Source organism: Nannobrachium achirus, assembly GCF_963921795.1.
Source record: "Nannobrachium achirus genome assembly, chromosome: 18".
Lineage (NCBI taxonomy): Eukaryota > Metazoa > Chordata > Actinopteri > Myctophiformes > Myctophidae > Nannobrachium > Nannobrachium achirus.
In genome coordinates this window covers 49,876,165-50,020,343 of record NC_137825.1, presented here as the reverse complement: position 1 = coordinate 50,020,343, position 144,179 = coordinate 49,876,165, and the positions used below count along the sequence as shown (strand labels likewise).

The window sequence follows — 144,179 nt, the reverse complement described above, 5'->3', positions numbered from 1 at the left end:
GTGATGTCATATATCTTCAGTATGACATCACACCACATGTGTAAACAAACCTTTGTGTACGTTGCTGTGGCAACAGTCTGTTGTTGCTGGTCTGTTAGTGTACGTTAGCAACCACCTTAGCAACCATGGTTTTACCCTAGCAACCAACTGTTTACCCTAGCAACCAACTGTTTACCATAGCAACCATGTTTTTTTACCCTAGCAACCAACTGGGCATAAAAGGGATTCTGTTAGGGATCTCCATATATGGGCATAAAAGGGATTCTGTTAGGGATCTCCATATATGGGCATAAAAGGGATTCTGTTAGGGATCTCCATATATGGGCATAAAAGGGATTCTGTTAGCTGTTAGTGATCTCCATATATGGGCATAAAAGGGATGCTGTTAGGGATCTCCATATATGGGCATAAAAGGGATTCTGTTAGGGATCTCCATATATGGGCATGAAAGGGATTATGTTAGGGATCTCCATATATGGGCATAAAAGGGATTGTATCCCAGATGATGCCCTGTTAGGAGATCCACACTAACAGAATCCATATATGGTCCTACCGACAGCTGCTATAAGCCAACCCTGGCGATAAGGTCTGAGTCGAAGAAATGCTTCTTTCCTGGCAAGAATTGCCCCTTTATACTGTAGGGCTCGTTTGTGTATTGTATGACATCACGCCACATCATCGGCTGAGGACTGTGTGAAGTCATCATATCTCCATATATGGAGACATAAGGGTGTTTTTAATGAATCTATCATGGTTAAAATGGAGTTTGAAGTTACAATGAGTGTGTGTGGGGAGAGGGCCTGGGCGTGTTGGAGGGCCAGATAACATTTACATCAAATATCTAAATACTGAATGAAGAAAATTAAAAACTGTTCAGGGTGTTCATACAAGCCTGATTAGACCGTACAATGACAAAAAGTTTTTTTGAAAGTGGAATATCCCTTAAGTCTGACCTCACAAGCCCCATATTTGGACACGAACAACATATAACTCCATATGTTAAACAGTTGGTTGCTAGGGTAAAAAACATGGTTGCTATGGTAAACAGCTGGTTGCTAGGGTAAACAGTTGGTCGCTAGGGTAAAAACATGGTTGCTATGGTAAACAGTTGGTTGCTAAGGTAAAAAAAACATGGTTGCTATGGTAAACAGTTGGTTGCTAGGGTAAACAAATGGTTGCTATGGTAAACAGTTGGTTGCTAGGGTAAAAAAACATGGTTGCTATGGTAAACAGTTGGTTGCAACAAAAAGCAGCAAGAACGCAAAGCCATTGACAAGGCCCTGCAGAAAATGCATGACACGCTGCTGCGCCACACTCAGCACCCCTAAAAACCAGTACTTGGGATTTGTTGATGTAAATGTTCACATAGAGTGTAATAATTGGTAAAACAAACTTTTGGCCTATTTGTGGAGATAAGCGACCAACGGTCGCTTATCTCCCGATTAGGGAGTCTTACTGGTTTAAATCGGTCCGCTCATGTGAGAAGGCAGGCAGTTAGGTTGGTAGGCCAGTCAGAGGCAGGTGGGAGCCGGTATTTTTGTGCGTTCGGATATAGGAACAGGTGTGCCCTCTGGTCGTTTGTTTATTCGAACGCGCCATAGATTCTGACAATTCCCTGAAAATATGCGCTTGGCCAGTTGTCACTTTCAGTGGTAGCGTGGCCTCCGCTATCCGAACTTCCGCCTTCCCTTTTTTACAGGTCACTCCAATGAATTGCAGCGGTGAATGATGTATCTAGACTTTTATATGTGGGAGGAAACGCACACGCCCAAACGCAGTGTCCAAATGCGGAAGTAGAGCGGTCTTCCGCACAACTGAACTCACATGATTTAGGATGGAGGGTGTCTACTCGCATCACGCACACACAAACAAACTAAAAACCACTGAATTTTCTAGGGAACTGAACTTCTGGTGCCTTGGTTTATTATTGGGTAATTCTAGGAATATTGGACTTTTCAGGCGGTTCACCTACTGAACTCAGGGCTTTAAGGGAGCTATAGTCAACCTTTTCTTGAAAAATGGATGCTAAAATAAAAATAATTTTTCGAAAACATTTTATAAAAAAATAAGCTTCATATATGTGTTTCTATTCAAAAATGACCACAAAAAGCATAAAATAATGATAAAATAATCATTTTGGCCATTGTCGGGCCGACACTTTGTTTACATCCTAGTCTAATAGACTAGAATGTAAACAAAGTGTCGGCCCGACAATGGCCAAAATCCTAGTCTAATCCTAGTCTAATAGACAATGGCCAAAATCCTTGTCTAATAGACTAGAATGTAAACAAAGTGTCGGCCCGACAATGGCCAAAATGATTATTTTATCATTATTTTCTGCTTTTTGAATAGAAACACATATATGAAGCTTATTTTTTTAATACAATATTTTCGAAACATTATTTTTATTTTAGCATCCGTTTTTCAAGAAAAAGTTGACTGTAGCTCCTTTAAGACACAACCAGCCTTTGCATCCACAAAGGTTGTTTTAGAGTGGCCAATGGCCATCAATGAGGCTGTGGAAGCCATACGTTCATTGATCATGCATCAGAGGACAGATCTAGCCTAGAATCAGACGAATCCGCCAGTGCATAAAGAAATTGCCCTTGGATGATTTGGTCCTCACCCCGAAGAGTTGGGTGACCAATCAGGGCCCAGTATTGGTCTGGTCTAACCAATGTATCCAGAGACATTTTTTTAACCCGCCCCATAAAAAAAAGAGAAAAAAAAACTTCCATATAGAAGTACCAGACTCATATCCACGCAGTGATATATAGCTATGCGAGGCTAGGACGGACATGCACCTAACTTTGTATGAAAACTGCCACTAGGCCACAGAAATGTGTTAAACTGAACTGTATCAATAGACAGAATGTTTCATCTACTTTGCAGGTTTTGCGAGGAAAAAAGTTGGTAAAAGAATTGTAATGTTTTCTTAGTTTTTTTCAACAATAATTTTTTCTCACAATGTACATTTCATTGTAAATAAAGGAAAAGACAATAGTCTAAAATGCTATGATTTCCCTGAGTATACATATGCATTCTGTAACGCTAAACCCTTTCACAAAATATGACATATTTATAATTCAAATAAAATTAGAATGATACAAAAGTGATAGTTACAATAATTTATACCGATGTGAATTATTATAGTTACATTGGTACCATATCTGAATGCAGAGCTGATATTACTTAACAATCAAACATTGCTGTTGGTCGATTGACAAAACTCTCTCAGCGGTAATGCATTTTCGTATATCATATTGTCTGGTTTCTCATATAGGTTGTCTTCATCAGGTCTTGAGTTGGACTCCAGGAAATTCAAGATGCACTGGTGCAGGAATGTATACTGAGACTGAAAGTAAGAGTAGACCTGAGTTACTGGAATATCCTTGTATCAGCTTCACCTGGGCATCAAGTTTATATATGCTCACGGTAAAGGTTGATGAATCAACACATACAATACATAACAGCAGTAGCTGCATGGGCCTGAAGCACACATCGCCATTTGGAACTGAGACATGCATGTTAACCTAAGGCTGGGTAACTAACCGAAAATTAAAAATATAAATGATATATCAATGAATTGAAATGAAATGAAATTACACAAAATAAATTCAACAGATTTTGTTATAATCGACTAAAACGATTAGGCTGATTAACCATTTAAATTGTAGTGTACGTCACTGTACAATGGTGGCACACAAAAAAAGTGAAAATAGCTGATCTACAAGCTCACGTACATTGTAATCGAGGGAAACGTTTTGAATTATAGTGATACTGATATTAAGTCATATATCGCATATCCCCAGTGTCCCTATCGTTTTCTTCTCTATCGTTTGTTTTTTCAGGGGCAATGCACATTAATCAATATTTGAGTTTTCACATCAATGCAAATGTGTCAGAGTAAGCAAAGAGCAATTAAATGTTCTTAAAAATTGGTGATCTAAAACTATCAAGACAAAACAGATCTATCAATCCAATTTGGGGAATATACTAAGGTTGTTTTACTAAGGGTCTTACAGTCTTACCTCTGTCTGCACCATGAGTGGCCGACTCAGTCTCATCTTGTGAACAAAGGCAGCTACTCCCACTTTCCCCTCCTTCTCTAGCTGCTGGAGTAGCACATCCAGGGCAATAATGGTACCAGTCTCCCCCACCCCAGCACTGACAGAGAGACAGAAAGGTTTGTATTATTTGTTTATCCACAGCTTGGCTCAATTTACCAGGGTGGACTTCTTCCACCTCTGATGACTAAAGATTATTTACTACATCATGTTTTGCAAATGTTGGGGTAGGACGGACTGATTTCCAAAATGTATACATAAACATATATATATTTAGCTTATACGAATGCAAAATTATACATTGGTACTGTTTTTCACGTTTGCATTTCCAGCATTTATAATGATCTCTTGTCCCGTCTTTAAACATTGCATTGCAATGTTGATAGTCCTAAGTTGCTGGTGTTCTGGTGAAATGATGTCTATGCCCTCAACAGGAATCAGTGTTGTCTTACCTGCAGTGAACCACGGTTGGTGCCCTGGTCCCCTCGTTCTCTATGTGCTGCCTGACCAGCCCCCTGAACTGGATCAGAGCCTCTGTTCCCTCTGGGACTCCGTGGTCCGGCCATGCTGTGAAGTGGAAGTGTTTCACTGTGCGTTCCTCTGAGGTTTCCATCTGTGAGGAAGAATACCACACACACACACACACACACACACACACACACACACACACACACACACACACACACACACACACACGTTCAAAACTGTTTTTCTGTTGATATCTACTGCATATTACTGTGTTCTCTGTCTGTCATTCAATATTATATGAGATAAAGAGAAGGATCTCCTTGGAAATAAGCTGCAAGGCTTACCTGAGTTTCCTTTTAGTTGACTGTGTACCAGTGAACTGTACTGTCATGAAACTGTACCTTTCCCAATGCAAACTTCTAATGAATACTTCAATCAAACAATCAATCAATCAATCAGTATCAGATACCAGCGGCATAAAGTGTCAGAAATCAAACATTTTGGCATATGCTTTGTGTCACAATGTGCTCAATAGTGTCTGAGATGTCTCTTACATGTTTCATTGCAAATTGTCTGAGTGTCCAGTTGGGTTCCCTGTGCTCAAACTTGATGGTGACCATGAACTTTCCGTATCGGCAAGGATTGAAATCCTGTGGCCAGTACTGGTCACACTTGACCTGGGAGAAGGAAATGTTGAAAACAGAAAAAAGTTGAAACTTTATTGCCCACAGTGGCTTCACTGTGGTAGGATTCAAAAAAGCACAATGAAAAAATAAAGACTAACATGGCAGTCTCTGATAATGACATGTTTTGATGGTGGTATAATATCCATTAACAAGAAAAATGCATCTAGCCTATTCTATACAACGGCATCTAATTCCTGAAAACTCACCTGTCCCCCCTCAGTGCAGTTGGTTACCATGACCACTCCCTTTACCCTCTGCTCCCAGATCATCCTCCAGAAGTCAGAGACTGTGGCCGGCAGAGGACCCTGAGCAGCAATGTACTGTCTGGTGTTGTCATAACCCTAAGAACAAAAAAAACATCATAATATAAATAATTATACAACAGGTAGTTCCGACGAAGCAATCTGACTGGTTGAAATAGCTCTTTACTCATGCGAATAATAAGCACTACCACACATCAAACAAAGCTGTGCTGGTCGCGAACGAGCTGAAGCACTCCCACTCCCAAAACTATGCTAGCCGCTAGGCTAGCAGTTTCACGTGAAGTTCAGCAACAAGCTAAATGTGGCATAAAAAAAAAGAATTCTAAGGAATATCTTAATTACAATGAAATGAAATTGACGTGTTTTTGAGTTAAGACCCGCCTCGTGGAAACGCGAGCGCTTCCAGGAGTGGCTGAAATCCTTGCCGGACACATGGAGGGTGGATAAAGTCAAACCTAGTAAAGGCATGAAGACAATCTTAAAACTTGTACTGAGAAAAGCCTGCATTTGCACAATGCACATCAGCTATTAATTTGTCACTAAAATAAAAAATAAAAACTCTTACTGTTTAAATTGTTAGTTTGGATATGGCTTTGGGTATTATTGTAATGGATCGGTAGGTAGTAGGTACAGTATTGCTTTGCTTAAGATTATTGAGAGGCGCGTTTCCGAGAGGCGGGTCTTAACTCAATCCCGGTGGGTTTAGGAAACACACGTTTTTTTTATGGGCAACTGTTGTATCCAGAAGTTTCCTATGTCCCATGAGCCTTTGCGTGAAAGGTGGGCATCACTTCCTGTCCTCTTAGCTGTTTCATATTATTGGTTGTTGTGCTGCTGTGGCGCCTGAATCTCTGCATTGTGATTACTTGGTGCTTTCTTAATTGATTTGAAGCAGCTGTGTAGAGGAAGTGAAGCACACATTTTCCCAAGTAAGCTTGTTGGGAAACTTGTAGATAATCGCAATATTACACTTCTGCAGCAACGCAGGCGTTCCAATAATCACGATAACCCACAACCTCTCGTGTAATATAAGTAATATGCACATATTATTGCTGTTGGGCAATATACAATGACGTATAAAACAGGGAATTAATTTATGAAGAAAAATACAAAGATGAAATATGGAGAAATTGGAGATACAAGGTTTCTTCCCAACAGTGAGGATAATGTGTAGAATGTGAGCATTTTGCCCCAAGCTGCCCAGGACACTTCACTTTTAGAGAGCTTAAGGTTAAGCTAACAGATGTCAAGTTGCACCTACTGGCATATAACAAGCATTGATGTAGTCAGAGGTCTCATCATGTTGTATTGTTGATAGCTTCACTCGAGACCAGTCATCTGGAACGAATAGTCATGGTTTAATCACAGCATTGTATTGCGGGACAAATGAAGAACCAGGCTATCAAAGTAGGCTGTGTGCAGTCAAATAGCATAATCCACTACTTGGTTACATAGCTAGTCACTTTTAAAACCAGACAAAAACACTACAAGCCTTCGTATAGGCCTATACTACTGTAGCTGCTGATAGAATGAAGCAGCAAGCCTTCATGTCATGACTTACATGGCAGCACATTGGTGAAGCGATTCTTTGGCTTGTTCTCTGGGAGCTCTGCTATTTTGTGTGCCTGCTCCGTTCCCACTGGAAAGAAGCTCTGCATGAAAAAGAAAATAAGAATGAAATTAAACCAAATGGTTTAGCATGTGAATCTACAGTCAACATGCAAAAGACAGATCAACTATATATCCCAACAGCAATATTTACACATGAAAGAAAATAATACAGTTAGCAAACACACAGTCCAGTACCTTGTACTCCTCGATGAATGCCCTGTCATCATCCCTACTCATTTCATGGAAGTAATCCGCAAACTTCCCCACAGGAATATCACTGGAAAAACAATTGATGGATACAAATAATTTGTTGTGAATTTGTATTCCTGACTTAAAAAGCTCTGCTTTTGTGTTTTCCACCACATTATACATGTTGTTCCTCATGCACACATACCAGTATACGTTGTCGTATATGACAGCATTGACACTAGATAGTTTGGAACTGCCCATGTATGATTCCTTCCTGCCAGGGGGAAGGAAACAATATGAATGAACCATTTATTTTGGAGTCACCTATTCTCTAGTCTCGCGTAGCCAGACAACTATGCCACAATCTCTGAATGCTATATAGAGTCTGGAACAGCAGCTCCCTAACGGCGAGTATCGGAAACGGGCATTAACGTTCAAAAATATATATTTTAAAATGTCATTTCTGCTAAGCAGCAAGCTAAACATGCTTATATGATTTTTATTTATATAATGATAAATATGTGTGATGTGAGACGGAAACGGAAGTGACGTGGGGGCTTCACTTCCGCTTCATCTTCGCACTCATCATTTCTTCCCCGGTCTGCCAGACTGTATGCCGGGAGCATTTGACCAAATCGCGGAAGCAACCGTCTGGCCACGCGAGACTACCTATTCTCTCAGGGTTTATCGGTGTGTTTTTAATAATTATTATCGATAAAGAACTGTTATTAACCTGAAAATATCTGGTTTCCGGTACCAAATGAAGACAGCCAGGCAAACCAGGAGACAGAATAGCAGAACGGCCATCACAGATCCTGCTATGACCCCTACAAGAAATGAAACTTGGTTTAAGCATGCTAGATTGGCATGAAGTTGATCTACTTCATTCATCTCATTTCAGGAATGATAAAAGATAAAGCGAGGGTGTGATTTGATTTAGGCCTAAACTGATGACAGAAAGTAAATGTTTATGTAACGTAATAAGTCCGTCACGCACCTCCTGGATCACTGGAAGTGGAGCAAGTAGTCTCAGCGGGTTTACCCCTATAGAGCCCTGGCTCTGTGAAGGATTTCACTGCGAACACTGCGGACACTTTGTAGGTCTTGGCAGGTTGTAGCCCAGCAATTGTTGCTGTCAACTCGCCCTTCTGTCCCACAGTGACACTGTTTTCCAATTGTGTCATATTCACCTCCACTTGGGTATACCGTCCGTCCGGCTTATCCCAGCTCAGATGAATAGCGTAAGCAGCAGCCCCTTGGACACAGTGTACTCGTATATCTGGGGGAACTGAAACAAAACAAGTCGACTATCCTTAATAAGTAGTAACTTCTAAAACAGTGATTCTCTCTATATTCTCTGTGAATTATACAATCAACTGTTTTTGCTGTCATGTGGACAAGATCACGATTAGTTTGATATTTTAGAGCTAGAAACAAACGGTTGAATTCATTCTCCTGCACTATATGCCACACAAATGTGGAATGCCCTATCATGTAAATCCCTATCCTCCTTTAAAACCGCTCTGAAAGAACACTGGCTGCAACTCCAAACTGGCCCCTGTAAAAAGTCAAAGTATAACCCCCACAACCTGTTTACTGTATTATAATTTTTTTTTCCTGATTTCTGACTGTTATACCGTATACGATGGTTTGCATAGTGCTGGGTATATTTGTCAAAATTGAGTACAAAAGGACAAAAATGTAAACAAGCCATAGTGCTTTCTTGGGTTTAAATCCTTGTATCTGAACTGTAACCCTCTTGTCTTGTGCTTTTCCAATGCGAACTGCTATTAAAGTATTCAATCAATCAATCAATCAATCAATCAATCAATCAAGCAATCAAGCAATCAATCAATCAGACTCACCTAGGGTTAGGTTGCGTTCACACTGTAGAAGAGGTTCTGAAAGCCCCTCCTTTGTGTACCAGACAGACACCTTATAGGTAGAGCCAGCGTACAGGTCAGTAAAGGTCAGTAAAGACCCAGCTCCTGAACTGTGATGCGTTCTTGATCCATTAGAAGCGTTTCCATATGAGAATACACCCTCAATCCTCCCTCGAATTGATGACTTGTCATAACTCCACCATCCGGAACAGTCTATGACTATGACAATGAAAACATTTGTACATGTAATAAGACTTGAAACGAATGACCATCTGTGAACATGAGACATTCAGAGTAATCCTTTCACGCTTAAACAAAACACTAGTCGCAATATATCATACTGTATATTATATGAAAAGAATGAATGGCACTGTACCTGTGACTGAGGCATCTCTAAAGCCACTGCTGTTGACCTTGTGGAACACTGTGTAGAGAGTGTAAGGATATTCTGTTCCAGGCTCAAGAGGCATGACTGTGTATGTCACATCTGAGGACTGATCAGTTATGGGTATTTTGCGCCCGTCAATCTCTAGTATGTAAGTGGTATTTTCATGGACTTTACTCCACTGCAGGGTCACACCGGTCAAAAAGCGTCTTGTGGAGACAACACAAAGCACATTTGAGGGAGCTGGTAGGAGAAGAAGGAAAGTCTGCACTCATTACTTGAACTCAATTCACAAAGCTATTAATTAACCTTCGTAATGTATATGGCTGCAGAACCCCTTTTGAAAAGATTGTGTGCCAGGGACCCCCCAGAAGAGAAGCTATGTCAACATTGTTCGAAAATAGCAGATCTACAAGCCACCGGAACACCCCACCCCTCTTCGGACTGTGATGCATTTTAAGCTCTTAAGATCTGTTATTTTTGAAAAGATATTGAAAGATCTTATGGGTATCCCTGCCACAAAATGTCTTCAAATAGGGGTGCAAGGCCAAATACACTTTGGGTTCCTTGACAAGAAACTATTTGAGAACCACTGACAGAGACTCAGCTGGTCTGCACGTTCTTTACTTTGCAGGGGTGACTGACATTTCGACTATCGTCTTCCTCAGAGTGAGGAGTCAGGCCCCTTCTACCTTCTGCAGGCTGAAGCGTGCAGGACCGTTCCAAACGTCTTACCTGTGACTGCTGAGATGTATTTCCCAGTGCTTCTGATGTTGTTCGCCACAGTGTAGAGTGAATTCATATTGTTTCGCAGCATCTAGAGATGGTACATCATATCTAACTAGTTCACTTTCATCTTCTGCAGTGAGGTTTGTCTCATTTCCATTGAAGAGGAGTACATAGTGGCTGATGTTGTCCACTTTGCTCCACTGTAGAGTGATACTGGTCTCATTTTGCCCAACTGCTTTGAAATCATCTACCATACGTGGAGCTAGAGGTAAAAAGGGAATATAGGAAAAAACGGAATACGTATTATATTGTTACTCATGGCCATTAGTCTGCGGTCTGTATTAACACATACATTTTTTTATTTATATTTAAGTGATTAAATATGAAAACATTTGAATTAGAGAGTAGTCCTCATCAATAAACATACACATTATTGCTCACATCACATGTCTAATCCCCTAATAAAGCAAGTAATTGCTTTAATTTCTGACATATGTCAGATCTGTCCCATCATGTTCACTTACCTGTAGCAGCTGGAAAGGTAAATCCAGTGCTGTTGACACCACCAGACACAGTGAAGAGGGTGAAGAGGTATGCAGTCCCACTAGTGAGATCTGTGACCACGTACTCGACTGATGTTTGTCCCTCTATGCCAGTGATGTACCGCGTCTTACTCACACCGCCGTCATTGTATTGTATCTGGTATGTTGTAATGTTATCCACCATACTCCATTTCAGAGATATGCTGCTCTCGTTTGCCCTGACACCGTCACATTACCTACAGGAGCTGATAAAGTTCAAAGCAAAACAAAAAAAGAAAGACATGCAGTTGTAATTACAAGCAGGAATTAGAAATATCTGTCTGAAATGACTGTGTTTATGTGAATTTCTTCAATCCTGTATTTTTGTTTTTGACTGACATCACTACAGTGCCCACATTTGGAGATGACAACACAGACTGGCCTGGACATGGAACACCATGTGCATAAAAGAGGGCCAGACAGACAGACGAATACAACAGGTATTGCACAACCGGACATCAATGGTTACCATTCTGCCCAACGGGCACCGGTCTGGGTTCTCCAACATTACTTTTGAGACTCCTACATTCAATCTCTCATACAGGCTACTGTGCACACCCCCGGGCACAGGACTGTACTTTTAGATGGGAATTAATAAAAAGCATTTAAATAAATAAATGTATCTCATTCGTATTGGCCCCTATCTGTAACAAAATACATATAACACCATCTGAAACTGGCAATCATTAATTAAGTGGTGACAATATCTGAAATAAGAAAGAAATCTGATTGATCGGAGTAGCCTCACCATTTCTAAACTGAAATCAAAAATGTAATTGGGGATAAGTGTCAGTTGATAAAATGTAACATGTTCCTTAATAATGATTTATTGATCAAGTCTTTATTGCAATTTACAAATCAAAGAAACAGACACAATATCACCAGTAACACTCCCTAATCGGGAGATAAGCGACCGTAGGTGACTTATCTCCACAAATAGGGCAAAAATGTGTTTTGCCAAAATCTTCCTGATCCATGTTGATGACATGAGTGTAGACATACTGTGTAGTGATTTTCGTGATTTTAGGGCAAAATCTGTAGGAGCAGTGTCCAAAAATGTGTTTTTAAAAATCGGCCTGGAGGTGGCGCTATATGGGAGAGATTCATGTTGATGGGATGAGTGTAGACATACTGTGTACCGATTTGCGTGATTTTAGGGCAAAAATTGTAGGAGCAGTGTCCAAAAATGTGTTTTGCAAGAATCGGCCTCATGGTGGCGCTAGAAGAGGGCCATGTGAGAAATGAGGGGTGGGGTCTCCGCGCCGGCAAGGCGGACGAATAGGTACCGGCCCCGGCTGTCCCGGTCGCTCCTAGCCGGAGTTACGGCATTTTATGTGAGCTGCAGTGTAGGGGGTCCTCCACTGGGGGCGCCACCACTTTTGCATCCGTTCTGGAGCACCAGGAGTGGGTGGTCCCCGGGAATTCCCCGTGAGCAGCCCCGTGGGGGTGGTCATTTGGTCAGTTTAGCACATTTGATCATCACTCACTCCCCACACTGACACACAGACACATCATGGTTGCTCACCAGGTTCTGCTATTGCAATTGTATCTGGTTGTGGCACAGATGTTGTGGGTGATACGTGTGCTGTCGTCACATCCCAAATTCCACTGGCTCACACTAAAGATCAAATCATACAGTTTGTCAGGACACAAGGAAAATATAAGCTCTCTGTAACGTTAAGGCAAGAAACATATTTAGTTAAATGAAGTTAAATGAACACTGAGGATATTGGGGTGAAAATGTGGTCTGATAAGAAACTGATACTGTACCAATTCTTTATCATTAATAATATTATTATTATTAACAAGCCTGTCTCCCATCATGTTTTAGACTGGTGCACACTGAATGAGTTACAGTATGCATTGATGAGCCATTAACCGCAATTATGAATATCTGTTAGAGAAAATGTTTTTTGCAGAGAATAAAAGAGAAGCATCATAAAATGAAAGTCACATGAAAGTAAACTGCACTTTTTTCATCACAATCATCAAAAATGTGTATGAACAATTTAGGATAAAGAGTAAGCAAACAGGACATAGAAACCAAAGCAAAAACAAACAACAAAATTCACATTCACACTTCCACATTCAACCTAGACAAAGGACAAGGAGGGGAAAACAGATGGGGTGAGGTAATCGTAAGAGTGCCAATATAACCTCAACCTAATTATAGACAATAAAATATATTGATAAAATGCACTCATCTAAACCATGAGGGCTTTATGACCCCAAACTATTTTAAGTGAACTTTTATGGGCTAAATTACATCTGCTATTATTGCATTACATTACACATTCTTTTAACAGATGAGTCATGGAACAGTGCGCAGCAACACCGTTAATGTAGTTGCTTGCAACGTAGGTTCAGGAGTGGAGACCCACCTCTGCTCATCCTTGCCACTCCCCTGTCACAATCACCTTATCACATACGGTACACCTGCCTCACATCTCCTGGCCAATCCACTTCGCAATCACCACGGTAGGCTATAAAAGCACCTGTGTTTGCCTCCCCTACCTGTTTGTATCTGCAAAAGTAGGTCCCAAACGCCCTCCCTCCCTCCCTCCCTAAACACCTAATCATTTTACAATCCTTGCTCTCCTAACCTCGTTCTTTCTCCATCCTTCAGGAGCCCAGGGCAGGGGAGTATCGGAGCAGAGGCCTCAGACAGCTCCCGAGCAGAGCTACCGCGCCGTTGCCCCGGAGACTACCCCCGCACTGTGTCTCACATTCATTCACCTCAACATCCATATCACTTTCGTCTAATAAATATGTTCAACTTGAGCAGAGATGTGGTCTCTTACTAGTGAACACCCTATCATCATTCACTATGTGGTGAATGTTAATGCTGTGGTTGAGGCTAGTAAGTGATAGTGTAGCGTCACGGCCGGGAGGCGGACCCGGGACCCCAATTTGCCAGGTATGCACGCTGACCAGTCAGCCAAAGTGCCAGGCACGTTGGCGAGAGCCAACGCACATACCGTATAGGCTACAGTCGTCCCCTCTACCTGGAAGCGCGACCACGCGCGCCGGCCAGGATCTAAGATCGACTTTGAAACTGGGGGGTTCAAACGCAACTCAGGGGGGAACAGTCGTAGCCTACTAGCCGGACAGGTCTGCACCGGTACAGGTAGATCTCACAACAGCTGCATTTATGGTTAATTTATTCTAAGACATTTGAATATTATTGTGACCTATACTGTAGGTCGCATTTACTATGAAAACCTGTCACATGTCACGCTCCATATATGGCCAAGACAGAATTAATTTGCAAGTGCGATTCGTGTCATTGCAACCACACTCGAAAATTAATGTTGTCCTTGTCCCAATTTATGCCCATATATGGATTTCCCTGATGTCATCAATACTAACTCCCCCAGAGTTTGTGACTGATAAGTTGATAAATAGGACCTTTTAATAACCTTATAATTAAAAGCTCTGATAGTCAGAGTTATTTTGAAAAGTCAAAGACGCAAAGCCAAATATGAGGAGGGAAAACGGAGTACAAGAGATTGATTTATTCAGAGAATATTCTGAGAGATAACAGAGAAAAGCCAGAGTTTTCATACAGGAGTTTGACACTCCCCTCCAAGGAGGGAGAAAAAGAGACATCATTAAAAAGAAAGAGTCGTGTGTACTTATCTATTCTGTACCAGGTGCAATATAGCACAGGGTTGCAATAATATGATCTCATCTCAAGATGAGTGTAGGTTTAAGGTCATACTGACACAGTTTTACAGTACAGTAGGTTTACGCTATTGGAAACTCAAATTATATGAAGAGCTATCTTTAATGACAAGACAAATGTAAACACTTTAAACATACACATGATTCAAAAAGCACATTATAAAATCCTCTTTATCAGTGACGTGTCTTTGAGCAAGACACTGAACCCCTATAGCTCCCGATGAGCAGGTTGGTGCCTTGCATGGTTTCCTCCGCCAGTCCGCCATCGGTGTATGAATGTGTGAATGTAGCCTAATGAACAAATTCACAATCTAAGCGCCTTGGATAAAGGTGCTATATAAATGCACCATTTACCATTGTAGCGCACTCAAATGTATCGCATGACAAATGAGTCTCACAGAAGAATACACTTCTTTTAGACAAAGCATTGAGAGATCATACCAGAGAAAGGTAGGTGTAGGTCAGGATGTAGTCAACTTGAGGTTGATGAGCTTGTTAATGTCATCACTCAGAGAGTCAGAGTGGAAGTTTAATTTCACGTTATAGCAAAAGGAGCAAATACCAAACAAAACGGTTCATTCCTGCTGAAACTGAAACAGTCAGGTTATCCTATTTAAGCCAATTTTTTGGCAAGTGGTTAATATAAAAAAGGAGGAAAAAAGGTTTCTATCACACAAAGATTTGGAGGACCCCCTGTAGTAACTCTGAGGACCCCCTGTTGAAAACCCCCTCAGTTGACACATATGCACAGACAAAATATGAAAAGTTAAAATGTCTTGCCATAAAAGACCTTAGTTGCGCATCTATGTCAAATCAGGGTCATTCTCAACAAGCCTTGTTAACCTAACAACACAGCTGGCTGGCAATAGTGTTGAAAACGCATTCACCGTGACCACTTCTCTGGATTCTACATTTCTAATCCAAGCAAGTTGCTGAATAAAATCGTGGATTTTACTTTGAGATGACAACAGCTACAAAGGTAGAAGTACCTATATTCTGATCTATGATGAATTATTCCAGTGGCACTGTATCCAAGACATTTAAAACAACTTCACTCTCATAAGCCAGTACGCAAATAGCGCCATCTTGGATATTGCGCAATGCATTTTGGGTATGCGTGAAGGTTTCTGGGATGCATTGGGTCCATGCGCACCCAACTCTAGGGGGCGCATCGCAGAGACGCAGTGGGTTTGATAGTCTTGGAGGATGACAGACGCAGACGACCAATTTTTGTCGGTAGACTAAATTAATTTAAATGCATGAAAGAAGGATTTAGTTGCCCGTTGCCGTGCAGCATGTCTTTTTAAGTCTGCAACCTAACCAAAACAATATGCTCTATGCTACAGAAATAGAGGACCAGAGGAGGTCCAAACTAGGCTACTTTTTGCTTGTGTGATGCGTTCGTACAGTAGCCTACCAATTAATGATTTGGGCTTTTACATCTCATTCAACCGTAATATGCAACAATGTTTTGTTTTGTTAATTTTATGCCATGATGCCGATGGTGCAAGCAACTTGCCTGCATCGTGAATCTTGTCACCAACTTTCACCACTTGGCACTTAATCCATTGCTACGATCAGACAGTCACTGTGCTTGCTCGTATCCAAGTTATTCCACAACCCATAGAAGGTTGGATCCCTGTTTAATTATCGTCAACTGAGTCCGGCTTGGTTCTTCAGATCACGCCGGCCGGTTCTGTTTGTCATAACAGTAAAGCTAAACCCCCGACGCTGAGCGAACCAAGAGTCCCGTACACAGCGCTGATAAACTGGAGAAGCCTTTGCCGTACAACAGTGTTTCTGCATATCTAAATGTCAGACACACAATCTCACAACCTGCCGCGATGCGACGTGCTGTGAGCCCAGCTGCCCAGTAGCTCTTATATATTATGTCTTTATATTTTACTATGATGCGAGGCTTGCGAGGAATGCGAGGAGCAGCAGCAGCATACAGCAGCAGCAAGCTGCCAGGCACTAAACCAGCTATTGTCCGATCACGATACAAACTTGATCATGATGTTTTAATGGTTGTAATACTTTATCCAAATAATAATATTAATGATGGGCTTAAATTATAAAGTAGCCTAATAACAGCATTTCCCCAGGCGGCAGTAGCCGGTGGTCTTTATAATTAAGGGCCAATTAAACATTTGAACGGCCAATGGCATATAGGCCTATGCCTATTTATTGCAGCAAACTTGATATGATTCTTATTCATAGACTTATTATTTATTTATTTGTTTGTTTGTTTGTTTTTATCCCACGATGTTATAACCCATGTTTCACCCGGTGTCAATTATCCTAATGTAATCCTGGGCGCTACACTTCCTCTGCCGACCTGGAGAGACAATAACGGACTATTAGACCTACTTTTATAGCTCACTTAACAACTGTGGATAACAGGATGTCCTCCCAGCCGTTTAGGAGGGTATCAGGATCGGATCGGTAAGACAAATTATGTCCCTATGACCCAGTAGTTTGGACCTCCTCTGGTCCTCCTATTTCTGTAGCATGTTGTTTTTGGTGTATAGGTTGCAGATTTAAAAGACATGCTGCACAGCAATGGGCAACTAAATCCTTCTTTAATGCATTTAACATAACAATATCACAGTCTAATAAATACCGTCTTAGCTGAGGAACAGTTAAATTACTAATACTAGCCCTTACCCGTTCAAAGATATGAGCTCCGAAATGATGTGCAGTGTGTGGGTTATGGGATGTGCACTGTGCACACAGTATATGAGGGATGGAAAGTAACTTTAACTGGTGCTTGCATGCTAATATGTAGGAGCATCAATGTAAGAAATACCCGTTCCATTTAATGGCTACAGAGATACGGCCCCCCCCCCCCCCCCCCCCCAGCCCGCCCGCCCGCCCACCCGCCTGCACACACACCCGCCCGCCTGCCTGCACACACACACACACACACACACTCCCCCCGTGTGTGTGTGTGTGTGTGTGTGTGTGTGGGTTTGTGTGTGATTGTGCATGGCCTGAACAACAGCGCCCCTCCCTTAACATGTGTGGTCACAAAAGGTACTGTAGGCTAAATAGATATAGATACACCATAAAAATGCAAATATACAGCATACGATTTGCGAAAGTGACAAACGGGCTTCACAGTTATGTCAGGTGTGTTCATATGCTTATGGTGATGCGATTTCAGATCAATTGCTCCAGCCACTGATGAGAAACGCGGTTTCAGACAGACAGACAGACACTCAGACAGACAGACATTCCGAAAATTATATGTTAGATTGGTCATCTGCGTCGCTGCGTCCGTCATCTTACAAGACTCTGCGATGCGCGCCCCCTAGAGTTGGGTGCGCATGGACCCAATGCATCCCAGAGTCCTTTGCGCATCCCCAAAATGCATTGCGCGATATCCAAGATGGCGCTATTTGCGAACTGGCTTATGAGACGGCAGCTCTGTCTCTTCTCCTTGGTGCAGTGTGTGTGTGTGTGTGTGTAGAAGGGGAGGGGGGAGGGGGGAGAATTAAGTGGCTGCGTTGCAGACTTCTCCGTACCACGTCTTCTACCGAGAGAATGCACTTCTGATCAGTGAAAAGGGCTATTCTGGGCATTCGTTATGTCAAATATTTTAACACAATGAATTACCGCCACTATAATTCTGACAGCTATAATTCATATATTTCAATATTTCATTTATTTATTCCATGAATATTTTTCATCACAATTGGGTTTGTGGGTACCGCAGGGGGGGCTTAGGGGGGGCTAAGTCTCCACCAGGGGGAGCTAAAGCCCATGCTTGCCCCCCCCTGACGCCATCGCTGCTCAGCGGTATTGTCTCTATTGTCTTATCGTATATCATATCGTCTGGATTCTCATATAGGTTGTCTTCATCAGGTCTTGAGTTGGACTCCAGGAAATTCAAGATGCACTGGTGCAGGAATGTATACTGAGACTGAAAGTAAGAATAGACCTGAGTTACTGGAATATCCTTGTATAAGCTTCACCTGGGCATCAAGTTTATATATGCTTACAGTATAGGTTGATGAATCAACACATACAATACAGTAGCTGGGCCTGAAGCACACATCGCCATTTGAAACTGAGACATTCATGTTAACCTAGGGCTGGGCAACAAACCGAAATTTTTAAATGTAAATAAAATAAAATACTAAAAATAGAACCAATAACGTAATCTTGCCTGTAGATTAATTGATGAATTAAGAAGCCGGTTTATAAATGATATATCAATGAATTGAAATGAAATGAAATTACACGAATAAATTGCAACAGATTTTGTTATAATCGACTAAAACGATTAGGCTGACTACCATTTAAATTGTAGTATATGTCACTGTACAATGGTGGCACACATACAAATTGAAAATAGCTGATATACAAGCTCACGTACATTGTAATCAAGGGAAAAGTTTGAAATTATAGTGATACTGATATTAAGTCATATCGCACATCCCCAGTGTCCCTATCGTTTTCTTCTCTATCGTTTGTTTTTTCAGGGGCAATTCACATTAATCAATATTTGAGTTTTCACATCAATGCAAATGTGTCAGAGAAAGCAAAGAGCAAACTTTCTGAAGAATTGGTGATCTATAATTATTAAGACAAAACAGACCAATTAATCCAATTCTGGGAATATAATAAGGTTGTTTTACTAAGGGTTTTACAGTCTTACCTCTGTCTCCACCATGAGTGGCCGACTCAGTCTCATCTCGTGAACAAAGGCAGCTACTCCCACTTTCCCCTCCTTCTCTAGCTGCTGGAGTAGCACATCCAGGGCGATAATGGTACCCGTCCTCCCCACCCCAGCACTGACAGAGAGAGAGAAAGATTTGTATTATTTGTTTATCCACAGCTTGGCTCAATTTACCAGGGTGGACTTCTTCCACTTCTGATCATGACTAAAGATTATTTACTACATCATGTTTTGCAAATGTTGGGATGGGCTGGACTGATTTCCAAAATGTATAACATAAACATATGTATTTAGCTTATACGAATGCAAAAGTATACATTGGTACTGTTTTTCACGTTTGCATTTCCAGCATTTAAAAGGATCTCTTGTCCCGTCTTTAAACATTGCATTGCAATGTTGTGATATTCCTTGTCCTGAGTTGCTGGTGTTCTGGTGAAATGATGTCTATGCCCTCAACAGGTCTTGTCTTACCTGCAGTGAACCACGGTTGGTGCCCTGGTCCCCTCGTTCTCTATGTGCTGCCTGACCAGCCCCCTGAACTGGATCAGAGCCTCTGTTCCTTCTGGGACTCCGTGGCCTAGCCATGCTGTGAAGTGGAAGTGTTTCACTGTGCGTTCCTCTGAGGTTTCCGTCTATGAGGAAGAATCCCACACACACACACACACACACACACACACACACACACACACACACACACACACACACACACACACACACACACACACACACACATTCAAAACAGTTTTTCTGTTGATATCTACTGCATAGTACTGTGTTATATATGTCTGTCATTCAATGTTATACTATATGAGTTAAAGAGAAGGATCTCCTTGGAAATAAGCTGCAAGGCTTACCTGAGTTTCCTTTAGTTGACCGTGTACCAGTGAACTGTACTGTCATGGTAAATGGTAAATGAAACTGTACCTTTCCTTATGCAAACTTCTAATGAATACTTCAATCAAACAATCAATCGACCAGTATCAGATACCAGCGGCATAAAGTGTCAGAAATCAAACATTTTGGCATATGCTTTGAGTCACAAGAGATGTCTCTTACATGTTTCATTGCAAATTCTCTGAGTGTCCAGTTTGGTTCCCTGTGCTCAAACTTGATGGTGACCATGAAGTCTCCGTATTGGCAAGGATTGAAATCCTGTGGCCAGTACTGGTCACACATGACCTGGGAGAAGGAAATGTTGAAAACAGAAAAAAGTAGAAACTTTATTGCCCACAGTGGCTTCACTGTGGTAGGATTCAAAAAAGCACGATGTGCAATATTGAATATGAATATAACAATGCTGACACTGAATTTAATAATGTATTTTAAAATGAAATTGTCTGTGAAAAAAAAAATAAGAATCATGACTTCTTGCAAAGTAAGGTTTGGGCAGCATTTACTCAACTATTCAGCTACTTTCTGTGTGATATTTTAACGAGAACATCAGAAATCAGAAAATAAAGACTAACATGGCAGTCTCTGATAATGACATGTATTGATGAGCACAAATTATTCAATGGATTATTGAGATTTATTTAATATTTTTTCAGATGTCACAAGAATATAGCACTATCTTATATATACATTCCTTTAAGAGCCACGCCCACACTCCACACAACGGACATGAAGCCTCCACAAAACGGACATGAAGCCTCCACAAAGGACATGTTTGAAGCCTGATTCGCCCCCCGTCGCCACTGGGGGGCACTGTTCACTAATATATGAGACAGCAATGTGTTCACTGCTCTCTGGGCAGCCTGTGATGCTGATAAAAAATTATAAAAAATTAATTCATGTTATCAGCTTTCTGCACACCTTCTTCAAGATGCCTGCCAAAATGGCCGCCATCCACATGCTGTAATTGTTTGTGTGTGTTAATCTAAAAATGGATTTTTGAAAACATTTTAATCTGACTTAAAACCTAAACCCTTATGTTGATCAAATATAGAGCAGTCCTGCCTGAGCGCCCGGAGGGCGCGAAGTCCTAGGAATGGAGCGGCCGCACAGCGGCCGCGAATTTCTAGTATCTGACATTCCTGAAAACTCACCCGTCCCCCCTCAGTGCAGTTGGTTACCATGACCACTCCCTTTACCCTCTGCTCCCAGATCATCCTCCAGAAGTCAGGGACTGTGGTGGGCAGAGGACCCTGAGCAGCAATGTACTGTCTGGTGTTGCCATAACCCTATAAAAAACATCATAATATTAATAATACAACAGGTAGTTCCGAAGAAGCAATCTGATTGGTTGAAATAGCTCTCTACCCGTGCAAAAAACGAGCACTACCACACGGGTCTCATCAAACAAAGATATCAGCTGTGCTGGTTAAGTTCAGCAACAAGCGTGGCAATAAAAAAATAAAATGTTCTATTGAATATCTTAATGACAATGAAATGAATTTGACGTGTGTTTTTAAGGGCAACTGTTTCCTATGTCCCATGAGCCTTTGCGTGAAAGGTGGACATCACTTCCTGTCCTCTAGCTGTTTCATATGATTGGTTGTTATGCTGCTGTGGCACCTGAATCTCTGCATTGTGATTACTTGGTGTAGTGCTTTCTAAAGTGATTTGAATCAGCTGTGTAGAGGAAGTCAAGCACACATTTTTCCCCAGTAAGCTTGTTGGGAAACTTGTAGATATTACACTTCTGCAGGCGTTCCAATAATCATGATAACCCACAACCTCGTGTGATATTGCTTAAGTAATGTGCACATATTATTGCTGTTGGGCAATATACAATGACATATAAAATAGGGAATTAATTTATGAAGAAAAATACAAAGATTATATATGGAGAAATTGGAGATACCAGATACCTCCCAACAGTGAGGATAATGTGTAGAATGTGAGCATTTTGCCCCAAGCTGCCCAGGACATGTACTTATGACTTTTAAGCTACTTCACTGCTTAAGCTAACAGATGTCAAGTTGCACCTACTGGCATATAACAAGCATTGATGTAGTCAGAGGTCTCATCATGTTGTATTGTTGATAGCTTCACCCGAGACCAGTCATCTGGAATGAGAAAACCAATAGTCAACCACAGTCCAGGGTTGTTTTGTGGGACAAATGAAGAACCAGGCTATCAAAGTAGGCTGTGTGCAGTCAAATAGCATAATCCACTTATTTACATAGCTAGTCACTTTTAAAACTAGACAAAAACACTACAAGCATTCATATAGGCCTACTGTAGCTGCTCGTAGAATGAAGCAGCAAGCCTTCATGTGAGCGACTTACATGGCAGCACACTGGTGAAGCGATTCTTTGGCTTGTTCTCTGGAAACTCTGCTGTTGTGTGTGTCTGCTCCGTTCCCACTGGATAGAAGCTCTGCATGAAAAAAGAAAATAAGAATGAAAATAAACCAAATGGTTTAGCAGGTGAATTTAGAAACAACATGGAAAAGACAGGTCAACTATATATCCCAACAGCAATATTTACACATGAAAGAAATACAGTTAGCAAACACACAGAGTCCAGTACCTTGTACTCCTCGATGAATGCTCTGTCATCATCCCTACTCATTTCATGGAAGTAATCCGCAAACTTCCCCATGGGAATATCACTGGAAAAACAATTGATGGATACAAATACTTTGTTGTGAATTTGTATTCCTGACTTAAAAAGCTCTGCTTTTGTGTTTTCCACCACATGTTGATCCTCATGCATACATACCAGTATACGTTATTGTATATGACGGCACTGACACTAGATAGTTTGTAACTGCCAACATATGATTCCTTCCTGCCAGGGGGAAGGAAACAATATGAATGAACCATTTTTTTAGTAGTCACCTATTCTCTCAGGGTATATCGGTGTGTTTTTAAATATTATCGATAAAGAACTGTTATTAACCTGAAAATATCCGGTTCCGGTATTTCATCTGGTTTCCGGTACCAAATGAAGACAGCCATGCAAACCAGGAGACAGAATAGCAGAACGGCCATCACAGATCCTGCTATGACCCCTACAAGAAATTAAACTTGGTTTAAGCGTGCTCGCTCTGTGTTTAAGTTGATCTACTTCATTCATCTCATTTCAGGAATGATAAAAGATAAAGTGAGGGTGTGATTTGATTTAGGCCTAAACTGATGACAGAAAGTTAATGTTTATGTAATGTAATAAGTCTAGCACGCACCTCCTTGATAAGTGGAGCAAGTAGTCTCAGCGGGTTTACCCCTATAGAGCCCTGGCTCTGTGAAGGAATTCACGGCGAACACTGCGGACACTTTGTAGGTCTTGGCAGGTTGTAGCCCAGCAATTGTTGCTGTCAACTTGCCGTTCTGTCCCACATTGACACTGTTTTCCAATTGTGTCATATTCACCTCCACTTGGGTATACACCCCGTCCGGCTTATCCCAGCTCAGATGAATAGCGTAAGCAGCAGCCCCTTGGATACACTGTACTCGTATATCTGGAGGAACTGAAACAAAACAGGACGACTGTCCTGTAACTTCTAAAACAGCGATTCTCTCTATATTCTCTATGAATTATAATAAACTGTTTTTGCTGTCATGTGGACAAGATCATGATTAGATGGGGACTGCCCATAAGTCCGAAGGTTCATTAGTCCGAAGGTTCATTAGTCCGAATTTAGTTAGGGTTACTGAGGTTATGTTAGGGTTAGGGTTAGAGTTAGGCATAGTATCTATCTATCTATACTTACAAAGTGCCTAAAGACACGCCCACACTCCACACAAAGGACAATGAAGCCTAAGCCAGCCCGATTCGCCCCCCCGTCGCCATGGTGACCGCCGTCCATTGGCTCGTATTCCCAGCTATGGGACCGGCCGATCCAGTTTCAACCGAGGGGGGCGTGGCCAGAAGCACACACACACACACACGCACGCACGCACGCACGCACACACACACACACACACACACACACACACACACACACACACACACACACACACACACACACACACACACACACACACACACACACACACACACACACACACACACACACACACACACACACACACACAGCCCCTAGACCAGAGAGAGCGCAGCCCCTCCGAGAGAGAGAGAGAGAGAGAGAGAGAAGCACGGGCGCACACAGCCCTTAGGGGCCTTTTCCACCGGCAAAGAACCGGTTCTGGTTCTTTCTCCCGCCTATGGGATGAACCAGAGGTGAACTTTTCCACCAAGAACCGGAGTTGGTTCCGAACGGGAACCACAAAATCCTTGGTTCCTCTGGTTCAATCATGGTTCAATCTGGTGGAAACGCAAGCCGGTTCACAAGAATGAACCAAGGTTCCAAGAAAGTTGAACCGGCACTGGTTCTGGAACCGGTTCTTTGCCGGTGGAAAAGGCCCCTTAGAGAGAGCTTATATATGGCACAGGGCAGACACGACACGTCCCACACAGTGCAGAAGCGCGCGCGGAGAGAGATAGAGAGAGAGAGAGAGGCACGTGCCCCTCACAGGCACAGTCAGTGCAGAAGCGCGCACACAGAGAGAGAAGCATTGCTGTGCTTTTTGTGGGCAACATGGCTTGGAGCAGCTGTGCGTGTGTGCATGTGAGCACGCGAAGCGTGCGAACACTAGGATGAGCCCGCCGAAGGCGGGCAAAATTCTAGTTCTTTCGGACTAATGAACCTTCGGACTAATGCCATGGCACCGATTAGATTGATATTGTAGATCTAGAAACAAACGGTTGAATTCATTCTCCTGCTATGTGGAATGCCGTACCATGTAAACCCCTATCCTCCTTTAAAACCGCTCTGAAAGAACACTGGCTGCAACTCCAAACTGGTCCCTGTAAAAAGTCAAAGACAAAGCCTAACCCCCCCAACCTGTTTACTGTATTATATCTTTTTCTGACTGTTATACCGTATACCAGCGCTATTCAACCTGCTGCCTGTGGGCCGCATGCGGCCCCTGCAATATGTCTATGTGACATGGTCAGTTACTCTCCAAAACCACAAAAAAACTATATTATACATACTGTATATAGACTTTATTTTTGCTATTTTGTTTGTTCCAAAAGGAGAAACTTCATCATTTCATCATTAACCCTCTAAGGCCCGCATTAAGAAATACTTGAAATAAAAAATTGAAAAAAATCAGATGGTGTTGTAGGAGTCCTATTAAGAGGAAAATGTAATGTTTTTTTCAAAAAAATGTTTTTGTAAGATTTTATAGCCATAAATCAAAAATCATAAATCATGCTCTAATTTACATATGGGGGATATTTTTCACAATAATAACATATGTACATGTTCTAGACATTCTAATGATCACCAAAAAAAATAGTACAGGCATTTTACTTATGTTTTTGTGAGGTATAGCTTCCATGAAAAAGTGAGATGTTGTTCGTCAAAACTCTGGAATTTCAGCGGGTGTGGCGGGTGTGAATGTCAGCCCCTGTGGGGGGTATTTATATGCAAATATTGTGGCCAATGGCATTGTAATACTAAACAATAGAATCCAATGGTGGTGTTTAGGTGGTAGGGGGAGCTAAAATAAAATGATTTAAACCTTTTTTTGGATAAAATACAAACGTTGTAATATTACAACCGTGGGCCTTAGAGGGTTAAAGGAGTATAGTTCACTCCCCCAAAAAAATTCTACTGATTACTCGTACCATGGAGACTTGAGTTCAATAATATTTTTTTGCATTTGTCGCATTCTCAAGACAATTTTCTTTTTACGTCCATTGATTCTGAATGGGGACCCAAATGCATGGGCCTGGATGGGGAGTTTGGGGACCCAAATACAAGGCCCTGAATGGGGACCCAAATGCCAATCCAGGGCCTTATTTGGGTCCCCATCCAGGGCCATGCATTTGGGTCCCCATCCAGAATCAATGGGGGTAAATTTACTATATATTTTTTGTCATAGGAATGCGATGAATACAAAAACATAATATTGAACTCAAGTCTCCATAGCGTGAGTAATCAATAGAAAAAATGACATTTTGGGGTGAACTACTCCTTTACTCATTTCATGGCAATCTTTTTGTTCAATGAGGTTTGTCATTACAGAGGGAAATAAAATGTGTCTGTTTTCTAGTGTGTTTCCTTAGTTTTTAGACTAGTCATGTAGAGTGTTACAAAATCATTGTCTAAACATCCAAAATAGGACCGTCATTTTCATCTTGCGGCCCTCTGACTTTTTGTATTTTGCTGAGTGGCCTCTGAGCAATCTTAAGTTGAGTAGCCCTGCTGTATATTATACGTCTATAAATCTATAAATTGAGTAAAAAAGGACCCCAATGTAAACAAGCCATAGTGCTTTCTTGGGTTTAAATCCCACTGAGCAATAGACGTCTATTAGACGTTGGTCTAATAGACGTATATACTGTAAATAGACGTGTCTATATATATACGTCTATTAGACGTATATAGACGTGGTCTATTTATATACGTCTATTAGCCGTCTAATCAACGTCTAGTCTAAGCTTAGACGTCTAAAAAAATTGCAAATCTAGACGTATATTAGACGTATTTTAGACGAGCCTTTAGACGTATATTCAGGGTTTCCTGCAGGAAAAAGTCTTGACCAGGGGGGAAGCATAGGAAAATTTTGATTAATTAATTAGCTTAATTAAAATGCATTTCTTGATTAATTTTTATTATATTAATTCTTATGTTTGCCCTCAAAATATTAAGAGAAGTTAAATAAGAGAGAGAAGTTGCTTATAACAAACAAATCAAAACATATTTCGATTTTTGACCTATCATTTTTGCCCTCAAAATATTAATGAGTTGGTGTGAAAAAGGAAAATGCAACTACATTATGCTATCATTATTCACATTTATTCAACATTGTGTAGCAAAACCAGTTTAGCTACTTTGACCCTGTACATCTGCTATTTGAAAATAGCTGATCTACAAGCTCACAGCATCACACAGCTAAACCAAACGTTGGCGAGCTTGTTTATAGGCTACTTTACATTTAAGTACCAATCGTTCTCTTATTTTGTTTTGAAGTCCACCGACCGGCTCTTATTTTGAAGCCTATATGTATTGACCGGGGTAACAGGCTTACGTTGGTCTGACATGACGAACAAACATAGCTACCTAGCTAGCTTGCTAGTGCTACTGTGTGCTGGTGATGACCAGTGATCGGACGCTATACTATCGTCGTAGGGTTAGGTAACGTGGTATTGGCGCTGCTATGTTTAATCTTACACATTAAACCAACGTAAATAGTAAAGCTTTTCAAACGGAAGGCTTTATTGAGCACCCGCACAAAGTCCTGTGAAACTAACTCACGGAGTGGTGCGTGATTCTCAACCAGTAGCCTACACAAGTTCACAACACGTAACACATCCCTCCCGTGCTCGGCGTGCTGGAGTTAAATACTTTTGCAAGTGTTTCTACGTGAGTCGCGGGTAACAGCCAGGATTTCCACCGCGGAGGTAAAGGCTCAGCCCTGAGCCTCTGGGCTGCATTGTGCCAGCCACCCTCTCCTCCTCTCCTCTCCGTGAAACATGCTTGCGGGCGGCGGCGCAGCGCAGCGTGGTGTAGGCGAAATGTGAAGTCCATCTACTGTAATATTAGTCCCAAATCGCAAAATGTACTATGGTGGTTTTAAAAGAAATATACATCTCTTCCGCCCACCGTTAAAGCCCCGGTGAACATTTGTGATGGTGGGCTGCTATGGACGTGTGTATGTGATGAAAACAAGCATGCACTGGTGACGTTTAGGGCTTTCCACTATGCATCTTGGCCGGGCGCTAAAGATTTCAGACCAGGCGCAGCGCCTGGCTTGTAAAGTGGTGCAGGAAACCCTGATATTAGACGTCTAATAGACCGAAAAATGTTTAGGGGGATCCTTGTATCTGAACTGTACTGTCTTGTGCTTTTCCAATGCGAACTGCTATTAAAGTATTCAATCAATCAATCAATCAATCAATCAATCAATTAATCAGACTCACCTAGGGTTAGGTTGCGTTCACACTGTAGAAGAGGTTCTGAAAGCCCCTCCTTTGTGTACCAGACAGACACCTCATAAGTAGAGCCAGCGTACAGGTCAGTAAAGGTCAGTAAAGACCCAGCTCCTGGACTGTGATGCGTTCTTGATCCATCAGTGGCGTTTCCATATGAGAATACACCATTGATCCTCGCTCGGATTGATGAGTTGTCATAACTCCAACCCCATCCAGAACAGTCTATGACTATGACAATGAAAACATTTGTATATGTAATAAGACTTGAAACTAATGACAATCTGTGAACATGAGACATTCAGAGTAATCCTTTCACGCTTAAACAAAACATCAATATCATCCCACTGAGCAATTCTAGACGCAATTTCAACCGCCTAGATTATGTCTATATTTAGACCGAAATTAGACTTTGCCTTTTTTCCCCACAATTCAATAACTATTTATCAAAAAAACTACAGTAAGCTGCATAACTGATCTCCTAGTATTGGACTATAATAATAATAACATGCGCTGGTCAATTTAAAGTATAGTTTAGACTTAGCCGTGATTTAGACGTCTAAATCAATACCGCGTATCAACGTCTATATCTAGACCAAATTTAGACGATTAAACTTAATCCATATTTCAATAAATATATAATTAAAAAAATAACTGCACGTTGCAGAATGATCTCCAAATATTGCTTTAAAATTATTTTAACAGTCATTCGTCAATATAGACCATTATATAAGTCATTTGTTTTCAACCGGTGGTACTTACCGTATTGTGTGTAGTCACTCACTGTAAAGTGGAAACGTCCAGACAGCAGTCTACTCTGAATTACATTTCTGACAGCAACACACACAGTCAAACACAGCCGCGGCGCCGCCCCCGCCACATCATTCAATACGTATTGATTAAACAAAATAATTGTAATCGCTATAGGCTTATTAGGCGCCCAATACATTTAGTTTCCTCAACAATGCGCACTACCCTAAAATAAACACAGGTGGGCAATGTCACCTTTTAATACGGCCAGAAAGTCTATAGAAGAATCTCACCGTCGCTCTTCTTTTCACTACTTTCGACGGCCGCTAACGGCGAAATGTAGCCGACTTTTAGCGTCTAGTCTAAATATAGTCGTCTAATAAATTTTCATTTCTAGACCATTTTAAACGATTTCTAGACGCGTCGTCTAGGTGACATATAGACGTATAATAGTCGTCTAATAGACCTAAAGATGCTCGGTGGGATATATTATATGAAAAGAATTAATGGCACTGTACCTGTGACTGAGACATCTCTAAAGCCACTGCTATAGACCTTGTGGAACACTGTGTAGAGAGTGTAAGGATATTCTGTTCCAGGCTCAAGAGGCATGACTGTGTACGTCACATTTGAGGATTGATCAGTTATGTTTATTCTGCGCCCGTCAATCTCTAGTATGTAAGTGGTATTTTCATGGACTTTACTCCACTGCAGGGTCACACCGGTCAAAAAGCGTCTTGTGGAGACAACACGAAGCACATTTGAGGGAGCTTGTAGGAGAAGAAGGAAAGTCTGCACTCATTACTTGAACACAACTAATCACAAGCTTTCAATTAACTTTCATAATGTATATTCCCGCGGAACCCAGTTTGAAAGGGGACCCCCAGAACAGAAGCTATGTCAACATTGTTTTAATATAGCAGATCTACAAGCCCCTGGAACAACCCCCTTTTTGACTGTGATGTGTTTTAAGCTCTTCTTAGATCTGTTTTCTGTTTTGAAAAGATATTGAAAGATCTTATGGGTATCCCTGCCACAAAATGTCTTCAAATAGCAGTGCAAGGCCAAATACATATCACTTTGGGTTCCTTGACAAGAAAATGTTTAAGAACCACTGACATAATACACAATGTGAAAGCTTTTCCAAACATCTTACCTGTGACTGCTGAGATGGTGTTCCCAGTGCTTCTGACATTGTTCGCCACAGTGTAGAGAGTGAATTTATATTGATTTGCAACATCTAGAGATGGCACATCGTATTTAACTACTTCTGCAGTGATGTTTGTCTCACTTACATTGAAGAGAAGTACATAGTTGATGATTTTGTCCACTTTGCTCCACTGTAGAGTGATACTGGTTTCATTTTGGTCAACTGCATTGAAATCATCTACCATGCATGGAGCTAGAGGTAAAAAGGGAAAATAGGAAAAAGGTAGAATATGTATTATATTGTTGTGCCTGATCATTAGTCTGATGTTTCTATTAACACATTCATTATGTTTTATTTTAAAGTTAATGTGATATAATATTCCTACCATAATAAACATACGCATTATTGGTCTGGGGATCTTAGTATAATTTGTTTTTTTGGAACATTTCACATCACGTCTAAGTAATGACCTAATAAAGCAAGTAATACTTGATGGATGGACATGTTCAGCATACTTTAAGTGAAATTTGAAATGGTGCACTGCACAGTATTTCATCACATGAAAGTCTGTTCATTAAAGTGAGTCATGAAGCAGACACTAAATGTTTCATTACAAAGCCAATTAATACAATACAATAATAAAGTGCTCATGTATATATTGATCTAATTACTGTCAGAATATAGAGCTTTAACTTCTACTTTCAGTTGTAACCATAAAATATCACTTACAGCACCAGCAAAAAGGTAAGTCTTCCTAATATTGACTGATACTAGAAATCACAAAATAAGATGTCTTACCCGTGGCTGCAGTGATGATTGCTCCACTGCTGGTGACGTTTTTAATCCATGTTTCAAACACAGTCAAAAGAGTGAATGTATACTGAGTCCCACTGATGAGTGGTGAGACAGTGTGATTCACACTTTCACTTCCATCTGGTACGGTTACAGTTGTCTCAATTTCATTGAACTTAAGTACATTAATATGGATAATAGTATATTTACTGATGTCGTTCACTTTGGTCCACTGCAGTGTTATGCTGGTCTCAGTTTGATCAACTGCTTTGAAATCCTCTGCATTGTTAGGAGCTGGATGGAAAGAGATGATAGTCAGTCTAATAAGATCAGGTAAGATTATCTCATGTGTATTATAAACAGTATAAGACAAAGCATAACACAAATAGTTATTTGTATTATAAGCAGCATAATACAAAGCATAATACAATACTCATTTGTATTATAAGCATAATACATACATAATAAAGCATAATAATAAGTTCATAAACTAAATTCAAACAAAGTAAGGAAAAATATACAAGAATACACACCGTTCAAAACTTTTGCCACATTAGTGTCTATATTTTGTTTTGTTATAAAGTCTTAAAAAAGATCTACAAGCTCACAACACATAGTTTGTCATACGATAAAGTATGTATAGGGCTTGACCACTTACACCAGAGTCTCCCAGGCATCTATATTATTATTAGACCCCTTATTATACTAAATATCTTTGCAGTAAAATTGTGAATCTATTTATCCGGGTATTTTAGGTTTGTGCCAGAATAGGGACACTAGATTTCATGTGCTTAAATGTCTTTTCTTTAGATATCAACTCATGTAGTAGCTGGAGAAGAGAAAGTGTCACCATTAGAAGACATGCTGCTGTTATTGTACCAATTATTATGCTTACTTTTAGATTATAATACAAAGACTATCAAGTGTACAGTCAGCCCAATAGTTGCAGTTAAATTGACACTAATCGTAGTTACAAATGTAGTTCATATTAATATTTCCTATTGCTTGAGTGGGTTCCAAAAGGTCTTACTTCTCTTTACCCATTCCAAATAAACATACTCATTATTGCTCACACCTCTGCCTACATTTCACATCACGTCTAAGTAATGACCTAATAAAGCAAGTAATACTTGATGGATGGACAGGTTCAGCATACTTTAAGTGAAATTTGAAATGGTGTACTGTACAATATTTCATCACATGAAAGTCTGTTCATTAAAGTGAGTCATGAGGCAGACACTAAATGTTTCATTACAAAGCCAATTCAAACAATAAAATAATAAAGTATTTATGTATATATTGATCTAATTACTGTCAGAATATGGAGCTTTAATTTATACTTTCAGTTTTAACCATAAAATATCAGCACCTTTAATGCAAAAAGGTAAGTCTTCCTAATATTGACTGTGATTCTAGAAATCACAAAATAAGATGTCTTACCCGTGGCTGCAGTGATGATTGCTCCACTGCTGTTGACGTTTTTAATCCATGTTTCAAACACAGTCAAGAGAGTGAATTTATACTGAGTCCCACTGATGAGTGGTGAGACAGTGTGATTCACACTTTCACTTCCATCTGGTACGGTTACAGTTGTCTCGATTTCATTGAACTTAAGTACATATTTACTGATGTTGTTCACTTTGCTCCACTGCAGTGTTATGCTGGTCTCAGTTTGATCAACTGCTTTGAAATCCTCTGCATTTTTAGGAGCTGGATGGAAAGAGATGTTAGTCAGTCTATAGTATAATAGCCTAAAAATACTTATTTGACATAATAAGCAGCATAATACAAATACAGCATGATGAAACCATTAGGGTCGTCATAAGTCACGTCACAAGTCATAAAAGGTCTGCTGTCAAGGATTAGATCACCCTTAAGTACATACACCAAAATCTAAGAAAGTATGGAAACATTTACCAGAAAACCAACCACTGGATATTGCTTTGGGTTCCTTGACAAGAAAATGTTTGAGAACCGCTGACATAAGTTACACAATATGAAAACATGCCAAACGTCTTACCTGTGACTGCAAAGATGGTTTTCCCAGTGCTTCTGACATTGTTCGCCACAGTGTAGAGAGTGAATTCATATTGATTCGCAGCATCTAGAGATGGAACATCGTATTTAACTACTTCTGCAGTGAGGTTTGTCTCACTTCCATTGAAGAGAAGTACATAGTGGCTGATGTTGTCCACTTTGCTCCACTGTAGAGTGATACTGGTCTCATTTTGGTCAACTGCGTTGAAATCATCTACCATGCGTGGAGCTAGAGGTAAAAAGGGAAAATAAGAAAAAGGTAGAATACAAATACATTATATTGTTGTGCCTGACCAGTCTGATGTTTGTATTAACACATTCATTATGTTGTATATTAAAGTTACTAATCGGCGACCTGGCCAACTCGGAACAATGTAAATAGGGAATGAATGCCCCGCCCTTTAGGACCCGTTTTGACCATCTGTCTGCCTGTGTCCATTTATGCCCATATATGGAGATATCTGTATCTGTCTGTCTGTCTGTCGGCGTCCATTTTATGTCCGTATATGGAGATCACTGCAGTTATAGTTCTGGGTCCATTTTATGCCCAGATATGGAGATATCTGTCTATCTGCGTCCATTTTATGCCCATATATGGAGTATCTGTCTGTGCCTCCAACTGTGTTGCAGACACAGTGCCGGTTCCCCCTTTAATGCAAACCTCATTATACCTGTTGTCATAGGACCCGTTTTGAACATCTGTTTGCCTGTGTCCATTTATGCCCATATATGGAGATATCTGTATCTGTCTGTCTGCGTCCATTTTATGCCCATATATGGAGATCTTTGACCATCTGTTTGCCTCTGTCCATTTATGTCCATATATGGAGATATCTGTATCTGTCTGTCTGCAATCCATTTTATGCCCATATATGGGGGCATTCATTTTATGCCCATATATGGAGAACGCGCGTGCCCGTGGGACGAACGGTTCTCGAGATACGCGGATTACATACATACATACACACTCACAGAGATTTTTTGTTGACTCATGTGGCGTACGTGATGTCAGAGCCTTTTATGAAGTGATGTCACAATGAGTCAGAGCTTTCGCCGATTTCCTCCGGAACAGCCTGATGTCAACAATCAACCCCGCATAAGGAGATTCCGAACGTTTCTCGCCGGTTCGGGAAAACCGCGCGTCGGGTCGGGTCGAGACCCGGCACTGCACTCCGTGCCGCGGCGGGGAACGCGCGTGCCGAATCTGAAGCCGGTGGGACGAACGGTTCTCGAGATACGCGGATTACAGACACACAGACAGACAGACAGACACACACACACGCAGAGACTTCTCGCATTTATAGATAGATAATGTGATATAATATTCCTACCATAATAAACATACTCATTATTGCTCACATCTCTGAAGTAGCCTACATTTCACATCACGTCTAAGTAATGACCTAATAAAGCAAGTAATACTTGATGGATGGACAGGTTCAGCATACTTTAAGTGAAATATGAATGGTGTACTGTACAATATTTCATCACATGAAAGTCTGTTCATTAAAGTGAGTCATGAGGCAGACACTAATGTTTAATTACAAAGCCAATTCAAACAATAAAATAATAAAGTGTTTGTGTATATATTGATCTAATTACTGTGAGAATATAGAGCTTTAACTTCTACTTTCAGTTTTAACCATAAAATATCAGCACCTTTAATGCAAAAAGGTAAGTCTTCCTAATATTGACTGTGATTCTAGAAATCACAAAATATGATGTCTTACCAGTGGCTGCAGTGATGATTGTTCCACTGCTGTTGACGTTTTTAATCCATGTTTCAAACACAGTCAAGAGAGTGAATTTATACTGAGTCCCACTGATGAGTGGTGAGACAGTGTGAGTCACACTTTCTCTTTCGTCTGGTAGGGTTACAGTCATAGGCGATTTTAAGGGGTGTCCTAGGGTGCACGTGCACCCCCTGGCCGCCAGGCGGCCATTTTGATTTTTTTTTTTTTTGTAATGTAACTTTATTTTATAATTATTAAATAAAACAGTGATCGTGATTTGTAAAATGTGCGCAAAAAGAGAGGTGGAGGGGCAAGTATAGTAGTTCACTCGACACTGACAGTAATGCTAATGAACGTGAACCAGAGGAGGTGGACGGAGCTTGCAGCAGCAGTGATCCAGCCACCGACATCACTGTGGAAGGCTCGCCGTTGCCGGAGACCGAGGCCCCGGTTCCTCCACAGCAAGCAAGCCCCACTCCAGACTCAACTGTTGTTACCCCAGGCCCAGACCCAGAGGAGCCAAATGAAGCCAACTTTGTTCATGAAAGAGACCCTTGCCATGGCCCGGATAAAGCCAAGCAGTTTTTGGCTTTGGGTCCATATCAGCCAGAAGATGTAGAATGTCCATTAAAGGCCGCTGGCGAAAAACAACGCAAATTCAGAAAGGAGTGGTTTAAAGATTTTGCCTGGCTGGAGTATAGCGTGCGCCATGACCGGGCGTTCTGCTTTCCATGTCGGGCCTTTGGTTCTGAGAACGCCGAGCAAGCTTTCAGGAGGACAGGTACATAAAGACACATCTCTGTTTACACAATGCTGTTGTACTCCCTCCAAGTGCATCGTTATATTGAAGAGAATGTGCGCAAAAAAAAAGAAATGGAGGACACGACACTGTTTGAAAAGAAACTTGCTTTTTTTCAAGAGAAGGGAATGCATAATTCTGATTCATTTGGTACATTAAAACACGTCTACACACTGTACCTCACCATACCAGTTACGAGTGCTTCAGCTGAGCGCAGTTTCTCTACTTTGAGACAACTAAAAACGTATTTACGGACAACCATGACTGATAAAAGAGTGTCAGATATAGGCATTTTACAGATTGAGAAAATACACGAAATTAAAGTGCAGAAAATAATTGAAAGGTTTGCAAGTGCCAAAACCCGGAGGCTGCAGTTCATTGTGTAATATAAGGATGTGTCTACTATTTGTTTTTGTGAAATGCTTATTTGACACTGTAAATGACTGCTTGATTGCTTGATGAATGATGATTAACTTGATGTTTGGCTTTATATGTCCTGGCTGTGCTGCCTCTGTCTGCAAAATAAGTAAATAAATCCTAGATAGACATATGGTGTCTAGAAAAAGAAGCACCTGTTTTACACTTTTTTTTGTTTATATTGTGTTACATTTGGGTACAAGCGCGCACGCGAACGTCGTGCACGTGCGCTGCGCGCGCGTGCATGAGGTAATAGAGGTCGTGCACCCCCTGCTGGAAGAGGCTAGAATCGCCTATGGTTACAGTTGTCTCGATTTCATTGAACTTAAGTAGATATTTACTGATGTTGTTCACTTTGCTCCACTGCAGCGTTATGCTGGTGTCGGTTTGATCAACTGCTTTGAAATCCTCTGCATTGTTAGGAGCTGAGATGGAAAGTGATGTTAGTCAGTCTATAGTATAATAGCCTACAAATACTTATTTGACATAATAAGCAGCTTGATACAAATACAGCATGATGAAACCATTAGGTTTGTCATAAGTCACATCACAAGTCATACAAAGTCTGCTGTCAAGGATTAGATCACCCATAAGTACATACACTAAAATCTAAGAAAGTATGGAAACATTTACAAGAAAACCAACCACTGGATATCACTTTGGGTTCCTTGACAAGAAAATGTTTGAGAACCGCTGACATAAGTTACGCAATATGAAAACATGCCAAACGTCTTACCTGTGACTGCTGAGATGGTGTTCCCAGTGCTTCTGACATTGTTCGCCACAGTGTAGAGAGTGAATTTATATTGATTCGCAGCATCTAGAGATGTCACATCATATTTAACTACTTCTGCATTGATGTTTGTCTCACTTCCATTGAAGAGAAATACATAGTGGTTGATGTTGTCCACTTTGCTCCACTGTAGAGTGATACTGGTCTCATTTTGGTCAACTGCGTTGAAATCATCTACCATGCGTGGAGCTAGAGGTAAAAAGGGAAAATAGGAAAAAGGTTGAATATGTATTATATTGTTGCGCATGTCCATTAGTCTGACGTTTGTGTTAACAAGTTCACGGATGGAAAGGTTCAGCATAAATTATGTGAAATTTGAAGTCGTGTACGGTATTTGAACACGTGAAAATCTGTTTGTTAAAGTGAGTCAGAGGCACACACTAAAAGTATAATTCAAGTCAATTCATATAATAAAATGCCTATGTATATTTTGATCTAATTACTGTCAGAAGGGTTACAGCACCTTTAAAGCAAAAAATGTGTTTTCCAAATATTCACTGTGATACTAATAAATAAAAAGTATTATGTCTTACCGGTGGGTGCGGTGATGTTTGCTCCACTGCTAGTGATGTTTTCAAACGATGTTTCAAACACAGTCAAGAGAGTGAAGTTATACTGAGTCCCACTGATGAGTGGTGAGACAGTGTGATTCACACTTTCTCTTTCGTCCGGTACAGTTACAGGTGTCTCAATTTCATTAAACTTAAGTACATATTTACTGATGTTGTTCACTTTGGTCCACTGCAGCGTTATGCTGATGTCGGTTTGATTAACTGCTTTGAAATCCTCTGCATTGTTAGGAGCTGGGATGGACAGAGATGTTAGTCAGTATAATAACATCAGATAAGATTCTCTTATTTGTATTATAACTTTATAAGCAGCATAATACAAAGCATAATACAAATACTCAGTGGTGGAAAATGTACTCAGAGAGTAGTCCTCATCATGGAATGCAATGTGATATCTCTGAAGTAGCCTACATTTCACACGTCTAATGTGCCCGTGTGTCTCTATAGCCTACTCGGGTGAAGGAGTCCGTTTCTCCGGAATGCCTGAACGCACAGGAACCAGGGACCCCTCTAAAGATAGATCTCGGCGAGGTGGAGGCAGACGCGGGGGTGTGAGGCCCGGTCCTCGGCGAAAAACGGCCAAAAGACGCGGACGCGACCGCGGTTTGCTATAGAGCTACTGACCACTAGTTGAGCAACTTACACAGTATAGCTTTAATTTCTGTCATGTACAGTGTATTATAAGCCTAACAAATCTGTCCCATGGTCAATTGGTCACTTACCTGTAGCAGCTGGAAAGGTATAAGTGTCTACGTAAAAACCAGACACGAAGTGCACAACGAAGAGGGTGAAGCGGTATGCAGTCCCGCTAGTGAGATTTGTGACGACATACTCGACTGATGTTTGTCCCGCTATGTCAGTGATGTCCTGCGTCTTATTCATACCGCCGTCATTGTATTGTATATGGTATGTTAAATGTTTATTCACCTCCATACTTAATTTCAGAGATATGCTGCTCTCAGTTTGCCCTGACACCGTCACAGGAGCTGATAAAGTTCAAAGCAAAACAAAAAAACAAAAAAAGAAAGACATGCAGTTGTAATTACAGGCAGGAATTAAAAATATCTCTCTGAAATGACTGCGTTTAAGTGAATTTCTTCAATCCTGTGTTTTTAACAAAAGAGATAACACCATCACATGATTCACATTTTCAGGGTCTCGGAAAGAAACTGGCAATCATCATTAATGGACAAAAAAGAACTGGCGACAATATTTGAAATAAGAAAGAATTCTGATTGATCGGAGTAGCTTCACCATTTCTAAACAGAAATCAAAAATGTAATTGGGGATAAGTGTCAGTTGATAAAATTTAACACGTTCCTTGATTTCATAGTCAAGTTTGTATTGCAATTTACAAAAAAATAAAAATAAACAGACAATAGCCTATATCATGGGTTCCCAAACTTTTTTGTCTCAGGGCACCCCATAAATATTTTTTTAATCCGAGGCACCCCTACATTATAATTTTAACTCCCCGCACCTTATATTAAATATCATCGTTGTCGGGTGGAAACCTTGTATGTCCAAAACGGTTCGTTTTGTATTTATCATCTATAAAATGTACTAAACTAGTGAAAACAGCCGATCTACAAGCACACAACGCCTCGCATCGTGAGGCGTTGTGTACTTTGTACTTTGCACTTCAAGTTTAAAATGATACTAAATATTTTTTCAAGTGTCCAAATACATTCCAAATATTATCAAATGATCTCGCGGCACCCCTACTGCCGTTGCGGCACCCCAGGGTGCCCCGCCACCCACTTTGAAAACCCCTGGCCTATATCACTCACTCCCCACACTGACACAGACACATCATGGTTGCTCACCAGGTGCTATTTTGGTTGTCGCTGGCACATATGATGTGGGTGATACTTGTGCTGTCGTCATTACCCAACTTCCACTGGCATCAGCTTCACACTAAAGATCATATCATACAGCTTGTTAGGACACAAGGAAAAATATAAGCTCTTGGTAACGTAAAGGCTACATAGATATTTAGCTTTAAATGTTCTGATACATTGCATTTTTATACTCAAAGTTAAATGAGCACTGATGATATTGATGTGAAAATTATGTGGTCTGATAAGAAAATTCCCCTTGGGATAATAAAGGTATCTATCTATCTATCTAAAATGGCCCAGTGGTTTTCACACTCACACAGGCAGTCTTTTCTTACAGATACTGCAGTGTCATTTCTCCTTTTTTCTTTTGTCAGATAATAATAGCTATAGTAAACCACCATGCCACGTGACTTACCCTAAATGACACTTTACCAATCATGCGTAAAGGATAGTGCAGTCCAGGTTTTGTGTCAGAGCCTAATGGTATGATTTACTGTATTCTATTGTGTACTGTTACACTGTAATTATACATTTGAGTGAGAAAATACAATATATTGATAAAATGAACTCATCTACACAACAAGGCTCCTTGGCCCCCACATATTTTAAGTTAGAATAACTTGTATGGGCCATATACCGGTAACATCTGCTATTATTGCATTACATTAGCCGACACTAAACCTATACTTTTAACAGATAAAGTCATGGAACAGTAGGCTACACAGCAACACAATTACACAACTATCTTTGTGAGGCTATGCACAGAATGCATTATTTGAGACACATTTTCCTTTATCTTAAGAGTGGGTTGTTTCCTATGTTAACACTGTAGTTTCCATGAGGAAGTTAGTGACAGCTCATTAGTGGAGACCACGTTAAAAAAAGGCATTTTTAAGTCCCTCACCAATAAAACCTTGCAATTACAAACCGATTGTAACAATCAGACAACTATATTCTACTGTTTGCAATTTTCAAATGATGTGTACACACATGATCTTCATTGTCATTTGACAGATAGGCCTTTTGTTTTTCAGCAAAACTATGCAATCCAACGAAAATCAATGAAAAAGAAATACAACTTACCAAAGTTAGACAGAGGCCCAGCAGCAAGTTAGCCAATTTCATTTTGTAAGATACAGACGTATTCATCTTACATACCGTAGTTTTAAGCTATTCCCTTAATTCGCTTCAACAAGAAACAATTCCAGGATTCTACGGACTATTAACAGTGTTATGATGAAAACAACACTGGTATACGTTCACTATTTACTTAATTCCACCTGTGCTGATTTTTTATCGTCCACTTGTCCTCGTTGTCACCTTTGATTCTCATTCATTTGCTGTCAGAGACCTAATTTATTACCACAGAGACCTTTGCCCCGCCTGGTACTGCCTTACTAACTTTCATGGCCTGCCACTTTAGTGTGGTACGATGTTTACTTCCGTAGGATCTTTGTGCAAAAATAGATTTTTTTGATGGGTGAGAAAATGATGGGTGCCAACTTTTTCGGACCCCTGCCCCCTTTCTGGGGGTCATCTAGTTTGGGACCTCCCAGAACAGTACTCCAGCCAGTTAGTGTCCAATTTTCTTAATATTAGGATTGTTTTGTAGGTTTTAAAACATTCTGAGTTCATTTATTACACTTTTGAAGCAGCCAGCATAACCTTTCTGACTTTTGGTGGGGGTCTTTTCTCACCTGGGACATTACAGTTCTTGCTCTGCTCCCGCTCCAGAACAGTGTCAAATTAGATCATATTCATAAGTGAAGCATAAAAGCTTTTGTACCTGGGCTCTGACAACAAAAATGAGAAGCTAATAGCAGGGGTCTTCCACAGGGGGTCTGGGAGGTGTCCTCAGAGTTACTACAGGGGGCCAGCCGAATCTCTGGTCACCCCAACCTACCATGCAGTCAGCCAAGACATCTGACTGGAAAATACCCTCAACTCTCTGAATTCCATCCATTTTCTTCAATTGGTGGAAGCTCAGGGCAATTTGTCAGGTATCATTGTCTCCACCAGCCGAAGGCAGGGGGAGAGTATGTTTTCGCCCCTGTCCGTCCGTGCGTCCGTCCGTCCGTCCGTCCGTCCGTCCGTCCGTCCGTCCTCCGAGTTTGTGTACAGCTAATGTCCGGCGCCGTTGGCCGGGTCGCTGCCAAAATGAGCACACACACTCCCTGGATGCCAATGCCCCACATTTTCAAATTACCCTGTTCTAGCGCCACCTTGAGGCTGATGTTTGCAAAACACATTTCTGTACACTACTCCTATTTTCAAAGTTTGTAAGATTGGTCCGTTTTGGACAAAATGCCTCAAATCACAAACGCAGAGTGCAATTAACATGAAATCACGCACACACGTTCCCACTAGGCCGAGGAAGAAATGCCACTTCAAATTTTTGAAATCAGCCTCATGGTGGCACTATAACTATTCGTGGTTTTACCTATAACTCCACCGATCAGTTTCAAACTTTGTAAGCGCACTCCCTATAGGCCAAGGAAAAACCCTTTCCTTGTATTTTCACATCAGCCTTTTATAGCGCCACCAGGAGGCCGACTTATGTAAAACACATTTTTGGATATTACTCCTTCAGATTTTACCCAAAATGAACACAAATCAGTACACAGTATCTCTACAGTCATATGATCAAGACGGATCTGTCCCGTGTTAAATATTCAATCCTGATTGGCTAATATTGGCCTCCAAACTTTGCAGGATTTTGATCCTTTTCGAACAAAATGCCTCAAATCAAACACAGCTTGCGATTGTAATGAAATTGTGCACGCACAATCGCAAAAGGCCAAGGAAGAAATTACAGTTTACAGTTTACAGTTTAGGCATTTAGCAGACACTTTTAATCCAAAGCAACTTACAATAAGCAGATACAACATCACAATAATAAACAAGATAATAGGTCAGTACATTAACAGCAATATAACAATGTAAATGGATATCTATCTAGAGAAAACACAATATAATCAAAGTTCTAAAGAAACCTAAAAAAAAAGAAAAAAAAATGCTGACTAGCTTCATGTATGGTCATTGATTTTACTGTAGTGCTAAGGGTTTAGGTGGAGTCTGAAAAGGTGAGTCTTCAGTCCACGGCGAAAGGTAGCGAGTGAGTCCGTTGTTCTAAGTGCGACAGGGAGTTTATTCCACAACTTGGGAGCCAAGAGGGCAAACTGTCTCGGACGAGTGGATTTTTGCCCTGGAGTTTTTAGCGAGGGTTCGGTCAGCATCCCTGTGTTGGCTGAGCTAAGTGAACGAGTGGGGGTGTAGGGGTTGATCAGGTTTTGGAGGTATGGAGGAGCCATACCTTTGGCTGCCTTGAAGGTCAGCATCAGTGTTTTGTATTCCATGCGGGCCGCAACCGGGAGCCAGTGGAGGCTGCGGAGAAGGGGAGAGACATGTGAGAACTTAGGCTGGTTGAAGACCAGTCGTGCCGCGGCATTTTGGATCAGTTGGAGAGGTTTAAGTGCACATGCCGGGAGACCAGTGAGGAGAGAGTTACAATAGTCAAGTTTTGATATGACAGATGTCTGAATGAGGAGCTGCGCTGCCTCCTGGGTGAGGAACGGTCTGATTTTACAGATGTTATAGAGTGTGAACCTACAGGACCGGGTGACTGATGCTATATGTGCCTTGAATGATAGCTGGCTGTCCAGGACCACACCAAGGTTTCTAGCAGTAGGAACTGAAGTCACCAATGCATTATCTATGGAAATAGTGAGATCTTGCATGGGGCAAGACTTAGCTGGGAAGAAGAGTAGCTCCGTCTTGTCCGGGTTCAGCTTGAGGTGGTGGGCTGACATCCACTGTGAGATGTCGGCCAGACATGCAGCAATGCGCTCTTCCAACTGGGTGGCAGAAGGGGGGAAGGACAAAAACAGTTGAGTGTCATCAGCATAGCAGTGATATGATAGATTGTGAGCAGAGATTACAGCACCAAGGGATTTGGTGTACAGGGAGAACAGCAGAGGGCCAAGTACGGATCCCTGGGGGACTCCCGTTTGGAGGGTTCGGGGGGATGAAAGCAAACCTTTCCATGAGACCTGGTAGGTCCGGTCCGACAGGTAGGAGGAAAACCACTTTAGTGCCGTCCCGGTGATGCCTAGGTCAGCAAGGGTGTCCAGGAGTAGCTGGTGATTCACTGTGTTGAATGCCGCTGATAGATCCAGAAGAATCAGGACTGCAGAGTGGGATGCAGCCTGGGCAGCATGGAGTGCTTCTGTGACTGCTAGGAGTGCCGTTTCTGTGGAATGGGCCGGTTTAAAACCTGACTGGTTGGGATCCAGCAGGTTGTTCTGTGAGAGATGGAGAGAAAGCTGGTTAGAGACCACACGTTCAAGGGTTTTTGAAAGAAATGAGAGGAGGGATACCGGTCTGTAGTTCTTGACGTCCGAGGGGTCAAGAGTTGGTTTCTTGAGGACACTACAAAATGTTCAAATCAGCCTCATGGTGGCGCCATGAAAGGTCTAAGATTGGTGAAGAACACATGCCACCCTTTTTACATTGGCCTATTATAGCACCAACGGGACGCGTGGCTGGTGGAGACCTGTGCTTGGAAGAGCACTTCTTCTAGTTTATACTGCATTGTGATGCAGTCGGCATGGAGGATATGTGGTAGCAGTGCAGCTCCAAGTTCTTTGACTGAAATCCCATCCCATTACCCTGCATTATCACAGATGCGGGGTTGTTGGACCAAAGTGCTCCAATGACTCCAATGTTGATGGAAATAAGTAAGCTCATAGGGTGTCCTGTTTCTGTGAGGCAGCTTGATGTACAAATACCCCTGGACAGTGGACATGATAATAGTTTGTCACAGGGACATACCCCAATCCAGCCTTTGATGCTGAGGTCATACATTCAAGATGTATGACAAGATGACTGTGTGTGTGTGTGTGTTACCAAGTGGGATTGTAGAGAGGCTTAAAGTCAGTGAAAACCCTTTAAAAATGTCATTGATTGGACATGAGGCAGGCTTGCAGGTAAAATAACAATGTTTATTAAATCCAGGCCCGGACAACAGAAACAAACTTTAACTCAAAACATACAGCAACTCAAAAACAACAGAACTTAACTTCAACAGAGACTAGGTGTCTGTCAGCCTCTCCCCTCAGCAGCCCACACTCAACTGAGCTCAGCTCAGTTATATAGACACAAGGCTCCACCCTCTGGATCAAATTAACCAACCCCAGTGCAGGAGCAATCTACCCCAGATGCTCCCAAGTAGCAATCAACACTTCAACAGTAATCTATTACTTGTACTCTATTATTCAGCACAGTTAGGCCTCAAGGCAATAGACAGCTTCAAGCAGCATCCCCATACAGCATCTGATGAACAGATAAACACAACATTAGATTCCAGTCACAACAGAATGTGCACCTTCTTTGGGACTGAATCTACATGCTAAGTATAAGAAAACAAATATACAATACAGCATAGAATGAATGAAGTATATTTGTGAACATTATTAAAGTGACAGAGGCTGCTCTGTCACATTTCTTTCCCCCTCTCCTTCTGGGTTGTGCATACCTGGCACACGTGACAAATAGTCAGCTATTATGTTTCTCCCACCTGGACAGTACTCAATAGTAAACTTGTATGGCTGAAGAGCCAGACACCAGCGCAGTATTCGGGCGTTTTGACTCTGCATGGACTGCATCCACTTCAGGGCCCGATGGTCAGTTTGAAGTCTGAACTCCCGTCCAAGCAGATAATACCTAAGAGAATCCACTGCCCACTTTATGGCGAGACCCTCCTTCTCAATAACAGAGTACTTTCTCTCTCTGTCGAAGAGTTTCCTGCTCAGGAACAGAATGGGCCTCTCCTCTCCAGGCTCTCCTTGGGCTAGCACAGCACCTAAGCCAACATCAGAGGCATCCACTTGGACAAGAAACTCATTATTGAAATCAGGACTCGTCAGGACAGGATCTTGACATAACAGTTCTTTCAACTTTTTAAAGGCCTCCTCACACTCTTCAGTCCACTGAAGATGTGAGGAAGTACTCTTCTTTGTGAGATTAGTTATTGGTGTTGCCAATGTGGCAAAATGAGGCACAAATCTTCTATACCAGCCAATTAAGCCTAGTAGCGAACGAACTTGCCTCTTGGTTTGTGGTCTCGGTATACGTCGTATGGCCTCCAACTTCTCCACCAATGGCTTAATTTGGCCATGCCCAATGCGGTACCCCAGGTACTTCACCTCCTCCTGTGCCCATGAGCATTTCTTTTGGTTAATGGTTAACCCGGCCTTCTGCAGCTTCTGGAGGACCTGCTCAAGGTGACAGAGATGTTCTTGCCATGACTCACTGTAAATGATAACATCGTCAAGATAAGCTGCTGAATATTGTCCACAATCAGCTAACACAATGTCCATGAGCCTTTGAAATGTAGCCGGTGCCCCATGCAGACCAAAAGGCATCACTGTGTACTGATACAAGCCAGTAGTTGTACGGAAGGCTGTATATGGTCTACATGCAGGGGTAAGTGGGACCTGCCAATATCCCTTACAAAGGTCTAATGTGGTCATGTATTTAGCTTTTCCCAACCTTTCCAGCAGTTCATCAATTCTGGGCATTGGATAAGAGTCAAAACAGGAAACACTGTTCAATTTACGAAAGTCTGTGCAAAATCTAACACTTCCATCTTTCTTAGGAACCAAGAGAACAGGACTTGACCACTCACTTTTTGAAGGCTCTATCACATTCATTTCCAACATGGTGGCTACCTCTTTCCTCAATGACTCCACCATTCTCTCAGGAACACGATAGGGCCTTTGTCGGATTGGTGTAGGTGCCTTCAGAATGATGTCATGGCTGATAACATCTGTGTGACCTGGTCTATCTTGGAAGAGGGGAGGGAATGACATCTGTACCTGGGCCAGCTGTTGTTGTTGCTCTTCACTCAGATGGTCAGGAGGCTCAAGGGCACCCCCTTGAGGTCGAACTGGCTCCATTTCAGACTCATCATCTCCATCCTCAGCCACCCGCACCATCATCACTGGTTTTGCTGCTGGGGTTGGAACTCTCTCCTTGAATTCTTTCAGCAGGTTAACATGCAAAATCTGCTTCTGGCGTCTCCTTTCTGGGCACAAGATCTCATAAGTTACTGGTCCAACTTTTCTAGAAACCACATAAGGGCCTTGCCATTTTGCCAGTAACTTGCTGGTACCAGAAGGAAGCAGTAACAGTACTTTTTGCCCAGGTTTCAGGTCTCTCTCTCTAGCATGTTTGTCATACCACACCTTTTGCTTGGTTTGGGCCTCCCTCAGGTTTTCTTGGGCCAGGTGTCTCATCTGGTCCAGTTTGTCTCGCATTTGGAGGATGTAGGAGACAATACTGCACTGGGCTTGCTCTCCAGCCACCCAACTCTCTCTGAGCATGTCCAGGGGCCCCCTAACCTGCCTGCCATAAACCAACTCAAAAGGGGAAAAACCAGTTGAGGCTTGTGGAACCTCTCTGTATGCAAAAAGGAGAAAAGGAATCCACTTATCCCAATCTCTACCCGTTTCATCCACAAACTTCTTTAGCATGCGTTTAAGACAGCCGTTAAAATTTTCAACCAAGCCATCAGTCTCTGGATGAAACGGGGTAGTTCTAATGCCTTTGATGCCCAACTGTGCATACAACAATTTCATCACCTTTGACATGAAATTAGTACCTTGGTCAGTCAAAATCTCAGACATAACACCAACTCTTGAAATCAGATCTATCAGACACCGGACCACATGTTTGACTTGGATGGAGCGTAAAGGATACACTTCTGGGTATCTGGTAGCATAATCACAGATTACAAGGGCAAATCGATGCCCTGAACTACTGGTAACCAGCGGTCCAATTATGTCCATACCAATACGCTCAAATGGTGTGCCAATTATGGGTAAAGGCTGCAAAGGTCCACGATCTGATTTGCGAATTGGTGCTACTTTTTGACACTCTGTACATGTTCTACAGTACTCTTGAACGTCCTGGTAGAGTCTAGGCCAATAAAACCTTCTACTGATTCGGTCATAGCTTTTCTGTTGGCCTAAATGGCCGGCCCACGGAACGTGGTGTCCCAAATTTAGAATTAGCTGATGGAATGACTTAGGAACAACCAATCTATGAATCTCACTGTTTGCATTGTACAACAGGTTATCTTTGAGGACGTATTTATCACCAATTAAATTAGCTGCTTTAACAGGTTCACCATCTACCTCACATACCTTAGCAAACAAAGGTTGAAGCAAAGGATCTGCTCTCTGCAGCTCCTTAAAGTTGTCAGGGACATGCCACTGTGGGTCCAGCAGAGTGGTCTCAGGAGTTGGAACTTCCAAGGCTGGCTCCTGCACCCTGGCCTTCCCCACATGCTTGTCATGGCGGCGCTGACTTTTAGCCTTTCTAACTTTTGTACCCCCTTCAAACAGACTTGGATCGATGTCAGGCAGGGGTTGCAAACTTTTGGACTGAGACCTAGTAACCACAGCACAAGACTTGGGCACAGACTGAATGAGGTTAGTTAGAACTGGTAGATCATCCCCCAAAATGACATCATATGACAGGTGATCAACCACACCCACCCTCATCATGTAGGCTTGACCCTCAATCATCATCTTTACAACAGCAGTTGGATACATTTGTTCTTCCCCATGAACACACCCCAAACCAACCAGGTCTCCAAAGTTTAAAGACTCACTATCTACAAACTTTGCCTTCACCAGTGTCTGGGAACTACCTGTATCCAACAGTGCTTCAGCATCGTGCCCGTTAACAAGAATGGAGGTTACATATCGGGACTTTGCCATAGGCATTTGCATAGTGGGTTGAATCTCTGGTCTAGGCACATAGCATAAATTAGCCTCTTTAGGTTTCTTAAGTGGACACAAAGCTGCCTTGTGCCCGGGTTGGTGACAATAGAAACAGATAAAGGACCCATTGCTAGAGTTAGACCTTGTCCCACCCACTGGATCACGCTTGGCTAGAACCTCGTCACCTTTAACCCCCTCTGCTTTAAACTGCCCCAGAGTCACCTTGTAGGGTCGGGATGGCTCCCGAGGTGCAGATGGATGTGCAGCCAGATACCTCTCAGCAAGTTTTGCAGCCTCTTCCCCCGTCTGTGGTTGGTTTTCCTTCACCCATATACGGACATCTGGGCGGAGAACACGCAGGTACTGTTCGAGGATCAGTGTCTCAGCCATCTCCTCCTTCGTCTTCGTCTCTGGTCGCATCCACCTCCTGTAGAGCCCCTTCAACCTGTTGTAGGTCTCCCTTGGCGACTCTCCGACTGGTAGACTCGTGGATCTGAATCGTTGGCGGTAGGTTTCTTCGGTTACGTCGTACTTGGCAAGCACAGCAGCCTTCACGTCGTGATAGAGGTGAGAGCGCTGCTCATCCATGCTGGCATAGGCTTCCAAAGCTTTTCCGGTGAGGAGGGTAACGACCCGAGCCGCCCATTCGTCATGACTCCACCCCCAGGTCCTGGCGATGCGCTCGAAACGAATGAAGAAGCTCTCCACATCTTCACCCTCACAGAAGTTTGGAATCTTGGCCCCGTCGTAGCGGCGGATGGGCTGTGGCTCCGGTTGGGCAGGCGGCGGCTCTGCCATGTGCTGCTGGCGTTGTGGAGCTGCAGTGGGTAGGGAAAACAAACTCTGGTGACTGGCGGGGTCATCAGTCAACCGGTTGGGTTTTTTTTCATACACAACACGTTTCAGATCTTCAAGTCCATCAAACAACTTTTTTTCACTTCTCTGTTGCCTATACATGAAATCCCTCATTTCATTCATAAACTGTTGGTCAAGAAGAACAGGCTCTTGTGAAGGTTGAGGAGGAGTACTTAACTTAGCTGTGCCATGGGTTGTCCACGGCACAGCAGCTGGTATCTTTGGCCTTATGGAAGGTGGTTCAACCTCTGGCGCTGGCTCCACCGGCTGGCCCGGCACTGCTGGGGCGCCAACAGTCAGCCCTGAGGCCCCTCCCACATCCGAATCAGCTACCGGCTCCTCCACTGGCTCCTCCTCTGGCTCCTCCACTTGCTCCTTGCCACTTTCTGCCGTCGGCCCAGGTGTTTTGCGAGTAGGTATAAGTCGGCCACGCCCTCGTCCAGACATTTTGGGTGTTTTGCTACTGACAATTGGAAGCGTCACAATCCCACCACTGCCACCAATTGTTACCAAGTGGGATTGTAGAGAGGCTTAAAGTCAGTGAAAACCCTTTAAAAATGTCATTGATTGGACATGAGGCAGGCTTGCAGGTAAAATAACAATGTTTATTAAATCCAGGCCCGGACAACAGAAACAAACTTTAACTCAAAACATACAGCAACTCAAAAACAACAGAACTTAACTTCAACAGAGACTAGGTGTCTGTCAGCCTCTCCCCTCAGCAGCCCACACTCAACTGAGCTCAGCTCAGTTATATAGACACAAGGCTCCACCCTCTGGATCAAATTAACCAACCCCAGTGCAGGAGCAATCTACCCCAGATGCTCCCAAGTAGCAATCAACACTTCAACAGTAATCTATTACTTGTACTCTATTATTCAGCACAGTTAGGCCTCAAGGCAATAGACAGCTTCAAGCAGCATCCCCATACAGCATCTGATGAACAGATAAACACAACATTAGATTCCAGTCACAACAGAATGTGCACCTTCTTTGGGACTGAATCTACATGCTAAGTATAAGAAAACAAATATACAATACAATACAGCATAGAATGAATGAAGTATATTTGTGAACATTATTAAAGTGACAGAGGCTGCTCTGTCACAGTGTGTGTGTGTGTGTGTGTGTGTGTGTGTGTGTGTGTGTGTGTGTGTGTGTGTGTGTGTGTGTGTGGTAAATGGACATGTTGTTCTGCACGCGTGCTCTGACATTACACTCTGGCTTCACTGTGATGGCACACATATCTGTGTGGCTGGTTCTACAGACAGGGATCTCCACGTATGGGCATAAAAGGGTATGATGTCAGTTGTCATAGACATCATAGGACTCTCACAGCATATCTCCATATACAGTACATGGATCTCCATGTACAGTATGGGTACCAGGGGTCTCCATATATGGGTAACTGGTCCGATATACATCACTGGCCAGATGGCAAAGAATTGGCGCCCTGAGGCATCTTACTAGTAAATAATACTGAGAATACTAATAAACCAACAAGTACACTACATAAACCCAGGATGCATAAAACTAACAGTTTCTAATATTATTCAAAAATAGATAGCAAATTGCAGGACTGGTTGCAAGAATAGGGCCAAAACTGAAATAGCCGTTTGGCTGGCCCCCTGTAGTAACTCTGAGGACACCTGGGGGTCCCGGACCCCCTTTGGAAGACCCCTGGTATTAGCTACTACAGGTACAAAAGCTTTTATGCTTCAATTATGATCTAATTTGACACTGTTCTGGAGCAGGAGCAGGAGCAGAGCAAGGACTGTATTGAGTACTGAGATAGGCACAGGGGTCATTACGGGGGTCCCAGGTGAGGAAAGACCCCCACCAAAAGTCAGAAAGGTTATTCTGGCTGCATCAAAAGTGCAATATATGAACTTGTTTTAAAACCTTCAAAACAACTCTAATATTATGAAAATTGGACATTAACTGGCTGGCATACTGTTCTGCGAGGTCCTAAAACAGATGACCCCCCAGGCTAGGCTTGTCCTGGGCTGTTCTATGAGAACTAGTATTGAAAAGATGCACTCCAGCCTCTCATGGCTCACTATTGAGCAAAGGATTTCTTCCGGCTTGGCTACATTGTATTATTAGACTCCCTTGTTTCTGTTTGACCAGGTAGATTATTGTAATAACAGACATTCTTACAATACTAGATATGCTGCTTATGAGCATATTAGTGTACCTAGTTCAAACACTAATTCAATGGAAAAAAAAACTGTAATTTATAGAGCCATAGACTATTGGAACAAATTACCACTCAGCATTCATCTAACTCAAAATAAATCAGCCTTTAAGAAAAAAGTGCTGAGGTATTTACTGGAAAGCAGTTAGGAATAGCTTCAGGATAAATTAAATTGTAGAAGTTATTTCCTGATAGGATTTATTGAATCTATATCATATTAATGTACTAATGTGAATTAATGCAATTTAATGTTGTTGTAGTTTTATTGTTTCTTTTCTTTTTTTATTTCTTTTTTATTGTATTGCTTTTTGAAAAATGTATTTGTAATACTAGTCCTTACCCGTTCAAAGATATGAGCTCCGAAATGATGTGCAGTGTGTGGGTTATGGGGTGTGCACTGTGCACACAGTATATGAGGGATGGAAAGTAACTTTCTGGTGCTTGCATGATAATATGTAGGAGCATCAATGTAAGAAATACCCGTTTCGTTTAAAGGCTACAGAGATACTGTGTACCGATCTACATGACAACATCTGAAAGAGGGCCAGCCAACACCCTCCCCCCCCCCCCCGCCCACCCACACACACACACACACACACACACACACACACACACACACACACACACACACACACACACACACACACACACACACACACACACACACACACACAGAGCTGGTTAAACATGTTGCCCCATGCTAGATGCAGAATAGATATGCCTCATGCTAGATGCAGAATAGATAGTAGTTACACCATAAAAATGCTAATATACAGCATATGATTTGTGAAAGTGACAAACGGGCTTCACAGTTATGTCAGGTGTGTTCATATGCTAATGGTGATGCGATTTCAGATCAATTGCTCCAGCCACTGAGGAGAAACGCTGTGACAGACACTCAGACAGACACTCACTCAGACATTCGCAAAATTATAGTATAGATATCTTTGTATGGACCCCAGGAAGACTAGCGGATTGCTACGGCATCAGCTAATGGGGATCTTTTTCAAATAAAAAAATAAAAAAATAAAAGGGGGCAGGGGGCAGGAAAATCTGACACCCATCATTTTCTGACAGTTTGGTCCCTATAAAAGCCAAATACATTTTAGCAAAGAAATCTTTAGAAGTACACTTCGTATCACACTATGTAGTAACTTTGAGGACCCCCAGGGGTCCCGAACCCCCTGTGGAAGACCCCTGGTATTTGTTACTACTTATTTTTGTTTTCAGAAAAAAACTTTTATGCTTCAATTATGATCTAATAATATGACATTGTTCTGGAGCAGGAGCAGAGTGAGTACTGAGATAGGCACAGGGGTCCGTCTGGAGGGTCCCAGGTGAGGAAAGACCCCAACCAAAAGATAGAAAGCTTATTCTGGCTGCTTCAAAAGTGTAATAAATAAACTCAGAATGTTTTAAAACCTACAAAACAAACCCTAATATTAAGAAAATTGGACATTAACTCCAGAAAGGGGGTGGGGGCCCGGGAAAGTTGGCACCCATCATTTTCTCATAGTTTGGACAAAAATCCTACGAGAGCTGTTTTTTGGACGCATCGTACGGTTCGTACCACACTATGACTACACTGAGCACACACCCGGTGTTCCGAATGCACCCATTGAGGTTTTCATTGACCGTCCATCTAACCTTTAGCCAGAGCACAAACATGGTCTTCCTACAAGCATCATAACACGGTAAGGCTAGGGCTCCACCAAAATGACGGCGGGGGATATTGCCAATTGAATTCTTATCCTGCAAGGATAGTGATGGTTATTGTACCACAGACAATATTGCGCTGGTCCGTTGTGCTCTGGTGAACCTTTGCCCAACAATTGTTGATTTTGACTAGATGGTTAATTTGTAAGGATGTTGTCAATAAAGACAGACTATTTCTATAGCCTAAAGCAGGGGTCTTCAACGTTTTCAGGCTAAGGACCCCTGAGAGACAGATGAAGCGGGGACCCCCACAACCTTTTCATAGTTTCATAATTTGACAGCACAATCATCGGTGTATTTTGGATTCATATCAACTTGTGTTACGCAGATATTTAACCACTTGAGCTGTCATCTCTGACAAGGCGCTACAATCGCCTTGCGTGATATTTTATTCAAATTTATGCCAAGCTGTTTGTTGATCTTTCAACATTGTTCACTGCAGGTTAAGCCATGGGAATTAAGGAATGCACACACGGTCAACAACCAACCCATATAAACAAACATTATAGACTTGATTGAAGTTCTTGAACACCACCAAAGGCTTTTCAACTCTCCCAAAGTTGCATAACATGCGCATGGACGCACTATGTGTCACCACTCGACCGCAGTGAGTAGTTGATTCATTGCTGGCCAAATTAATCTATCAACCTTATGAAATGATTGCTCAGAACTGGCTTTTAGACTATATAAAGGCATAAAAGCCCCAAATCAATTATATAAAAAAAAGACGTGCTTTACATTTGTTATAGCCTGCTACTCCTTTACAATCAATTCGTTTTCAGTCTCAACTATGCAGTAGGCCTAATACTTTAACTGTTGCTATCGGCTATACATTTGTGCACCTGCTTGTAATTCATGCATTAAAATGATTATGTCCGGTATTTTTTATCAGATGTCCGGAAATTTTTAAACTGCAGGTCATGGTGACTGGCAATTTAAAATCATGAAGAGGGAAGTCTGATCATGCCAAGCTGTTTGTTGATCTTTCAACATTGTTCACTGCAGGTTAAGCCAGGGGAATTAAGTAATGCATGCACGGTCAACAACCAACCCATATAAACAAACATAGACTTGATTGAATTTCTTGAACACCACCAAAGCCTTTTCAACTCTCCCAAAGTTGCATAACATGCGCATGGACACACTGTGTGTCCCCACTCGATAGGTGAGTAGTTGATTCAGGTGTATGGGGAAGATGGGCACAGTGGGGAGAGAAGGCCTCTTATGGGCGGGTGGATATCACTGCAAAACCGTCAGAATCATGTCTACTGTAGGTCCTTAGCGGTATCTTAAAATCTGGTTTGTACCCACAAGTCTGTTTCTCGGTACAAAATGCAGCTGCCGAGCTTCTGAACAACACAAAAAAGTGCCCATATCACTCCTGTCAGGGCAACTCTCCACTGGCCTGTTGTTTTTGAGCGGTGGTCGTCATACGTGGCCGTGTGTGGGTTATGGGGTGTGCACTGTGCACACAGTATATGAGGGATGGAAAGTAAATTTCTGGTGCTTGCATGATAATATGTAGGAGCATCAATGTAAGAAATACCCGTTTCGTTTAAAGGCTACAGAGATACTGTGTACCGATCTACATGACAACATCTGAAAGAGGGCCAGCCAACACCCTCCCCCCCCCCCCCCCCCCCCCCCCCGCCCACCCACCCACCCACGCACGCACGCACACACACACACACACACACACACACACACACACACACACACACACACACACACACACACACACACACACACACACACACACAGAGCTGGTTAAACATGTTGCCCCATGCTAGATGCAGAATAGATATGCCTCATGCTAGATGCAGAATAGATAGTAGTTACACCATAAAAATGCTAATATACAGCATATGATTTGTGAAAGTGACAAACGGGCTTCACAGTTATGTCAGGTGTGTTCATATGCTAATGGTGATGCGATTTCAGATCAATTGCTCCAGCCACTGAGGAGAAACGCTGTGACAGACACTCAGACAGACACTCACTCAGACATTCGCAAAATTATAGTATAGATATCTTTGTATGGACCCCAGGAAGACTAGCGGATTGCTACGGCATCAGCTAATGGGGATCTTTTTCAAATAAAAAAATAAAAAAATAAAAGGGGGCAGGGGGCAGGAAAATCTGACACCCATCATTTTCTGACAGTTTGGTCCCTATAAAAGCCAAATACATTTTAGCAAAGAAATCTTTAGAAGTACACTTCGTATCACACTATGTAGTAACTTTGAGGACCCCCAGGGGTCCCGAACCCCCTGTGGAAGACCCCTGGTATTTGTTACTACTTATTTTTGTTTTCAGAAAAAAACTTTTATGCTTCAATTATGATCTAATAATATGACATTGTTCTGGAGCAGGAGCAGAGTGAGTACTGAGATAGGCACAGGGGTCCGTCTGGAGGGTCCCAGGTGAGGAAAGACCCCAACCAAAAGATAGAAAGCTTATTCTGGCTGCTTCAAAAGTGTAATAAATAAACTCAGAATGTTTTAAAACCTACAAAACAAACCCTAATATTAAGAAAATTGGACATTAACTCCAGAAAGGGGGTGGGGGCCCGGGAAAGTTGGCACCCATCATTTTCTCATAGTTTGGACAAAAATCCTACGAGAGCTGTTTTTTGGACGCATCGTACGGTTCGTACCACACTATGACTACACTGAGCACACACCCGGTGTTCCGAATGCACCAATTGAGGTTTTCATTGACCGTTCATCTAACCTTATAGCCAGAGCACAAACATGGTCTTCCTACAAGCATCATAACACGGTAAGGCTAGGGCTCCACCAAAATGACGGCGTCGTGCCGGCGTCGGACGCCGTCAAAAAATGAACCGGGGCGAATTTGAGCATCCGACGTTGACGTTGACGTCAGCAGTGGAGCACCCTTCATTGATTAAAACGGGAGCGTTCCCAGCGTTGACGTTGACGCGACGCTCGACTCGCCCGGTGGAGCCGGGGGGTAACATTTTTGATTGGAATTACACCACAAGGCAGTCTCAAATGCATGGGGAGGAGAGTTATATAGTGATAAGTATATAACTGAAAACTGTGGCTTTTTGGACAAGATTCTTCCTGGTGATTTGATTTGGCTTTAGCTGACCGAGACTTTAATATTCATGCCACATTAGGTTGCATGGGGGGGAGGGGGATATTGCCAATTGAATTCTTATCCTGCAAGGATAGTGATGGTTATTGTACCACAGACAATATTGCGCTGGTCCGTTGTGCTCTGGTGAACCTTTGCCCAACAATTGTTGATTTTGACTAGATGGTTAATTTGTAAGGATGTTGTCAATAAAGACAGACTATTTCTATAGCCTAAAGCAGGGGTCTTCAACGTTTTCAGGCTAATGTAGCACCCAGCCATGAACCAGCGACAACAGCCCTGCTAATCGGGCTCAGCCCTATTAGCACGACTGGTTGTGCGTTGGACTGGCGAGTGGGAGTCCCGGGTTCAATCCCCGCTTCCGCGTATCACTACATCTGGCGTTGTCGGCAGGGTGAGGAGCGTGATGTCCTCGCGTGAGGGACTAGTGCCACGTTGTGTGCGGCGGTCCGCGGCGTGATGTGTGAAGCTCGAGGGCGCGCTCCAAAAGACCAGGGGGGTGAATGTAGCACCCAGCCATGAACCAGCGACAACAGCCCTGCTAATCGGGCTCAGCCCTATTAGCACGACTGGTTGTGCGTTGGACTGGCGAGTGGGAGTCCCGGGTTCAATCCCCGCTTCCGCGTATCACTACACTAAGGACCCCTGAGAGACAGATGAAGCGGGGACCCCCACAACCTTTTCATAGTTTCATAATTTGACAGCACAATCATCGGTGTATTTTGGATTCATATCAACTTGTGTTACGTAGATATTTAACCACTTGAGCTGTCATCTCTGACAAGGCGCTACAATCGCCTTGCGTGATATTTTATTCAAAATTATGCCAAGCTGTTTGTTGATCTTTCAACATTGTTCACTGCAGGTTAAGCCATGGGAATTAAGGAATGCACACACGGTCAACAACCAACCCATATAAACAAACATTATAGACTTGATTGAAGTTCTTGAACACCACCAAAGGCTTTTAAACTTTCCCAAAGTTGCATAACATGCGCATGGACGCACTATGTGTCACCACTCGACCAGTGAGTAGTTGATTCATTGCTGGCCAAATGAATCTATCAACCTTATGAAATGATTGCTCAGAACTGGCTTTTAGACTATATAAAGGCATAAAAGCCCCAAATCAATTATATAAAAAAAAGACGTGCTTTACATTTGTTATAGCCTGCTACTCCTTTACAATCAATTCGTTTTCAGTCTCAACTATGCAGTAGTCCTAATACTTTAACTGTTGCTATCGGCTATACATTTGTGCACCTGCTTGTAATTCATGCATTAAAATGATTATGTCCGGTATTTTTTATCAGATGTCCGGAAATTTTTAAACTGCAGGTCATGGTGACTGGCAATTTAAAATCATGTAGAGGGAAGTCTGATCATGCCAAGCTGTTTGTTGATCTTTCAACATTGTTCACTGCAGGTTAAGCCATGGGAATTAAGTAATGCATGCACGGTCAACAACCAACCCATATAAACAAACATAGACTTGATTGAATTTCTTGAACACCACCAAAGCCTTTTCAACTCTCCCAAAGTTGCATAACATGCGCATGGACACACTATGTGTCCCCACTCGATAGGTGAGTAGTTGATTCAGGTGTATGGGGAAGATGGGCACAGTGGGGAGAGAAGGCCTCTTATGGGCGGGTGGATATCACTGCAAAACCGTCAGAATCATGTCTACTGTAGGTCCTTAGCGGTATCTTAAAATCTGGTTTGTACCCACAAGTCTGTTTCTCGGTACAAAATGCAGCTGCCGAGCTTCTGAACAACACAAAAAAGTGCCCATATCACTCCTGTCAGGGCAACTCTCCACTGGCCTGTTGTTTTTAGAATTGATTTTACTTTTACTAGCTTTTAAAGCCTAAAATGTTCTTGCCCCTAGTACATTACGGACCTGGTGCCTCCCTATAATCCACCCTGTAGCCTGAGATCCTCTGAGGAGGACCTCCTCGAAGCCCCCAAAACACACAGAGTAACAAAGGGTTCAATAGGCTATGGAATGACCCTTGAGAATCAAGTAGCAAATAGATCACAAGCACAAACAATCCGGTAACACTCTTGAATGTTTATGCATTGCTGCACTAGATGGCAAACATCTTTCTTTGCATCCACAGAAGCGCTCTGTGTGAATCTCCTCCTCGTTAAGTCTCCCAAGTGAAGCCTATACAGTACAGTACACTGAGTACAGTACTATACAGTACTTTGTCATATGAGGTGTGTTGCATGCCGAAAATAGCTGATCTGCAAGCTCACAACACGTCGCATCCACAAGAGCTTGTAGATCAGCTAGTTTAACCATGCAGAAACATGCAGGATGTGCGCAATTAGATTAGGTTAGAAACTTCTGCCTTCAAAATAAGGCTTAAGGAAGAGTGGGCACCTAAATACCGGTATTGTGGGCACCTCAATGTTAAGTTGGATGAAATAATTGCTCTCTGTGGTTCTATATGAGCTGTGTCAATAACTTTGACAAATAATAGCTTGCAGCAACATCTAAAAAAAACAAGTATATATATTTGAATAGCCAAAAGTATTAAAAATTATGGTTTAAAAATAAATAAAAATAACTATAAGTTAGTTCATTTTGGGGAACCATGAACTAGTTCAAATGTGGAATTATGAAGTATGAAATGACCTAGTTCATTTAGAAGCTGTGAACTTGAATTTGAACTAGTTCGTGTAGAAAGTCTTGCTTTGATGGTGAATTTTAAAACTAACAAACGAAACGAGGCATCCCGTTTAAAGTTTTAATTTTCGTATAGCGCCCCCCTTTGGCTAATTGGAATAAGATTGGTTTCAGTGATATTTGGACTAACCCTCTACATCTTTGCCAAATGCCATGAACGTGTATGATTTAGAGGCAGAAGAATAATTTGCATAAAACCGCAATATTCATTGAATTACTAAAAGAATTATGATTTAACGTACTTCTCACCCCATAGCCTGTGTCGATATAAGTTCAAATTTTAAGTGAAAAAATGTTTCGTGCACGTAACGCAAAAATCCCAGGAGGAGATAGATTTTTACAGTTTTTTATATGAAAACAAAATGGCGGGAGATCTAAAGGTCAGAGGTCAAAAGTCAGAGTGTAAAAGTTGTTCGGCATGAGGAGACGCATACCGGTATGTCCAGGTTTCATGGCTGTATGTCAAACAGAGCATGAGCTATACCTGTTCAAAGTTTGCACTTTCGAAGGCTTCCTACAGCGCCACCCTTTGGCCGATTGTTGTCAAAAGTAATAGCACACGTCGCCACAGTAAGCTGAACACATTGATGTTTGAATATCGATTTTCGGTGTAAGTATGTACTGTAGGAGTAGAAAGGTGCCAATGTTTTGAGGAGAAGTTGATATGACTGATAGACTAGAAAATAAGCAATTTGTGAAATTGCGAGTGTGGTTGCCCGCCCCGGCGCGAGCAGCAGGGCGCGCCGCCAAGACCCCACTTTTATTCTGGAATTTTCGCGTCACGTGTAAAGAACTTTTTTTACATGAACTTTGGACCAATATCTAAAGATCTATCTGTCTGATCGGATTTTCTTTTACAATTGAAACATTATTTTGTAATAATTCAATGAATATTGCAGTTTTATGCAAATTATTCTTCTGCCTCTAAAACATACATGCAAAGTCACATTTTCATGATAAAATACTGTAGAGGCTCAGTCCAAATATCACTGAAACCAATCTTACCCCAATTGGCCAAAGGGGGGCGCTATATCATTTTGAGCAGTTTGTAAAACGCTTAAAGGGGCACTCCACCACTTTTCAACCTATCTTCATATAATAGGTCCTCACTAATGTTCATGATAAAATATCACAATTTCTTTCTACTCAGTTTGGGTCTCATAGGAGAGCTGTGGGTGGGTCAAATCCTTCCTACCGGTGACATCATCAATGGGAAATGCAAGCTAATAGAAACTGCAGGCTTTCTATTCCTGAAAAAGTTGCAATGTTAAAGTGGAAGCCATTGTTCTCGTGATAATATATATATATATATATATATATTTTTTTTTCCCAAAAATATTATTACATTTTTTTTGTCAAACGATGATGTCACCGGTAGGAAGGATTTGACAGCTCTCCTATGAGACCCAGACTGAATAGAAAAAAATGGTGCTATTTTATCATGAACATTAGTGAGGACCTATTATATGAAGACAGGTTGAAAAGTGGTGAACTACTCCTTTAAGCCTGTTTTTATCCTGGGATTTTGAGCAATTTGCATAAACATTCTACACGCAATCTAAGGACCTTTATCTAACATGCCTATGAAGTGCAATCTTTTTTATAAGGGTAACAATAATAATAAATATAGCTGCAAGCATGCAGCGATAAAGTGGCCAAAAAAACGCCTCAAATCATGAACACAGCCTGCGATGTGCGTGAAATTTTGCACACAAATTCTCACTAGGTCAAGGAACAGATGCCATCCTTCTTAGACCCTCCAGAAAAACGTGATTATGCAATCGCAGAATTTCCCGCAATAATCAATAAATGCCACTGATTATGCGGGGGGTCGCATGATTTCACAATCCCCGCATATTCACCGCAATAATCGCATATTTCCGTGGAAAATATGTGAAATATGCGGGCATCGCTTGATTTCACAATCCCAGCACTTTTTCGCATACAATTATAAAGTCATTGCTTCACTCGATCGATCACGTTCAGAGTAGTAACAGAACAGAGGCAAAGCAGTGGTGCGCTGTGAAAACCGTGGCTCCTCTGTGTGTGTGTGTGTGTGTGTGTGTGCGTGCGTGTGTGTGTGCGTGCGTGCGTGCGTGCGTGCGTGCGTGCGTGCGTGCGCTCGCTGCACCGCGCAGACAGAGGCAGGCACTCGCTCTTTCTCCCTTGCTCAACACTGTAGCCTAAATTAACCTGCTGCTCCATCAAAATTCAAGAAACGACAAATTAATGACGTTTATCCTACTTGATTTGACGTCTCGGTCGTCTCCATTGCACTCCGTTTGAAACGTTGCCGTTCAAAGCGGTCCGTGTATATTTTGATAGTTGACAAAAGTAGCAGTATATTCAATGGAAGCAGATAGGAACAGCACTTGAACGCACTAACATTTTAATCCCTTTAGAGAGAGAAAAAAACACATAAATAAACAGGAGTTTCGCTTTAGCAGTGAGCTATATCCCTAGCAATGACATAGGTCAGGGTAATTATTTATCCTTGATGTAGTCTGTTAAGGTAAAGAAATGGCAGATATTTAAAGGTTTGCTTTTTTGCCTTGAAAATAATGAAAGGCAGTTTTGCATTTCTCAAATCACTCAAGGACCCTTAAATTAATATGTTTTGACTACTTTGAAAATAGCATATATACACACACATGCGTCTCTTTAGTGATGTTCCCGCATATTTTGCTTAATTTTGCATTTTCTCGCAACTTTCACAAGTTCCCGAATAATTTGCATAGTTTCGCATTTTCACCGTATAAATTCACATAGAAAACCTGCATAATTCACCGCATAATCAAGGATTTTTGCCCGCAAAATCAAGGATTTTAGCCCGCATAATCAAGGATTTTTGCCCGCGTTTTTCTGGAGGGTCTACCTTCTCACATTGGCCTGTTATAGCGCCACCAGTGGGTAAACTTTTGCATAACACATTTTTGGAACAAAATGCCTCAAATCATACCATTAAGTTCATGTAATAACACTGCTTGTCTGCATTGTAGTTCGATTACCATTTTACTTCGGTAACGTCAAAGAAAGCACTGCCTGCAATCTTGACATTTTGTACTATTATAGCCATTGTTTTTTGGCTTGAAGCGAGCCCACAATTGTTTCGAAGGAACAATATTTTCTTGTTTGAAAGTGTGGTTGCAGTGACGCGAGTTACACTTGCATTACACTTGCAAAAGGCGAGACACTACAGGTGAATAGGGTAAAAAAAATAACTAATAGCTACCACAATTAAACTTTTCCTGTTGATTACTTACATCAAGACTAAGATCTTTTGAATTACAAGTTTTCTGAAATCATATGTTTAGATATGCAAATTAGGCATTGTATGCGCTAATAATGCCCAATTTGCATACTGTTCAGGTGCATAAATCTGAAGATTGGATAAAGCCAGGTTCAAAACTATTGTTTCCTTTATTCCTAAAAACATGGCGAAAAAAAAAAGTTTTCGCCATGTTTTTAGGAATAAAATGTGATGTAAATCAGGCTATGAATGACATATCAACAAACCCTTCTGTTTATATCTTCAGGATATAGATAAGAATAAAACTGGAAGGTTTGGTTTATGTGGGTGCAACTGAAGTGGAGATTTATGTACCTAAGCATGAGGAAAAACACATTTTGAGAAAACGGCCTTTAAAGGAGTAGTTCACCCCCAAAATGACTTTTTTCCTATTGATTACTCATGCCATGGAGAGTAGAGTTCAATAATATTTTTTGGGTTAGGGTTAGGGAATCACCATCCGGAATCAATGCGGGTAAATTTACTAAAATCATCATATTATTGAACTCTACTCTCCATGGCATGAGTAATCAATAGAATTTTTTTCATTTTGGGGGTGAACTACTCCTTTAAAGATCAGACACATACACTACACCCCCATCCTATAGAAACCAATTGTAACATCAAACTCCATTTAGATTAATCAAAAACGCCTGTCCTCGGTTCTGGTGACTCATACTGCCCTCCTAATACGTGAGGGGCCCATGTTTCTTTGATTCATCTTTTATTTCTTTTTTATTGTCTATATATATATATATCTTTATCTTATACAAAATGTATGGAAACAAATGCTGTTAACTCGGCACCTTCACGTATGAAATGAACATCTACTTGTGTATTTTGAATGTTTATTTTGCATTAGTTTGAAAGAAGGCATGTTTAGGAAGCAAAATAGTAATAAATCTCAATTTTTTAAATTTTGAATTTTTATATGTTTTCACCTGCCATGTCTCCCCTTAATTCTGTCTTGGCCATATATGGAGTGTGACATGTGACAGGTTTTCATAGTAAATGCGACCTATAGGTCGCAATAATATTCAAAATGTCTTTGAATAAATTAACCATAAATGTAGCTGTTGTGAGATCTACAAGCTCACAACAAGTCACAATGTGATGCATCGTGAGCTTGTATGTTGGCTTTTTTCAAAGATATTTGGGGTAGAGGGAGGAAAATGAGGGGACCAAGGATAGACCCCTAGGGGCACCCGGTTAACGAAGTATATAGGGTTTAAGGCCATTTCCTCAAACCGTTTTCTTCACACTGTAATTTTCCTCTCATGTACTTCTGGTTGAATGATTGATTGGACAAAGGTCTCTGTGGTTTGTACAATAAATTATGTCTCTGACAGCCATGAATGAGATCAGGTGATAAAGAGGACAAGTGGTGGATAAAAATATAAGCGGAATGGAGTAAATGCACTAGTGATGGTTGCTTTGGCTGTAGAAACCCAGAATTGTTTCTTGTTGAATTTGGGGAGGTCAGCAAAGTGCAGTATGTAAGATGACTAAGTCTGTATCTTATAAAAATAAATTGGCTACCTTGCTGCTGGGCCTCTGTCTAACTCAGGTTTTGGTAAGTTGAATTTCTCTTAAATTGATTGTCGTTGGATTGCATAGTTTTGCTTTTAGTTACCAGTTAAAAAACATAGTTGTCAAATGACAAATGACAATGACATATTTTGTGCAAGTGCAAACATTAGAATATAGGCTACTTGTTGTCTGATTATACAATCAGGTTGTAATTGTAAGGTTTTATAGGCAGTGGTGTAAGTAACATCTTTTAATCAAGTACTTACTAATACGTAAAATGTTGAGGTACTTTTACTTTATAATTTTATGTTGTGCTTTTACTCCACTACATATATTCGAAAACTTTAGTTACTATTTACTGTAGGCTTTACTTATTATTACAAAACATAGGCCTACATTAACCACTTCAGCCCTACAGGATATACATTTCAGCCATTTGAATCGTTACACATTTGAAAACGTTTTAAATGGGAAATTCTGCATAATGGGTACTTTTTACTTTTGGTACTTCAAGCACATTTGATGCCAAATTTATTTACTTTTATTCAAGTAGCCTAAATGTTAAATCCCAGACTTTTACTTTATTTTAAGGAGTAGTTCACCCCCAAAATGACTTTTCTTCTATTGATTAGTCATGCCATGGAGAGTAGAGTTCAATAATATTTTTAGTTTTTTGTCACATTCCTAAGACAAAAATTTGATTCGAGTAAATTTACCCCCATTGATTCTGGATGGGGACCCGAATGGGGGTAAATTTATTGTTATCACATTTTTGGAGCTGTGTGAAGCACAGGCTCCCTATACGTGGCCGTGTGGGTCTGTCTGTGTGTCTGTCTGTCTGTCTGTGTGTGTGTCTGTATGTAGCCTGAACTTCCTAAACTTCGGCACGCCACTAGTCCCACAGTTTTGCCACCACACACTCGCGCCATATGTCAAATCGAACGGCTTACTCGGGAATCGTGGGCTATTACTTTTCTAAGAGAAAGGTTCTATAGTTTAATTGATATTAATTTATTAGTGAATTAATTTTCCCCATTGACTTATAATGGGAATCGCAAAAACTCACATTCAATTATTTGTCTCTCGCAAACCATAGGGGCTAGAGTTTCAAGACTTGGAGAGGAGGTTCATAATGATTTCAAGGATTAAATAAAAAATAATTGTGTCATTTGGCCGCATGGTGGCGCCATAACACCCCACTTTACGTTTTGGCCTGTAACTCTTGAACCGTAGGTCGGAAAATTAAAAATATTTTTTCCCTGGATTCCTTGGGTCATGACGCATCTCCCCATATCACCACATAGTGAATGATAGTGAATGATAGTGTGTAATAGTGTTGCTGTTCCATAACTTTGAATGTGTAATGTAATGCAATAATAGCAGATGTAATTTAGCCCATAAAAGTTCATTAAAAATACTTTGGGGTCATAAACCCCTCATGGTTTAGATGAGGTTATTGTCTATAATTAGGTTGAGGTTATAAGGCCACTAGAATCACACACCGATAAAGATCAAAGCAGAAAACATTTTCTCTAACAGATATTCAGAATTGTGGTTAATGGCTCATCAATACATACTGTAACTCATTCAGTGTGCACCAGTCTACACAAATGATGGGAGGGAGACAGGCTTGTTATTAATATTATTAATAATGATAAAGAATTGGTAGAGTATCAGTTTGGGACAAACATACAAACAAACCGAAAACTTACCTCTGTAGATAGAAATAGAAATACAAATAGGTTTGAACCATGAATTGATATAGCAAGCTTGCATTTCTCAACGAGATTTCAATCCCAAATACAATGCTTTAACTGTTCATATTGGCTCCTTGCAAAAAAAAAAAAAAAAAAAAAGTAAAAAATCTCGGTATCCGTTTTCACTGAAGGGAAATTTGTATTCTCCCGGTACTTTCACCCAACAAATTACTAGGTAGTTTGCCGTAACATTTCGGACGCCAAAACTTCCGGCACACAAAATAAGTGAAGTTTTCACATGGCGTGAATTTCAAAATTGCCGTCATTTTTGAAAAAACTTCCAGAAGTTTTACTCAGTGAAAACGGGGCATAAGTCACGTGGCAAGGTTTAGTCTAGCTTAACTGAGAGAAAAAAGGAGAAATGACACTGCAGTATAGGTCAGAAAAGACTGCCTGTGTGAGTTAGAAAACCACTGGGCCATTTTCTTATCAGACCACATTTTCACATCAATATCCTAAGTGTTCATTTGACTTCGAGTGTAAAAATGTGTCAACACATTTAAAGCTAAATAACTTTCTAGCCTTTACGTTACAGAGAGCTTATATTTTCCTTGTGTCCTAACAAACTGTACAATTACATTTTTAGTGTGAGACTGAAGACAAAGGACTTTGGTGGAAAACAGCACAACCTGGTGAGCAACCATGATGTGTCTGTGTGGGTAGCCAGTAGCCAGTGATATATTGTGTGTTTCCTGTAAATTGTAATACAGAATTGACAATTAAATTATTAACTACCGCATATACACATTATGACAGAAATTGCTTTATTCAACCAGCTGCTTTTTATAAATTCTCATCTTAATATGACTCTGACACCAGGGGCGTCAATTGGGTATGGCAGGAGCTGCAAAATTTAACAAAATGGTCACTTTAACAAGGTATTATAATTATATTCTCCACACTTGTATTCTCCCCATCTTGACAAAATGGTATATATTCCCAGCTTCCGTAGGTCAGCTGCACAGGTGCAATGCATTATTGTTAATTGTGGCACATTTACTAACATGCCGAGTTTAGCTGCACTTGAACAACCGTTCCAGGCTGCCATATCCAGCCCAAGAAACCGTTGAAACCTGTGTAAAAACTCGTTTTTTGCAGACATTGTAAAAATAGCCGACCTACATGCTCACACCGCCTCGCAGCGCGAGGCGTTGTCGTGAGCATGTAAATCGTCTATTTTCACAATAGAACCGAGTTATACAAAATGTAATGCCTCTTTTCCATGAAGACTCCCATCTTTGCCATACCCTAGCTTTTGCTGAACTGACGCCACTGTCTGACACTAACAATGTGTATATTAATGACACTGTTCAAAGTTGAGATGTTTGCAATTAATTCTGCAAAATCAAAAAGCTGGATTGAAATAAAAATCATACTGCCACATTGGCTGTATAGTATGGTAAACATATGGAAATCTGTGAATTAGTTCCCAGATTTGAGAAAATACCATAAATTCTCTAATAATATCCTGTATTCAATAAAAAGAAAAACGGACCTTCTTTAATCACACAGTCTCACAGAGTATAATGTTACAGGATTGAAGACATGCACAAACACAGTCATTTCAGACAGATATTTCGAATTCCTGCCTGTAATTACAACTGCATGTCTTTCTTTTTCTGCTGTTTTTTTGTTTTGAACTTCATCAGCTCCTGTAGATAATGTGATGGTGTCAGGGCAAACTGAGAGCAGTATATCTCTGAAATGGAGTATGGTGGATAACATTACAACATACCAGATACAATACAATGACGGCGGTGTGAGTAAGACGCGGGACATCACTGGCATAGAGGGACAAACATCAGTCGAGTACGTGGTCACAAATCTCACTAGTGGGACTGCATACCTCTTCACCCTCTTCACTGTGTCTGGTGGTGTCAACAGCACTGGATTTACCTTTCCAGCTGCTACAGGTAAGTGACAATGGGACAGATTTGTTAGGCTTATAACACACTTTACATATGACAGAAATTAAAGCAATTACTTGCTTTATTAGGGAATTAGACATGATGTGAAATGTAGGCTACTTCAGAGATATCACATTGTATTCCATGATGAGGACTACTCTCTGAGTACATTTTCCACCACTGAGTATTTGTATTATGCTTTGTATTATGCTGCTTATAAAGTTATAATACAAATAAGACAACCTTATCTGCTCTTATTATACTGACTAACATCTCTTTCCATCGAGCTCCTAACAATGCAGAGGATTTCAAAGCAGTTAATCAAACCGACACCAGCATAAGGCTGCAGTGGACCAAAGTGAACAACATCAGTAAATATGTACTTAAGTTCAATGAAATCGAGACACCTGTAACCGTACCAGACAAAAGAGAAAGTGTGAATCACACTGTCTCACCACTCATCAGTGGGACTCAGTATAAATTCACTCTCTTGACTGTGTTTTGAAAACATCACTAGCAGTGGAGCAATCATCACTGAAGCCACTGTTAAGACATCTTATTGTGGGCTCGCCTATAAGGCGAGCACACTCTAGATATTGTCATTATTGTGGGCTCGCCTATAAGGCGAGCACACTTTAGATATTGTCATTATTTATTTATTTATTTATTAAGTGTGCCTATGCATAGCATGGGACACTTATTGTTCTCGCTCATATTTATTTAGGTCTTTCTTTCTGTCCATACTTTTCCCCAAAGTTTGGCACGCTACTCCTCCCACAGTTTTTGCACCACACACTCGCGCCATATGTCAAATCGACCGGCTTACTCGGGAATGGTGTGCTAGTAAGTTGCTAAGAGAAAGGTTCTATCGTTTAATTGATATTCATTTATTAGTGAATTAATTTTCCCCATTGACTTATAATGGGAATCGCAAAAATTATTTTTCTCTCGCAAACCATAGGGGCTACAGTTTCAAGACTTGGTGAGGAGGTTCATAATGATTTCAAGGATTAATTAAAAAATAATAGTGTCATTTGGCCTCATGGTGGCGCTATAACGGCCCAGTTTACGTTTTGGCCTGTAACTGTTGAACCGTAGGTCGGAAAATTAAAATTCTTTTTTCCCTGGATTCCTTGGGTCATGACGCATCTCCCCATATAGGCCACGCCCATTTGCGTATGGGTAGATTTTCCGCCATCTTGAATTTTCTCTAAAACACACTTTTTGCTCCTTTTCCTACATATTTTCTTCAAATGTCTCAAAAACCGGTACACATGATCTATGAAGCCACGCGATAAACATAGTCAAAGGATATTTCGATAGTCCATACCGTTCGTTCGTAACGCGCTTCCAAAGTTAGCGGGAGGGGCCCGTTTGGCAAAAAATTGCCCTAACTCACAAACAAAAGGTTAAGTCGACACTAAATTTCAACCACAGGTTGCGGGTGGCATACTCAACAGATCCCCAAAAGCATTTCCACTTCGGCCCCTAGGGGGCGTCACAAACGCGCCAAACGTAACCGTTTCGTGCCAGAACGCGTTTTTCACGGGGACCGACCCTCTCACAACGAAACGCGGACGACTCGGCGGACGGTCTCACGGTCCGAACCGCCGCACGAGGTCGCGCGTTTAGCGCGCTGCAGGCACACTTGTCAAAATTGACCCTGTCAATTCTAGTTTATATACTAGTGCAAGTATCAAAAACTTTGGTTCCTTTCTACTCCTACATACTTAGTGAGAAAATGAAAATAAAAACATCAATGTGTTCGGTTTACAGTGGCGAAGTGTGCTATTACTTTTTAAAGCAATCGGCCAAATGGTGGCGCTGTAGGAAGCCTTCGAAAGTGCGAACTTTGAACAGGTATAGCTCATGCTGTGTTTGAGGTACAGGCATGAAACCTGTATACACTTATGCGTCTCCTCATGCCGAACAACTTTTACCCTCTAACTTTTGACCTCTGACCTTTAGGTCTCCCACAATTCGGAATTATATGAAAAACAGTAAAAATCTATCTCCTCCTGGGATTTTCGCGTCAAGTGCATAAAACCTTTTTCACATGAACTTTGAACCTATATCTACACAGGCTATGTGGTGAGAAGTTTGTACGTTAAATAATGATTTTTTAATAATTCAATAAATATTGCGGTTTTATGCAAATTATTCTTCTGCCTCTAAATCATGCATGCAAAGTTACACGTTCATGGCATTTGGCAAAGATGTGGAGGGTTAGTCAAAGTATCACTGAAACCAATTTTATTCCAATCGGCCAAAGGGGGGCGCTATACGAAGCGTTTGAAAATTCAAACTTCAAACGGGCATAAGTCATGACTCGTTTCGTTTGAAGACATGCAACTTGTTACACGCGTGCTTTGACTCAAGCGGAAGACATCTGTGTCGTTGTTAAGTAAGCTCCGCCCTTCAATTTTCCGCCATTTTGAGCAGTTTGTAAAACGCGTAAACCCGCTTTTATTCTGGAATTTTCGCTCCACGTGCACAAAACTTTTTTTACGTGAACTTTGGACCGATATCTAAAGATCTGTCGGATTGGATTTCTTTAAAATTGAAACATGCTTTTTAAAATAAATTCAATGAATATTGCAGTTTTATGCAAATTATTCTTCTGCCTCTAAATCATACATGCAAAGTAACATGTTCATGGCATTTGGCAAAGATGTAGAGTGTTAGTCCAAATATCACTAAAACCAATCTTACCCCAATTGGCCAAAGGGGGGCGCTATATCATTTTGAGCAGTTTGTGAAACGCTTAAACCCGTTAGGATTTTTTTTTGCAATTTGCATGAAACATTCTACACACAATCTAAGGACCTTTATCTAATATGCCTATGAAGTGCACAGTCTGCACACACACAAAAAATAATAATAATAATGAATATAGCTGCAAGCAGCGATAAAGTGGCCAAAGCCAAAAACACCTCAAATCATGAACACAGCCTGCAATGTGCGTGAAATCTTGCAAGCACATTCCCAATAGGTCAAGGAACAGATACCACCCTTCTTACATTGGCCTGTTATAGCGCCACCAGCGGGTCAACTTTTGCACAACACATTTTTGGAACAAAATGGACCAATCTTTGACGTCAGTAACGTCAAAGAGAGCACTGCCTGCGATCTTGACATTTTGTACTTTTATAGCCATTGTTTTCTGGCTTGAAGCGAGCCCACAATTGTTTCGAAGGAACAATATTTTTCTAGTTATTTTATTTATAGTAACAAAGCGAATATTAGGAAGACTTATTATTATTATTATTATTTTATTATTTAAAGGACAACTTTAGTTTTTTACAACAAGGGTTCATATTTTAGATTGTAATTAAATAATATAAAAGATGAGTGTTAAAATTATTTAATTTACTTCTTTCTATTGTTTTAGAGATTCTTGTTTCAGTGGTTGGGGGCATGCGTACAAGTGGCTAAATATGTCATTTTACACAGAATAAGCCCATTCCCAAGATACAACGCAACCTTTCATGGTTGGATGTGACTTATGGGGGCTAGAAGTGTTACTGTAAATAGCAATAAAGAAACTGCTGGCTTATTGTGTCTAAAAATACATATTTAGCCACTTGTACGCATGCCCCCATGAAGTACGCATGCCCCACATTTTAACACTGTAAACGTGATAAAACAATAGAACGAAGCAAATGAAAACATTTTAACACTCACTTTTTCTTTTCTCTAATTACAATCTAAAATATGAACCCTTGTTGTAAAAAAACAAAGTTGTCCTTTAAAGGTGCTGTAACCCTTCTGACAGTAGATCAATATATACATAGACATTTTATTTAACAAATCTTTAATTTAGTGTGAGCCTCTGACTGACTTTAATGAACAGATTTTCAAGTGGTAAAATATTGTACACCACTTCAAATCATGCTGAACCTTTCGATCCGTGAATTTGTTAATACAAACGTCAGACTAATGGACATGCAATATAATACATATTCTACATTTTTCCTATTTTCCCTTTTTACCTCTAGCTCCACGCATGGTAGATGATTTCAACGCAGTTGACCAAAATGAGACCAGTATCACTCTACAGTGGAGCAAAGTGGACAACATCAACCACTATGTACTTCTCTTCAATGGAAGTGAGACAAACATCACCCCAGAAGTAGTTAAATACGATGTGACATCTCTAGAGGCTGCACATCAATATAAATTCACTCTCTACACTGTGGCGAACAATGTCAGAAGCACTGGGAACACCATCTTAGCAGTCACAGGTAAGACGTTTGGCATGTTTTCATATTGCGTAACTTATGTCAGCGGTTCTCAAACATTTTCTTGTCAAGGAACCCAAAGTGATATCCAGTGGTTGGTTTTCTGGTAAATGTTTCCATACTTTCTTAGATTTTATTGTATGTACTTATGGGTGATCTAATCCTTGACAGCAGACTTTTTATGACTTGTGACGTGACTTATGACGACCCTAATGGTTTCATCATGCTGTATTTGTATTATGCTGCTTATTATGTCAAATAAGTATTTGTAGGCTATTACCGTATACTATAGACTGACTAACATCTCTTTCCATCCAGCTCCTAAAAATGCAGAGGATTTCAAGGCAGTTGATCAAACCGACACCAGCATAACGCTGCAGTGGACCAAAGTGAACAAAATCAGTAAATATGTAATTAAGTTCAATGAAATCGAGACACCTGTAACTGTACCAGAAGAAAGAGAAAATGTGACTCACACTGTCTCGCCACTCATCAGTGGGACTCAGTATAAATTCACTCTCTTGACTGTGTTTGAATCGATTGAAAACGTCAACAGCAGTGGAGCAATCATCACTGCAGCCACTGGTAAGACATCATATTTTTGGAGCTGTGTGCAGCTCCCTATACGTGGCTGTGTGGGTCTGTGTGTGTGTGTGTCTGTCTGTGTGTCTGTGTGTATGTAGCCTGACTTCGGCGCGTAACTAGTGCCGCACCATTTACGCCACTCGCGCAATATATACATCAAAATGTGCGGCTCGGCCGGGAATGGTGTTCTATTACCTTTCGTTCCGATCCGCCTTACCATGCCGACGTAATCGGCAAAAAACGCCGCTTAATTGTCCCCATTGACTTATAATGGGACAATGCAAGAAATCACTTTCAAGTATTTTTCTCTCGTAAACCATAGGAGCTACAGTTTCAAACCTCGGAGAGGAGATTCATAATGATTTTAAGAATGAATCGAAAAATAATTACATCACTCGGCCTCATGGTGGCGCTATAACGGCCCACTTTACGTTTTGCCCCGTAACTCTTGAACCGTAGATCGGAAAATTAAAATTCTTTTTTCCCTGGATTCCTTGGGTCAAGACGCATCTCCCCATATAGGCCACGCCCATTTGCGCCAGGATAGATTTTCCGCCATCTTGAATTTTCTCCAAAACACACTTTTTGCTCCTTTTCCTACATATTTTCTTCAAATGTCACAAAAATCGGTACACATGATCTACACACACACACACACACACACACACACACACACACACACACACACACACACACACACACACACACACACACAGCTCCACTTCACACGGGTGTGATTTTTTATTTCTTTCTAGTAATACAGTGAATTTTAGGAAGACTTATCTTTTGCTTTAAAGGTCTGACAGTAATTAGATCAAACATATACAGAGACCTTTTATTATATGAATTGACTTTGAATTAAACTTTTAGTGTGTGCCTCTGACTCACTTTAAAGAACAGATTTTCATGTGTTGAAATACCGTACACCACTTCAAATTTCACACAAATTATGCTGAACCTTTCCATCCGTGAATTTGTTAATACAAACGTCAGACTAATGGACATGCGCAACAATGTAAATTTATTCTACCTTTTTCCTATTTTCCCTTTTTACCTCTAGCTCCACGCATGGTAGATGATTTCAAAGCAGTTGACCAAAATGAGACCAGTATCACTCTACAGTGGAGCAAAGTGGACAACATCAACCACTATGTACTTCTCTTCAATGGAAGTGAGACAAACATCACCCCAGAAGTAGTTAAATACGATGTGACATCTCTAGAGGCTGCACATCAATATAAATTCACTCTCTACACTGTGGCGAACAATGTCAGAAGCACTGGGAACACCATCTTAGCAGTCACAGGTAAGACGTTTGGCATGTTTTCATATTGCGTAACTTATGTCAGCGGTTCTCAAACATTTTCTTGTCAAGGAACCCAAAGTGATATCCAGTGGTTGGTTTTCTGGTAAATGTTTCCATACTTTCTTAGATTTTAGTGTATGTACTTATGGGTGATCTAATCCTTGACAGCAGACTTTTTATGACTTGTGACGTGACTTGACCTAATGGTTTCATCATGCTGTATTTGTATTATGCTGCTTATTATGTCAAATAAGTATTTGTAGGCTATTATACTCTAGACTGACTAACATTTCTTTCCATCTCAGCTCCTAACAATGCAGAGGATTTCAAAGCAGTTAATCAAACCGACACCAGCATAACGCTGCAGTGGACCAAAGTGAACAACATCAGTAAATATGTACTTAAGTTCAATGAAATCGAGACACCTGTAACTGTACCAAAAGAAAGAGAAAATGTGACTCACGCTGTCTCACCACTCATCAGTGGGACTCAGTATAAATTCACTCTCTTGACTGTGTTTGAATCGATTGAAAACGTCAACAGCAGTGGAGCAATCATCACTGCAGCCACTGGTAAGACATCATATTTTGTATTTATTTCTAGTATCACAGTGAATTTTAGGAAGACTTATCTTTTGCTTTAAAGGTCTGACAGTAATTAGATCAAAATATACAGAGGCCTTTTATTATATGAATTGACTTTGAATTAAACTTTTAGTGTGTGCCTCTGACTCACTTTAAAGAACAGATTTTCATGTGTTGAAATACCGTACACCACTTCAAATTTCACACAAATTATGCTGCACCTTTCCATTCGTGAATTTGTTAATACAAACGTCAGACTAATGGACATGCGCAACAATATAATACATATTCTACCCTTTATCTATTTTCCCTTTTTACCTCTAGCTCCACGCATGGTAGATGATTTCAACGCAGTTGACCAAAATGAGACCAGTATCACTCTACAGTGGAGCAAAGTGGACAACATCAACCACTATGTACTTCTCTTCAATGGAAGTGAGACAAACATCACCGCAGAAGTAGTTAAATACAATGTGACATCTCTAGATGCTGCACATCAATATAAATTCACTCTCTACACTGTGGCGAACAATGTCAGAAGCACTGGGAACACCATCTCAGCAGTCACAGGTAAGACGTTTGGCATGTTTTCATATTGCGTAACTTATGTCAGCGGTTCTCAAACATTTTCTTGTCAAGGAACCCAAAGTGATATCCAGTGGTTGGTTTTCTGGTAAATGTTTCCATACTTTCTTAGATTTTATTGTATGTACTTATGGGTGATCTAATCCTTGACAGCAGACTTTTTATGACTTGTGACGTGACTTATGACGACCCTAATGGTTTCATCATGCTGTATTTGTATTATGCTGCTTATTATGTCAAATAAGTATTTGTAGGCTATTACCGTATACTATAGACTGACTAACATCTCTTTCCATCCAGCTCCTAAAAATGCAGAGGATTTCAAGGCAGTTGATCAAACCGACACCAGCATAACGCTGCAGTGGACCAAAGTGAACAAAATCAGTAAATATGTACTTAAGTTCAATGAAATCGAGACACCTGTAACTGTACCAGAAGAAAGAGAAAATGTGACTCACACTGTCTCGCCACTCATCAGTGGGACTCAGTATAAATTCACTCTCTTGACTGTTTTTGAATCGATTGAAAACGTCAACAGCAGTGGAGCAATCATCACTGCAGCCACTGGTAAGACATCATATTTTTTATTTATTTCTAGTAATACAGTGAATTTTAGGAAGACTTATCTTTTGCTTTAAAGGTCTGACAGTAATTAGATCAAACATATACAGAGACCTTTTATTATATGAATTGACTTTGAATTAAACTTTTAGTGTGTGCCTCTGACTCACTTTAAAGAACAGATTTTCATGTGTTGAAATACCGTACACCACTTCAAATTTCACACAAATTATGCTGAACCTTTCCATCCGTGAATTTGTTAATACAAACGTCAGACTAATGGACATGCGCAACAATGTATATTTATTCTACCTTTTTCCTATTTTCCCTTTTTACCTCTAGCTCCACGCATGGTAGATGATTTCAACGCAGTTGACCAAAATGAGACCAGTATCACTCTACAGTGGAGCAAAGTGGACAACATCAACCACTATGTACTTCTCTTCAATGGAATTGAGACAAACATCAATGCAGAGGTAGTTAAATACGATGTGACATCTCTAGATGCTGCAAATCAATATAATTTCACTCTCTACACTGTGGCGAACAATGTCAGAAGCACTGGGAACACCATCTCAGCAGTCACAGGTAAGACGTTTGGCATGTTTTCATATTGCGTAACTTATGTCAGCGGTTCTCAAACATTTTCTTGTCAAGGAACCCAAAGTGATATCCAGTGGTTGGTTTTCTGGTAAATGTTTCCATACTTTCTTAGATTTTAGTGTATGTACTTATGGGTGATCTAATCTTTGACAGCAGACTTTTTATGACATGTGACGTGACTTATGACGAACCTAATGGTTTCATCATGCTTTATTTGTATTATGCTGCTTATTATGTCAAATAAGTATTTGTAGGCTATTATACTCTAGACTGACTAACATCTCTTTCCATCTCAGCTCCTAACAATGCAGAGGATTTCAAAGCAGTTAATCAAACCGACACCAGCATAACGCTGCAGTGGACCAAAGTGAACAACATCAGTAAATATGTACTTAAGTTCAATGAAATCGAGACACCTGTAACTGTACCAGAAGAAAGAGAAAATGTGACTCACACTGTCTCACCACTCATCAGTGGGACTCAGTATAAATTCACTCTCTTGACTGTGTTTGAATTGATTGAAAACGTCAACAGCAGTGGAGCAATCATCACTGCAGCCACTGGTAAGACATCATATTTTGTATTTATTTCTAGTATCACAGTGAATTTTAGGAAGACTTATCTTTTGCTTTAAAGGTCTGACAGTAATTAGATCAAAATATACAGAGACCTTTTATTATATGAATTGACTTTGAATTAAACTTTTAGTGTGTGCCTCTGGCTCACTTTAAAGAACAGATTTTCTCGTGTTGAAATACCCCACACCACTTCAAATTTCACACAAATTATGCTGAACCTTTCCATCCGTGAATTTGTTAATACAACAGTCAGACTAATGGACATGCGCAACAATATAATACATATTCTACCCTTTTCCTATTTTCCCTTTTTACCTCTAGCTCCACGCATGGTAGATGATTTCAACGCAGTTGACCAAAATGAGACCAGTATCACTCTACAGTGGAGCAAAGTGGACAACATCAACCACTATGTACTTCTCTTCAATGGAAGTGAGACAAACATCACCGCAGAAGTAGTTAAATACGATGTGACATCTCTAGATGCTGCAAATCAATATAAATTCACTCTCTACACTGTGGCGAACAATGTCAGAAGCACTGGGAACACCATCTTAGCAGTCACAGGTAAGACGTTTGGCATGTTTTCATATTGCGTGACTTATGTCAGCGGTTCTCAAACATTTTCTTGTCAAGGAACCCAAAGTGATATCCAGTGGTTGGTTTTCTGGTAAATGTTTCCATACTTTCTTAGATTTTAGTGTATGTACTTATGGGTGATCTAATCCTTGACAGCAGACTTTTTATGAATTGTGACGTGACTTATGACGAACCTAATGGTTTCATCATGCTTTATTTGTATTATGCTGCTTATTATGTCAAATAAGTATTTGTAGGCTATTACCGTATACTATAGACTGACTAACATCTCTTTCCATCCAGCTCCTAAACATGCAGAGGATTTCAAGGCAGTTAATCAAACCGACACCAGCATAACGCTGCAGTGGACCAAAGTGAACAACATCAGTAAATATGTACTTAAGTTCAATGAAATCGAGACACCTGTAACTGTACCAGAAGAAAGAGAAAATGTGATTCACACTGTCTCACCACTCATCAGTGGGACTCAGTATAAATTCACTCTCTTGACTGTGTTTGAATCGATTGAAAACGTCAACAGCAGTGGAGCAATCATCACTGCAGCCACTGGTAAGACATCATATTTTTTATTTATTTCTAGTAATACAGTGAATTTTAGGAAGACTTATCTTTTGCTTTAAAGGTCTGACAGTAATTAGATCAAAAATATACAGAGACCTTTTATTATATGAATTGACTTTGAATTAAACTTTTAGTGTGTGCCTCTGACTCACTTTAAAGAACAGATTTTCATGTGTTGAAATACCGTACACCACACCAATTTCACACAAATTATGCTGAACCTTTCCATCCGTGAATTTGTTAATACAAACATCAGACTAATGGACATGCCCAACAATATAATATTCTACCTTTTTCCTATTTTCCCTTTTTACCTCTAGCTCCACGCATGGTAGATGATTTCAACGCAGTTGACCAAAATGAGACCAGTATCACTCTACAGTGGAGCAAAGTGGACAACATCAACCGCTATGTACTTCTCTTCAATGGAAGTGAGACAAACATCAATGCAGAAGTAGTTAAATACGATGTGACATCTCTAGATGCTGCAAATCAATATCAATTCACTCTCTACACTGTGGCGAACAATGTCAGAAGCACTGGGAACACCATCTCAGCAGTCACAGGTAAGACGTTTGGCATGTTTTCATATTGCGTAACTTATGTCAGAGGTTCTCAAACATTTTCTTGTCAAGGAACCCAAAGTGATAGTGGTTGGTTTTCTGGTAAATGTTTCCATACTTTCTTAGATTTTAGTGTATGTACTTATGGGTGGGTACTTTACAGCAGACTTTGTATGACTTGTGACGTGACTTATGACGAACCTAATGGTTTCATCATGCTGTATTTGTATTATGCTGCTTATTATGTCAAATAAGTATTTGTAGGCTATTATACTCTAGACTGACTAACATCACTTTCCATCTCAGCTCCTAACAATGCAGAGGATTTCAAAGCAGTTAATCAAACCGCCACCAGCATAACGCTGCATTGGAGCAAAGTTAACAACATCATTAAATATGTACTTAAGTTCAATGAAATCGAGACACGTGTAACCGTACCAGACGAAAGAGAAAATGTGACTCACACTGTCTCACCACTCATCAGTGGGACTCAGTATCAATTCACTCTCTTGACTGTGTTTGAAACATGGATTAAAAATGCCACCAGCACTGGAGCAAACATCACTGCAGCCACGGGTAAGACATTTTATTTTGTTATTTCTAGTATCACAGTCAATATTAGGAAGACTAACCTTTTTGCTTTAAAGGTGCTTGGAAGTGATATTTTATGGTTAAAACTGAAAGTAGAAATTAAAGCTCTATATTCTGACAGTAATTAGATCAATATATACACCAGTAAGACTCCCTAATCGGGAGATAAGCGACCGTTGGTCGCTTATCTCCACAAATAAGCCAAAAAATAGTTTTTCCAAAATGGGCCTGATGGTGGCGCTATATGGGACAGATCCATGTTGATGAGATGAGTGTAGACATACTGTGTACAGATTTGCGTGATTTTAGGCCAAAATGTGTAGGAGCAATGTCCAAAAATGTGTTTGAAAAAATCTGCCTGAAGGTGGTGCTATACGGGACAGATCCATGTCGATGACATGAGTGTAGACATACTCTGTACCGATTTGCGTGATTTTAGGGCAAAATCTGTTGGAGCAGTGTCCAAAATTGTGTTTGAAAAAATCGGCCTGATGGTGGCGCTATATGGGACAGATCCATGTTGATGACATGAGTGTAGACATACTGTGTACCGATTTGCCTGATTTTAGGGCAAAATCTGTAGGAGTAGTGTCCAAAAATGTGTTTTAAAAAATCGGCCTGAAGGTGGCGCTATATGGGACAGATCCATGTTGATGACATGAGTGTAGACATACTGTGTAGCGATTTGCGTGATTTTAGGGCAAAATCTGTAGGAGCAGTGTCCAAAAATGTGTTTTGAAAAATCGGCCTGAAGGTGGCGCTATATGGGACAGATCCATGTTTATGACATGAGTGTAGACATACTGTGTAGCGATTTGCGTGATTTTAGGGCAAAAATTGTAGGAGCAGTGTCCAAAAATGTGTTTTAAAAAATCGGCCTGAAGGTGGTGCTACATGGGACAGATCCATGTTGATGACATGAGTGTAGACATACTGTGTACCGATTTGTGTGATTTTAGGGCAAAATCTGTAGGAGCAGTGTCCAAAAATGTGTTTTGCAAGAATCGGTCTCATGGTGGCGCTAGAAGAGGGCCATGTGAGAAATGAGGGGTGGGGTCTCTGCGCCGCCAAGGTGGACGAATAGGTACCGGCCCGGCTCTCCCGGTCGCTCCTAGCCCGAGTTACGGCATTTTATGTGCGCTGCAGTGGCGGGGGTCCTCCACTGGGGGCGCCACCACTTTTGCATCCGTTCTGGAGCACCAGGAGTCGGTGGTCCCCGGGAATTCCCCATGAGCAGCCCCGTTGGGGTGGTCATTTGGTCATTTTTGCACATTTGGTCATTTTTTACACCTGGGGGTCCCCCAGGGACCAGCTCCGGGGGTCCTTGGAGGTTGTAGTTTGGCAGGCAAGGAGTTTGTGTGGAAATTTTGGCCTGGATCGGGGCAACGGTTGCGGAGATATGAGCAGGGCAAAAGTGTGACGTGTGACGTGTGACTGACAGACTGACTGACGGACTGACGGAGGGAGGGAGGGACGGACGGACGGACTGACAGCCGATGGAGGTTTGGATAGGAGCAGTGGTGCTTTGGGATTTTTTTTTCCGGGCGGACGGTCATTTATTGACGTCACGTGCACGCGCGTGCACGCGCCTCTAGAGGCTATTTAGATAGAAAGGATGTCAGCAGATCTAATGGTGGGAAAACAATAGTTTTCTAGTCTTAATTACATTTGCATTGTTACTTAAAGTTATACCATGTAACTTTTTTTATAAAACAAATCTTAAAATTGTCCTAACTGTTAAATCGCTAAAGTTTTAGAACCCCCACTCTGTTATTTTCAGCTTCTAAAGCCTTCTCTTTATATGTTTTCTATGAGTTGTGAGGGGGGGAGAATTTCCCGGCAAAATGATGTCATCTCCCACATGATACACTACCGGCCAATCACAGCGCCGATCATACACCACCGGCCAATCACAGCGAGTCTTGCTGTCTCTAAAGGAAGTAGCTTCCCTCAGCAACTGTGTTTACATTGGTGAAGGAATCTTGCTTGCTACTCCCTCAATCCTGGTCTAAAAATGATGGGAGACGGCTCTACGGAATCGTATCGGCGAGGCGGAGGTGCTCGCGATGGCCGCGGGGGTCCGCGGAACCCCGTTCCGGTGGTCCGCGGCGACTCCGGCCGAAAAAAGCAATACCGCTACTGACCACTAGTTGAGCAGCTTCCACAGTACAGCTTTAAGATTTTATGTTCTACTTTCTTTTAATTCATTTAGAAAATACAGCGCTGCAGTAGGATAGAGAAACAAAGTTTGGCTTGAACGAATCTCAAACACTAAATACCACAGTAATATGGAGCCATGTATGAGGACACACACATCGACACATGCACATGCAGTCACAGCTGGAAACCTAGGTGTTAAAGTAGGCTATATATCCATATGAATAGAGGCTTGAGGACGCTCACACATTCACCACTAGAAACCTGTTATGCAAGTAGCCACTGATTAAAGTATTGCTTGTAGTTAGCGGATTCGCGGGGTGGGGGGTTGTCGCGGCTCTCGCGGGGGGGTATGCACCATAGGTATGCACGCGTTTACACGGTCGTGCACCGTTCGATGCCGTCCGTGCGCGTGCATGTGGGGAAATATTTCCGGCCACACGGCGTCCGGTCCCGTCCGGCCCCCAAAGCACTACTGGATAGGAGTGCAAGTAACTGCGACCTAACTGTCGCAACAAACATCAGACTAATGGTCAGGCACAACAATATAATGCATTATAACCTTTTCCTATTTTTCCTTTTTACTACTAGCTCCACGTATGGTAGATGATTTCGAAGCAGCTGGGCAAAATGAGACCAGTATCACTCTACAGTGGAGCAAAGTGGACAACATCAGCCACTATGTACTTCTCTTCAATGGAAGTGAGACAAACATCACTGCAGAAGATGGAAGTGAACCAGTAACATACAATGTGCCATCTCTAGATGCTGCGAATCAATATGAATTCACTCTCTTCACTGAAGTTTACAATTTCAGAAGCACTGGGAAAAACATCTCAGCAGTCACAGGTAAGATTTTTGGAATGTTTTCACATCATCGTCAGCGGTTCTCAAACATTTTCTTGTCAAGGAACCCAATGTGATATGTTTTTTTTGCACCCCTATTTGAAGACATTTAAGAAGATCTAAGAAGAGCTTAAAACGCATCACAGTCCGAAAAGCGGGTGTTCCAGGGGCTTGTAGATGTGCTATTTTAAAACAATGTTGACATAGCTTGTCTTCTGGCGGTCCCCTTTCAAACAGGTTTCCGCGGGAATATAAATTATGAAAGTTAATTGAAATCTAGTGATTAGTTGTGTTCAAGTAATGAGTGCAGACTTTCCTTCTTCTCCTACCAGCTCCTTCAAATGTGCTTCGTGTTGTCTCCACAAGACGCTTTTTGACCGGTGTGACCCTGCAGTGGAGTAAAGTCCATGAAAATACCACTTACATACTAGAGATTGACGGGCGCAGAATAAACATAACTGATCAGTCCTCAGATGTGACATACACAGTCATGACTCTTGAGCCTGGAACAGAATATCCTTACACTCTCTACACAGTGTTCCACAAGGTCAACAGCAGTGGCTTTAGAGATGCCTCAGTCACAGGTACAGTGCCATTCATTCTTTTCATATAATATATGATATTGATGTTTTGTTTAAGCGTGAAAGGATTACTCTGAATCTCTCATGTTCACAGTAGATGGTCATTAGTTTCAAGTCTTATTACATGTACAAATGTTTTCATTGTCATAGTCATAGACTGTTCCGAATGGGGTTGGAGTTATGACAACTCGTCAATCCGAGCGAGGATCGAGGGTGTATTCTCATATGGAAACGCCACTGATGGATCAAGAACGCATCACAGTCCAGGGAATGGCTCTGTGTCCTTTACTGACCTGTACGCTGGCTCTACCTATGAGGTGTCTGTCTGGTACGAAAAGGAGGGGCTTTCAGAACCTCTTCTACAGTGTGAACGCAACCTAACCCTCGGTGAGTCTGATTGATTGATTGATTGATTGATTGATTCATTTATTGTTTGTTTGATTGATTGATTGAATACTTTATTAGCAGTTCGCATTGGAAAAGCACAAGACAGTACAGTTCAGATACAAGGATTTAAACCCAAGAAAGCACTATGGCTTGTTTACATCCTTTTTTTACTCAATTTATAGATGACAGACAAATATACACAGCACTATGCAAAACATCATATTATACGGCAGGGCTACTCAACTTTAGATGTCTCAGAGGCCACTCTGACTGCAAAATACAAAAAGTCAGAGGGCCGCAAGATGAAAATGACGGTCCTATTTTGGATGCTTTCAATGATTTTGTAACACTCTACATGACTAGTCTAAAATTAAGGAAACACTAGAAAACAGCCACGTTTCCCTCTGTAATGACAAACCTTATTGAACAAAAAGATTGCCTTTAAATGAGTAAAGGAGTAGTTCACCCCAAAATGAAAATTTTTCTATTGATTATTCACGCTATGGAGACTTGAGTTCAATAATATGTTTTTTGTATTCATCGCATTCCTATGACAAAATAAATTGATTATAGTAAATGCACCCCCATTGATTCTGGATGGGGACCCAAGTGCATGGCCCCGGATGGGGACCAAAATAAGGCCCTGGATGGGGACCCACATGCATTTGGGTCCCCATCCAGGGCCTTGTATTTGGGTCCCCATCCAGGCCCGTGCATTTGGGTCCCCATTCAGAATCAATGGAGGTAAATTTACTACTTTTTTTTGTCTTAGGAATGCGACAAATACAAAAACATATTATTGAACTCAAGTCTCCATGGTATCCATCAGTAGAAAAAAAGTCATTTTGGGAGTTAACTACTCCTTTAATGATGAAATGATGAAGTTTCTTCTTTTGGAACAAACAAAATAGCAAAAATAAAGTCTTGTATAAAACAAGACAAATTGTTTTGTAGTGGTTTTGGAGAGTAACTGAAAAAATATCAGAAATTATTTGTCCACACTGAAAGTAGACAAAATATATTTGTATTAGTATGACCATGACGCAGACATATTGCAGGGGCCGCATGCGGCCCACAGGCGGCAGTTTGAATAGCGCTGGTATACGGTATAACAGTCAGAAATCAGAAAAGATTATAATACGGTAAACAGGTTGGGGGGGTTAGGCTTTGTCTTTTTACAGGGTCCAGTTTCGAGTTGCAGCCAGTGTTCTTTCAGAGCGGTTTTAAAGGAGGGTATAGGGATTTACTTGGTAGGGCATTCCACATTGTTTTGGCAAACAGTGGCATATAGCAGGAGAATGAATTCAACCCTTTGTTTCTAGCTCTAAAATATCAAACTAATCATGATCTTGTCCACATGACAGCAAAAACAATTGATTATATAATTGATAGAGAATATAGAGAGAATCGCTGTTTTAGAAGTTACTACTTATTAAGGACAGTCGTCTTGTTTTGTTTCAGTTCCTCCAGATATACGAGTACAGTGTGTCCAAGGGGCTGCTGCTTACGCTATTCATCTGAGCTGGGATGAGCCGGACGGGGTGTTTAGCCAAGTGGAGGTGAATATGACACATTCGGAAAACAGTGTCACTGTGGGACAGAACGGTGAGTTGACAGCAACAATTCCTGGGCTACAACCTGCCAAGACCTACAAAGTGTCTGCAGTGTTCGCAGTGAAGTCCTCCACAGAGCCAGGGCTCTATAGGGGTAAACCCGCTGAGACTACTTGCTCCACTTATCAAGGAGGTGCGTGACAGACTTATTACATTACTTTCTGTTTAGACCAAAATCAAACCCTCAATTTCTTTTCTGCCATTAGATGAATGAAGTAGATCAACTTAGTGTTTTATGTCACTCTCAACACCTCTCTTAAACCAAGTTTCATTTCTTATAGGGGTCATAGCAGGAGCTGTGAGTGCCGTTCTGCTCTTCTGTCTCCTGGTTTGTTTAGCTGTCTTCATTTGGTACCGGAAACCAGTCCTTTTCAGGTTAATAACAGTTCTTTGTCAATAATAATTTTTGAGCGGTGGTCACAACGCTCCTATACGTGGCCGTGTGTGTGGGTCTGTCTGTCTGTCTGTCTGTCTGTATGCGTGTCTGTATGGTGTATGTAGCCTGTATGTAGTACCTTTTGTGACCACACATGTTAAGGGAGGGGCGCTGTTGTTCAGGCCAGGCCAGGCCAGACACCCACCCACCCACACACACACACACACACACACACACACACACACACACACACAATATATATATATTTGTTTTGCTGTTGCGCAGCCTCCACGACCACCGCTCAGTTCACACGGGTGTGATTTTAAAAGCATCTCAAATATACCCTGAGAGAAGGTGACTCCTAAATACATGTCTCCTTCATATTGTTTCCTTCCCCCTTGCAGGAAGGAATCATACGTGGGCAGTTCCAAACTATCTAGTGTCAATTACAAGTATGTATATTATGTATGCATGAGGAACAACAATTGCAATGTGGTGGAAAACACCAAAGCAGAGAAAAGCTTTTCTAAGTTAGGAATACAAATTCTCAAAAAATAAAATGTATCTGTCAATATTGTTTCCAGTGATATTCCTTTGGGGAAGTTTGCGGATTACTTCCATGAAATGAGTAGGGATGATGACAGGGCATTCATCGAGGAGTACGAGGTACTGGACACTGTCATATAATACAGCTGATTTCTTCCATATGTACATAATATTATATATGTATGTACATATTGCTGTTTGGATATACCGTTGATCTGTCTTTTGCATGTGATTGTAGACAGAGATGGGCTAAAATACATTAAAGAAATATTTGAAATACAAATTAAAAATACTATGTGAAATACTTACCAGGATACTCTTTGTCAGTATTTGACCAATTACTGACCAAGTATTTTGATTTCTTTCCCCAAATACTTTTTATGTATTTTTGCCCATCTCTGATTGTAAATTCACCTGCTAAACCATTTGGTTTATTTTCATTCTTATTTTCTTTTTCATGCAGAGCTTCTATCCAGTGGGAACGGAGCAGACACACAAAACAGCAGAGCTCCCAGGGAACAAGCAAAAGAATCGCTTCACCAATGTGCTGCCATGTAAGTCGCTCACATGAAGGCTTGCTGCTTCATTCTATCAGCAGCTATATGAAGACTTGATTGAAGTAATGAAGTAATGATTTTTGTCTGGTTTTAAAAGTGGCTAGCTTTGTAACCAAGTAGTGGATTATGCTATTTGACTGCACCTACTGTACTTTGATAGCCTGGTTGTGGTTCTTCATTTGTCCCACAATACAATGCTGTGATTAAACCATGACTATTGGTTTCTCGTTCCAGATGACTGGTCTCGGGTGAAGCTATCAACAATACAACATGATGAGACCTCTGACTACATCAATGCTTGTTATATGCAAGTAGGTGAAACTTGACATCTGTTAGCTTGCATTTACATTGCATCCATTGATTCTGGAAAATACATTTGGGTCCCCATCCGGAATCAATGATGGTAAATGTATTGTAATCAAATGTTTGTATTAGGAATGCAACAAAACCCCCAAAATATTATTGAATTCAAGTCTCCATGCCATAAGTAATCAATAGAAAAAAGAAAAAAAAAAACACATTATCCTCACTGTCGGGAAGAAACCTTGACCTTGACATTAATATTTGATTGATTAATTTAATATTTTATTAGATAAGAATGTACAGTCAAAACACTAAAAGGAACGTGCCAAAAAAAGGTCCTTGCTGTCTGGGGTCCTTTGTCCTTGGTCTTTCATCTTTTTATGTTTTTTTCATAAATGAATTTCTTATTCTACACTAACTTGTCACACAAGAGAAGGGAACATAACCCTACAAGGCACTGCGTTGGGAGCCTATAAATATGCAGTTTTCACTGTTTGGGAACATAAAAGTGGGCTTTATAATAAAAAGCATGTGACTGAATAATAACTATTTCCATTGGAGCCGTTTTTATTCTTTTTAATTTTCTGAAATGTTCTGGACTTCTGCCCGACAGCAACTTTTTTAATGAAAAAAACAAAAAGAAAACATAATACTTATGATGTTTTTTGTTCTTAGGGTTATGACAACATCAGACAGTACATTGCTGCTCAGGGTCCTCTGCCGGCCACAGTCTCTGACTTCTGGAGGATGATCTGGGAGCAGAGGGTAAAGGGAGTGGTCATGGTAACCAACTGCACTGAGGGGGGACGGGTGAGTTTTACTGATGTCACATTTATATCAAGAAAGTAGAAGGAGAAAAAAAAAAGTCTCAAGAATGTTTTATATTTTTCAAATAATCAGTGCAACTGATTGTTAATGGGTAATATACCAGCATCAAATACCTTCATTATCAGAGACTCTGACATTTATTTGGTGTTAATGGCTTAACGTTTCTTTTTTCTTTACATGTGTGTTTTCAACATTTCCTCCTCCCAGGTCAAGTGTGACCAGTACTGGCCACTGGATTCCAAACCTTGCCGATACGGAGACTTCTTGGTCACCATCAAGTCTGAGCACAGGGAATCCAACTGGACACTCAGAGAATTTGGAGTGAAACATGTAAGGGTCGTTTCATACCGTTATAAGGAGCCTAACTAATTTCGGTTCGGGAGTGCTCCCCGACCCGAAATTATTTAGGTTCGGGGGGAGTTCATCCATACTTTCTTAACGGCTAGTGCCTAGTCGCTTGTAAATATTGGAGGTCCATAGCATGACAACGTTTGTGGCCGATACATGAGCGTTGCAGGGCGGATATATATCTGACTGACGCGCTGCAAGCTGAATGACTGGAAGTCCATTAAGTAGCAGGCAGCTCCAGCAGGCAGCAGCACCAGTGACGGGGACACGGGGTCTCTTGCTCAGTTGCTCTTCTCTCTCTCTCACTCACTCTCACAAACGCTCAACATTTAATCTACAAGCTCACATTAGACGTGCCGCGGCCGCCTCATTTGCTGCATGCATATCATCACGCAGTCACAACTCGTCGTGGAAAACCTATCAACACGGAACATTAGCAGAGTTGTGTCTATGCTTTTCTTTTCTCTTTAAAACGGTCGGCGAGAAGCGACCAAAGCTCTCTGTGTGTGTGTGTGTGTGTGTGTGTGTGTGTGTGTGTGTGTGTGTGTGTGTGTGTGTGTGTGTGTGTGTCACGCGCGTGCCTGCCTGCCATCACTCAGACCCAGCTGCTGTCTGTATTCGCTATGAAACACTCAATACACGGCGTCCACAATCATTTGGAGGTCGGCGTGTCTCCCTCCCAGAAACGAACGCTGTTTCCTTGGATTCACAGCCGAGAATATGCACTTGAAGCCGGGCTGAATGAATGAGAAGACACCGCTAAGTACCGAAATTAAGTCGGGAGGTCACAACATTTAGGCAGCACCGTAGAGCCGACTAAAGTCGGTTGACGCCCCCCCGAACCGGGAATGGAAACCCATATTTGGGTCTGGACACTGCCGAACCGAAATTAGTTAGGCTCCTTATAACGGTATGGATCGACCCTTAGAGACAATGTAATGTATGTCAAACACTATTGAGTAGTGTTGCTCCGATCACATTTCTTTGGGGCGATCACAGATTTCTTTTTTTTTCATGATATGCCGTTACAGATACCGATCTATTTTCAAAGGAAAATATTTTATCTTTGTGACTACAGCATCTGTCTTGTTTGAATGGTCTTACCCATACCATATTTATGACACTAATCTGTAACTTTATTTTACATGTAACTACTATTTATTGAGCAGATTGTGACAGAAAAATATGCTATTATTGCACATCTCCATGTTTTTGATTGATTGAAGAATTTATTAGAAGGTTGCATATAGGAAAAAGTACATTTTCATGACAGTACAAATCAATGGTGCTAGTAGGAGGAGATCCTAGTAAGGTTTTTGGCTTACACAGGAACCACTTTATGTATCTCATATAACATTGAAAGACAGACGGATAGAACACAGTACTTAAGGGAAAACAACATTCAAAAAGAAGAAAAAAGGGAGAATGAAACAAAAAGAAAGGGAAGATATTTACAGTAGGAAAGGGGAGGTAAGTATGGGCTTAGTCAAAACAGTTGCAAACATCTACTGTCAGAGTCAAAATGTAATGGATTTGTTTGAGTTTCAACACTTCACGCCACTGGTACCTGATACTGCCGTTATTGCCGTGGTAGCATTTCAGAACGGGTACACTATATTGTGTATCATTATTTTATGCTTTAACCAGTGAAAAATAGCAGATATACAAGCTCACAGCGCGGCACAGAGTGCCGCGCTGCAAGCTTGTAGATCTGCTATTTTTGAAAAATGTTTGACCTGATTCTATGTGTCTTTTGAATCTTCTAAGATTTTTTGAAAAACCTATGATAAGGAAATCTGGTTACCCCCGCGACCCGATTCCGGATAAGCGGTTGAAGATTGATGGATGGATGGATGTTTCTATGTCAGCAATCTGGCTAGCCATCGTCAAAGAAAAGGTCCTTTTCACTTGAACTGGAGCTCAGTTTGTCTGTTCTTGAGAGACTACTATGTCAGTGGTGCTCAAACCTTTTCATTTGAAGGACCCCCAAAATGATATGTATTTGGCCACGAACCCGCATCTCAAAATATCTAGTTCCAGGGACCACCCAGAAGCAAAATTTGAGTTACAAACGTCACTGGTTAAAGCATTCAATAATTCTAGGCCTAAATGGGTTAAAAACAGGAACTTGTGTGAATGTGTGTGTGTGATTCTTCCTCACAGATGGAAACCTCAGAGGAACGCACAGTGAAACACTTCCACTTCACAGCCTGGCCGGACCACGGAGTCCCAGAGGGAACAGAGGCTCTGATCCAGTTCAGGGGGCTGGTCAGGCAGCACATAGAGAACGAGGGGACCAGGGCACCAACCGTGGTTCACTGCAGGTAAGACAACACTGATTCCTGTTGAGGGCATAGATGGACATCATTTTAACCTGACTCCACCAGATGGGGTGCTAATATATTGAGTTCACACAAAGATGTTTTTAGGCCTAGAATTATTTAATGCTTTAACTCAGAGGTCTTCAACAGGGGGTTCGGGACCCCTAGGGGATCCTTAGAGTTACTACAGGGGGTCTTCCAAATCTTTGAGTGATAGAAACTTTTTTTTCTCCTTTATATTAACCACTTGAACACTAGCGTCATATATTCGTCCATATTCTGAGAACTTTAGCCAAACATAGCAGATCTACAAGCTCACAACGCCTCAGATTTTGCTTCTGGGGGTCCCTGGAACTAAATATATTCATCTACAAGCTCGCAGCGCTGAACTTGGTGCCACGCTGTGAGCTTGCATATCTGCTATTTTTTAATAGTTAAAGCATAAAATAATGGTTAAATCGGTTCAAATCTAAAGCGACACAAATTTGCGTTTAGGCCAGATTTGTGTTTTAAGGAAGATACATGTTCTCAATTGGAGACACTAACATGGCACACAAATCCTACAAATGGTCTCCTGTGGGTGCCGGTGTCTGATCTCACACACATACCATGTTTACTGGTACTAGATCCTGCAAGAGTATGTTGCTGGGACAGAAAAAGGTCGATTATAAAGTTGATTTTCTCTTGATTTGTCTCTCTGAGAAAAGCCATTTTATTGTGACAATTTGGGGAATGTTGTGTGGCTTGTGATGATCGGGTCCGATATTTAGTTCAGTGACCATGATGGGGCTAATGAATGGTTCAGAAGCTACGTTAAACGTTCACTGTGTTCGTGTGGAATGAACAGACCCCAAACTACTTCCGTCTCCTAAAAAGGCATCTGCCCACTTCACACAGATACGGGAAGTAAACCGATGTGCAAAAGTTCTAGACCGGACTTCCTGAAAAAACTAAGGGAACGCTGTCAGTCAAAGTGACTACTGGCCAATCACAGCGTGTCTTTTCCGTGACTTATCCAAGGACCACAATTCAATTCAACAGAGCCAGTTCCGATGTTGCGCTGCTCAGCTGTTCTTATAGGCTGCATACGTAAAGACCAGCCCCCACCTGCCTCTGATTGGCTTACCGGCTTCCGTATGTGTGACGCACGCGGAAGCAATGAACACGGAAGCGACGAAGATTCCCTTAGTTGCTCAATGCATACGCCCCCTAGCCGAAGGAGGCGTCTACCTTTCTATGTCTATGGTTGCGAGAACTTGCGACCTGCATATTTTGCCCTAATATCACGCAAAGCGGTACACAGTATCTCTAAAGTCATGTCATCAACATGGATCTGCCCCATTTCCCATATTCCCTCCTGATTGCCTATACGATTGCCTTCTAAAGTTTGTGTATGCGACGTGACAGCCACTTATCTCCCGATAAGGGAGTCTTACTGGTTTTGTCATTTTCCCAGAACACCAGCAACTCAGAACAAGGAATATACTGTAATAACATTGCAATGCAATGTTTAAAGAGTTTAAAGACAGGACAAGAGATCATTTTAAATGCTGTAAATGCAAACATGAAAAACAGTACCAATGTGTCATTTTGCGTTTTCATAAGCTAAATATGTTATTCATTTTAGAAATCAGTCCGGCCTACCCCAACATGTAGTAAATAATCTTTTGTCATGATCTCGAGTGGAAGAAGTCCACCCTGGTAAACTGAGCCAAGCTCTGGATAAACAAATAATACAAATCTTTCTCTCTCTCTCTCTCTGTCAGTGCTGGGGTGGGGAGGACGGGTACCGTTATTGCCTTGGATGTGCTACTCCAGCAGCTAGAGCAGGAGGGGAAAGTGGGAGTAGCTGCCTTTGTTTACGAGATGAGACTGAGTCGGCCACTCATGGTTCAGACAGAGGTAAGACTTTAACCTCTAAGACCTTTAGTTAAACAACCTTTTTGCCAAATATTCTCCCCCAGAATTGTCTTGATAGTTATAATAATTTTAAGAGAATTTGCTTACTCTGTGAAAACTCAAATGTGGATTTAAGTGCATAGTGCATTGTCCCTGAACAAATTAAATACAAAAAGCAACAACATAGGGAAGCTGGGGTTCACATAGGGCTGTGCGATACGACTTAATATCAGAATCAATATTATTTAAAACCCTTCCCTCGATAACAATTTACGCGAGCTTGTAGATCAGCTAGTTTAACTTTTTTGTATGCAACCATTGTGGTTAATCAGAATAATCGATTTAGTCGAAAATGGGTTGCAATTTATTTGTGTCAATTCAATCAATTCATTGATAAGATGTAAATCATCAATTAATCTACAAGCAAGATTAGGTTCTGAATCAGTTTTTGATATTTCTTCGGTTAGTTGCCCAGCCCTAGGTTAACATGAATGTCCCGGTTCCAAAAGGCGATGTGTGCTTCAGGCAAAGCCACTTCAGCCCAGCTGCAGCTGTTATCTAGTTTATGTGTTGATTCATCATCATATACCGTGAGCATATAAATAAACGTGATACCCAGGTGAAGCTTATACAAGGATATTCCAGTAACTCAGGTCTATTCTTACTTTCAGTCTCAGTATACATTCCTGCACCAATGCATCTTGAATTTCCTGGAGTCCAACTCAAGACCTGATGAAGACAACCTATATGAGAACACATGTGATCTGATATACGAAAATGCAACAGTGTTGAAAGAGTTTCGTCAATCGACCAACAGCAATGCTTGATCGTTAACATCTGTATAAACGATTCTAACTATTTTTATAAGTATCATTCTAATATTATTTGAATTATAAATATATAATATTTTGAGAGAGGGTTTAGCTTTACAGAATATATGTGTATACTCAGGGAAATCACGGCACTTTAGGCTCCCTTTGGACTATTGCCTTTTCCTTTATTTACAATGAAACAAGAATAAATAATTGTATGAAAAAAAGAGAGAAAAAATAATTAAATGCAAAACATGCAAAGTAGAAGAAACATTCCGTCTATTGACACATTTCAGTTTAATATTTCTGTGTCCTCCTGGCAGTGTTTATAGCAAGTTTGGCTCTGATCTGTCCTGCAGTTTGCGAGATTAGCTCTGTACACACCATGGTTCGTTCCCAAGGCTAGTTAGTCTCAAGGCTGCCTTCTGCAGGGCCACACCGTAAAAACCTACAAGGCTGCCCAAGTTCCACGGTCTCTGTATCTCTGATGCATGATCAATGTACTTGAAGACTTCCAAAGCCTCCGTGATGGCCACTTTGAAAAAACCTTTGCGGGTGCAAAGACTGGTTGTGTCTTAAAGTGCTGAGTTTAATAGAAGAACCACCTGAAGAGTCAAATATTCCTAGAATTTCCCAAAAACAAACCAAGGCACTGGAAGTTCAGCTCCCTAGAAATGTCCCATAATGCACGTGAAAAAAACAAAAAAAAAACAACAACACTATCCTCACCGACTGTAAGTAAAGGAATGTGTATTGTATATACATATATTAAAATACTTCATACAGTTTATTCTATATTTTTCAAGACTAACACTAGAACTTAGTGAGCTATTCGGCTGTGTTGCTGATGTTACGTCATCATGTGCAGCCTTTTAATCCTGATAGAACCCATCAAACATATTTTTTAATAATTCACTGAATATTGCAGTTTTATGCAAATTATTCTTTAGCCTCTAAATCATACATGCAAAGTTACACGTTCATGGCATTTGGCAAAGATGTAGAGGGTTAGTCCAAATATCACTAAAACCAATCTTACCCCAATTGGCCAAAGGGGGGCGCTATATCATTTTGAGCAGTTTGTGAAACACTTAAACCCGTTTTTATTCTGGGATTTTTTAGCAATTTGCATGAAACATTCTACACACAATCTAAGGACCTTTATCTAACATGCCTATGAAGTGCGCACAAAAAAATAATAAAATAATAATAATAATAAATATAGTTGCAAGCAGCAAGAAAGTGGCCAAAAACACCTCAAATTATGAACACAGCCTGCGATGTGCGTGAAATCTTGCAAGCAAATTCCCACTATGTCAAGGAACAGATGCCACTCTTCTAACATTGGTCTGTTATAGTGCCACCAGCAGGTCAAATTTCGCATAACACATTTTTGGAACAAAATGCCTCAAATCATGCATGCAGCGTCCGATTGCATCAGTAACGTCAAAGAGAGCACTGCCTGCGAACTTGACATTTTGTACTTTTATAGCCATTGTTTTCTGGCTTGAAGCGAGCCCACAATTGTTTCGAAGGAACAATATGTTCTAGTTCCATCCTTGTCCCTTTTATGCCCATATATGGAGATATATGGAGGTCATCAATATTAACTCACCCAAAGTTAGTGTCAAAGTGAGCAAGACACTGAACCCCTGATAGCTGCAGATGAGCGGGTTGGTGCCTTACATGGTTTCCTCCACCATCAGTGTATGAATGTGTGTGTGTGAATGTAGCCTAATGCACAAATTCACAATTGAAGCGCCTTGGATAAAGGCGCTATATAAATGCAGCATTTACCATTGTAGCGCACTCAAATGCATTGCATGACAAATGAGTCTCACAGAAGAATACACTTCTTTTAGACAAAGAATTGAGAGATCATACCAAAGAAAGGTAGGTGTATAGGTCAGGATGTAGTCAACTTGAGGTTGATGACTTTGTTAATGTCATCACTCAGAGAGTCAGAGTGGAAGTTTTTTCACCATATAGCAAAAGGAGCAAATAACAAACAAAACGGTTCATTCCTGCTGAAACTGAAACAGTCAGGTTATCCTATTTTATTTCTGCTATTCGAAAACAGCAGATCTACACACTCACAGTGGGTGGGCTTGCTAGAAGAATTGAGAAAATGAAAACTTGAACATTTTGCAGTATGGCAGTGATTTCAATTACCAGACCTTGATGTTACATACCTATACAATGTTGTATGGCAGTGACATCACTATCAGTGACCAGACCTTGATAAATACTGTAATACATAGCCCACCTAAAGATAAGCCAGCAGTGATAGGATGATAAAGAGATATCTACCGCCATCTGCAGTATTGAATATGTATAACATCTTTCAGACAATTTATGCTGAGACTCCTGATGGAGATGGTATGCTGGTGGTGAGGGTGCAAGACTGTGAGTAAAAGTCATGTTCATGACATCCCATGCTTATATTAACGCAGAGTCAGTGGTGTAAGAAGTTATTTTACTTAAAGGTGTCGCACCGCGATATTTTACATTATGATACAGTAGGTCACGTGGTCTGTAAACTCTCTGAAACAGTCAGAGAGCAGAGAGAGCGTAAGGCCTCCCAGCTGACTCGGCTCGCACTGACGAGGAAATTGAGGAAGTAGCCTCAACTTAAAATGTATTTTAATTGTAATTCTGCGCATAGAAAATATATGTACCTAATCGAATATCTTTACATCGATATCGTTCACTTTAACTAGTTTGTTTATGCTTATGCATTATAATGATGAAAATTACTCTGACAGCACTGCACCGTGCAGCAGTCAGGCAAACCCCGCCCACGGAAGCTTTTGATTGGCTGGACCTGAGCTAGGGAGCGCTTCTTTTGCACCGTGCGGAGGTGCCCGGGTGGGAGGACCACCTAAAACCAAAGAAGGTCTCAGCAAGAACAGTCACCAACGTCATTTTTGGCTCCATGGCCATCCGCCATGACACTTTGGGTGGCGGAAGTGCCACCCAAAATAACATTAGCGTCTATGAGCACTTCGTCACTTCCGCCACCCAAAAGTGTCATGGCGGCGTCCCATGGTGTGCCAACTTCCGGGTGTTGTCTGTTCCTGCCTAACCTTCCTTGCCTAAAACTAACCTTAACCCTAACCCTAACCTCAGTAAAACTATGCCTAAACCTAACCCTAACCTCAGTAAAACTATGCCTAAACCTAACCCTAATCCTAACCCTAACCTCAGTAAAACTATGCCTAAACCTAACCCTAACCTTAACCTCAGTAAAACTATGCCTAAACCTAACCCTACCTGCCGACGCTGGTGAAACGAAACGAGCGGCTCCGCCTCGAGCTGAGATGTGAATCCAAATCAGGCGTCGGAGCACCACCACTATATGTGTCCGTCTTTATAGCTCCCTCCATCCTGGATTCCAGCCTTCAAGCGCCCAGCAGCAAGGGTGGTAATCCATCGACCACCATCATTTCAACAAATAAGCCAAACAAACTACTTGACATGAGCAATGTTGCTAAAACTAAGATATCTAAGAGGTTATAATCTGAGAGGTTTTCAATGGGAGACGGACCAGCCGACAGACAGACAGTACAGTAGGCTACAGTGAAGTATTAGAGGCGCAGCATGACGTCATCAACAATATTAGCCAAACATATAGCCTGATTTAGCTTCTTTTTTTTTTATGTCATAACAGTTTTAAGTAAAAGTAGCAATAGCTTCGCTACAAATAAAAAGTACTGTATTCCAAATTATACTTGACTTGAAGTAAAGGTGCGAAAATATACTTACGTTGCCAAAGTAAAAGTACTATTTTTCCCCCAAAATGTTTCCCCCCAAATCTTAAAAAAATAGCAGATTTACATGCTTGCTCACAATGCATTGCATCGCGATGCTGTCAAATAATTAGTAGTATTCAATAACTGAGAACTCCCTTTGAGAGCATTAAAGTATATAAAAAATCGCACCCGTGCGAAGTGAGCGGTGCAAACTAATTCCTGCGCGAATCAGTGTTGATAGGCATGCATGGCAATATTATTTTTGTTGTGTATGATGTCAGTCTAGAGGTCTGCTCAGACTATATAAGTCTTCATCGTCATTTCTCATCAGTTAGTCGACCAAGCTACAAATTGTAACTTGTAAGAATGTCATAATGATAAGTGACCTTATTTACCTCCAGAGTAGTTTTCGCCCCCTAGTGGCGTAAAAAATTACCTCTGGGAACTCAGATTGCCTCCAGAGAGGCCTCCAGAGAGGCGAGAAGATGAATGTTTTAGTTTTTCAGAGTCTGTTCATTTGTATTTGCCTGTGCAAAGGGTGGAGACCAAGTCTGGTGAGGAGGATGAGGAGATCCTCTTCAAAGATCGGACCAAGCTGTATCGCTGGAACCGGGACATTAATCAGTGGAAGGAGCGTGGAGTGGGCAAAATCAAAATTCTCTTTCACCCTGTCAAACACTTCTACCACATTTTCTGCGGCCTAAACGCGTTCTAAATCAGGGTGAACCAATCAGGTGCCTCTGTGCCTATGAAATCATGGACAAATGAACAGAATCGAAGTGTTTCATTGGTCTAGTTAACTCATGTTATTATCATTAGTGACATCATCATTTTTTTTTCAAAAGCTGTTTATTTGTATTTTAAACTTGTATTAGTTGCCTATCATTTATAATCTGTAAGATTTTCCACAGTCTGTCTAAAAGTGTGGTTATTTTATGGCTTATAAGTGATATTCATCTAATACAATTTTGAAATTCAAATTCAATGGCCTAAAGGGTGAACCAATCGGGTGCCTCCGTGCCTATGACATATTTTTTTGCACCGCTCAATAATTTTTTATGACGTATTTTATGCGGCCTAAACGCGTTCTAAATCAGGGTGAACCAATCGGGTGCCTCTGTGCCTATGACATCATGGACAGATCAACAGAATCGAAGTGTTTCATTGGTCTAGCTAACTCATGTCATCATCATTTGTGACATCATAATTTTGGTAAAAAAGCGGTCTATAGGAGCGGTTTGCACCGCTCAAAAAAGGATATACTCAAGTAAAGTATTTTGTAGCCTACGTACCAATACAAGTTTACTCTTCTGTATTTTATTTTATATTCTATTTTGTATATATTGAGGTGTAATACTGGTTAAAGTTTTTTTTATATGTGTATTAACTATACTGACAGTGATGACAAGATCACATTAGCTTAATGATTACCACCTGTCGTGTGGCTCATCCCTATCAGCGATTGGGTGTGGTAGATTTCTGTATGTATATAGCTGTGCTGCTACTACCTGTCAGCAGATGCCTGAAGAAGGCATCATGGCAAGTTGAAGATGGTGTGCGGGTCCTATGTACATTTTGTGCATGTTTGAAACTACGTTGATCCCTGCCTACGCACCCATCGCTAAGCTCTAATCAGGTGTGCATAAGACTCTGTAGCCTACGTACCTCAAAATTGTACTTGTACACAGTAGTGTTGTAGTACTCGAGTCATTGACTCTGTCTCGTCCATGATTTTACTCGGTCTTGACTCGGACTCTGACTATAAGGGGCTTCTTCGTCCACTTGAGTCAAGAGTCACTACAATGCAATTAAATAATTGTATTATGACGTTATACATAGATCTATCATCTTCATTTTGCGTAAGTATTACATTCAACTTACAAATGCAAAGAAAAAGGGACCTTGTGGTCACCCACTGACCACAAGGTCTGACCACCCCCCACCAACCCCAACACAAGGCCAGATTAGATTAGATTCCTGGCCAGCCTGACCATTTGCTACATGCCATTTCCTTACTCTCTCTCCATGTTTCATGTCTGTCTCCACACCTGGCTCCACCAGATGGTGGCGTATTGAGACAGGAGAGTATTTTTTGCAGGTCTTTAAAGGAGTTGTTCCCCCCAAAATGAAAAATGTTCTATTGATTACTCATGCCATGGAGACTTGAGTTCAATAATATTTTTTTGTTTTAGTCGCATTCCCAAGACCCCCATTGATTCCGGAAGGGACCCAAATGCATTTGGGTTGCCATCCGGAATCAATGGGGGTACATTTAGAAATTAGGAATGTCAAAAATACAAAAAGATATGATTGAACTCGAGTATCCAAGGCATGCATAATCAATAGAAAACATTTTTGGGTGTGAACTACTTCTTTAAGTCCGAGTGTATCAAAAAAGCAACTGGGTTAAGCACCGTTGGTCCGACCTGTTTAACATTCACCAGATTAGCATTCACCAGGTTAGCATTTCACCAGCGTCGACTCTCGACGAAAACACTAGTACACATTACTTGATTAAATGTATTCAGTTACTTTCCACCACTGCCCAGGGTACTAAACTATGGCCTGATATGTTTGTTGCAAGTATTAAGACATACAATGCTGTGGTTTGTAAGTCAGCAATTTTTTGGTATGACTCCTATAGTCTGCCACTGGAAAACCCTACCAACGAATAGCTGTGAACATGTCCTGAAAATCTGCTTGCTCTTTGTGGATACCTATAACAGTGCACTTTGATGACAGCAGGGAAGACTGTTGTTTAACCCCAAACAACAGTTACTCCGGCCTGTAACCGGAGGCTATTTCTTCTATTTCCTTTTATCAGCTTTATTTATCCTGTAGTGAAGCACTTGGCTTAGCACAAATACATCTTTACTTTCTTATTTACGTACTGACTTAAGTATATTTTTTTGTATTACTATTCCGTTGTTCCATCTATATTAACTTTACTTTGCTGTGTACAGGAGCACTGTTCAGTGAGTGGTTAGGAGAAACAACATAGCCTCCTGCAGTCGAATGGTTTGAGAAACCAACATAGAAATAACACTATTTTAAAATGTTCTTCCCAGACCAGTCACTCGATCATCTATGTGGGCTGTGGGGTAAGTGAATGAGATATTCCTCATCTCCCAATAACTGTTGTTGAAGTACCCAGTCTTTATTTAGCACAGAATTGGGAACCTCCCCCTATCTTGAGGTGAAGAAGGTTTGCCTTCCTCATAGCCCGTCATAACTACAGTGGGATGTTCCCAATCAGGGCTAGTCTTGATTCTATATTTATCCATGAAGTAGCCTATATGTGTTCTAAGACAACTGGCTTAAACGTTCTCTCTACAGGATGTAATGGCATGATTTTTTCTTCTTTTTTTCATTATTACTTAGTTTCAGGCATTTTATAATCATATGAACTGAATGAGATGACAGAAGGCGTGCTTATGGAATAAAATCGAAAGAAATTAATCTTAAAAACTGTGAGGTAGATACAAATACATTTGAGTATCATATTTTGGACTTCAATTCCAGTATTTCAGTTTGGTCCAAGTTTATTTAGCTTTACTTCCTTCTTTTATTTCCTCATTGGACAACATTACCTTTGAAACATGTTATTGCCTTCCCTGACATCATATACTGTAAGATAGTGTGTGTAATAAATGAGCTAAATTATATTACACTCTGCTGAAATGTGTTGATAGCACAACGTACTTCCTTGTAGAGTCAGCACTGTAAACAAAAACTCTAGGCTGAATAGTGCTCAGAGACCAATCTGAAACGATAAGCTAATATTTGTATAAACTGTTAACAATAAACTTTTTTTTTTATAAAATTATTTTATAAAAGCTTACATGAATACAAGTAATATTAAATCCTGTCCAGGACCCCACTGAGGTGTTAGATACGCTTATCTTTCTTTTGTCACAAAGCTAATTACAAGGTTGCACTTTGACAGCGCAATACAATAGTTGACACAACTGTTATGATAATTGTGCTGGGCTGAGATACATTTCACAAGTGGCAGGCCATGAAAGTTAGTAAGGAAGTACCAGGCGGGGCAAAGGTCTCTGTGGTTTGCACTGGGCTGAAAAAGAGAAGTAACAATAAATTAGGTCTCTGACAGCACATGAATGAGAATCAAAGGTGACAACGGGGACAAGTGGAGGATCAAAAAATCAACACAGGTGGAATTAAGTAAATAGTGGACTTATACCAGTTGGTTGTTTTCATCATAACACTGTTAATAGTCCGTAGAAACCTGGAATTGTTTCTTGTTGAAGTGAATTACGGGAAGTCAGCAAGCTTGTACTGTAGTATATAGCTTAATAACTACAGTATGTAAGATGACTACGTCTGTATCTTACACAATGAAATTGGCTACCTTGCTGCTGGGCCTCTGTCTAACTCCTGTTTTGGTAAGTTGACTTTCTCTTACATTGATTGTCGTTGGATTGCATAGTTTAAGTTTTGCTTTCAGTTATCAGTTGAAAAACAATAGCTGTCAAATGACAATGAAGATCATGTGTGTACACATAATTTGAAAATTGCAAACAGTAGAATATAATTGTCTGATTGTTACAACCAGGTTGTAATTGTAAGGCTTTATAGGTGAGGGACATGCTAAGACGTTGAAACATAAAAATGCCTTTTTTTAACGTGGTCTCCACTAGTAATGTGCTGTCACTAACTTCCTCATGGAAACTACAGTGTTAACATAGGAAACAACCCACTCTTAAGATAAAGGAAAATGTGTCTCAAATAATGCATTCTGTGCATAGCCTCACAAAGATAGTGCGTAATTGTGTTGCTGTCTATACTGTTCCATGACTTTAACTGTTACCAGTATAGGTTTAGTGTAGGATAATGTAATGCAATAATAGCAGATGTTATATGGTCCATACAAGTTATTTTAACTTAAAATATGTTGGGGACAAGGAGCCCTTGTTGTGTAGATGAGTTTAATGTTATCAATATATTGTATTTTCTCACTCTACAGTGTGACAGTACAAAATACCATTAGGCTCTGACACAAAACCTGGACTGCACTATCCTTTACATCAGTGTTTCTCAACCTTTTTTCTGCATGGGCACACTTTTCATGTCCCAAGAATCCATGGGCACGCCGACATAATGCGGGGGTGTAAATATCGTCACTGTTGTACGTTTCTCAGCAAAGTAAAGCCCTGCTTCATCATACAAGGCTGTCGCACAACAGTAGTGAAAACAGCAGATCTACAAGCACACAACGCCTCGCACCGCAAGGCGTTGTGTGCTTGTAGATCGTCTGTTTTCACTACTGTTGTGCGACAGCCTTGTATGATGAAGCTAGTTTAAATCATTTTTAAAATGATAAATACAATACTGGCTTTCAAGCAGTTTCAAGGGGCACACTTGACCCTTCTCAGGGGCACACTTGACCCTTCTCAGGGGCACACCAAAGGTCCCCAGGCACAGTGGTTGAGAAACAGTGCTTTACATCATAATATTATAATAATATGATGTTTCCTGGCATCCTCAATGTAAATACATGTCTATTTGTTTTATTACCAGGCCTGTTAATAATGTTATTATTAATGATAAGGCATGGTTGGTACAGTGTCATTTAGGGTAAGTCACGTGGCATGGTGGTTTACTATAGCTATTATTATCTGACAAAAGAAAAAAAGGAGAAATGACACTGCAGTATCTGTAAGAAAAGACTGCCTGTGTGAGTGTGAAAACCACTAGGCCATTTTCTTATCAGACCACATTTTCACATCAATATCATCAGTTTTCATTTAACTTTGAGTATAAAAATGTAATGTATCAGAACATTTAAAGCTAAATATCTATGTAGCCTTTACGTCACCGAGAGCTTATATTTTTCCTTGTGTCCTAACAAGCTGTATGATATGATCTTTAGTGTGAAGCTGATGCCAGTGGAAGTGTTGTAATGACGACAGCACAAGTATCACCCACAACATCTGTGCCGGCGACAACCGCAATAGCAGAACCTGGTGAGCAACCATGATGTGTCTTTGTGTCAGTGTGGGGAGTGAGTGATATATTGTCTGTTTTCTTTTTTTGTTTAGTTTTTTGTAAATTGCAATACAGACTTGACCATTAAATCATTAGCAAGGATACATTTTATGTTAAATGTTATCAACTGACACTTATCCCCAATCAGTGGTGACAGTTCAGCAAAAGCTAGGGTATGGCAAAGATGGGAGTCCTCATGGAAAAGAGGCATTACATTTTGTATAACACGGTTCTATTGTGAAAATAGCAGATCTACATGCTCACAATTTGTCAGTTTTTGTCCGTTTTTTACACAGGTTTCTACGGTTTCTTGGGCTGGAAATGGCAGCCTGGAACGGTTGTTCAAGTGCAGCTAAACTTGGCATGTTAGTAAACGTGCCACAATTAACAATAATGCACTGCACCTGTGCAGCTGACCTGCGGAACCTGGGAATATACCATTTTGTCAAAATGGGGAGAATAAAAGTGTGGAGAATATAATTATAATACCTTGTTAAAGTTGCATTTTGTTACATTTTGCATTTGTTGTTATTTTACTGTAATTTAACAACATAATAACCAGCATAAAGAGACATTCATGGTTATATTATATTATATTTAAAAGTAACTTTTATTTCCCCCCCTGGACCCATAGGGTATGGCAGCTGCATACCCCTGCCATACCCAATTGATGCCCCTGCCCCAATTACATGTTTGATTTCAGTTTAGAAATGGCGAGGCTACTCCGATCAATCAGAATTCTTTCTTATTTCAAATATTGCCACCACTTCTTTTTTGACCATTAATGATAATTGCCAGTTTCTTTCTGAGATCCTGAAAATGTGCACAATGTGATGGTGCTATCTCTTTTGTTACAGATAGGGGCCAATACGAATGAGATACATACATTTATTTATTTAACTGCTTTTTATTAATTCCCATCTTAATATGAGAATTTCAGATTCTGAGACTAACACGTTTATCATTTCACTAGTAAAGACCACACCATCAAACAATATCAGTTGGGTTGTATTTATTGAATAGAAACAGTGTGTATGAATGAAGACTGATTGAGGGATGGAGTAATGTGGATGAGAGGTTAAAGGTGTGAAGTATGTGGGTTGAGTGGGGAGCGATGGAGGGGCGAACGGTTGTTGGCTTAGGGCAGAAGGAGTAGGGGGGATGAAGGGAAAGATGAGATAGTCTACGGTATTAGGGACGGGATGCAAAGTCGGAGGGTTGTCTGGTTAGGGTTAGGGATGAGGGGATGAAGTGATGTGCGATGTTAATGAGAGGATCGAATGATCTGTGATGTTAACAAAGGGATGAATGGTGTGCAATGTTAGCTAGGGGACGCAGAGTTTAGGGAAATGACTGCATGGATGAGGGTGAATGGAAGGATGGAGTGGTGTACTGTATTGACAAGAGAAGTACGGTCAGAGGGATGGCGGGCGTGTGGGATCGCTGGTCGATCTGATGTGAGTGAGGCGATGAAGACGGGGTGGAGAGGAACAAGGGGATCGAGAGTTATGTGGTGAGGACGGGCTAACGGTAACTAGGAGGGAGGGTTACGTGAAAGGTAACGATTACGTGGTGAAGATGAGGTGGAGGGGCGAGAGGATGGAGCTGGGGTGGAGGAGCAGTTGGCCATGCTTGATGTGATGGAGACCAGGTGAATGGCCAGGGAGACAAGGATGGTGTGGTGTAGATGAGTTGCGTGGTGGAGATGAGCTGATTAGGTATGGGTGCTTGTGGATCTGGGAGCAGGTGGCAGTTGGTGGTTCCAGGGGGTGATGAACCCTGGGTGTTTGGCTTTGGGGTCCATAGATCTGGAGTGGCGCCGATTTACGCCTTAAGACCCCATCTGGAACCTGAAGGAAAGGATAAGGAAAGGTTAGCGGAGCGCATGAGAAAGTGTGGAGATTGGGGTGGTGGAGGGATGCGAGAAACAGATCAGAGGATGGCAGGTGAAGGTGGTCATGTATAAATACAACCCTTGATTGGTTTCAGGGAGGAGATAAGGGAGGAGTTGTTATCAATGGGATCACGAGCAGGTGAGCTTGGGAGGAGTAGAAGTCAGCCAGATTGGAGGCAATTACATAGTGGGGGAGATAGTTCTCCGGTGTGGTCTATCCTCCTGAACTTATGTTGTACCAACAGCATTCATGACACAAAGTAAAATGTTTAAAGCATCGCAGTGAATTCTGCAAAAACAAAAACACAGGATTGAAGAAATTCACATAAACACACACAGTCATTTCAGACAGATATTTCTAATTCCTGCCTGTAATTACAACTGCATGTCTTTATTTTTTTGTTTTGTGTTTTGCTTCAACAGCTCGAGTAGATGATGTGACGACAGCACAAGTATCACCCACATCATCTGTGCCAGAGACAACCGCAATAGCAGTACCTGGTGAGCATCCATGATGTGTCAGTGTGGGGATATTGTCTGTATTGTCTGTTTCTTCGATTTGTAAATTGCAATACAGACTTGACCATTAAATCAATGTCAAGGAACATGTTCAATTTTATCAACTGGCACTTATCCCCAATTACATTTTTTATTTCAGTTTAAAAATGGCGACTCCGATCAATCAGAATTCTTTCTTATTTCAAATATTGTCGCCACTTCTTTTTTGTCCATTAATGATGGTTGCCAGTTTTTTTTCCCGAGATCCTGAAAATGTGCACGATGTGCAGGTGTTATGTCTTTTGTTACAGATAGGGGCCAATACCGTATTGGCAATACGAATGAGATACATTTATTTATTTAACTGCTTTTTATTCATTCCCATCTTAATATGAGAATTTCAGATTCTGAGACTAACACATTTATCATTCATGACACAAAGTAAAATGTTTAAAAGCATTGCAATGAATTCTGCAAAAACAAAAACACAGGATTGAAGAAATTCACATAATCATTTCAGACAGATATTTCTAATTCCTGCCTGTAATTACAACTGCATGTCTTTATTTTTGAGCGGTGGTCACAACGCTCCTATACGTGGCCGTGTGTGTGGGTCTGTCTGTCTGTTTGTCTGTTTGTCTGTCTGTCTCCGGGTATGTAGCCTGCAGTAACCTTTTCTGACCACACATGTTAAGGGAGGGGCGCTGTTGTTCAGGATAGGCCAGGCATAGGCCAGGCACACTCACACACAGGGGGCACACACACACACACACACACACACACACACACACACACACACACACACACACACACAGGGGGCACACACACACACACACACACACACACACACACACACACACACACACACACACACACACACACACACACACACACACACACACCACCGCTCAGTTCACACAAGTGTGATTTTTTTGTTTTGTGTTTTGCTTTATCAACTCCTGTAGAAAATGTGAGGACAGCACAAGTATCACCCACATCATCTGTGCCAGAGACAACCGCAATAGCAGAACCTGGTGAGCAACCATGATGTGTCTGTGTGTCAGTGTGGGGAGTGAGTGATAATGTATTGTCTGTTTCTGATAAGGGCCTTTACGAATGAGATACATTTATTTATTTATTTAACTGCTTTTTATTAATTTGCATCAACTCTTTCTGTGCCAAATGCCAAAATGGCTCCAAGGTAGATGTGCCACGATTTTTAGATTTTTTTTTTGAATTTTTTTGAAAAGAAAAAAAAAAAAGTATTTTTTTTTCTATACAAAAAACACAAAAACCGTCAAAACCGTCATTGGCACCCAGGCCTAAAAAAAAAAAACAAAACCGTCATTGGCACAGAATGAGTTAATATAATACTAGTCCTGTGCCCGGGGGTGTGCACAGTAGCCTATATGAGGGATTGAATGTAGGAGTCTCAGAAGTAATGTTGGAGAACCCAGACCGGTGCCCGTTGGGCAGAATGGTCACCATTGATGTCCAGTTGTGCAATACCCGTTGTATCCGTCTGTCTGTCTGTCTGGCTCTCTTTTATGCCCATATATGGTGTTCCGTGTCCAGGCCAGTCTGTGATGTCATCTCCAAATTTGGGCACTGTAGTGATGTCAGTCAGTGATGTCAGTTGGGCAATGTTTTAGCATGCGGCTGTTACCATGGTGACGACACTTTTAAGGATCAGTGATGTCAGCATGCAGATAGAGGGCGGTTACCGGACGGACAGACATTCACTAAATGCGTGGTTAGATAAGAATTTCTGATTCTGAGACTAACACAATTATCATTAATGACACAGAGTACAATGTTACAACATTGAAGACATTCACACAAACACAGTCATTTCAGACAGATATTTCTAATTCCTGCCCGTAATTACAACTGCATGTCTTTCTTTTTTTGTTTTGCTTTGAACTTTATCAGCTCCTGTAGGTAATGTGACGGTGTCAGGGCAAACTGAGAGCAGCATATCTCTGGAATGGAGTATGGTGGATAACATTACAACATACCAGATACAATACGATGACGGCGGTATGAATAAGACGCAGGACATCACTGGCATAGAGGGACAAACATCAGTCGAGTACGTGGTCACAAATCTCACTAGTGGGACTGCATACCGCTTCACCCTCTTCACTGTGTTTGGAGGTGTCAACAGCACTGGATATACCTTTCAAGCTGCTACAGGTAAGTGAACATGGGACAGATTCTGAGTACCTTTTCCACCACTGAGTACATGTATTATGCTTTGTATTATGCTGCTTATAATAGAAATAAGATAATCTTGTCTGATCTTATTAGACTGACTAACATCTCTTTCCATCCCAGCTCCTAAAAATGCAGAAGATTTCAAGGCAGTTGATCAAAACGACACCAGCATAACACTGCAGTGGAGCAAAGTGAACAACATCAGTAAATATCTACTTAAGTTCAATGAAATTGAGACACCCGTAACCGTACCAGACGGAAGAGAAAGTGTGAATCACACTGTCTCACCACTCATGAGTGGGACTCAGTATAACTTCTCTCTCTTGACTGTGTTTGAAACATGGAACGTCACTAGCAACGGAGCAAACATCACTGAAGCCACTGGTAAGACATCTTATTCTTTTATTTCTAGTAACAAAGCGAATATTAGGAAGACTTATTGTTTTTGCTTTAAAGGTGCTATAACCCTTCTGACAGTAGATCAATATATACATAGACATTTTATTTAATGAATCTTTCATTTAGTGTGAGCCTCTGACTGACTTACGAACAGATTTTCATGTGTTGAAATACTGTACACCACTTCCAATTTCACACAAAGTATGCTGAACATGTCCATCCATGAATTTGTTAATACAAACATCAGACTAATGGACATGCGCAACAATATAATACATATTCTACCTTTTTCCTATTTTCCCTTTTTACCTCTAGCTCCACGCATGGTAGAGGGTTTCAACGCAGTTGACCAAAATGAGACCAGTATCACTCTACAGTGGAGCAAAGTGGACAACATCAGCCACTATGTACTTGTCTTCAATGGAAGTGAGACAAACATCACTGCAGAAGTAGTTAAATACGATGTACCGTCTCTAGATGCTGCGAATCAATATAAATTCACTCTCTACACTGTGGCGAACAATGTCAGAAGCAGTGGGAACACCATCTCAGCAGTCACAGGTAAGATGTTTGGCATGTTTTCATATAACTTTTGTCAGCAGTTCTCAAACATTTTCTTGTCAAGGAACCCAAAGCAATATCCAGTGGTTGGTTTTCTGGTAAATGTTTCCATACTTTCTTAGATTTTAGTGTACGTACTTATGGGTGATCTAATCCTTGACAGCAGACTTTTTATGAATTGTGACATGACTTATGACGAACCTAATGGTTTCATCATGCTGTATTTGTATTATGCTGCTTATTATGTCAAATAAGTATTTGTAGGCTATTATACTATTGACTAACTAACATCTCTTTCCATCCAGCTCCTAAAAATGCAGAGGATTTCAAAGCAGTTGATCAAAACGAGACCAGCATAACACTGCAGTGGAGCAAAGTGAACAACATCAGTAAATATCTACTTAAGTTCAATGGAAATGAGACACCTGTAACAGTACCAGACGGAAAAGAAAGTGTGAATCACATTGTCTCACCACTCACCATGAGTGGGACTCAGTATAACTTCACTCTCTTGACTGTGTTTGAAACATGGATTAAAAACGTCACCAGCAGTGGAGCAATCATCACTGCAGCTACTGGTAAGACATCTTATTTTGTGATTTCTAGTATCACAGTCAATATTAGGAAGACTTACCTTTTTGCTTTAAAGGTGCTGTAAGTGATATTGTATGGTTAAAACTGATGAAAGTAGAAGTTAAAGCTCTATATTCTGACAGTAATTAGATCAATATATACATAAACACTTTATTATTTTATTGTATGAATTGGCTTTGTAATGAAACATTTAGTGTCTGCCTCATGACTCACTTTAATGAACAGACTTTCATGTGATGAAATACTGTACAGTACACCATTTCAAAATTCACTTAAAGTATGCTGAACCTGTCCATTCATCAAGTATTACTTGCTTTATTAGGTCATTACTTAGACGTGATGTGAAATGTAGGCTACTTCAGAGATGTGAGCAATAATGAGTATGTTTATTATGGTAGGAATATTATATCACATTAACTTTAAAATAAAACATAATGAATGTGTTAATACAAACATCAGACTAATGGTCAGGCACAACAATAATGCATTCTACCGTTTTCCTATTTTCCCTTTTTACCTCTAGCTCCACGTATGGTAGATGATTTCGAAGCAGCTGGGCAAAATGAGACCAGTATCACTCTACAGTGGAGCAAAGTGGACAACATCAGCGACTATGTACTTGTCTTCAATGGAAATGAGACAAACATCACTGCAGAAGATGAAAGTAAACTAGTTACATACAATGTGACATCTCTAGATGCTGCGAATCAATATGAATTCACTCTCTACACTGAAGTTTACAATGTCAGAAGCACTGGGAAAAACATCTCAGCAGTCACAGGTAAGATGCTTGGAATGTTTTCACATTGTATCTTATGTCAGTGGTTCTCAAACGTTTTATTGTCAAGGAACCCAAAGTGATATGTTTTTGGCCTTGCACCCCTATTTGAAGACATTTTGTGGCAGGGATATCCATAAGATCTTTCAATATCTTTAAACAAATAAAGGGGGTTGTTCCAGGGGCTTGTAGATCTGCTATTTTAAAACAATGTTGACATAGCTTCTCTTCTGGGGGTCCCCTTTCAAACTGGGTTCCGCGGGAATATACATTATGGAATTTAATTGCAAGCTTGTGATTAGTTGTGTTCAAGTAATGAGTGCAGACTTTCCTTCTTCTCCTACCAGCTCCCTCAAATGTGCTTCGTGTTGTCTCCACAAGACGCTTTTTGACCAGTGTGACCCTGCAGTGGAGTGAAGTCCATGAAAATACCACTTACATACTAGAGATTGACGGGCGCAGAATAAACATAACTGATCAATCCTCAAATGTGACGTACACAGTCATGCCTCTTGAGCCTGGAACAGAATATCCTTACACTCTCTACACAGTGTTCCACAAGGTCTATAGCAGTGGCTTTAGAGATGCCTCAGTCACAGGTACAGTGCCATTCATTCTTTTCATGTAATATATGATATTGATGTTTTGTTTAAGCGTGAAAGGATTACTCTGAATGTCTCATGTTCACAGATGGTCATTAGTTTCAAGTCTTATTACATGTACAAATGTTTTCATTGTCATAGTCATAGACTGTTCCGGATGGGGTTGGAGTTATGACAACTCGTCAATCCGAGCGAGGATCGATGGTGTATTCTCATATGGAAACGCCACTAATGGATCAAGAATGCATCACAGTCCAGAAGCTGGGTCTTTACTGACCTTTACTGACCTGTACTCTGGCTCTACCTATGAGGTGTCTGTCTGGTACACAAAGGAGGGGCTTTCAGAACCTCTTCTACAGTGTGAACGCAACATAACCCTAGGTGAGTCTGATTGATTGATTGATTGATTGATTGATAAGCACAAGACAGTACAATTCAGATACAAGGATTTAAACCCAAGAAAGCACTATGGCTTGTTTACATCGGGGTCCTTTTGTACTCAATTTATAGATGACAGACAAATATACACAGCACTATGCAAAACATTGTATTCGATTATATAATTCATAGAGAATATATAGAGAATCACTGTTTTAGAAGTTACTACTTAAGGACAGTCGTCTTGTTTTTTTTCAGTTCCCCCAGACATACAAGTACACTGTGTCCAAGGGGCTGCTGCTTACGCTATTCATCTGAGCTGGGATGTGCCGGACGGGGTGTTTACCCAAGTGGAGGTGAATATGACACAATTGGAAAACAGTGTCACTGTGGGACAGAACGGCGAGTTGACAGCAACAATTCCTGGGCTACAACCTGCCAAGACCTACAAAGTGTCTGCAGTGTTCGCAGTGAAGTCCTTCACAGAGCAAGGGCTCTATAGGGGTAAACCCGCTGAGACTACTTGCTCCACTTATCAAGGAGGTGCGTGACGGACTTATTACATTACATATACTTTCTGTTTAGACCAAAATCACACCCTCAATTTCAGTGTTCAACTTAGTGTTTTATGTCACTCTCAACACCTCTCTTAAACCAAGTTTCATTTCTTGTAGGGGTCATAGCAGGAGCTGTGAGTGCCGTTCTGCTCTTCTGTCTCCTGGTTTGTTTAGCTGTCTTCATTTGGTACCGGAAACCAGTCCTTTTCAGGTTAATAGCAGTTCTTCATCGATAATAATTTTTAAAAGCATCTCAAATATACCCTGAGAGAATAGGTGACTCCTAAATACATGTCTCCTTTATTGTTTCCTTCCCCCTGGCAGGAAGGACTCATACGTGGGCAGTTCCAAACTATCTAGTGTCAAATACAAGTATGTATATTATGTATGCTTGAGGAACAACAATTGCAATGTGATGGAAAACACCAAAGCAGAGAAAAGCCTTTGTAAGTCCGGAATACAAATTCACTAAAAGAAATCGGTCAATTGTTTTTCCAGTGATATTCCTGTGGGGAAGTTTCCGGATTACTTCTATGAAATGAGTAGGGATGATGACAGAGCGTTCATCGAGGAGTACGAGGTACTGGACACTGTCATATAATACAGCTGATTTCTTCCATATGTACATTATATACTGTATGTACCTACATATTGCTGTTGGGATATACCGTTTATCTGTCTTTTGCATGTTGATTGTAGAAAGAGATGGGCTAAAATACATTAAAGAAATATTTGAAATACAAATGAAAAATACTATGTGAAATACTTACAGTATTTTACCAGTTACTGACCAAGTATTTTGATTTCTTTCCCCAAAAACGTTTTATGTATTTTTGCCCATCTCTGATTGTAAATTCACCTGCTAAACCATTTGGTTTATTTTCATTCTTATTTTCTTTTTCATGCAGAGCTTCTATCCAGTGGGAACGGAGCAGACACACAAAACAGCAGAGTTCCCAGAGAACAAGCCAAAGAATCGCTTCACCAATGTGCTGCCATGTAAGTCGCTCACAGGATAGCTTGCTGCTTCATTCTACAGTACGAGCAGCTAGTAGGCCTATACGAAGGCTTGTAGTGTTTTTGTATGGTTTTAAAAGTGACTAGCTATGTAACCAAGCAGGTGGAGTATGCTATTTGACTGCACACAGCCTACTTTGATAGCCTGGTTGTGGTTCTTCATTTGTCCCACAATGCAATGCTGTGATTAAACCATGACTATTGGTTTCTCGTTCCAGATGACTGGTCTCGGGTGAAGCTACATGATGAGAACTCTGACTACATCAATGCTTGTTATATGCCAGTAGGTGCAACTTGACATCTGTTAGCTTAACCTTAAGCTCTCTAAAAGTGAAGTTTCCTGGGCAGCTTGGGGCAAAATGCTCACATTATCCTCACTGTCGGGAAGAAACCTTAATTGTATCTCCATATTTGATTGATTAATTGAATATTTTATTAGATAAGAATGTAAAGTCAAAACACTTTAGTCTAAAAAGAACACACCAAAAAAGTAATTGCTGTCTGGGATCCTTAGTCCTTGGTCTTTCATCTTTTTTATGTTTTTTTTTCTTCATAAATGAATTTCTTATTCTACACTTGTCACACAAGACAAGGAAAAATAACCCTACAAGGCACTGCGTTGGGAGCCTATACATATGCAGTTTTCACTGTTTTCGGAACATAAAAGTGGGCTTTATAATAAAAAGCATGTGACTGAATAATAACTATTTCCATTGGAGCCGTTTGTATTCTTTTTTAATTTTCTGAAATGTTCTGGACTTCTGCCCGACTTCAATAACATGTACATAATACTTATGATGTTTTTTGTTCTTAGGGTTATGGCAACATCAGACAGTACATTGCTGCTCAGGGTCCTCTGCCGGCCACAGTCTCTGACTTCTGGAGGATGATCTGGGAGCAGAGGGTAAAGGGAGTGGTCATGGTAACCAACTGCACTGAGGGCGGACGGGTGAGTTTTATTGATGTCACATTTATATCAAGAAATTAGAAGGAGGAGAAAAAGAAGTCTCAAGAATGTTTTATATTTTTCAAATAATCATTGCAACTGATTATTGTTCTTGTTAATGGGTAATACTATACAGGCATCAAATACCTTCATTATCAGAGACTCTGACATTTATTTGATGTTAATGGCTTAACTATTTTTTTTACATGTTTGGAAAGACACATTTTAAAATAGGCCTACATTAAATTCAGTGCTAAGTTAACTTAAAAGCTGCAATCCGGAACTTATTTGAACAAATAAGTTATTTTAGCAAATATAAGGTAGATTCTTTTACATATATAACACATCTGCAGTGGTTGGAGGTCATTTTCCTTCTCTTCCATTGAGAAATGTAGACTCTGGTGCTGTTGGACCCAAGGAGTTATATTATAGTTATATTCTATATATATATAGAATAGTTATATTCCTAATAGCATCAAAAACAACTTACGGAAAGATATTACTTATCATCATTCAAAATACTAAATTCATACTAAACATAACTGGTGACTTGCCTTAAAAGCTGATGAAAACCCCAGTTTTCTGTTTGTTCACACACCAGAAATGAACAGTGCTGAACAACAGTCAGAATTATTATAGTATATTCATATTCAATATTGTGCATTGTGCTTTTTGAATCCTACCACAGTGAAGCCACAGTGGGCAATAAAGGTTCTACTTCTGCTCTCAACATTTCCTCCTCCCAGGTCAAGTGTGACCAGTACTGGCCGCTGGATTCCAAACCTTGCCGATACGGAGACTTCTTGGTCACCAGCAAGTCTGAGCACAGGGAATCCAACTGGACACTCAGAGAATTTGGAGTGAAACATGTAAGAGACAATGTAATGTATCTCAAAAACTATTGAGTAGGGTTGCTCCGATCAAGTATTTTGGGGGGCCGATCCCGATCACAGATTATTTTTTCATGATCTGCCGATACAGATACCGATCTATTTTCAAAGGAAAATATTTTACCTTTGCTACTACAGTATCTGTCTCGTTTGAATGGTCTTACCCATACCATATTTATGACACTAATCTGAAACTTAGTTTGCCCTTTATTAAACAATCATTAACCTTACCTCACTCACCTCTTGAAAAGGAGGGAGCTCCAAATATTATTCAGTACAGTAGTATCAGCTTCATGCTTTCAATATTAGACAAAGTGTTGAATGAAGAGAGGTTTAAATGCTGTAACTAAAGAAAAATACAGTATAAACAAAAAAATCTTAACCTAGACCACCTGAGACAGAATTAGCCTTTTTATAAAAGATCGGTTTTCCATATCTGTGAATTTGGCAATGGTCGGTCAAGTCATTAGGAGCTAAAATCAGACGATTTAAATCGGCCAACGATCGATCGGAGCACCCTTACTATTGAGCAGATTGTGACATAAAGAAAATGATGCTATTATTACACATCTCCATGTTTTCTTTTTTTTTGATAGATTGAAGAATTTATTAGAAGGTTGCATAGGAGAAAATACAGTTTCATGACAGTACAAATCACTGGTGCAAGGTCAACTAAAAGGAGATCCTAGTAAGCTTTTTGGCTTTCACAGGAACCACTTTATGTATCTCATATGAAAGACAGACGGATAGAACACAATGCGCTTTACATAGGATATCATCAATAACAAAAGGGAAAACAGCATTCAAAAAGAAGAAAAAAAAAAGAAAATTAAATAAAAAGAAAGGGAAGATATTTATTCAGAGTAGGGCATTCACGAATAGTGATTTTTAGTATTCGAATTATTTGACTTCAAACTGTCAAATATTAAGTAAGCAAGAGGCGAACATTGTGAAAATAGACGATCTACAGGCTCACAACGGAGCATGTAGATCTGCTATTTTCACAATAGTTATCTGCGGAACCGAGTCACATTAAATGTAATACCTACAATTCCAAGTGCTTGTCAGGGTCCCCAGTTCAAATATGTTTATTTTGGGGGTCACAGCCTAAAAAGATTTGAGAACGCCTGGTATAGAGCATTAACAAATTAATCCACCAGGGGCATTGACAACTCATTCTTATGAATTCCTTTCTAGCCAAGCTTTATAAACTATATAATATATATATATATTTAAAAAAAAAAAAATAATAATAATAATAAAATAAAATAAAGCGAATATTCGATTTTGGTGAACAACGTCGAATAGTGAGTAGTGACTTTTATATTCGAATAGTTGGTGAATGCCCTAATTTAGAGTCAAAAAGTTATGGATTTGTTTGACTTTCGACACTTTACGCCGCCGGTACCTGATACTGCCATTATTGCCGTGGTAGCATTTTGAAAAACAGGAACTTGTGTGAACGTGTATGTGTGTGTGGTATTCTTCCTCACAGATGGAAACCTCAGAGGAACGCACAGTGAAACACTTCCACTTCACAGCCTGGCCGGACCACGGAGTCCCAGAGGGAACAGAGGCTCTGATCCAGTTCAGGGGGCTGGTCAGGCAGCACATAGAGAACGAGGGGACCAGGGCACCAACCGTGGTTCACTGCAGGTAAGACAACATTGATTCCTGTTGAGGGCATAGACATCATTTTAACCTGACTCCGCCAGTTGGGGTGGTATTGAGTTCACACAAAAATGATTTTAGGCCTAGAATTAATTAATGCTTTGACTATTGAAAAATAGCAGATCTACAAGCTCACAGCGTGGCACCGAGTGTCGCGCTGCGAGCTTGTAGATCTTCTATTTTTGAAAAGTCTTGAGAATGTGTGGAAATCTTTGAATATAAGTAATTTTTAAGCGGACATTTCAGACAACTCAAATTTAGCTTCTGGGGGTTCCCTGGAACTCAATATTTTGAGATGGGGGTTGTTGGCCAAATACATAATATCGTTTTGGGGGTCTTTCACATGAAAAAGGTTGAGAACCATTGATATAGAAACATAGGTTTTTCAAAAAAACATAGAAGGATTTAGAAGACATTTAATAGAATCGGGTCCAAATATTCAAAGACTTGTACAAATGTAAAAAAAAAAAAAAATCTTCAAAAATAGCAGATCTACAAGCTTGTATATCTACTATTTTTCAATAGTTAAAGCATAAAATAATGGTTAAAGTGGTTCAAATCTAAAGCGACACAGATTTGCGTTCAGGCCTAAATGGGTTTTAAGGAAGATACATGTTCTCAATTGGAGCCACTATAGAGACGACATGGCACACAAATCCTACAAATGGTCTCCTAAGTAGGGCATTAACGAAAAAGTCGACAAGTCGACTCCATCAACTTCATTACGCAAGTCGACTCCCACCAGAGAAAGTCGAAAGTCGAAGTAAAAAAGAAAAGAAAAAAATAACGTTCTATTGTGAAAATAGCAGATCTACATGCTCACAACGCCTCGCGATGCGCGGCGTTGTGAGCATGTAGATTGGCTATTTTCACAATTTCTGCCTCTGCCTCTATGGGGTGCCGTGAATGGCAGTCCAGGGGTGCCGCGAGATAATTTGATAATATTTGGAATTTATTTGGACACTTCAAATAATATTTAGTATAATTTTAAACTTGACGTATAAAGTTATTTTCATGGCTATTATCTCAATGTTTTCCTCACAACATAATCGCTAAAATATGCTATAAATATAAGGTGCTGGGAGTGAAAATTAGGAATATCGTCGCCGTCAGGCGAAAACCTTCTATCTCCAAGTTTCAAATGTGTATGTTTTTTTGGTAAAATAAAAGCCCTACTTCATCCTACAAAAGTGTCACACAAGTAGTGAAAATAGCCGATCTACAAGTAGATCGGCTATTTTCACTATTTTAAATCGTTTTTAAAATAATAACACAAAAAGAGAAGGTTTTGGACATACAAGGTTTCCACCCGACAACGACGATATAATGTAGGGGTGCTTAGGATGAAAAAATATATATATATTAATGGGGTGCCCTGATACAAAAATGTTTGGGCATCTGCCCACTTCACACAGATAAGGGAAGTAAACCGGAGATAGCGAGTCTTGCTATTTCCGTCTTAGGTTCACATACTGTATTGTGAACAAGTGAATTCAATACCGCCCCAATCTGCCGGAGTCAGGTTATCATTTTCCCAGAAGACCAGCAACCCAGGACAAGGAATATAATAACATTGCAATACAATGTTTAAAGAGTTTAAAGACAGGACAAGAGATCATTATAAATGCTGGAAATGCAAACGTGAAAAACGGTACCAATGTGTCATTTTGCGTTCTCATAAGCTAAATATGTCATTCATTTTGGAAATCAGTCTGGCCTACCCCAACATGTAGTAAATAATCTTTTGTCATGATCTCGAGTGGAAGAAGTCCACCCTGGTAAACTGAGCCAAGCTCTGGATAAACAAATAATACAAATCTTTCTGTCTCTCTGCCAGTGCTGGGGTGGGGAGGACGGGTACCATTATTGCCCTGGATGTGCTCCTCCAGCAGCTAGAGAAGGAGGGGAAAGTGGGAGTAGCTGCCTTTGTTCACAAGATGAGACTGAGTCGGCCACTCATGGTGCAGACAGAGGTAAGACTTTAACCACTAAGACCTTTAGTTAAACAACCTTTTTGCCAAATATTCTCCCCCCAGAATTGGATTGATAGGTCCATTTTGTCTTGATAGTTATAAATCACCAATTTTAAGAGAATTTGCTTACTCTGGCTCATTTACATTGATGTGAAAACTCAAATGTTGATTGAAGTGCATAGTGCATTGTCCCTGGGAAAAAGAAGCAACAACATAGGGACGCTGGGGTTCACATAGGGCTGTGCGACATGACTTAATATCAGAATCATTATTATTTAAAACCTTTCCCTCGATAACAATTTATGCGAGCTTGTAGATCAGCTATTTTAACTTTTTTGTGGTTTATCAGAATAATTGATTTAGTCGAAAATGGGTTGCAATTTATTTTTGTCAATTCATTGATATATAAGTCGTAAACCTGCCTTTTAATTCATCAATCCATCTACGAGCAAGATTTAAGTTATTTAAGTTGGTTCTCAATCAGTTTTTGATATATCTTCGGTTAGTTGCCCAGCCCTAGGTTAACATGAATGTCTCAGTTCCAAAAGGCGATGTGTGCTTCAGGCAAAGCCACTTTAGCCCAGCTGCAGCTGTTATGTAGTGTAAACTTGATGCCCAGGTGAAGCTTATACAAGGATATTCCAGTAACTCAGGTCTATTCTTACTTTCAGTCTCAGTATACATTCCTGCACCAATGCATCTTGAATTTCCTGGAGTCCAACTCAAGACCTGATGAAGACAACCTATATGAGAACACAGGTGATCTGATATACGAAAATGCAACAGCGCTGAAAGAGTTTCGTCAATCGACCAGGAGCAATGTTTGATCGTTAAGTAATATCAGCTCTGCATTCAGAAATGGTACCAATTTAACTATCATGTAATTAACATCTGTATAAACTATTGTAACTATTTTTATAAGTATCATTCTAATATAATTTGATTTATAAATATATAATATTTTGTAAGAGGGTTTAGCTTTACAGAATGTATGTGTATACTCAGGGAAATCACAGCACTTTAGGCTCCCTTTAGACTATTGCCTTTTCCTTTATTTACAATGAAACGAGAATAAATAATTGTATGAAAAAAGAAAGAAAAAAATAATAATGCAAAACATGCAAAGTAGATGAAACATTCCGTGTATTGACACATTTCAGTTTAATATTTTTGTGTCCTCTTGGCAGTGTTTATAGCAAGTTTGGCTCTGATCTGTCCTGCAGTTTGTGAGATTAGCTCTGTACACACCATGGTTCGATCCCAAGGCTAGTTAGTTTACAGACACACACACACAGACCGTCTTATAGACGGCGTTCTGTAGAGCCACACCGTAAAAACCTACAAGGTGAGAAGCCTGCCCAATTTCCTCTGTATCTCTGATGCATGATCAAAGAACTTGAAGACTTCCAAAGCCTCCGTGATGGCCACTTAGTTTGAAACAACCTTAGTGGGTGCAAAGACTGTTTGTGTCTTAAAGGACAACTTTGTTTTTTTACAACAAGGGTTCATATTTTAGATTGTAATTAGGAAAAAGGAAAAGTGAGTGTTAAAATGTTTTCATTTGCTTCATTCTATTGTTTTATCACGTTTACCTTGCTAAAATGTGGGGCATGCGTACAAGGGTCACATCCAACCATGAAAGGTTGCGTTGTATCTTGGGAATGGGCTTATTCTGTGTAAAATGACATATTTAGCCACTTGTACGCATGCCCCCAACCACTGAAATAAGAATCTCTAAAACAATGGAAAGAAGTAAATGAAATCATTTTAACACTCTTCTTTTATATTCTTTGATTACAATCTAAAATATGAACCCTTTTTGTAAAAAAAACTAAAGTTGTCCTTAAAGCCCTGAGTTTAATAGGTGAACCGCCTGAAGAGTCAAATACTCATCGAATTTCCCAATAACAAACCAAGGCACCGGAAGTTCAGCTCCCTAGACATGTCCCATAATGCACGTGAAAAAGAAAAACACTATCCTCACCGACTACAAGTAAAGGAATGTGTATTGTATATACATATATTAAAATACTTCATACAGTCCTTTTCAAAACTAACACTAGTACTTAGTGAGCTATTCGGCTGTGTTGCTGATGTTACGTCATCATGTGCAGCCTTGGAATCCTGTTGCACATCACTGACATGGACTCAGTGTCCAGACTCCCCAATGTTCATTCATTCATTCAATAACCCAGTCATTGCCCCAAATCCAATTCAATGTGACCATTTTTGAGACACAGCCTCAAGTGTCATCGGTCCAAAGGCGGTACGGGAACAGAGAACTTCTTAGCGATGTTGTGCAGGACACAGCATGCCTTGATGATTAGAAACTTTTTGTCCAAAGCACTTTCTTTGGCAAAGCCCAGTTTCAAAAGGCACCCGAAACGCCTCTTCATGGAATACAGAGTCTTCTGCATGACATTGTGAATCTTGGCGTGAGCAACGTTGAAGGACTTGTCCGTTTCATTTAAGGGTTGTAGAACAGGAGGCAGGACGTTTTTGCTTGGGGCATAGTCCTTCCCAGCTTTAAAAGAGAAAGAGGAACAGGAGTTAATACTCAGTGGAAAGCAGGATTATTGAAACTAGACAGTTCACAGTGCCATGGATAATGTGAAATATTGTTTGCACTTAAGTTGCCACTTGACATAATGAAGCAATACAAATGCATGTATCTAGTTATTTGTTGTGCAATACATCGGGGGTTTTCAAAGTGGGTGACGGGGCACCCTGGGGTGCCGTGACGGCAGTCCAGGGGTGCCGCGAGATCATTTGATAATATTTGGAATTTATTTGGACACTTGAAAAAATATTTAGTATCATTTTAAACTTGAAGTACAAAGTTATTTTCTGTCAGTTTAAACCAAAATTGCTATTATCTCAATGTTTTCCTCGCAACATAATCATTCAATTATTGTCACTGTCGGGCAGAAAATATGAACGTCTTTTGGTAAAGCAATCATCCAAGACTGTCGCACAAAACTAGTGAAAACAGCCGATCTACAAGCACACAACGCCTCGTTGTGACAAGGTCACAAGGTTTCCACCTGACAACGACGATATGCTAGGGGTGCCTAGGATTAAAAAACATATTTATGGGGTGCCCCGAGACAAAAACGTTTGGTAACCCCTGCAATACATGATATGACACATTTTACTATCACAGTGACACTTGTCACTTTACTAAGCATGCATGTTGTTGTTTTTTGTATTTTGAGACGATACAGCCTCCATCCTAAATCATCGAGCTTAGTTATTCTGTCCAATGAGCAAATTGAAATGTTTGGGTGGCTTTGAGCGGCCAATTAAGAAAGTGAGGGGTGACAAAGTGATAGCAGGACAAACAGAAACATTCCAACGTTCCTACTCATCATTTTTTGTTTAATCAAGACAATTTTGTAGAAGACATCAAAACTGTTAAAACTTTGGGTTGGGTATCCATCCCTGACCTGTTAACTGTACATATATTTTTATTTTAGATTTTTGACTGTTATGTTTTGAAAAGTATTGTATATAATGTCTGTCATTTAATGTATCAATGAAATGAGTACAACAGGACCCCAATGTAAAACAACCCATTGTGCCTTCACGGGTTAGACCTTGTATCTGAACTGTGCTGTGCCTTTCCCGATGCAAACTTCTAATAAAAGCATTCAATCAATCAATGCATTTGCACCAGTGTTGATTTCGTCGACTAAAACTATGACGAAAAATGTTTGTCGACTGTTTTTTTCAATGACGAAAACGAAATAAAAACGAAATAAAAACTAAGCTGTGATGACTAAAACTAAGACTAAATATATTGTCAATTTCGTCAACAAAATAAAAACTAGACTAAAACGTTAGGGAGGGACTAGTGGAGAAGAAAGTCATTTTATGTTTGGTTGCTCTCAGGTGTTGCGTGCTGAAAATAGCCGATCTATAAGCTCACAGGCTGTGAGCTTGTAGATCGGCTATTTTCAGCACGCAAACCAAGTGTAAAATCAGTCATTACGATGCCATCAAGGCCTGCCAAAATACATTTCAGTCGACTAAAATCTTATGATATTTAGTCGACTAAAATTAGACTAAAACTAATAATTTTCAGGTGACTAAATTATGACTAAAACAAAATTCAATTTTATTCAAAAGACTGACTAAAACTCAAAATTTGCTGTCAAAAACAACACTGATTTGCACGTGTTCATTTACCAATAACCCGGTATTCTCCGTGCACATCCCCCTCCAGCTCCATCTTCCTGAGGGATGCGTCCCAGATGTCTTGTGGCGGTGTGCTCCCCGCGCGGCAGTTCTCCTCCACGCTCAGCAGGTTCCCGTCGCAGTCGCAGATCATCTGCACGGCGACCGTCGAGTGGCCCCAGTTGTTCTGGAAAGCCTGCACAGGGTTCCCACACATTTTTACCAGTTAATTTCCAAAACTTTTCCAGAATATTTAACCCAATTTCCAGGACTATATAACAATAATTCAGCTCAATAACAAGTCGCTTACTCCTACGCGCAATGCCCAAAGACAGGTAGTGTATGGCAGTGGTCCTCAACCTTTTCAGGCTGTGACCCTCGAAATAATCATATTTTAACTGGGGACCCCGGCACCCTGACGAGCACTTAGAGTTGACGAATTTTGTATAACACGTTTCTATTGTGAAAATAGACGATCTACATGCTCACAACGCCTTGCAACGCGAGGTGTTCTGCTATTTTCACAATTTCTGCCTCTAATATTTGACAATTTGGCCCATGTTTAATTTGTCATTTCAGAGGTATTAACAAAATCAATAACCAAAGACAATGCATATCTATTTTTTTCCAGGACCTTCCAGGACCCTTGATCATTTCCAAAACTTTTCCAGTACCGGAAAAATATTTTTCTAATTTCAAAACATTTCCAGGAATTTCTTGACCGTGGGAACCTTGCCTGCAGCGCTGCCGCGTCCGCCGTGCGGGTCTTGACCTTGAACTGCGCGCAGGCCAGGACGCCCAGCACCCTCGGTATGCCGCACATCCTCTCGGTCTGGGCCGCGGCGTTGGCTCGGTCGTCGCCGCCAAAAGGGAACGAGATGAAGTGGTCGGCCAGGCCCGAGATGACTTTGGACACGATGCGGATGACGTCGGCGCAATCGACCTGATTGATTGATTGGAGAGTTTATTAGCAGTTTGCAATAGAAAAGTCTCTGGTACAAGGTCAACTAAAAGGAGATCCTAGTAAGCTTTACGGCTTATTTACACAGGGACCACTTTATGTATCTCATAACATTGAAAGACAGATGGTACTTTACATAGGATACCATCAATTATAAAAGTAGAAAGGGCATGGGGGCTTAGTCTATTTTCAAGTCTCGAGTAGTAGCCGCCTGAAGGTGACTTTTCATACTAATTTTGAAGGAGGTTAGGAATTTGCACTCCTTTAAGGCTTGCGGAAGGGCATTCTACATGTTGGTGGTATAGCTGGAGAACGAATTAGAGCCTTTTATAGTGTTAAATCTAGGTTGAACATGATTAGTGGAGCCCTTAATTCTTTGAGCACTACTACAATATACTATACTCGGGACCGTACCTATGTTCCCCAGGTTCCATGTTCCCCATTTACCACCTAAACCTAACCTTAACCCTAACCTCAGTAAAACTTAGCTCCTTTCGGAACCACTCTATACCTAACCCTAACCTCAGTAAAACTAACGCTGGTGAATGCTAACCTGGTGCATTTTAACCTGTGGGGAACATAGAACCTGGGGAACATAAGGTGGACCCGCTATACTCAAATAAATTAAGTGAACATTTTGTTCCCCTCAATTCTTTGAGCAGTAGTTTGTCAGGTACATGGGTATCTTGGAGGTGTAGTGTATCATGTTGTACACCAGTGGTTCTCAACCTTTTCAGGCCGTGACCCCTAAAATAATCATAACTGGGGACCCCCCACCCTGACGAGCACTACTTGGAATTGGGGGAGTTGTGGCATTACATTTAGTTTAACACGATTCTATTGTGAAAATAGCAGATCTACATGCTCACATCGGCTATTTCCACAATTCCTGCCTCTAATATTTGACAATTTGGCCAAAGTTTAATTTGTCATTTTAGAGGTATTAAAAAGGTCTTAAAAGTCCTTAAATTGACACTTTAGAAATGTGCAGATACTCTGTATACACTTCAACATTATGTTGATTATTTATTTATTTTTTTACTGTTGAGAGAGAAACAATGTTGCACATTAAGTTAATCATCTGGGGACTCCCCAAAATAATTTGGGGACCCCCCTGGGGGTCTCGACCCACAGCTTGAGAACCACTGATCTACACCATGTCCATGCTAGCCCTGAAACATGACGGTTGCTGATAATAACATGACGCCAGGCTAGCCCTATTGCAAGATGCTGCAGTACTGTACCTGTTTCATGCCGGTCTTCTCTTGGATGGCAAGCGACAAGAGGCCGTGTGCGTAATAGTTGAGGGTTATCATGACCATGGCGTCCACGGACACGCCGGGCTTGGCCGTTTGGATCGCCCGCTCCATGCGGCGGTGGATGTTGTCTGCGATGAACGCGATGCAGGCTCTGTTGAGGTGGAACGTCTGGAACAGAGCCTCGTCGTCGAAGTCATCGAAGCTGGCCTCCGGCGACGAGTCCCCGGCATCCACATCACCCTCCAGCAGCTCATTCTGAACCATCAGCCAGACGGTGGGGTTGAACGCCATTTGTTTTGTTTTGTTTTGTTTTGTTTTGCTGCTGATCGTAAAGTCCAGGCTCCAGGGGAAAGAGGAGGAAGTAGTACACATGTGTGCAACGGAAGTGATTGCCACCGAAGAACTGATCTACAAGCTTGAAGCTGCACAACCTTATTATTATAGCTCTATGTGCACAACGCCTCGCTGTGCAGTGGCTTGTAGATCAGTTCTTTGGTGTCACGTGTAGAGATGGGATTTATGGATCTTTGAAGTGAGCCACCGGATCTCTGGGATCCGTTCCTTTCAAAGAGCCGTTCAAAAGACTGGCTCATTTTACTAGTTACTTTGTAGATTTTGATTATAGTTAACTTACAAATAACTTCAACCCTATATAGGCTACATTTATTTTCGGAAATATACAAACCTGCCATTTGAAAATAGCCGATCTACTTGGTTTGTGAGTCTTGCGACGCATTGTGAGCTTGTAGATCTGCTATTTTCAAATGATTTTTCTACATTTGACTAATTGGAAAACCTGTGAAACAGGACATTCTGCATAATGAGTAGGCCTACGTTCTATTGGTACTTTAAGTACATTTTGATACCAATACTTTTTAACTTTTACTCAAATACATTAACATTCCAAACTTCTAGGGGAAGACCACCCATTTTCAATATTGAAATATGTCATTAATATACCTTAGAGGAGTTGTGTGGAAATAGAAAAAAAGTTCCCCCCCTTCTGTGTTGCCTAGAACTGGAGGATTGATTTTGGGGTTTGTATTGTAAAGAAATTGAGTACTTTTCCTACCACTGTTCATTAGAAAGGAACGGCTCCCTACTGTGAACCGAATCCTATTGTTCATTTCAAAGAGCCGTTCAAAATACTTGATTCGTTCGCGAACGACCCACCTCTACGTGACACCGTCGTACGGATGGATGCACTCTTATCGCCTGTGATAAACGTTTTGATTGTAATAGTTTTACAAAAGGTACATGCAAGGATTAAATGTGCTACATAAAGTAGATGTTTCTTTTTATGTTTTAAAATGAAAGAAAATCCAAGGTCAAAAGTTGCCATTAGATGGACTGAGGCTACAATCCTATAAATAATTCAGACTTTAAGTTTAACTGAACAAATGTAGGGTCCTGACTGAGTGTGCACTGTGCATCCAATGAATGCATATTATGCAGTGTCTGTGTGTATACTATAGACTATTATGTTTGGTTCTGTGCTTATATGAATAAGATGATTCCCCCCCCCCCCCCAATATCAAAATGAATATGACAGACAGCTAGGTCCATCATTCAACAAAACAAGTGATTCTGGCATAGGAATAGAAAGAATAAATAAATAAAATGTATATTTATATTTACACGTGATAGGACTAATTAATTAATATTGACATACATTGTTTGGATACGACAAAATGTCATTCAACTCTTTCAGCTAGAAATAATCTATAAGTAATGATTTTTTATTTATTTTGCAAAGATCCATTAAATGTGGTTATCAAGCACTTGTGATAAAGATATTATCATGTAATGAGGCAAACATACTTTACAAGAACAAACTTTATTGTCCAAAAGGACATCAGTGCACAGAAACTGTAAACTTCATGGTGAATGTAAGAAATAAATAAAACAAGTAGAACGAGTTCTAAACCACAAACCCTTTTCTGCATTGTTTTGTAAAGAAAGAGATGAAGAAAAAAAAGCGTTCCTATCACCCAACACCATCTGTGATATCTTGGGGGTGGGCGATATGGTGATAAATATGTTTGAGACGATACAATGTCTCCACGATGTGCCTTTTCAGAGATATCGTATAATATCGTGATACAAATGAGGGAGAGCCTAGTAAAAAAAATCTGTTGAATTGTTAATAAGCCTTATTCATGGCCCGCCCACTCAGCAAATTTCTCAGCATCCCCCGGGTGCTGACATCAATTTAGAAGGGGAAACTATAACAGAAATAGCTGGACTTAAAGCCAACAAATCATTATTTTGAACGGTAAAGTAAATTATAATGCTTTGTGCCTTTTACTATCTTGTGTTCTTGATCATGCTAGCTGTATTTTATACTTTACTATTCGGAAATTGCATTAAATTTGCGATTTCTGTGTTAACTCTATAGGCTATAGTAGGATTTTTCCCCTTCAAAATGTGACTTCAGCACCCGGGGGATGCTGAGTGGGTGAATAAGGCTAATCCAGAGATTCATTGCAGAATTAATTTAAACCTGCATTTTGGTCTAAATCAGCAGTTCTCAAACTTTACAATGGCATGGTCTCCCCTTAACTCTGACAGTTTACAAATGAAACCAAATGGAACCAAATGGACCCATAAGGGTTTCATTTGTATACTGTCAGAGTTACATACTTGTAAGGGTCAATTTAGACCTCCCAAAAGGAACCCAGAGAGTCCCTGGACCCGCTTTGAGGACCACTGGTCTAAATGGTCTGTTACTCCCTTTTATTTTAGTTTTTGTTACTTTGTAGGTGGTTGTACTGTTAAGTAACTTGAAAAATAACCATAAAAACCAACATGAAAAGGAACCGTGGTAAGATCATGTACCGTGATACAGCTTGGAAAAATATCGTGATATTGTACTTTTAAATATTGCCACCCCTATGATATCTCAATATTGGCTGACCCATACATTGGTTGTGGTTACGATTTTGGAGACAAATAAAACATTTGGTTGACTTCACTGATGTCAACATCCTTTAGCCTTGGTATCCCCCCTTTCTGGCAGTCGTCCATCCTCTGTGCTTTGGCATAGCTATCTGTGACAATGAAGAGACATACAAATGCAAGTGTTTAGGGGGCGGGGAAAGATGAAAAACGCAAGAAAACCCTGAACACAATCTGGTGCTGTTTTCTTTTTTTTTTATTACCTCATATACATACCTGACAATATGCCAGGGGTCAGCAACCTTTTTGAAAACAAGTGCCATGTTTTTAGTTTCTAGATCAGGGGTGGGCAATAATTTTTTCCATGGTGCCACATGAACAACAGAAAATATTGTGGAGGGCCGGGCCAAAAGGCAGTGCACCTCGCAAACTAAACACACGGCTTTACCTCCGACTTCAGTGAATAAATACCCGGCATTCGGCATCGACTTTTCTTTTTTTAGCCACTTTAGCCAATTTTTGAGGCAGGTCGTCTTGACTTGTGACCAGTCTGACCACCTGCTTGTTATTTTGAGACAAAGGATCCAATGATCACGCACACGTCCTGATGTACGCATTGTGTCCATATGTATGTGAATAAAAAAACGTAAAAATAAAAGCAATGCAGCTTTAGTCCATACATGAGGTAAAATGTGAAAATGTGTTTATTTTGTCATCTGCTACACAATGCCCAGGTCTGTTCTAGATAGTCAGTGTGCCATGTCAACATATATATTTTAATGACACCCCATCAAAATTCGGAGATATTTTGATTGTCAGGACATCGTTATAGCGATCATTAGACTCAGAGCAATAACCCACCTATCTCCCCGACTACCTCCCCAGTCAAGTTCAGAATGTTAATGAATGTAGGATGTGCAGGATGTAATTAGTTGACTTGAGCGATTTAATTGACCACGTTTAAAACAATGTTTGGTTTTGAAATATAAATCCTCTTTCTCACACTTCTGCCTGTGTGCCAGTGATCACCCTCCCCTGTGCCAATGTTGCCACCTGTGCCTAAGATTGCCTACCCCTGATATATGCCATAATATGTATACCTGTATAGCACTTCACTCTACTGAGAACATTTTATTGCTTGACTGTTTCTGTTTCTATCTTGTTTTGTTTGCCTGCAATTCCTTCTATCTCGATTCATACTCCCCCTTCCTGAAAGATACAAATGATGGAATAATGCTCATTCTGATTCCTATTCACATTTCTGTGTAGGTTTCAAAGAGATTCTGGTGCTTCAAACACACCAGATAATTGTATAAGACCAATGAAGGGGTGCCTTCCCAGTTATAATGAATTACAAACAAGAAAATGTTCTGGATGTCAGCTTGTTCCCTTCATAATGTATTAGTGTTAATTTAATGCATATCGATTGTCGGATGTCTGCCTCCTTCCTGGTACGTGCTCAAAATGTTTGGCATGTTTCGTGAGATGAATCTTTTGGTGTTATTTTTTTTACTTGTTGATGTTGATGAATTGAATACATAGGACCCCATATGTGTCATCCTTTTTGACTCTACTGTACTCGTGCTGATTTGCATTTCTGTCTAATAAAATATTCAATCAATCACAACTTGACTAAGACTGACATTCCAGAAGCTAAAGCACTAAACACCAAACATAGCGGTATCATTTCCTAGAAAATGAAGTAGATCTAGATCCTAACCTGTGAGGATGTCCACTGAGTCGAGTGGAGCTGTATTGCACATGTTGATTCCAAACAGCAGCACCACAGCGACGGTTAGTGCAACCAGCAAGTAGATTGGCGCTGCAAGGGCCCAGTATCTACACAACATGCACATCATCATCAAGTTTTAATTGTAATTGTGTGTAATTAAAACTAATCTAGTGCAGCTGAGTGGTTCACAAAGTAGAGTACAGTCAGGGACCATCTGGGTTCCTTGAGGGGGTTCCAAATGGAGCCTTACAGGTCTGTAACACTGAGAGAAATGGAACCAGTACACTCAGAGTTATGGGGGTCCTTAAAATTAAAAGGTTTGAGAACCACTGATCTAAGAATAAATAAAGATCCCATTAATAATTGTTAATGTGCAGCTACAAGTTAGTAAAAGTATGTGAATGTAAGTAAATAAATAAATGAATATACATATAAGTATATGTGTATATGTAAATAGCACAGCTTGAGTATAAAACATGCAACATCAAAATATTGTAAATGAAATATCATGTGATAAATTAGGTGGTATCGGAATGCATCAAATATTTTATCGGATAATAAAAAAAGTGAATTTACATATTTTCAATACTTACTTTTGAGGCCAGTATGTAAGCCCTACTGAATGAAGCCACTCATCTGGAATGTATGCCCACAGACAATACACAACTGCAGAGGAGGAGTGACAAGTTAAAATTGTATTTATTGTAACTTAACACTGAAGACTGAGATGGATTATAGCAATATATGTGTCAGTCCCTTTTATAGCAATGTAAGAAATGATGACAGACTTACAGAAACCAAACTGGGAACCAAGATACAGAACAAAGCCATAGATTGCCCTCTCGGGTAGAGGAGAGGGAGAATTCTCCACCATCACCTGAAACAATAATAGGGAGTGAATAGGTAACAAACACACACATTAGTATACTAACAACCAAGTCGGCCATGCCCCTGTACCACCCATGTCTAGCCTTAGATCAAGACGTAGATGTATTTCATCAATTTTAGTTATACATTAGAAGTAAAATTTGGTAGAAAATACATGTACTAGAGTCTAAGGCCATGACCAAAATGTTCATTTTAAAACACAATGCCAGACGCCAGAGGGACAACATCAAACAAATCAAACCACGCGGATCTCTTTGGCCGTTGCCAAACAAAATAGCTACTCAGACTCACCAAACAACGCTTCTGAATACAATCCAAGATATTTAGCAAAGTAGATACTAGCTTTACTAAACTGTTTACGTTTGTGGAAAAACGCACAAGCAAGGAACTAAACTCAACGCAGGGACCCTCCCACTGGTCCAGTACGATATTATGCTCGTAATGCAACCTACGTTAGTCACAATAGCAGTTCCACATTTACCTCCGTGAAGACAAGTTGACGCCCCATATGATGAAAACACAATGGTGTCATTCTTTAGTGCTGAATTTGTGCTGAATTGTGCCGTACATTTTAGAATTTAAGCTGGTATAATTCTTTACATATTTTAAGTTATAGTTTTTCTGAGTCTTGCACCCCCACTTTTTTGGCTCCAAATTGGGAAAATGGTGTCATTCTTTAGTGCTGGATGTGCTCTAATTTGTGCCGTTGAAATCAACAATTGTGTTTTATATATATTTGTATATATAAATATTGATATGATATGTTATGAATTAGCAGAATTTAGAAGCAGTACAATAGTTTGACCTATAGAGGGCGGTGTAGAGCTGTACATAATAGTGGAACAGTGGTGGTGTATCTCAGAAATTATACCAGCACAAATTCACAAATTTACGGCACAATTAAGTACAAATGCAGCACTAAAGAATGACACCATTTTTAAATATGTTTTCATCATATGGGGTGACAACTTCACAGAGGTTCCACATTTAGCCGTTGCAAGCTGGTTGCAAGGCGAGGACGCCTAGAGGGGAATGCCAGCTAACTGGAGTTAATTAAGGGAATGTTTCATGACGGTAAGGCAAAGATTTTATCCTTCTCTGAAACTAAACTTGATGACTCGTTTACGGATGCTAGCATTGAAATTGCCAACTATACTGTAATCAGGAATGATAGAAACAGGTATGGAGGCGGAGTTTGCATGTATGTACACAATGATGTCAATTTTGTCCCCCGTCCAGACTTACACCACAGTTCACTTGAAACTGTATGGATTGAGGTAATCTTTGAACATGCCAAAAACATACTAATATGCGCTGTCTATAGACCACCTGATCAGAATGATTTCTTTGAGCTGTTTGATGAGAGCTTAGCAAAGGTGGACGGTACCGAGTGTCACATTTTGGGCGACTGGAATGTGGACATTTTGCGTAAAGACGCACCCATGTTCAAGTCCTTTGATGGGTTATGCAAGCAATACAGCCTCACTCAGCTTGTCACAGTACCCACCAGGGTGACAGAGCACTCTCAAACCCTCATAGATCTCGTCGTAACCACTGACAAGTCCAAAGTCACCGCTAGCGGGGCTATTGTATGCGGTCTTAGTGATCATTATATGATCTACTCTACCCGAAAAATACACAAACCCAAAGCTAGTGGCCACAGAACTGTCGTTGCTAGAAGCCTGAAGAACTACTCCAGTGAGGCTTTTAATCTCAAACTAGCGGGTGTAGACTTTTCCCCAGAGCTGCAGTGTACAGATGTCGAGGAAGCATGGTGCGGCTTTAAAACCAAATTGACCGATGCTCTAGACGACGTGGCCCCCTTGAATACCACCAGGGTTAAAGCCCGCCAAGAGCCATGGTATAACTCAGATATTGCAGAATCAGCTAGACTCAGAGACAAAAAATACGATGAAAAACGAAAGTGCTGCAAAAAGCTCAAGAAAAAATTCAACCATGACCTCAAAAAACACATTGAGCATCTTACTGCTCAATGCAAGAGACTTAGAAACCAGACAACCGCCCTAGTTAAATCCGCCAAAAAAAACTACATCGACGACAAAATCGATGAATACAAAAACAACCCACGAGACCTATGGAAGTTGCTTAACAACCAATTAGGCTTAAAATCAAAAACCATATGCCACAACATAAACATCAAAACGGACGCCGCTCTCATTTCTGACAAAGGTGAAGTGGCTACCCATTTTAACAAAACCTTTACCACCACAGCCCGTTCACTGGTCAAAAGACTGGTCGCCCCATCTGGGCGGTATGGTGAAGAATTTGTTAATACATTCTACAAAAAACTGGGCGTCAGTAAAGACAGCTTTAAACTTTCCACAGTGACAACTGATGAAGTGTTTAAAAAATTGAGCGCCCTACCTCAACACAAGGCCACTGGCCTTGATAAAATCCCAGCTAGATTTCTCAGAGATTCAGCCGCCACCATTGCTCCAATCATTACCCACATAATTAACCTTTCCATCGAACAGGGTCATGTCCCCCAGGACTTCAAACTAGCAAAAGTAACCCCCCTGCATAAAAAAGGTAGCAAACTAGACCCTGGAAACTACCGCCCCGTTTCCATTCTTAGCTCCATATCCAAAGTCATGGAGAAAATAGTCTACGAACAGATTGCAAGATATCTCGATGAGAATAATCTGATTTACGAGTTCCAATCTGGATTCAGAAAATCCCATTCCACTGACACATGCCTTCTCTATTTGACTGACCAAATCAAACGCGAAGCGGATCAGGGCAAGTATAGTGGCATGGTCATGATGGACCTCCAGAAGGCATTTGACACCGTGGATCATGCTATTCTGATTGAGAAACTAAAAGCCATCGGTCTTGACAGCGCAGCAGTGAGCTGGATGCAATCTTACCTGGTGGGGAGGGAACAGGTGGTGGAGATTAACGGTACCCTGTCCCCCCCCCTCCCAGTAAGCTGTGGAGTTCCCCAAGGTAGCATACTGGGACCTCTGTTGTTCCTAATATACGTGAACGACATGGCATCTGCTTGCGACTGCAACCTGTTCCTGTTCGCGGATGACTCGGCTCTCCTAGTCTCGGGCAAGGACCACTTGCAGGTTGAAAAGACACTTAACTCTGAACTGAGTAAGATCTGCACATGGCTTAACGACAACAAATTATCAATTCACCTGGGCAAAACCGAGTCCATCCTCTTTGGATCAAATCATAACCTCAAAAAGGTAGAGAACTTCACAATCAAAGTGGGTGACAAGGTCATAACACGAAAAAACGAAATCTCCTACTTAGGATGTATCCTTGAAGCTAATCTTTCCAGCGAAAAGATGACTTCAAAAGTAATACAAAAAATCAACCAACGAACTCGTTTCCTACAGAGGATCGCCCCAATGGTCAACTTCAACACACTGAAGACCATAGCTGGTGCAATAATCCAGCCCCTCTTTGACTATGGAGTCCACGTATGGTATCGTGACGCCCCACAAGCCCTAAAAACTAAACTCCAAACAGCCCAAAATAAACTAATTAGGGTCCTGCTTAACCTTCCCAATCAGACTCACCTCACCGCTACTCACCAGTTAAGAGTGGGGTGGCTCAGAGTAGATGACAGAGTACAGCAACTTGCAATGGGCCTGGTGTACAAGATACACTACACCACTACACACAGAAAAAAAAAGGTTCCAACTGGAACCAAAAATGGTTCTTCAGAGCGATTCCATAGAAGAACCATTTTTGGTTCCACAAAGAACCTTTTTCACCAAGGTTCTTTAAAGAACCATTTATTCGAATGGTTCGATAAAGAACCATTAAAGGTGCTTCAAAGAACCATTAAAAAATGGTTCTTTGAGGAACCATTTCTGGTTCCTCAAAGAACCATTTCAAAAAAAGGTTCTCTGAAGAACCTTTTGGAAAATGAACTTTTTAATGGTTCTTCAGCTAAAAAAAATGGTTCTTCAGCTAAAAAATGATTTTTCAGCTAAAAAAAGTGGTTCTTAGGGTAATAAATGTTTCACTACACTTTAAAATATATCAGATTTGTAGGAAAAGATGAACAAGAGATTAGTTATAAGTCTTTGAATTTAATCAAATCATCATTTAATCAAAATTCAACATCAGTACAACAGTTTCAAAACATTTAAATCTCTTAAGTGCTGTGCAAGTAAAAAAGAAGAATACAAAGCAAGTCCACCTCATACAGGCTCCAGCCGCATACTTGACAGAGTTCAAAACAATGTGTTTACTCTTCCAGAGATTCTCATCAACAGCAATGGGTACCTCCAAGTTCTTAAAATGAGCCTGCAAGTTCACTGGAAGTTCTTGAAGGGACAAGTCACTGACTGTTGGTTGTGCATCATCTTTGATGAGATTTCCAATCCCAACACTGCTGAAGCAGTGCACGCTACATAGCTCTTGAAGTCGACGTGGGACTGCCGTCCTGCCTGGGCGACATCCACGTAGCCGGCGTCGTTCACGTCCCCGCTCGTGCCGTGGCCAGTTTCGTTGGCGTCGTAAGCAGCGTCACAACTAGTGCAGCTGCTGTTTGCCGTGTGGTGATGGTGGTGGGGAATGCTGAGGTACAGGGCACCCAAGCTGCTGCAGGAGAAGCCAGCCGGGTGCACATCCTCCTAGGAGCCATGGGAGGACTTGATGAGTGGACGTCTGGGACAGGCTGGAGCACAGGGGACACTGTCGTACGCGTTCTGAAGAAGGGGGAGGTTCAGTTAGTCACATTTAAGATAGTTAAGTCTATCCTTTTCATACAAAATGGAAAATGGTTAGCGGTAGGTTTGTGTGGATGATAGACGATAGGAATAACAGCACCTCCTAGTCTTTTACTGTTCTAAATGTTCACTTTCTCTTTCTGGGGCCAAAAAGATGTATGTGTGCATGCACAATTAGTGCATTTATTATCCTGTTAGTGTTTACACTTAGAATTACAATTGAGGAAACAGATTGATCCAATCTGATTTCAATGCATCTAGTGCAGTTTCTCAGCCCTTTTGGGGTCTGTGTCCCATATCCAACATCCAATGTCATGATACAAATACTTTATATGATTCTGAAATTTTTACTTTTATGCAAATACCTTTTGTATACAGAACGTTGTAGTCGAGGTTGTTTTGTCTGATATCCTCCCAGCTCTCGTGCTCAGCAGGGACGACTGCCTTTCTGGTTCCATACGGTCACTGCTACCAATACTGCTGCAACACACACATGCACACACACAATTATTGTGGGTAAAAGACAGTATGTGCAAAAGGATGATGCCTGCATGATGCTGGGGATAAACCAGAATAACAGCAGTTCAAAACCAAAGATGAGGATATTTCCAAGTACCTGGCTTCAATCTTTTACTGAAGAACTGGTGGTGCTGTGTTCAGAGCTATATAGCCGATAGCGTAGCCTACTGAATGTGAGGGCCTTTGCTACTAGTTACTAGATACTAGCAGAACCTCTAGTTTGGTTACATTTGCAATACTGAGTAATTTCAGTGCGGACACAGTGACCCCTTCCTCCACTTACCATAGAATAGCAGCAGACACATGCTGATGGCGGTGGCCTGTCCCAGCTTACAGTGCTGACCTCAGAACCCTTCCTGGCAGCGGCAGCTACTCTTGAAATGATTTAAAAAAGAAAAAATGCTGCATTCATTCTTTTCAAATGTAAATTAAATTGACTTCAGAATTGTATATACTGTTACCTTTTAAGTCATCTTATACTGCATAAACCTTAATTACCACTTTTGATGATGATGACCCACTTCTCAACCCATCTTCATTAATGCTCGCAATTGTGTCTCTACTCTGTGTCTCATAGGAGGGCTGTGGGCAGTTCAGAAATCCATCTACCAATGACATTGTTTGGAAGATTATTATTTTTTTAAATATTTTTATTATAGTGAAAACAATGGCTTCCATTATAACATTGCAACTTTTCAAGAATAGAAAGCCTAGTTTCTATTTGTTTTGATTCCCCGTCGATGATGTCACTGGTAGACAGAGTTCTATGAATTTTGCTATTTTATCATGAACATTAGTGAGGACCAATTAAATGAAGATAGGTTGAAAAGTGGTGAAGTTTAATGTACAGTAGGGTCAACAAAATGTTTATATTTAACATTAGTCCAATACTTGTCAAACATCGATTTCACCATTGATATAAAACATAGGCCTACATAAAGTATAATCTAAAAACACAGAATTTTCCATATTACTGACATTTAATTATTTTGCGCCATTATCTTGTGTGGATGTGTCATTGCACACATGCAATTGTCACACACACACACACACACACACACACACACACACACACACACACACACACACACCACAGGATAACTTACTTTGCTTTCTCACAGCCCATGCATCTTGTCTTCATTTGCTGCCAGCAAATCCCTTCATACGTTCTGGATACAGAGAAATACAGAGCTCAACTGAGTCAATTTCCCCCTCTTTTTAAACACATTGACCTGTCATTTAATAACACAGACCACACATTACTCAAAATGCCTTCAACAACTTTACTAAACTTGACTTTTAAGCTAGTTTACATCAAATGTTCAAATACATACATGCCTTCTTAGCTTTCAGCTAACAGTCAATTGAATTAGCAGCTGCAGCTAACAGCTAACCAACAGTTTTCTCTTCCCTCTGCCCTGGCTCCAGGCTGTCACAACAAACACATGTAACTACTGCTCGTTATGATGGCAGTGGAACATTCTAACGTCAACTAAAACATGTTCAAAGTCGAAAAAACCTTACCTTACTTCCAGAATGAAGGAAATGTTGAAGAATGGAGGTGACAAACTTAGCTAAATAAAAACTCCAGTTTCAACGGAGATGTGACGCACCACTTATTTCCTTCTCTATCCTGAGAGGAGGAAAAGTGGGCGGGGCCGACATAATGCCGGCCCGCTTGTTGTGTGTGTGTGTGTGTGTGTGTGTGTGTGTGCGTGCGTGCGTGCGTGCGTGCGTGCGTGCGTGCGTGCGCGCGCGCAGAGAGAGAGAGAGAGAGAGAGAGAGAGAGAGAGAGAGAGAGAGAGAGAGAGAGAGAGAGAGAGAGAGAGAGAAAATAACATGTAATGCCATGCCCAAAGGTACAACAGGTTTAAATCAGTCACCTTTGGTCATGATTCAAGGCCTATTTGAAAAATTATGTTATATATGATATACAATTATATTAGCCTACATATTTAATAAATAAACATTTTTGGTGTTTCAAATATGTTTTGACAGAATAAGATGTTTTATGGTCATGATTCACCAGGACTGGATGTCTTGGTTCCAGGTTTATAATAATTTATATGCATATTTTCAGAAATCTTTATGACAGCAAAATGACCGCCACTGCTGTGCATAATATGGTTTGGGCATGCTCACACTTATGTTGCCAACTGATATGCCCATATATGGAGATCTCTGTATCTGTCAGTCCCTTTTATATCCCTGATGTCATCAGTATATATCCATATATGGGCATGCTACCTTTTGTACCCATAGGCTATATGGAGCAGACTGATTTGTTTGCACCTGATGCCATGACAACACATTTAGGTTAGATACACTTCATATTTGGGTGTAGTTCCATGGTTATGGCTGAGTCAGTGACATCAGAGATAAGCCTGCCGGCTGGCTAAAAGGTCCTCCTTTAAAACAATTTTAATATAGGATATTGTTTTTTATAAATCTTTCCATCTCTGCATCTGCAATTGTAATTGTTTTAATATGTAGGTTATAATTTACATTTGCAAAATACATACTGTAACCTCCATAAAGGCCTAAGAACCTTTTAAATCCCAAAGAACCATATGAGGAATCTGAAGAACCATTTGCTAAATAAAATGGTTCTTTAGTAGGCGATGGTTCTTCAAAGAACCATATAGCCTTTTAAAGAACCATTTAAGAACCATTATTTTTCTGTGTGTATGATACCCAAGTACCTGTCAAAATACTTTAAAAACGTTAAGGATGTCCATAATTACAACACCAGAGGCAGTGCCACAGATCACGTTCAACCCAGAGTCAACTCAAAGAAAGGGTCGAACTCGTTCTTCTGCTACACCACAAAAATGTGGAATGCCTTACCGAAGGCCATAAAGGAGTGTGGATCACTAGCATCCTTTAAAATTGCCCTAAAAAACCACTTACAGGCAGCAGCCGTTCACAACTGGTAAAAACCTAGCCCAACCCTACCCTCCCTGCCCCTTCCTTGTATATACTGTACATAATGATTGTTTAGACTTACTGTTACCTGCCCCTTCCTTGTATATATTGTATATACTGTACTTACTGATTGTATAGACCTACTGTTTTCTTTTTTTCTTTACATATCTACTGCATAGTACTGTGTTCTATTTGTCTGTCATTCAATGTTATATGAGATACTTAAATGGTTTCCTGTTGAAATAAGCTTAGTCTTTTCATGGATCTCCTTTTAGTAGACCTTGTACCAGTGAACTGTACCGTCATGAATCTGTACATTTTCCTATGCAAACTTCTAATAAAGCCTTCAATCAATCAATCAATCAGCAATTTTGCAGTTCCGAGGCGAGCCGAGGGCTTCCGAAGAAAGACGAGCAGTCATGTGTCTGTGTGCAGCTTGACACACTGCGAATCGGAGGGACCACCTTTGATGTTGTGTGTTGCAGCTGGAAGGTAACGTTTGGATCATTCTCATTGTTTGACGATGTGTGTTAGGTGGGAGCGTTTTTTACAGAAATCCTCTACTGACAGGACTGGCATGAAACCGCTCCATTCTCATTGAAATGCTTTGGCGGAATGCGGATTCCACTCTCATGGGTATCTTGGTGTGTGTGCACTTGCATGTAAAAGTCTGGGATTCAAAATATAATTGAGTAAAAGTATTGTTGGCTGCATCAAAATGTACTTAAAGTACCAAAAGTAAAAGTACTCACCATGCAGAATATGCCCCACTTCAAGTTTTCAAATGCACAAACATCTTTTGAAAATAGCAGATCTGTAATGTTCAAATTAATTGCCCGAAATGTATATATGGCTGAAGTGTCAAATGTTATTGTAATGATAATCTACTGTAAATCTCCAAAGTAACTAGTAATACAGTTTTCAAATGAATGTAGTGGAATAAAAGTACAATACAGTGTAGAAGTAAAAGGAATTAGACAGTTAGAAACACTGAAGTGAAGTGCAAATACCTCAAAATTGTACTTAAGTACAGTACTTAGTTACAAGTACATCTACTTAGTTACACCACTGCATAATAGAGAAGTTGATGCAGGCTATCTTTGTGACACATTTCTGTCGTGGTGTTTGTACTCCCACTTTCTGCTCCCACTGTTGCATTGTCTTTTTTTTTCTCTCAGTCTGTCTATGCTGAACTACCATGATAACAGCTGGGGCAGTGGTTCTAGTAGGGGGTCCCAATATTATTTTGGGGGGTCCCCAGTTGATGAACTTAATATGCAACATTGTTTTCTCACTCAACAGTAAACAAACCAACATAAAGTTTAATTGTATAGATGGTATCTGCACATTTTAAAGTGTCAATTTAGGGACTTTTCAATAGGGTGTGCCAATCTACATATTGGCACACCCTATTGAAAACCCCTATTCTAGAGCGGCCATTTCTTCGGTCAACACAGCCTTACACAGGCGTTCTGAATGGAGTAGAGCATTAGTTCTATGCCATTTTAAACAAGCCCAAAAGCTTTCATGAGGTGTTTTTCTCGTTTTAGTTGACATTGTGTCAACTGAAGACCTAACTTTTCATATCAAACTTATAACAAAGTATTCCATTTAGGTCAAGGCACGCGAGCTTGTAATTTTTGGCACGGCCAAAAAAGGCCCAAATCTGGCGAAAGCCAAGCAGGCGTGGCCGCGTGGGCCAAGGTGCGGGACGCGGTTGTGGCGGTTGGTGGCATCCCCAGATCCCTGGAGCAAGTTTAGGAAAAGATTCCAGGACTTGAAAAGAACAGGGAAGTCCAAGGTAAGTTAGTTGCCTGAATATGTAGCCTATGGCTCTTGGTGATTAAATCATGTGGCTTTTTTTAATCAGGCTCATTCATTAAATTCATTACAATTAAATTATCAAAATATTCCCTCCAAAGGTCGCCACCAACCACCGTTGTAGGCTGGCCACGGGAGGAGGACCAGCTACGCTGGAGGTTCTTACTCCAGCAGAGGACCTCGCCGCCTCTACACTCCCCCCTGCGATGATAGAGGGTTTCGGGGGGGTCGAGGTCGGCGGGGTACCTGGTAATGCCATTTCCTTCCAATTCCACCTGTGGTTATAGGTTATTTCGGGGGTGAGCGAGCAAAGTAAAGCCATGCGTAATACGTTAGAAACAACAGCCATTTTAATGCACAATGGAATGACATTCTTCTCATAATTATTATTAATTTCATTATTTTGTTATTATTGCGACCGTCAGGGAGCAGTTTACTATGAAAACCTCCACCGGCCGTCCGTCCGTCCGTCCGTCCGTCCGTCACGTCACACGTCACACCTTTGTTTGTGTACGGTGTGATGTCATATATCTTCAGTATGACATCACACCACATGTGTAAACAAACCTTTGTGTACGTTGCTGTGGCAACAGTCTGTTGTTGCTGGTCTGTTAGTGTACGTTAGCAACCACCTTAGCAACCATGGTTTTACCCTAGCAACCAACTGTTTACCCTAGCAACCAACTGTTTACCATAGCAACCATGTTTTTTTACCCTAGCAACCAACTGGGCATAAAAGGGATTCTGTTAGGGATCTCCATATATGGGCATAAAAGGGATTCTGTTAGGGATCTCCATATATGGGCATAAAAGGGATTCTGTTAGGGATCTCCATATATGGGCATAAAAGGGATTCTGTTAGGGATCTCCATATATGGGCATAAAAGGGATTCTGTTAGCTGTTAGTGATCTCCATATATGGGCATAAAAGGGATGCTGTTAGGGATCTCCATATATGGGCATAAAAGGGATTCTGTTAGGGATCTCCATATATGGGCATGAAAGGGATTCTGTTAGGGATCTCCATATATGGGCATAAAAGGGATTGTATCCCAGATGATGCCCTGTTAGGAGATCCACACTAACAGAATCCATATATGGTCCTACCGACAGCTGCTATAAGCCAACCCTGGCGATAAGGTCTGAGTCGAAGAAATTCTTCTTTCCTGGCAAGAATTGCCCCTTTATACTGTAGGGCTCGTTTGTGTATTGTATGACATCACGCCACATCATCGGCTGAGGACTGTGTGATGTCATCATATCTCCATATATGGAGACATAAGTTGCTCATGCCCAAATATGGGCTGGTGAGGTCAGACTTAGTGTGATGCGTAGGTTATCTCCATATATGGAGATTCAACTTCAATGAGTAACCATGGCAAACTGTCAACTGCCCGTATGTCTTGATAATTGGTAAAACAAACTTTTGGCCTATTTGTGGAGATAAGCGACCAACGGTCGCTTATCTCCCGATTAGGGAGTCTTACTGGTTGTTGCGACCGTCAGGGAGCAGTTTACTATGAAAACCTCCACCGGCCGTCCGTCCGTCCGTCCGTCCGTCACACGTCACACGTGACCATCAACAAACGTCACACCTTTGTTGATGTTTAAATCGAAGAGTCTTGGTCAAATACTTCTGTTGGTTTCTGCACTGATCATTTATACAATTCAGCTGTGTTTGCTCGTGTCATCATGATGAGGTCATAAATCAGCCATGCCCAAATATAGATTTTACGGGTTTACATGCTTACTCAGTTATTCGTTATGTGAAAGTCCTATGACGTCTATGATATCTGACATCATCATACATACATTCCCTTTTATGCCCATAAATGGAGATCCCCTCTGTAGAACCAGCCACTGACATCACTGTAATGTCAGGGGAACCAAATCCCTTTTATGCCCATATATTGAGATCCCTGTGATGCCAGGGGAACCAAATCCCTTTTATGCCCATATATGGAGATATGGAGATCCCCGTGTTGCCAGGGTAACCAAATCCATTTTATGCCCATATATGGAGATCCCTGTGATGCCAGGGGATCCAAATCCCTTTTACGCCCATATATGGAGATCCCTTATGTCATCAATATTAAGCCCATATCTGTGAATATCTTTGGGTACCAGATGTCTCCATATATGGTTAAATGGTCCGATATACATCACTGGCCAGAAGACCAAGAAATGGTGCAACCTCGCCCTTTGCTTTTCTCCCTTAGGCATCTTACTGGTAGGTAGTTTAATGAGGAATGCAGTATGGTGGTAGGTAGGTAGTTATGGCCTTTGATGTAAGATTTTCACTTTCTAGGATAACTATATTTGCTATTCCCAGATGATGCCCTTTTAGGGTACCCCTCATGCCCATATATGGAGATCCCCAGGCTTTACTAATTAACATAAGTTTTCAGTGTGACAGGAGATAAGCGACCAACGGTCGCTTATCTCCCGATTAGGGAGTCTTACTGGTTATTACTACTGCCATATTATAGTCCCATGGGTGGGTGGGTTGTGTGTGTGCTTGCGTGTGCGTGCGTGGGTGTAGTTGCAGGCTAATCGAGGGCCGGCAGAGTGAATTTCATTATTTTGTTATTATTGTTATTACTACTGCCATATTATAGTCCCATGGGTGGGTGGGTTGTGTGTGTGCTTGCGTGTGCGTGCGTGGGTGTAGTTGCAGGCTAATCGAGGGCCGGCAGAGTGTAGGCTCTAATTCCAACGAAATTAAAACAACCGAAGGTTTGCATAGTTCAATGCAAAATTAAAATATAAACTCAATTTCCACACGAAAAAACTCAACACATGGGTGTTCCAAAATCTAAATATGACAAGTGTTATGACCCACGGCTCGTAGTGAATCAGAACATATTGACTCGACACCAGTTTGCAAAAATAGAGTATAATATATTTTTATTTATATATTTATATTTATTACAAATAGTGTAGAGTGTGGTACAAAACTTCTCTTTTCTTTATATAAATATATCAAAAACAGTAGTAGCAAGTATATATAGTTGGCAATATCTAGAATAAATATAATAATACTACGAGGCTTTGATATAATAATAAATAGGAGAGGAGTATTTAGTTGAATACAGGCTCGTGGCAGTGAGCGGCATACGGCAGAACGCTGTGACGCAAACAATCAAAATAATTGGCTCAACAAAATACTGGCCCAAAACAACACAAACGTGACATAATAATAATAAGCTAAATATAAAGGAACGAAAAATACACAACTTAACCAGTAGCCTTCCCGAAGGGCTTCAACCAAACAATAACTCCAAACACAAAAGAAAATACCAAATAAAACAATGCAGCTCAGCAGGGAGCCTGCGGCTAACAGGACTCGTTGTAGCACAGCAGAAGTCGCCATTGTATGGAATCGGGAGTGGGCGGGGCCGGCTCCCGTTCCGCTGTCGTCATCTCTCCAGCCAACCGAACCTCGGTTGGCTCTCAATCATTTACTGTCGCTGCATAAATAATCATAATAATAACAGGGCAGGGACCCTGACAACAAGCCTCCCAAACTTCGCCCAACTAAAAATGCAACCCAACTCACATGAATCCCTCATTCGATCAGCAGTAGTAAAGTGTGGTTCAACACGTATATGGCGGAGGCATTTAGATAGCATTTGATATTAAATAATAAACTATCTATATTTCCAAATTAATAGAGACAACTGAAAACGAAAATCGCAAATTAAAAAGCACTATGCCTATATTCTTACAAAGATTACACAGGGGAAAGGAATGAATCTGTAAACTAAATTATTTATTGTGAATTCCCCAAAAAAATATGATATCATGACATGAATGAATGAATGTTAATGGCAACGTTATTTCCACAGCCTCCAGCGGGGCTGATCCTGGCCAGGAGGAGGTTCAGGAAAACGGGTCCGAAACCCCGACAGCAGCAACGGGGGGAGAGCGAGAGGAGACGGAGATGGACACAGACTCGTCTGCTCCTCCTCCTCCGTCTCCAGAAGAGGAGGTGGACCCGGGGTAAGGGTCGTCGATGGGGGGTGCGGGAGTTAGTGGGACTCAGGCGACGGAGGTGAGTCGTCCCAGGTTGCACCGGAGCCTCGCCAGGGATAGCGACCAGCCATTCTTGGCGATCCAACAGGCGGGGTTCCGGATGCTGGAGACGCAGCTGGGGACGCAGCTGGGGAACACAAGCGTTGGCCATATGGAAACAGGACCACAATTGAGTACCTGAGATGAATAACAGTCTAAGTCCATATTTTAACATTTTGAATATGTTAATTTTGTTGAATTAGACTTTTTTACTCAAAACAGTAATCCTTATGGAAAGTGGAAAAACGGTATAAGTCCGTACAAGCAATATTCATCAGATAAAGGGAGCAGATAACATTAAAACAGACTATTAAACAAAATGAAGGGGGAATTCATTAACAATTTAACAGATTAAACATTACTAGTTTGTGGCTTACAGTCTGGTAAATAAAAAAAGATTTTTATATATTAAAAAAACAAATATGGACTTAGACTGTTAATCGTCTCAGGTACTCAATTGAAACACGCCCTCAGGGCTTTTTGTGTTATCCTTTATTACCATTTGTATAATCATACCGACTGTACCTGGTGTACCTGGACTGTAATGGTGGAGACAAAAAAAGCAAAGGTTTGACAGATGAAAGAGAATAACCCAAGCTGTCCATAGAGGTGCAACATTGTTGAGTTTGTAGTCGTTTAGTTAGTACAATCAGATAGGACTTTTCGGTTTCATGAATGGGGCTATCAGTCCTCGGAAAGGAATTGCAACTTAGGCCATATTCTCATAATATAATTCGGTTTAGTCGTGCGAATGGGAGGGGTGAAGTTGCCACATTCTTGCATATTTAATTGCCCCTCGTCTTGCTCTCCCTGGCTCCCTCTCTCTCTGTGCTCCGTGCGTAAAGCGTCTCCATTTGGACATGGGGAGAGAGAGAGAGAGAGAGAGACCCACATTATATTAGGCCTATAAGCCTATATATGATATACAATAGTGACTCCAGTGGCACTTTCCTTTTATCTGACTGTGAGCAACTCCACACAAATAACACACTATGCGCGATCGAGGGAGCGGTGATCAGAAATGAAATCAATGAGGGGAGGGGGCGGCCAGTATGGACCTTAGGCTAATAAATCTAATGAGAGCGGACGGTCTGGAAGGGGATTTAACCTTTTATATATAACTATGGATTTAACCCGCACATGGCTCTATATACCACAATGTTTCATTGCCTGTATTTGAGACGGATGGATTCACACCAACGGTGAAGCGGTTGCTGTTGCGAATGGAAACCACCGTTTTTTTGTGGATTTGCATTAGTTTCTTTGATTCGAAAAGGAATACGGATGCGTCTTCACACATGCCCAACCGTTGTGTATTTTCCGACAATATGTGACAGGATTCGTTTTAATCGCAATAAAACGTGCCTGTGTGAATGCCGCCTTAGATAGGATAGTCTGTGGAGTTGCTTGCAGCTAGTTGATGAACAGTACTCCACAGCACTTAAGTCCCAATATATCCCCTGGTCATGAGGGGATTCCCATTTAACTCGACTAATTAATGTGACTTATTCTATGAACTCAGATTTCTTAGAGACTTTCACATTTACCAACATATACTCGCCCCTCCTGTCTTTTTGCAGTCTATTTACCAACCATTTTTGTGTTTCAGTTCGACGATGTTGTTGTTGTTGCCTTGGACACGAGGTCTACAATAGGCAACAAAATCCACTCCAATTCGGAGAAGAAGGTCTACA

General features: G+C 40.8%; 4 protein-coding genes and 1 long non-coding RNA gene across 6 annotated transcripts; 2 read left to right on the top strand and 3 right to left on the bottom strand.

Annotated features, from left to right (window-relative positions):
* Positions 1-66,656: 66,656 nt before the first annotated feature.
* LOC308303169 (receptor-type tyrosine-protein phosphatase H-like) lies at positions 66,657-96,251 on the top strand (the record flags this gene model as incomplete). Its single annotated transcript, XM_080747493.1, has 24 exons — positions 66,657-66,858; positions 70,851-71,096; positions 71,412-71,678; positions 72,739-72,984; positions 73,893-74,138; positions 75,057-75,302; positions 75,614-75,880; positions 76,217-76,462; positions 76,778-77,044; positions 77,377-77,622; positions 80,959-81,216; positions 81,546-81,797; positions 81,945-82,181; positions 83,643-83,927; positions 84,575-84,587; positions 84,755-84,836; positions 85,180-85,270; positions 85,508-85,584; positions 86,252-86,386; positions 86,612-86,734; positions 88,916-89,076; positions 90,840-90,975; positions 95,183-95,208; positions 96,074-96,251. The coding sequence occupies 24 exons, from the start codon at positions 66,657-66,659 to the stop codon at positions 96,249-96,251; spliced, it is 4,533 nt and encodes a 1,510-aa protein (XP_080603619.1).
* Positions 96,252-105,979: 9,728 nt separating this feature from the next.
* On the top strand, positions 105,980-117,347 carry LOC308303168 (receptor-type tyrosine-protein phosphatase H-like; the record flags this gene model as incomplete). Its single annotated transcript, XM_080747492.1, has 17 exons — positions 105,980-106,133; positions 106,275-106,538; positions 106,869-107,114; positions 107,420-107,692; positions 108,232-108,372; positions 108,834-109,085; positions 109,725-110,009; positions 110,141-110,234; positions 110,348-110,395; positions 110,522-110,603; positions 110,932-111,022; positions 111,259-111,323; positions 111,855-111,989; positions 112,733-112,855; positions 114,372-114,532; positions 116,385-116,520; positions 117,192-117,347. 17 exons carry the CDS (start codon positions 105,980-105,982, stop codon positions 117,345-117,347), a joined length of 2,706 nt encoding a protein of 901 aa, XP_080603618.1.
* Positions 117,348-117,702: 355 nt separating this feature from the next.
* Positions 117,703-123,221, bottom strand: LOC308303302 (putative nuclease HARBI1). The gene is made up of 3 exons (XM_080747643.1): positions 122,902-123,221; positions 120,709-120,892; positions 117,703-119,044 (listed from the first exon to the last, which is right to left on the bottom strand). Exons 1-3 carry the CDS (start codon positions 123,205-123,207, stop codon positions 118,770-118,772), a joined length of 765 nt encoding a protein of 254 aa, XP_080603769.1. The 5' UTR covers positions 123,208-123,221; the 3' UTR covers positions 117,703-118,769.
* Positions 123,222-125,445: 2,224 nt separating this feature from the next.
* On the bottom strand, positions 125,446-128,827 carry pigp (phosphatidylinositol glycan anchor biosynthesis, class P). The gene is made up of 5 exons (XM_080748082.1): positions 128,726-128,827; positions 128,339-128,423; positions 128,140-128,212; positions 127,535-127,653; positions 125,446-125,966 (listed from the first exon to the last, which is right to left on the bottom strand). The coding sequence occupies exons 2-5, from the start codon at positions 128,418-128,420 to the stop codon at positions 125,851-125,853; spliced, it is 390 nt and encodes a 129-aa protein (XP_080604208.1). The 5' UTR covers positions 128,421-128,423; positions 128,726-128,827; the 3' UTR covers positions 125,446-125,850.
* Positions 128,828-132,585: 3,758 nt separating this feature from the next.
* On the bottom strand, positions 132,586-134,938 carry LOC308302707. 2 transcript variants are annotated; one of them, XR_013962954.1, is made up of 5 exons: positions 134,772-134,938; positions 134,164-134,270; positions 133,949-134,039; positions 133,512-133,626; positions 132,586-133,125 (listed from the first exon to the last, which is right to left on the bottom strand). It is a non-coding gene; the product is annotated as an uncharacterized lncRNA (long non-coding RNA). The 2 variants fall into 2 exon arrangements; XR_013962955.1 differs by lacking the exon at positions 134,164-134,270.
* Between the last annotated feature and the right edge of the window lie 9,241 nt (positions 134,939-144,179).

Excerpts from the sequence above, each read along its gene's own strand:
- pigp (XM_080748082.1), bottom strand. The coding sequence starts at position 128,420 with ATGGTGGAGAATTCTCCCTCTCCTCTACCCGAGAGGGCAATCTATGGC. Across the intron at positions 127,654-128,139 it reads CTTACATACTGGCCTCAAAA|ATACTGGGCCCTTGCAGCGC; the intron begins GTAAGTATTGAA and ends CATGTTGTGTAG. Across the intron at positions 125,967-127,534 it reads CTCAGTGGACATCCTCACAG|ATAGCTATGCCAAAGCACAG; the intron begins GTTAGGATCTAG and ends TCATTGTCACAG.
- LOC308303302 (XM_080747643.1), bottom strand. The coding sequence starts at position 123,207 with ATGGCGTTCAACCCCACCGTCTGGCTGATGGTTCAGAATGAGCTGCTG. Across the intron at positions 120,893-122,901 it reads AGAAGACCGGCATGAAACAG|GCTTTCCAGAACAACTGGGG; the intron begins GTACAGTACTGC and ends AACCCTGTGCAG. Across the intron at positions 119,045-120,708 it reads CGGAGAATACCGGGTTATTG|CTGGGAAGGACTATGCCCCA; the intron begins GTAAATGAACAC and ends TCTCTTTTAAAG.